The sequence below is a fragment of the Oncorhynchus clarkii genome, chromosome 8 (assembly GCF_045791955.1).
Source record: "Oncorhynchus clarkii lewisi isolate Uvic-CL-2024 chromosome 8, UVic_Ocla_1.0, whole genome shotgun sequence".
NCBI lineage: Eukaryota > Metazoa > Chordata > Actinopteri > Salmoniformes > Salmonidae > Oncorhynchus > Oncorhynchus clarkii.
This window is the reverse complement of record NC_092154.1, coordinates 9,354,883-9,499,061: the sequence shown is the minus strand read 5'-3', so window position 1 is coordinate 9,499,061 and position 144,179 is coordinate 9,354,883. Positions and strand designations below refer to the sequence as shown.

General features: G+C 44.4%; 4 protein-coding genes across 6 annotated transcripts in view; 2 read left to right on the top strand and 2 right to left on the bottom strand.

Moving 5' to 3' along the window:
• Window positions 1-68,995: 68,995 nt before the first annotated feature.
• LOC139414913 (poly(A) polymerase alpha) lies at window positions 68,996-91,874 on the bottom strand. The gene is made up of 20 exons (XM_071162530.1): window positions 91,626-91,874; window positions 90,155-90,325; window positions 87,526-87,592; window positions 86,511-86,592; window positions 86,022-86,131; window positions 84,159-84,212; window positions 83,914-84,025; window positions 83,458-83,547; window positions 81,762-81,900; window positions 80,115-80,187; window positions 78,250-78,370; window positions 77,793-77,877; window positions 74,955-75,008; window positions 74,644-74,763; window positions 74,465-74,574; window positions 74,188-74,309; window positions 73,753-74,007; window positions 71,767-71,973; window positions 71,493-71,564; window positions 68,996-71,284 (listed from the first exon to the last, which is right to left on the bottom strand). Exons 1-20 carry the CDS (start codon window positions 91,631-91,633, stop codon window positions 71,189-71,191), a joined length of 2,148 nt encoding a protein of 715 aa, XP_071018631.1. The 5' UTR covers window positions 91,634-91,874; the 3' UTR covers window positions 68,996-71,188.
• Window positions 91,875-101,133: 9,259 nt separating this feature from the next.
• On the bottom strand, window positions 101,134-108,442 carry LOC139415500 (adenylate kinase 7-like). Its single transcript, XM_071163606.1, has 18 exons — window positions 108,350-108,442; window positions 108,089-108,247; window positions 107,594-107,708; window positions 106,123-106,217; window positions 105,915-106,025; window positions 105,747-105,830; window positions 105,562-105,650; window positions 105,354-105,444; window positions 105,140-105,217; window positions 104,798-104,947; window positions 104,380-104,508; window positions 104,028-104,133; window positions 103,749-103,877; window positions 103,561-103,617; window positions 103,272-103,469; window positions 102,865-103,085; window positions 102,423-102,581; window positions 101,134-101,398 (listed from the first exon to the last, which is right to left on the bottom strand). Exons 1-18 carry the CDS (start codon window positions 108,434-108,436, stop codon window positions 101,363-101,365), a joined length of 2,094 nt encoding a protein of 697 aa, XP_071019707.1. The 5' UTR covers window positions 108,437-108,442; the 3' UTR covers window positions 101,134-101,362.
• Window positions 108,443-118,323: 9,881 nt separating this feature from the next.
• Window positions 118,324-127,390, top strand: LOC139414911 (actin, alpha cardiac muscle-like). Of its 2 annotated transcripts, XM_071162528.1 has the most exons (9): window positions 118,324-118,414; window positions 121,659-121,812; window positions 122,016-122,144; window positions 122,452-122,647; window positions 123,843-124,004; window positions 125,158-125,349; window positions 126,185-126,366; window positions 126,987-127,084; window positions 127,222-127,390. In XM_071162528.1, exons 2-9 carry the CDS (start codon window positions 121,684-121,686, stop codon window positions 127,328-127,330), a joined length of 1,197 nt encoding a protein of 398 aa, XP_071018629.1. In that variant the 5' UTR covers window positions 118,324-118,414; window positions 121,659-121,683; the 3' UTR covers window positions 127,331-127,390. The 2 variants fall into 2 exon arrangements, with proteins under 2 accessions (XP_071018629.1, XP_071018630.1); XM_071162529.1 differs by having other exon boundaries at window positions 118,338-118,414; window positions 126,987-127,316.
• Window positions 127,391-132,856: 5,466 nt separating this feature from the next.
• LOC139415498 (neuroendocrine protein 7B2-like) overlaps window positions 132,857-144,179 on the top strand; it is a 13,787-nt gene continuing 2,464 nt past the window's right edge. The window contains exons 1-3 of one of the 2 annotated variants that reach the window (XM_071163604.1): window positions 132,857-132,927; window positions 133,592-133,821; window positions 135,725-135,874. In XM_071163604.1, the coding sequence (XP_071019705.1) occupies window positions 132,857-132,927; window positions 133,592-133,821; window positions 135,725-135,874 (451 nt within the window). Of the gene's footprint in view, window positions 132,928-133,591; window positions 133,822-135,724; window positions 135,875-144,179 lie in introns of those variants that run through there. The other variant, XM_071163603.1, reaches the window with a different exon arrangement.

Genomic DNA, 144,179 nt, shown 5'->3' with positions numbered 1-144,179 from the left:
ATCCTTGCCGCCTCCCCTCCCTCCACCCCTTCATTCTCTCGTTCTCACTAACTCCTTCCGTTCCTCAGCTCCATCTCTCCCTGGGAGCGACAGCGGTATAATTGTGCCACAGGGTTTTAGGCGGTGTGACATAGCTGTCACCTTGGAGACGTGCCACCACCTCTACCGAGGAGCTGGCTTCCTTCCTGTTGTGGTGTCTCAAACATTTTTGTTGACTTTATGTTGACTTTTCGTCAGAACAGTAATGGTTCCTAAACTTTCTCCCTACAGTTTTAGCACTAGAGCTAAGCATTCTGTGACACCAAAGGCATGAAATACAATATTGGTCAAATTTTATTGTGTCTGAACGAACCAGATTGTCTTTAGATAAAGATTACCTAAATGAGCATGAAGTCAACATTGAGTACTCGTAGCAGTCTCGTTTGAATTCTGAACAAGTGGATTCTTCATTTGAATGTAACCACTATGACTAGTTGTGCAGTGAGGAAATCTTATACATTGATGAGAAATATCAAATAAAGCACTTACTGTAAAAACCAATATCTCCCTATTTCTGTCTCTCTGTGTCTCTCTGTGACTTCTCTCAGCCTTCTCTCTGTCTTCTCTCTCTATCCTGTCTCTCCGTCCATCTTCTCTCTCGCTCCCTCCATCTTCTCTCTCTCTTACTCCATCTTCTCTCTCTCTCTCTCCCTCTGTCTCATTCTTTGAAAGAATGGCACTGCAATAGATGGCAGCCATTTTACGGCCTCCTGACAAATTCTTCCAAATCATGTCCAATCAATTGAATTTAACACAGGTGGACTCCAATCAAGTTGAAGAAACATCTCAAGGATGAATCAGGAAACTGGATGCACATGAGCTCAATTTTGAGTCTCATAGCAAAAGGTCTGAATACTTAGGTAAATAAGGTATTTCTGTTTTCAATTTTTCATTAATTAAAAAAAAAATCTAGGCCCGTCAGGAAGTCCAAGACCCAGTTTCACAGGGTGGGATTCAGACCCAGGGCACCGAGCTTAATGATGAGCTTGTAGGGTACTCTGGTGTTGAATGCTGAGTTATAGTCAATGAACATCATTCTTACATAGGCATTCCTCTTGTCCAGATTTGATAGAGCAGTGTGCAGTGTGATGGCGATTGCATCGTCTGTGGATCTATTGGGGCGGTAAGCAAATTGAAGTGGGTCTAGAGTGTCAGGTAAGGTAGAGGTGATATGATCCTTAACTAGCCTCTCAAAGCACTTCATGATGACAGAAGTGAGTGTCATAGTAATTTAGTTCAGTTAGTAATTTAGTTCAGTTACCTTTCATTTCTTGGGTACAGGAACAATGGTGGACATCTTGAAGCAAGTGGGGACAGCAGACTGGGATAGGGAGAGAGTGAATACGTCCGTAAACACTCCAGCCAGCTGGTCTGCATGCTCTGAGGACATGGCTAGGGATGCCTTCTGGGCTGACAGCCTTGCGAGGGTTAACACGCTTATATGTCTTACTCACGTCGGCCACGGAGAATGATAGCCCACAGTCAAAGGGGGTGAAGAAGGTGTTTAGCATGTCCAGAAGCAAAACGTTGCTGTCTTCGACGTGGCTAGTTTACCTTTGTAATCTGTGATGGTCTGTAGACCCTGCCTCACATGTCTCATGTCTGAGACGTTGAATTGTGACTCCACTTTGTCTCTGTACTGACGTTTTGCCTGTTTGATTGTCTTACGGAGCAAATAACTACATATTCAAACATATGCCCAGTCACCTTGCCGTGGGTAAATGCGGTGGTTCGCGCTTTCAGTTTGCACGAATACTGCCATCTATCCACGGTTTCTGATTTGAGTAGGTTTAGTAGTCACAGTGGGAACAACATCCCCTATTCACTTCCTGATGAACTCAGTCAACATGTCCGTGTATACATCAATGTTATTCTCAGAAGCTACCTGGAATATATTCTTGAAGCATGGATTCCGATTGGTCAGACCACCGTTGAATAGACCTTAGCACAGGTACTTCCTGTTTGAGTTTCTGCCTATAACAATGGAGGAGCAGAATGGAGTCGTGATCTGATTTGCCAAAGGGCGGGTGAGGTAGGGCCTTGTAGGCATCCCGGAAGAGAGAATAGCAGTGGTCGAGTGTTTTTCCAGCGCGAGTACTACAGTCAATGTGTCGATAGAATTTCGGTAGCGTTTTCCTCAAATTTGCTTTGTTAAAATCCCCAGCTACAATAATCTGCCGTCTCGAATGTTTAGTCTCCACTCAGTGAGACACATCGATCTGCCGGTTGTACATGGTGAGATTGTAGACTCCAAATTTGATAGTGCAGTTTGTTTAGGTCATTTGGGATATTTGTAGTCGACTTGAGCTGCAACAGATTCCCTCAATGATTTTCCATGTTGCTAACAACCTAATTGTAATGCCAAAATGAAACATCTGTTGACAAACAATTTTGTTCTCATATATTAGTATTATTTAACACTGTACATTAAAGGAATTAGTGGTTTTGGATATGTTTTTCCTTCAAATCCACTTCAATCAGTTTACATCAAGGGTGGGTGACATGTTAAAGAAGTAATTTTAAGTCTTGAGAAAATTGAGACATGGATTGTGTATTTGTGCCATGGGCAAGAAAAAAGGTTTAAGTGTCTATGAACGGGGTATGGTAGTAGGTGCCAGGCACACTGGTTTGTGTCAAGAACTACAACGCTGCTGGGCTTTTCACACTCAACAGTTTCCCATGCGTATGAAGAATGGTCCACCACCCAAAGGACATCCAGCCAACTTGGCACAACTGCGGGAAGCATTGGACTCAACATGGATCAGCATCCCTGTTGAACGCTTTCGACACCTTGTAGGGTCCGTGCCCTGATGGATTCATCCAACAGGCAAATTGTCAATACAGGACTAAGATTGAATCTTACTACACCGGCTCTGACCCTCGTCGGATGTGGCAGGGCTTGGAAACCATTACAGACTAGAAAGGGAAGCACAGCCAAGAGCTGTGAAACGAGCCTACCAGACGAGCTAAACTACTTATATGCTCGCTTTGAGGCAAATAACACTGAAACATGTATGAGAGCACCAGCTGTTCCGGAAGACTGTGTGATCACGTTCTCCACAGCCGATGGGAGTAAGACCTTTAAACAGGTCAACATTCACAAGGCCACAGGGCCAGACAGATTACCAGGAAGTGTACTGCGAGCATGCGCCGAAAAACTGGCAAGTGTCTTCACTGACATTTTCAACCTCTCCCTGTCCAAGTCTGTAATACCAACATGTTATAAGCAGACCACCATAGTGCATGTGCCCAAGAACACTAAGGTAACCTGCCTAAATGACTACCGACCAGTAGCACTCACGTCTGTAGCCATGAAGTGCTTTGAAAGGCTGGTCATGGCTGACATCAACACCATTATCCCAGAAACACTAGACCCCCTCCAATTTGCATATCGCACCAACAGATCCACAGATGATGCAATCTCCATTGCACTCCACACTGCCCTTTTCCACCTGGACAAAAAGGAACACCTATGTGAGAATGCTATTCATTGACTACAGCATTCAACACCATAGTGCCCTCAAAGCTCATATATAAGCTAAGGACCCAACGGACTAAACACCTCCCTCTGGATCCTGGACTTCCTGACGGGCCGCCCTCAGGTGATAAGGGTAGGTAACAACACATCCGCCACACTGATGCTCAACACAGGGGCCTCTCAGGGGTGCGTGCTCAGTCCCATCCTGTATTCCCTGTTCCCTGTTCATGACTGCACGGCCAGGCACGACTCCAACACCATCATTAAGTTTGCCAATGACACATCAGTGGTAGGCCTGATTACTGACAACAACGAGACAGCTTATAGGGAGGAGGTCAGAGACCTGGCCGTGTGGTGCCAGGACAACAACCTCTCCCTCAACGTGATCAAGACAAAGGAGATGATTGTGGACTACAGGAAAAAGAGGACTGAGCACGCCCCCATTCTCATCAACGGGGCTGTAGTGGAGCAGGTTGAGAGCTTCAAGTTCCTTGGTGTCCACATCACCAACAAACTAACATGGTCCAAGCACACCAATACAGTGCTGAAGAGGGCACGACAAAACCTATTCCCCCTCAGGAGACTGAAAAGATTTGGCATGGGTCCTCAGATCATCAACAGGTTATACAGCTGCACCATCGAGAGCATCCTGACTGGTTGCATCACTGCCTGGTTTGGCAACTGCTCGGCCTCCGACCGCAAGGCACTACAGAGGGTAGTGCGAACGGCCCAGTACATCCCTGGGGCCAAGCTTCCTGCCATCCAGGACTTCTATACCAGGCGGCGTCAGAGGAAGGCCCTAAAAATTGTCAAAGACTCCAGCCACCCTAGTCATAGACTGTTCACTCTGTTACCGCATGGCAAGCGGTACCGGAGCACCAAGTCTAGGTCCAAGAGGCTTCTAAACAGCTTCTACTCCCAAGCCATAAGACTCCTGAACATCTAATCAAATGGCTACCCAGACTATTTGCATTGCCCCCATCGCCCTTCCCCTCTTTTACACCGCTGCTACTCTCTGTTATTACCATCTATGCCTAGTCACTTTAATAAGTCATCTAACCGGTGCCCCCGCCCATTGACTCTGTACCGGTACCCCCCTGTATATAGTCTCACTATTGTTATTTTACCTCTGCTCTTTAATTACTGTTGTATTCGAATTCCTGTTGTATTCGGCACGTGTGACTAATACCATTTGATTTGTTTTGTTAAACTTCAGTGCGGGCTTTTGACATTATCGATCATAGGAAAAATGAATGTGCTATGGCTTTACACCCCCTGCTATATTGTGGATAAAGAGTTACCTGTCTAACAGAACACAGGAGACTGAAAATGGAAGCCTCTCCAACATAATCCAGGTAGAATCAGGAATTCCCCAGGGCAGCTGTCTAGGCCCCTTACTTTTTTCAATCTTTACTAACGACATGCGGATGACTCAACAATATACACGTCAGATACTACAGCGACTGAAATGACTGCAACACTTAAAACAAAGAAATGTAGTTACTTTCAGAATGTGCGCCAATGAATAAGTTAGTCCTAAATATAAACATTTAAAATAGCATTGTATTTGGGACAAATCAGTAACTAAACCTTAAAACTCAACTAAATCTTGTAAGAAATAATGTGGAAATTGAGCAAGTTGAGTTGACTAAACTGGTTGGAGTAACGCTGGATTGTAAACTGTCATGGTCAAAACAATATTGATACAACAGTAGCTAAGATGGGGAGAAGTATGTCCATAATAAAGCGCTGCTCTACCTTCTTAACAGCACTATCAGCAAGGCATGTCCTACAGGCCCTAGTTTTGTCACACCTGGACTACTGTTCAGGCGTGTGGTCAGGTGCCAATTGCAATTGGCTCAAAACAGGGCAGCACGGCTGGCCCTTGGATGTACGCAGAGAGCAAACATTAATAATATGCATGTCAATCTCTCCTGGCTAAAAGTGGAGGAGAGATTGACTTCATCACTACTTGTACTTGTGAGAGGTATTGACATGTTGAATGTACCGAGCTGTCTGTTTGAGCTGCTGGCGCACAGCTCGGACACCCATGCATACCCCACAAAACATGCCACCAGAGGTCTCTTCACAGTACTACATAGAGCCATGACTACATGGAACTCTATTCCACATTAGGTAAATGATGCAAGCAGTAGAATCAGATTTTAAAAACAGATAAAAATACACCTTATGGAACAACAGGGACTGTGAAGCAACACAAACATAGACACAGACACACTCATACACACACATGATAACATACACACTATACACGCACACTATACACACACGCACACATGGATTTTGTGTAGTAGATATGTGGTAGTGGAATAGGGGCCTGAGGGCACACACTTAGTGAGTTGTAAAATCTGTTATGAATGTATTGTAATGTTTTTAAAATTGTATAATTGCCTTAATTCTGCCGGACCCCAGGAAGAGTAGCTGCTGCTTTGGCAGAAACTAATGGGGATCCATAATAAACCCAGGAAGAGTAGCTGCTGCCTTGACAGGAACTAACAGGCTGACTACACCACTCTAAATACATTTAGAAATCTGTTATTCAATTATTGCACCCACACATCTCGCTCTCGCCAACGAGCGTCTGTGTTGCCAAGGGCTAAAATAGAAGTCAGTTCTATTTCTGATGCAGATCCCGCTGCCAGTCCCGTCTCTCCCATCTCCTCATTGGTTTATAGAAGCAGGTACCCACGTGCCATCTCCTCATTGGTTATACCCACATGGGTGACTGAAAGACGAACGAGGTCAGTGGCGGTAAATGCACCTAATTTATGAAAGTTGCCAATTGCATTATAAAGTCAAGAGAAGAAAAAGCCTGAAAGGACGAGAGATGACTAGAAACGATTCGGTTGACCGTTTTATGTGTGGATTAATTGTCGGAGTAGAGGACCTTGTGCATTTCAGTTAAAATAACAACTCAATGTTTATATCCCAGGACAAATTAGCTAGCAACAGCAAGCTAGCTAAATAGGACAAATTAGCTAGAAAGTGCAAGCTAGTTAGCTACATTTCCATACATGTTTAATGCTTTTCGACTTGTCCACAAATTAATATAATTGGTTCAGAGTTTGTTTTGATATTTGAACCTGCGTGTCGTGATCGCGTTTGGTATGGGGGGACAAAATATGTTTATACACAATGATGCATGATGGTGCACGATGGCGCACGTGCGCAGCCGGTTTGGGTTCCGTGTAATGGGGATCCATAATAAACCCCAGGAAGAGTAGCTGCTGCCTTGGCAGGAACTAATGCGGATCCATAATAAACCCCAGGAAGAGTAGCTGCTGCCTTGACAGGATCTAATCAGGATCCATAATAAACCCCAGGAAGAGTAGCTGCTGCCTTGGCAGGATCTAATCAGGATCCATAATAAACCCCAGGAAGAGTAGCTGCTGCCTTGGCAGGAACAAATGGGGATCCTTTAATAAATACAAATACCCCTGCACATCAACTCGGTACTGGTACCCTGTGTATATAGCCAATTTATCGTTATTATTACTACTATTACTTATTACGTGTTTTATTCTTCTGTCATTTTCTATATTTATTTCTCTCTACGTTGTTGGGAAGGGCCTGTAAGTAAGCATTTCAATTTTAATCTATACCTGTTGTTTACGAAGCATAAAATTTGATTTATTCTCTCTCTCTGTGTCCTCTCTCCCTTGTTCTCTATCTCGGTCTCTCTCTCTCTCTCTCTCTCTCTCTCTCTCTCTCTCTCTCTCTCTCTCTCTGCCTTCTCTCTCTTTCTCTCCTTTCCTTCCCTCAAGTTTTAATTCAATATAAAGAGTTCAGATGAACTATATTGGATTTGACAACTCTAAGAAAGAGTTACAGGAGGATACTGGCGTTGCAGCATGTTATTTTTGGTGACCTAATTGTATCCTCCCAATGGCTGCCTGCTAGCTGCTTGTGGGGTATCTCAGTCAGTCCTCAAACGGCTTCATTTCCTCATTCAAATTATTCATCATCCCACAGATTTCTTTCTTTCCTTTTTTCAGTTTTGATACCTTTGGTCTGTTCTGTGGGGATTTTGGAAGAGGGAAAAAGTGCTTCTTTGTATTTTTTACAAGCTATTGTTGAAACACCTTAAGTCTCTGGTGAGCAGGAGGAAGCATCCTAGATAGACTGCTGTATTTAGAGAAACATTCAAAGAAACAACACAAGGAGACAGTGTTAAATGATGATTGTCTGTGACATTTTAACAATTGATTAAAGACAGATAAGTTCCAATAGTGGGGGTTTACGTTTACTTCAGCTAGCTTGCAGTCTGACACAAAGAAGTGGCATTCCTTTCTAAGAAATGATCTAAATAAGATGGAAAATGTGGTGATATCTCTTATTTTTCTAACAAATAAAGCATGAATATTGTTTAACTTACACGCACACCATCTCAAGTCAACTTTATAATAAAACATGCTGCAGGTTATACTACAGGTTCAACTATTCACAACACTACAGAATATAGAATTAGTCACGTCTCTGTAGACATTTTCAGAGGGAGAGAGAAAGAGAGAGTGGAGAGAGGGAAATAAAAAGAGGGGTGCTGCAGGTGTGCACAATTGTTTTCGTTGATAAAGTGGCAGAGACACCACACAGACCGAGAGAGTGAGTGCTGTTAGCTGCTTAGTGAGATGCTAATCTATCTGACTGTTGTTAGCTGCTTAGTGAGATGCTAATCTATCGGACTGTTGTTAGCTGCTTAGTGAGGTGCTAATCTATCTGACTGTTATTAGCTGCTTAGTGAGATGCTAATCTATCTGACTGTTGTTAGCTGCTTAGTGAGATGCTAATCTATCTGACTGTTGTTAGCTGCTTAGTGAGATGCTAATCTATCTGACTGTTGTTAGCTGCTTATTGAGATGCTAATCTATCTGACTGTTATTAGCTGCTTAGTGAGATGCTAATCTATCTGACTGTTGTTAGCTGCTTAGTGAGGTGCTAATCTATCTGACTGTTATTAGCTGCTTAGTGAGATGCTAATCTATCTGACTGTTGTTAGCTGCTTAGTGAGATGCTAATCTATCTGACTGTTATTAGCTGCTTAGTGAGATGCTAATCTCTCTGACTGTTGTTAGCTGCTTAGTAAGGTGCTAATCTATCTGCGATACTATGTGCAGTACCAAAGTAATATAACGTGATGCTATATATAGTCATTTCCATATGTCTGCTGAGTGTTACCCTGCTGATAATTCCTGGTGTGTGTGCCATGCATGGTGGCGCGTGGCGGTGTCCTGTAGAGAAGGCTAAGATCCCCACCCGGCCCAGCGACAACAGCTGGTGTGCGGCGGTTGTACCCCGCTGATCAGATCTTGTCCGTCACATTTCCCCTAATTAACGGATCTCCCGGTTCCCTACATGATATTGTAGTTCTACTCTGGTTCCCTACAAGGCTACACATTTCCTCGTTCCGGTTCTATTCATCTGATCTGGGTGACCCTTGACCTTCCTCAAGTCACACAAGGGGGAATCCAGATGGACCAGGGAGGTGGTATGAGACACAAGACCAAACACACCAGGCTACATGCTCTGCTGGGATATTTTAGTTTAATGTGTCAAGATGTTTTTCGTTTTTTTTAATTGCAGTTTCTGACATGGAACCTCAGACAGACCAGACTAGCTTGAATAAGGATTGGATAAGAATTTCACCTAACCAATAACCTTTTTTTTGTGTGGGACTTTGTTTTGGGTAATGTCATTGTTACATTTCTATCCTTAAAATGTATTTTCCACTGAATAAAAATGGCATAGTCAGACGGTTTGTGTCTAAGTCTGGAGAGTGCCTTCGGAAGGTTTTCAGACCCCTTGACATTTTCCACATTTTGTTAAGTTACAGCCTTATTCTAAAATGGATGAAATTGTTTTTCCCCCTTTATCAATCTGCACACAATACCCCATAATGACAAAGAAAAAACAGGTTTTTAGAGATTTTTGCTCATTTATTAAAAATAAAACACTGAAATATCACATTTACATACGAATTCAGACCCTTAACTCAGTACTTTTTTGAAGCACAGCGATCACAGCCTCGAATCTTCTTTGGTATGACACTACAAGCTTGGCACATCTGTATTTGGGAAATTTCTCCCATTCTTCTCCGCAGATCCTCTCAAGCTCTGTCAGGATGGATGGGAAACGTCGTTGCACAGCTATTTTCAGATCTCTCCAGAGATGTACGATTGGGTTCAAATCCGGGCTCTGGCTGGGCCAGGACATTCTGAGACTTGTCCTTAACCACTCCTGCGTTGTCTTGGCTGTGTGCTTAGGGTTGTTGTCCTGTTGGAAGGTGAACCTTCACCCAAGTCTGAGTTCCTGAGTGCTTTGGAGTAGGTTTTCATCAAGGATCTTTCTGTACTTTGCTCCATTCATCTTTCCATTCATCTTTCCCTCGATCCTGACTAGTCTCCCAGTCCCTGCCTCTGAAAAACATTTCCACAGCATGATGCCGCCACCACCATGCTTCACCGTAGGGATGGTGTCGGGTTTCCTCCAGACGTGACACTTGACATTCAGGCCAAAGAGTTCAATCTTGGTTTCATCAGACCAGAGAATCTTGTTTCTCATGGTCTGATAGTTCTTTAGGTGCCTTTTGGCAAACTCCAAGTGGGCTTTCATGTGCCTTTAACTGAAGAGCGGCTTCGGTCTGGAAACTCTACCGTAAAGGCCTGATTGGTGGAGTGCTGCAGAGCTGGTTGTCCTTCTGGAAGGTTCTCCCATCTTCACAGAGTTACTCTGGAGGTCTGTCACAGTAACCATCAGGGTTGTTGGTCACATCACTGACCAAGGCCCTTCTCCCCTGATTGCTCAGTTCTGCCAGGTGGCCAGCTCGAGGAAGAGTCTGGTGGTTCCAAACTTCTTCCATTTAAGAATGATGGAGGCCACCGTGATCTCGGGGACCTTCAATGCTGCAGACATTTGTTGGTACCCTTCCCCCAATCTGTGCCTCGATACAATCCTGTCTCAGAGCTCTACAGACAATTCCTTTGACTTCATGGGTTGGGTTTTGCAATGACATGCAATGTCAACTGTGGGACCTTATATTAACAGATGTGTGCCTTTCCAAATCATGTCCAATCAATTGAATTTACCACAGGTGGATTCCAATCAAGTTGTAGAAACATCTCAAGGATGATAAATGGAAACAGGATGCACCTGAGCTCAATTTCGAGTCTCATAGCAAAGGGTCTGAATACTTTTGTAAATAATGTATTTCTATTTTAATTTTTTTATACATTTGCATACATTTCTAAAAACCTGTTTTTTCTTTGTCGTTATGGGGTATTGTGTGCAAATTGATGCGGAATTGTTTTTATTTCATACATTTTAGAATAAGGCTGAAACGTAACAAAATGTGCAAAAACTCAAGGGGTCTGATACTTTCTGAAGGCACTGTATGGAGTGTGTGTGGAGGGGGGGGGTTGACATAACGCAGTGTTCCTTCATTCACAACACACGGACTGCACCTGAAGACGAACCAGCTGGTGATGTGAAAGGTGTGCTCTAATTTAAAATGCACTTCATTAAAATGCAATATATATATTGCTTTCAAATAAGAAAGACAGCTTTCAAGTCCTTGAAGATCAATAAAAGGCATTTTTTTTCCATTTTATTGTTTACCAAATGTCCAACATAAACTTAATTGCGGAATCTGTTCTGAATATTTTTCAATTCCTGCTAATAGATTTGTATAGATTCTGCATCTGACATTCAACCTTGAATCTTTTGTTTTGCGTTGAAGTTTTGACATTTATTGAAAATTGAAAGGACTATTTTAGTTGTTTTGTTTATTTGTTACCATTGTTTAAACCCCATTCCCATTGAGTGAGAGAGAACCACACTGAAGAACAGAACAGTGCATGCACCCCAAATAGCAACCTATTTCCTTCATAGTGCACTACTTTTAACTGGAGGGAATATAGGGAGTAGGGAGCCACTAAATAGGGTGCCATTTTGGACTCAAACAGTGTTTATTCAATTGGGTGAGAGAGATGGCTCCATACACTGCCAAAGAGAGATTCATTAAAACGTAATTAATATGCATCATTATGTAAATGAGGTTGTAGTTAATGAGTTTTTAAAATAAGCATTCCTTAATTAGTTCACTTTTAATGGCATCATCATTTATCTTTTTCCTCTTTGAAGCAGAATGATGCGGAAAACGTTAGGCAGAGGAAATGCTAATCTATGTTTTATCATCTTATTTTTCTGATTTCTCTGTGATTGCCACGACGTCTTGGATCTTGTCGCTAATAAGGAACGTTAGTGTTTTTTAATGTCAGTTATTTCAATTTAAAACAACGTCTGTGAAACCTCTATGTACAGGAGAGGGTCCGTGATGACACAAAATGCTCAACATATCTCTTTCACAAACAATTAAACATATATCTTCACTAAGGCTTATAAATTGCTACTTATGTATGCGATTTTTCACTCCAGTTTGTGAGATTCATCAACAGCTCTCGTTTTACACTTTGAAGGTGTTAGGAGACTTGTGAAGATTGGTGAAGTTGTTTCAGCGGCGCACACAGAGACAATCGCTCCCCTGCACTTCCTCTTAAGAAACTAGCACACTTCCTTCTGCTTTGGAGAGCTCAGAACAAGGCTTTTGGCTTGTTCGTTTTTCTAAATCAATGTGTGTTTTGTTGCCTTACAAACTGGAATAAAAATAGATTTTCATTTCTTCCGTAAAGCCCAGCTCTGTGTGTACTGCTTAAAGTGGTCCTATTGACAGATACTCCAATCTCCGTTGTGGAGCTTTGCAGCTCCTTCAGGGTTATCTTTGGTCTCTTTGTTGCCTCTCTGATTAGTGCCCTCCTTGCCTGGTCTGTGAGTTTTGGTTGGCAGCCCTCTCTTGGCAGATTTGTTGTGGTGCCATATTCTTTCCACTTTTTAATAATGGATTTAATGGTGCTCCATGGGATGTTCAAAGTTTCAGATCTTTTTTTATAACCTAACCCCGATCTGTACATCATCACAACGTTGTCCCTGACCTGTTTGGAGAGATCCTTGGTCTTCATGGTGCCGCTTGCTTAGTGGCGTTGTAGTATCTGGGGCCTTTCAGAACAGGTGTATATATACTGACATCATGTGACATATCATGTGACACTTAGATTCCACACAGGTGGACTTTATTTAACTAATTATGTGACTTCTGAAGGTAATTGGTTGCACCAGATCTTATTTAGGGGCTTCATAGCAAAGGGGTTGAAAACATATACTGTACATGCACCATTTTTCCGTTTCTATTTTGTATAATTTTTTTAAACAAGTCATTTTTTTCATTTATTTTATTTCACTTCACCAATTCGGACTATTTTGTGTCCATTACACAAAATAAAAATCCATTCAAATCACGGGTTATAATGCAACAAAATAGGAAAAACGCCAAGGGGGATGAATACTTTTTTAAGGCACTGTACATGTACAAATGACCAAAAACACAAACACACAGATAGCATCTCCTACCCTGAGGATCATCCTTAGTGTACCTTATCAGAAGGAATCAGTGGCATCATTCCACCTGATACGTTAGCACTGGGCGGTACAAGCTTTCTGCATTAACATTTTTTTTTAAATCACTATATCACGGATGAGAGTATGACTATGCCCCTCCCACGTGGATTGGTAAGTGGAAATTACTAAGACATTGTTTATTTAATCTTTATTTAACCAGGTAGGCAAGTTCAGAACAAGTTCTCATTTACAATTGCGACCTGGCCAAGATAAAGCAAAGCAGTTCGACACATGCAACGACACAGAGTTACACAAAACAAACATACAGTCAATAATACAGTAGAAAAATAAGTTTATATACGATGTGAGCAAATGAGGTGAGATAAGGGAGGTAAAGACAAAAAAAAAGGCCATGGTGGCGAAGTAAATAGAATATAGCAAGTAAAACACTGTCACGACCGTTGAATGAGGAGGACCAAAGTGATGCGGGGTGAACGTACATATTCCTTTATTTCGGATGATGCTGACAAAGACCATAGAAAAACGACCGTGAAGCTTAAGGGCTATAATACTACACACAAAGACTACTTCCCACACCCACAGGTGGGAAAATGGGTACCTAAGTATGGTTCCCAATCAGACACAACGATAGACAGCTGTCCCTGATTGAGAACCACACCCGGCAAAACACACAGAAATAGAAAACATAGAACACAAAACATAGAATGCCCACCCCAACTCACGCCCTGACCAAACCAAAATGGCGACATAAAAGGATCTCTAAGGTCAGGGCGTGACAAACACTGGAATGGTAGATTTGCAGTGGAAGAATGTGCAAAGTAGAGATAGAAATAATGGGGTGCAAAGGAGCAAAATACAGTGCCTTGCGAAAGTATTCGGCCCCCTTGAACTTTGCGACCTTTTGCCACATTTCAGGCTTCAAACATAAAGATATAAAACTGTATTTTTTTGTCAAGTCGAGGATCGGTAGGATGGTCAGTTTTACAAGGGTATGTTTGGCAGCATGAGTAGTGAGTGATCTGTGTAGTGATCATGCTGTTTAATAAGCTTATTGATATGCCACACCTGTCAGGTGGATGGATTATATTGGCTCACTAACAGGGATGCAATCAAATTTGAGCACAACATTTGAGAGAAATGAGCTTTTTGTGCGTATGGAACATTGGTCTTTTATTTCAGCTCATGAAACATGGGACCAACACTTTACATGTTGCATTTATATTTTTGTTCATTATACATTAAATCTAAACGTTGGCCATTCAAATAACCACTACATGAGCAAAAGTATGTGGACACCTGCTCGTTGACCATCTCATTCCAAAATCATGAGGAGTAATATGGAGTTCGTCCCAACTTTTCAGCCTACATTCTTCTGGGAAGGCTTTCCACTAGATGTTGGAACATTGCTGCTATAACAGCCTCCACTCTTCTGGGAAGGCTTTCTACTAGATGTTGGAACATTGCTGCTATAACAGCCTCCACTCTTCTGGGAAGGCTTTCCACTAGATGTTGGAACATTGTGGCAGGGACTTACTTCCATTCAGCAACAAGACCATTAGTGAAATCTTAAATATACTTATTATTATTTTTTATTTTTTTATGCATTATTATTATCTATTTATTTTCTATATAAAAGCTTCCATCTCCTCTCTCAGCTCAAGCTGTGGTTCTGGTCTGTCTCATTATTTACAGTTGCATTGCCGTGGAATTAATTCTCATAGACACATATAAATTATTGTTTAACGAGAAGCTGTATCCTATAAATTATTCAAAACACCTGGGATTACAATACGAGATCAAATGATAGGAGAGAGAGTATTCTCTGCTGGAGGCAGCAGCCTGCATACTCCCCCCCCCCCCCCCGGTTTGATGTTACACACTATCTGGTTATGTGAGAATAATTGAGGAGAAATAGTGTGGTGGTGTATGTGACTGTGTAACATATGATACTCTGGACAGAATGATCTGTGTAGACCGTATGTATCTACACTGAACATAAATATAAACGCAACATGTAAAGTGTTGGTCCCATGTTCCATATGCACAAAAAGATTAGTGCTGACGAGTATTTCTGTCTGTTTTAAAGCCCAATTTGTGGGGTAATTCTGATCGGCTGGGCCTGGCTCCCCAAGTGGATGGGCCTGGCACCCCAAGTGGATGGGCCTGGCTCCCCAAGTGGATGGGCCTGGCTCCCCAAGTGGATGGGCCTGGCTCCCCAAGTGGATTGGCCTGGCTCCCCAAGTGGATGGGCCTGGCTCCCCAAGTGGATGGGCCTGGCTCCCCAAGTGGATTGGCCTGGCTCCCCAAGTGGATGGGCCTGGCTCCCCAAGTGGATGGGCCTGGCTCCCCAAGTGGATGGGCTTACAGTGCATTCGGAAATGATTCACACCCCTTCCCTTTTTCCACATTTGGTTACGTTACAGCCTTATTCTAAAATGGATTAGATTTTTAAAAATGTCCTCATCAATCTACATACAATACCCCATAATGACATCACCATACCCAATAATGACATCACAATACCCCATAATGACAAAGCAAAAAGAGGTTTTTAGACATTTTTGCAAATGTATTACAAATACAAAACAGAAATACTGTATTTACATACGTATTCAGAGCCTTTGCTGTGAGACTAGAAATTGAGCTCAGGTGCATCTTGTTTCCATTGATCATGTTTCGACAACCTGACTGGAATCCACCTGTGGTAAATTCAATTGATTGGACACACACCTGTCTATAAGAGGTCCCACAATTAACAGTGCATGTCAGAGCAAAAACCAAGCCATGAGGTTGAGGAGACAGGATTGTGTTGAAGCACAGATCTGGGGATGGGTACCAAAACATTTCTGCAGCATTGAAGGTGACCAAGTACACAGTGGCCTCCATAATTCTAAAATTGAAGAAGTTTGGAACCACCAGACTCTTCCTCGAGCTGGCCACCTGGCAGAACTGAGCAATCGGGGGAGAAGGGCCTTGGTCAGCGATGACCAAGAACCCGATGCTCACTGTGACAGACCTCCAGAGTTCCTCTGTGAAGATGGGAGAACCTTCCAGAAGGACAACCATCTTTGCAGCACTCCACCAATCAGGCCTTTACGGTAGAGTTTCCAGACCGAAGCCACTCTTCAGTTAAAGGCACATGAAAGCCCACTTGGAGTTTGCCAAAAGGCACCTAAAGGACTCTCAGACCATGAGAAACAAGATTCTCTGGTCTGATGAAACCAAGATTGAACTCTTTGGCCTGAATGCCAAGATTCACGTCAGGAGGAAACCTGGCACCATCCCTACGGTGAACCATGGTGGTGGCAGCATCATGCTGTGGGGATGTTTTTCAGAGGCAGGGACTGGGAGACTAGTCAGGATCGAGGGAAATATGAATGGAGCAATGTACAGAGAGATCCTTAATGAAAACCTGCTCCAGATCACTCAGGACCTCAGACTGGGTATTGTGCGTAGATTGATGAGGGGGAAAAAAACTAATCCATTTTAGAATAAGGCTGTAATGTAACAAAATATGGGAAAAAGTGAAGGGGACTGAATATTTTCCGAAACACCCGGCGGCACTCCTACCCAGTCATGTGAAAAACATAGATTAGGGCCTAATGACTTATATGAACTCAGTAAAATCTTTGAAATTGTTGCATTTATATTTTTGTTCAGCATAGATGGATGTAATCGGTCTTCAGCTGGACATGGTCACTAATGTCAGTATTTTATTTGTCCTCTATACAGAGATGTTTGCAAAGCCTTTTTTCATTTTACAGAATGATTATTAATATGTAATGTTTGATAAACATTTAACGATAACCATCTAAAAGTTAGTTTGCGTTTGCTTGTCACCAACTTTACGTAGACAAAAGCAGCCTGTTTTTTGCTCAATAGAAATGACGTCTTTTGCTTATTTTGTTCTATAGAATGTTGCTTTACTGTTGCTTGTTTTTAATTAACACATTGTTCTATAGAATGTTGCTTTACTGTTGCTTGTTTTTAATTAACACATTGTTCTATAGAATGTTGCTTTACTGTTGCTTGTTTTTAATTAACACATTGTTCTATAGAATGTTGCTTTACTGTTGCTTGTTTTTAATTAACACATTGTTCTATAGAATGTTGCTTTACTGTTGCTTGTTTTTAATTAACACATAAAGAAACAAAAATATGACCACTTCTGTGGTCTCAGTGAATTGAAAGTATAAACTAAGTAGATAAGGAAGCAGAAGCTGCGGTGTTCATTGCGATGTTCATGTGCCCTGATTATAAAACACTCTGGTAGAAAAACCCTCTGTGTGACTGATGGAGCAATGGAATTCATATTGGGTCTTCAGTTAAATAATGTGTATACAGAGACAGAGATGGAAAGATAGAGAGAGAGAAAAGTGAAGAGACAGGGAGAGCGAGCGAGAGAGAGTGTGGGGGGGGGGGGGGGGGGGGGCAGAACAATAATCCACTCAGGGGCTGTATCCTGGCATGCAGAGGGCATTGTGGGATTGTTAGAACACGAGGGATGCAGGTGTGTAACTGTGTGAGATGTGTACATGTGGTGACGGCTGAGTGTGTGCATGTGGTTTAGTCGAGTTCGTGTGGTCAGGATATAGGGCATAAGGAGCGGTCCATAGCTCCAACTTCCATCTCCAACTGCATGCATGCGTAGGTAAAAGCAGTATGCCAGAAACGTTCCGAGTTGGAAACAGCCAGAAAGAGACACTCAAGTGCCACCTTCAGGTCACCTTCAGATCTTCACTAACCCCTAACCCACCCCACAAAGCTCCTCACACCCAACTAAGGGAGAGGGAGATAGAGCGAGAGGAAAGGGAAGGACGTAGGGATATAGTTCTGAGAGATGGAGGGAACGAGATTGAACGGGATCTATCTCACAAACCTCACATCCAGGCCTCTCCTCCAACAGAACAGAGGGATAGATGTCTTTATAAATGCACTCACTGGAACAGATAGGGAGAGAGAGACCATAGAGAGAGAGATAGAGACCTAGAGAAAGAGAGAGATAGAGACCATAGAGAGCTAGAGAGCGTAGAGAGAGATAGATGGAGACCGTAGAGAGACATAGATATAGACCGTAGAGAGACATAGATAGAGACCGTAGAGAGAGAGAGATAGAGACCGTAGAGAGACATAGATAGAGACCCTACAGAGAGGGATAGAAAGAGAGACCAGAGAGAGAGAGAGAGAGAGAGAGAGAGAGAGAAATAGAGCAAGAGAGAAATAGAGCGAGAGAGAGAGACCGTAGGCGACCGTCCCCAATCCTTTACCCCGCGCTGAGCACTCTCTTCCTCTCCCCGCCTGTGCCACCTCCGATCATGGATACAGACACAATTCAGCCCCCTTGACACAACCACAGCCTCGTGGTGCCTGATCAATTTTCCCTCCCTCCTGAATACTCCCACCGACACCTCTCTGTAAGGAGAAGAGAAGAGAGGGAAGAGAGAAGTTTGGAACTCTCACTAGGGATGTTCCTCTTATTTTTTATTCATTTCAATTACAAGGGCTGTTATACCTGCAGGGGCACAGTATCAACTCTAATGTAGTGAGGCTGCATGGAGGATGCATGTTATAGATAACAGCTTAAAGTTTTGTTTAACCTTTATGTGATCAGGGAGTCATACTGAGACCAAGGTCTATTTTACAGATGAGTCCCGAATAACAGAAATTACAGAAAATACACACATCAAAATAAGTACAAAATGCAAGAAAAACAGGGTCATAAAAAACAATCCCATTCATCAGTAATACGGTCCTCAATCAGCTGTCTGAATTGACCTCGACACATCAAGTTTTATCACATTTAACATATTGTTCAAACAAATAAGGTGCAAGAAAACTAAAAACTGATGAACCTAATGAACCTAAAAGCGGATGAACCTAGAGACCAAAGGAATATCTGGAGTTATCCTTCTCTGAGACCTGGGGATGATGCCTCCTATGTCTGAAGTGTAGTAACAATGTTGGGTACAGTGGGACTTTTTTTTAATAAAAGGGCTTTTATACATGAAAACATAGCAAGGTATTAACCTAGGTGACATCGAAGAGGGCCGACCAACTTCCTGGTAGAAGAGGCAGTGATGACTACTAACATCATCTCTCGTAATGAAGCTCAGTGTATCTAATGGCTTTAAGGAAGTGGCAGCTGTGTGTTCATATAGATGATGTCACCACAGTCTAGGACCGATAGGAACGTTAATAATCTGCTTAGCGAGAGGCAGGACCTGTGTCTATAGAAGAAACCCATTTTATTCTCAGCTTCTTAATTAACTCATCAATATATATATATATATTTTTTTAAAGACAGCTTTTCATCTATCCAGATGGCCAGATATTTGTATGCACGGACACGATCAATATGGACACCATCCAAAGTACATTACGTTTAAATCAGAGTTATTTTGATGTGCTCTAGAGAACAACCTATACTTAGTTTTACCTGCTTCCAGTACTCCTTTCAGGTGAATGACATTACCTCAGGGATACAGACAGTAGACGTGCTCAACATAGATAGATAGGCCTGATGACATTATGAGACGGTATGAGGAGAGTTTAACAGAAAGTGACTCTAAAATACAATACTGTATGTAGGGTAAAGGTGTGTGTGTGTGTGTGTGTGTGTGTGTGTGTGTGTGTGTGTGTGTGTGTGTGTGTGTGTGTGTGTGTGTGTGTGTGTGTGTGTGTGTGTGTGTGTGTGTGTGTGTGTGTGTGTGTGTGTGTGTGTGTGTGTGTGTGTGTGTGTGTGTGTGTGCGTGCGTGCGTGCGCGCGCGTGCGTGCGTGTGTGTGTGTGTGTGTGTGTGTGTGTGTTCAATTATTGATTTATTTTCCTGTGAGAGAGTAGAATTACACTAGATGAATGAATGAAACTTTGACTTACAAAGACAACTCTTACATTACAACACCCTCCTTTCTGTCAAATCAAACATGTACACACACACACTCAGTTGAAAAAAGACAACGAACACCAAGGAGCCTTAGTGTAATGAACACCATTGGTGAAATGCTACAGTGAAGGCTTTTTTGTTTTCCTCTAGGTGAAGTGTGCATTATTTAGTCGTGAGTTCTCCTTTGTTCAAATTCTGTTGTATTTGTATTTTTTTGTGCATTTTAATGACAATCAGCCAAGTGTTGATAATTAAATGCTTTAGGTTCCTCTTCTGAGTTTATATATTCTGTGTGTGAAGCTGTCTAATCGTTGGCTCTGGATCAGGACGGGCTGTGTGAAAGCCCAACAGTGCCACCTGGCCTCAGAATGCTGAGGGATACCACTGTCTCTCAACCATTTTTACAACGACTGGTTTTCATCTAGAAGTTTATTTTTATTTAACTAAAGCAAGTCAGTTAAGAACAAATTATTATTTACAATGACGGCCTACCCCGGCCAAACCCAGATGAGGCTGGGATAATTGTGCACCACCCTACGGGACTCCCAATCATGGCCGGTTGTGATACAGCCTGGAATCGAACCAGGCGCTGTAGTGACGCCTCTAGCACTAAGATGCAGTGCCTTAGACCGCTGCGCCACTCGGAAGTAAACTCATTATAATAAAAATGATAACAAGCCAATACAGTATTTTAAAGAGTTTCTTATAACCACACTGCAATCTCCTTTCAATACCTACCCAACTGGCATTTAGTTTGTACTGATGATACATACGTTGTATGCATACTATAGATAGTTCATCAATAACTACAGATATTCTGTATAGAATCTACAGATATTCAAGTAGTTAAAATGCCTTACAATTCCATCTGATATATCTACTTTGTCCAGTTTAGGTTATCTAGGTTAGGTTATCTAAGGTACACTACATGACCAAAAGTATGTGGACACCTGCTCGTCGAACAACTCATTCAAAAATGATGGGCATTAATATGGAGTTGGTCCCCCCTTTGTTGCTATAACAGCTTCCAATCTTCTGGGAAGGCTTTCCACTAGATGTTGGGACGTTGCTGCGTGGACTTGCTTCCATTCAGCCACAAGAGCATTAGTAAGGTCGGGCACTGATGTTGGGCGATTAGGTCTGGCTCGCAGTCGGTGTTCCAAGTCATCCCAAAGCTGTTTAGTGGGGTTGAGGTCAGGGCTCTGTGCAGGCCAGTCAAGTTCTTCCACACCGATCTCGACAAACCGTTTCTGTATGGACCTGGCTTTGTGCACTGGGGCATTGTCAGCTGAAACAGGAAAAGGCCACCCCCAAACTGTTGCCACAAAGTTGTAAGCACAGAATCGTCTAGAATGTCATTGTATGCTGTAGCGTTAAGATTTTCCTTCACTGGAACTAAGGAGTCTGAACCATGAAAAGCCCCAGACCATTATTCCTCAGCCACCAAACTTTACAGTTGGCACTATGCATTGGGGCACGTAGCATTCTCCTGGCATCCGCCAAACCTAGATTCGTTCATCGGTCTGCCAGATGGTGAAGTATGATTTTCCAATGCTTCAGAGTCCAATGGCAACGAGCTTTACCACACTCCAGCCGACGCTTGGCATTGCGCATGGTGATCTTAGGCTCGTGTGCGGCTGCTCGGCCATGGAAACCCATTTCATGAAGCTCTCGACGAACAGTTCTTGTGCTGACGTTGCTCCAGAGGCAGTTTGGAACTCGGCATTGAGTGTTGCAACCGAGGACATACTAATTTTACGCTCTATGCGCTTCAGCACTCGGTGGGTCTGTTCTGTGAGCTTGTGTGGCCTACCACTTCGCAGCTGAACCGTTGTTCCTGATAAACATTTCCACTTCACAATAACAGCACTTATAGTGGACCGGGGCAGCTCCAGCAGGGCAGAAACGGACTTGTTGGCATCCTATGACAGTGCCACATTGAAAGTCACTGAGCTCTTCAGTAAGGCCATTGCATGGCTGATTTTATACACCTGTCAGCAATGGGTGTGGCTGAAATAGCTGAATCCACTAATTTGAAGAGGTGTCCACATACTTTTGAATATATAGTGTATAACAACTCACTCACTCACTGACTCCCAGCGTGTAATTTCTAGCAGTAGGAGTCTGGGGCCGTGGCTGTGCAGGGGATTTATTCTGTATCTGTAACTGCCAAAATAACTGCAGATAATTAGTCCTCTCAGAACGCTGGATGTCTCTTAACAAAGACACCTGTGCTGCCCGTGGTGAACAAAGCACAGCGCTACGTACCGTAGAGTGATTGTCATTTTTTATCTAGCTCTCCTGCAGAGACTTCCGTTGCGTCAGCCTAGTCTGCAGGGGGCCAGAGGTGAGTGTGTGTGTGTGTGTGTGTGTGTGTGTGTGTGTGTGTGTGTGTGTGTGTGTGTGTGTGTGTGTGTGTGTGTGTGTGTGTGTGTGTGTGTGTGTGTGTGTGTGTGTGTGTGTGCGTGTGCGTGCGTGCTTGCATGCGTGTTTGCGTGCGTGCGTGCGTGTTTGCGTGTGTAAGTGCTTGCGTGTGTGTTTAAACAACCCCTTTTATAAATATGCTCATCATTGTCTGGAAATTTTGAGTCACAGCAGATGTTGGACAGTAAATTGACATTTAAATATCCACGGACTTTATAAATTAAGAAAAAATATCTGAAAAATATCAGAGGACTGAAATGATCTGCAGTCCAGAGGGACAGAGAACAAATTCTTCCAAATTATAATTTTTCGACACCTTCACTTCCATTTCCACTTTCATAACTTTGATGCCAACCAGACAGATAGACAGACAGACAGACAGACAGACAGACAAAGCCACTAAATCCACCCTCAAAACAACAAGAGAACAGAACCTCTGCAGTTCTTCTCCAGTTCAGTCATCCTCATCCTACACAGTGCCAGGTCAAATTATTGAAATGGTTTCCCTCCCCCCTCTCCTCTCCCTCTCTCACCTCCGTCCTCTCCTCTCCCTCTCTCACCTCCGTCCTCTCCTCTCCCTCTCTCACCTCCGTCCTCTCCTCTCCCTCTCTCACCTCCGTCCTCTCCTCTCCCTCTCTCACCTCCGCCCTCTCCTCTCCCTCTCTCACCTCCGTCCTCTCCTCTCCCTCTCTCACCTACCTCCGCCCTCTCCTCTCCCTCTCTCACCGTCCTCTCCTCTCCCTCTCTGACCTCCGTCCTCTCCATCTCTCCACTCCTCAACTGGCATCTCATTCAGATGCCCGTGTCTGATGGCCCGAGTCAATTTGAAGACTTGGGTGGCACCTCTTCCCCCCCCCCCCCCCACACACACACACACACACACACACACTACCTGGCAAAGACAAGAGAGAGGAAATATTTTTATCCTCCAAAGCACTGGTTATGCACCAATGATTTCAAATGCCTGGCTGGCGCGTGCCGCACATTGTCAGGGGTGACTTCGGCTCAGTGCCAAACCTATTATATTGATCTTTCCTTCTCTGGATTTCAATGGCAACGGACAACGGTGATTTAAAGCAGAGCATATTAGAGAAATACAATCTGCCTTGTGCATTGAACTAATGGAGATGGTGACGGATGTGTGCGTGTGTGTGTGTGTGTGTGTGTGTGTGTGTGTGTGTGTGTTTTCGTGCGCGCGCGTTTGTGTGTGTGTGTTCGCGCGCGCGCGTTTGTGTGTGTGTGTGTATGTTTAATCGCTTGTAGAGGATGACATTCTCACACTTACTATCGTGTTCATGTCCAATATATCCTCATTTGTACCTCATTCACGTCTCTAAAGATCTAGATGTACATTATAATTAGCTTCAGATAGACAGCCATTCTCTCATGTCAGGATTAGAATACTGTAGTTAAGCCAGTTTTTATGGCTCGTTGCCTGGTGACATCCAGGTCTCCATTCCTCAGAGTCTCTTCACTACCTGGCATGTCAGAACTGGCTCTAATGGAAGCGATCAGACCTTCGATGTCAACACGGGAATATTCAAATGCTGAACCTGGTAGGGAGCAGCCTGTCGGTTAATGAGTATGTCTATGAGAAAACGGTCTGCTTGTTTCCAGAGAGGAAAATCACAGATAATGGCTAAATGGGAATCCTCTGTAGAGAAGAGACTGGATCAGGAGCTCTAGTGTGGTGCTGGAGGTCTCAAGGTCTCAAGGGAATTTAATATACGGAGTGGCTGCTGATCCGACATTTCCAGAACTTCTTCCCGACAGCTAGCGGTCCCGAAGCTTCTGCTACTCTGATAGTAGAGTGCTCGTTTAATAAGTTAGATCAAAGCTGAATACATTTTAGGGTCCGGAAAAATCTGAGTCACAGCCTTGATATAAAGATAATGATAACAATGTGGTCATTTAGCAGGCACTTCTGTGAACACCCAACCCATCCCAATGAGGATTGTGATTGCATTATTTATCAACAGAGCACATAAAAGACATTGACATTGATCACAAACTTTGCAATAGTCAATGGATACATATTGATATCAATAATCAATAAATCCGTCAATAGGTCAGTTGATTATTGATTACGCATCTCATCAATATACTGCTGCAGTCTGTCAACACTTCCCCATCAGTCTCCTAGGTATGCATGTGCATAGCTTCGTACCTACACAGCACACACACACACACACAGCACACACAACACACAGTACACACAGCACACACACACACACACAGCACACACACACAGCACACACAACACACAGTACACACAGCACACGCACACACACAAAATGGAGGGCAGTGCAGTGCAGCTGTTAGGTTCAAATTCAGAACTCATTTGAGTCAGTGCGGGCCCCCTACTCGCTGTATCGCCATAGAGACCCAGGGGAGCCCTATCACAGCTCTATATGCAAATATCCTTCCACCTGGCCAACAGCCTGGGCAAACTGAGACCCACCACTTATTTATAGAGAGCACAACACTGAACAGAGCGCACACACACACACACACACACACACACACACACACACACACACACACACACACACACACACATACACACACACACACACACACACACACACACACACACACAAACATGCATGCATGCACACACACACTCACAGGTATACACACACACACATACACACGCTGACGGCTATATCTCACTGGGAGAATAGAGTCAATTTGCTTTCCTGAAGAAAACAGGTCAGACAGAAAAGAGACTTGAGGACCATCAGTAATATTAGAGGGTTGAATGGGAAGGTTATTTAGGTTAGTGTGTAATATTAGATGGTTGAATGGGAAGGTCATTTAGGTTGGTGTGTAATATTAGAGGGGTGAAGGTCATTTAGGTTAGTGTGTAATATTACAGGGTGAAAGTCATTTAGGTTAGTGTGTAATATTAGAGGGTTGAAGGGGAAGGTCATTTAGGTTAGTGTGTAATATTAGAGGGTTGAAGGGGAAGGTCATTTAGGTTAGTGTGTAATATTAGAGGGTTGAAGGGGAAGGTCATTTAGGTTAGTGTGTAATATTAGAGGGTTGAAGGGGAAGGTCATTTAGGTTAGTGTGTAATATTAGAGGGGTGAAGGGGAAGTTCATTTAGGTTAGTGTGTAATATTAGAGGGGTGAAGGTCATTTAGGTTAGTGTGTAATATTAGAGGGGTGAAGAGGAAGGTCATTTAGGTTAGTGTGTAATATTACAGGGGTGAAGGTCATTTAGATTAGTGTGTAATATTAGAGGGTTGAAGGGAAAGGTCATTTAGGTTAGTGTGTAATATTAGAGGGGTGAAGGTCATTTAGGTTAGTGTGTAATATTACAGAGGTGAAGGGGAAGGTCATTTAGGTTAGTGTGTAATATTATATATGGTTAAGGTAAGGGTTAAGATTTAGGATAGGTTTAATCGAAATGCAACCTTTAGCACCAGAGGCAGATGCTTACACCAATCCGCTATCCCCGTTCACAACGCCCTAGCAAAATCGAAAACCAACTTGAAGGTAAGAGCGCTCACTGTTGCCCCTAGTGGCCCGTTTCCACATCATCTACCGACGTCCCCAGTCATGGATGAACGTTGAATACTGACTTGTGTCACGTGTGACCTGGCTGTATCCACAGAATGGTTTGATGAGCATTAAAACGATGTCAACCATTTACATTGGCCAAGGTGCAATAAAAGACAACTGGTGTCAAAAGTTGTGTTTCATCATCACCCTGAGATCTGTGACATCACATCAGCCTCTCTAACGTAAGAGCAGCAGCTAGCTAGTGTATTTTCTAATTAGCCCAGTTGTAGTTGTAGCGTTTAGCCGCATGGTCCAGGGATTGTACGCCTGGCGCTGCACGTCTATCCCCCCAGTACGGTGCATCAGCCTGGGGGCACACTGTCAGCTTTGATGCTCTGGTTACCGGGTCCCTGCCTCTCTCACCTCCACAAGAAACCAAAAGGAGGAGGAAGAAGACGGGAGGAGGGGGAAGAGGACGGGAGGAGGAGGGAGTAGAACAGAAAAGAGGATGATGTCACGACTTGTTACGGTTTGATTGAGAGTGATAACGAATGTGGAATGTGACATACTTTTTAAAAGGGAGGATGAGTGAATCCTGGAAGAGGAGTCTTTGGTGGACAAAGACAGGAAAGGTGACAAGAAAGCCAGCAGGAGCGAAGGGAAGATGAAGCAGGGGAGTGTTGAGCTGTGTGTTGTTATTGTGTTTGATGCTTGACAGAGACACAGAGTTTAGAAGTCCTTGTGTCATACGTGGGCGTCGGTAGCTGTAGAGAAGCAGGTTCATTTAAATGCATGCTCACTCTAAGCCTGGGTGGAGTGGTGATGGAGTGGAGAAGGGGCGCGCTCTGTCTGCTGAGAATTCATCCGGGCCTCGTTGTAGCCTAGCAAAGACGGACTGGCAGATGGGATGATCAATCTTTAGCCCAGTGGGCCTGTCTAAATTGATTGTTTTGATTTTTATTTTTGTATTCCTTTCATTATTTGGTTAATAATTGGGGGCCCAGAGGGGAAAAAAATGGTCTGGTGTGTTAGAAATACTGTGGACATTTTCTGGTCCAAATCCGTCCCGGTCGCCTAGTGGTGCAGCCCTGGTCTCTCAAGCAGGACAGAGCAGGAGAGAGGAGAGAGACACTGTTGAGGTGCAATGAGATTGCTTATAACGGACACTCGTTATGTAGAGAGACATAGGCTGTGGACTCAACTATGACCATTTAGTTAAAATCCATTTGTTGTCCATTTACTCAGTTGAATAGACACATTCTGTATCTTTATCTGTATGGCAGTGTACTACAGCAAAACAACTTGGACTGATTGGTCCTTTGGTCCAATGTTCTCATTGTAACACAAGACCGGTGTCCTGTCCTCCAATGGCAATTACCATGCATGCAGAATCACTAGAGTTTTTGGACACAACATTCACGCTATGTCAATCACAGTAGTGAAAGATAGACTCATTGAAGATGGTAGTATCAACAGGCAAACAGAATATTCTATCTAGTCCAATAGATGAAGAAGTAGCCAAGGCCACAGTCATATAAAACACCCTTAGAAAACAAATCATTCAGCTCTGAGGGCTAATTAACACTCAGGCAAAGACAAACAGCTAGGATAACAATGGGATTCAATGCTAAGTGGTGTGTTTGCGTGTGTGTGTGTGTGTGTGTGTGTGTGTGTGTGTCCACGTGTAGTATTTGTGTGTGTGTGTGTGTGTGTGTGTGTGTGTGTGTGTGTCCACGTGTAGTATTTGTGTGTGTGTGTGTGTGTGTGTGTGTGTGTGTGTGTGTGTGTGTGTGTGTCCACGTGTAGTATTTGTGTGTGTGTGTGTGTGTGTGTGTGTGTGTGTGTGTGTGTGTGTGTGTCCACGTGTAGTATGTGTGTGTGTGTGTGTGTGTGTGTGTGTGTCCACGTGTAGTATTTGTGTGTGTGTGTGTGTGTGTGTGTGTGTGTGTGTGTGTGCGTGTGTGTCCAAATAAATGCTCTAATCGTAATTGACTTGCAGCACAGCAGTGTTGTCAATTCTGACTGTTGCTGTTTTAACAAAATATTTTTTAAACAAGGCTTCAAATCAGCAGATTATTTAACTTAAACTGTATCCTTTTTTACAGTGACCAAGATAACGAGGAGGCATATGCAGCGGATGCAGGCTTCATCAGCACAATGATGCAGAGTTTCTGCTAACACTGCTTAAACTGTTTTGACAACCTGGGATGCTCCGCAGAGTTCCGTTGCTCAAAACGTTATATTTCAAAGTTTTTTACCCCCTTTTCTCCCCAATTTCGTGGTACCTCCTATCAGAGATCGATGGATGACACACTAACCTTCCCCCACTCCCACCATCATCTAAAAAGTAATCAGTAACAAACCATGTATGGGCTGATAGGAAGTGGAAACTTTTTGGAGGGGGGTAGGTGTTGGTGGGTTTTGGTGGAGAAGCTAGTCTAGGTAGCAATTAGCGCAGCGCTAATGAATTCCCACTCATTATCAGTAAATCAACAGGCCCATGCTAATTACAGTTAGCATACAGGACAGACTCATCTCTCCCACAGCGGCGGTGCGGGCGGCACGGCGTCAGGCTCTCTAGGTCCCTCCGGAGCCAAACCCACCAGCTGTGCCACGCTGCCAGCAACCACAGGTGTTCATAACACATGAAGACCTCCCTACATACCCCCACCTACACAAGCACACATACAGTGGGGCAAAAAAGTATTTAGTCAGCCACCAATTGTGCAAGTTCTCCCACTTAAAAAGATGAGAGAGGCCTGTAATTTTCATCATAGGTACACTTCAACTATGACAGACAAAATGAGGAAAGAAAATCCAGAAAATCATTAAAATCACAAATTCAATCACTAACCCTAACCCTAACCCTAACCCTAACCCCTTATTGAATTTATTTGCAAATTATGGTGTACGCCATGCACACTGTCTGGCATCTGCACGGTACAGTTGAAACTGGGATTTATCCATGAAAGGCACACTTCGCCATCGAAGGTGAGTGTTTTGTCCACTGAAGTTGGTTACAAAGCCGAACTGCAGTCAGGTCAAGACCCAGGTGAGAAGGACGAGCACACAGATGAGCTTCCCTGAGACGTTTCTGCAGAAATGATTTGGTTGTGAAAAAAAAACAGTTTCTTCAGCTGTCCGTGGTCTCAGACAATCCCGCAGGTGAAGAAGCCAGGTGTAGGTCCTGGGTTGGCGTGGTAACACGTGGTCTGCGGTTGTGAGACCAGTTAGACGTACTGCCAAATTCTCTAAAACTACGTCGGAGGCAGCTTATGGTAGAGAAATTACCATTAAATTCTCTGGCAAGTGAAGAAGCCAGGTCCTGGGTTGGCGTGGTTGTCACGGTCTTCCTCCTCTTCATCTGAAGAGGAGAGGCGAGAAGGATCAGAGGACCAAAATGCGGCGTGGTATGTGTTCATGTTGAATGTTTAATTAAAGAAAGAACTGAACACTGGATACAAAACAATAAACAAATAAAGACCGTGAAGCTATCATAAGGACTGTGTTGACACACGCAACTAACATAGACAATCACCCACAAACAAACAGTGCAACCCAGGCTACCTAAGTATGATTCTCAATCAGAGACAACTAATGACACCTGCCTCTGATTGAGAATCATACTAGGCCGAAACATAGAAATACCCAAATCATAGAAAAACAAACATAGACTGCCCACCCAACTCACGCCCTGACCATACTAAATAAATACATAACAAAGGAAATAAAGGTCAGAACGTGACAGTGGTAACACGTGGTCTGCGGTTGTGAGACCAGTTAGACATACTGCCAAATTCTCTAAAACTACGTCGGAGGCAGCTTATAGTAGAGAAATTACCATTAAATTATCTGGCAATAGTTCTGTTGACATTCCTGCAGTGAGCATGCCAATTGCATGCTCCCTCAAAACTTGAGACATCTGTCGCATTGTGTTGTGTGGCAAAACTGCACATTTTAGAGTGGCCTTTTATTCAATCAGTCAATCAATCAATCAAATGCATTTATAAAGCCCTTCTTACATCAGCTGATGTCACAAAGTGCTGTACAGAAACCAGGCCTAAAACCCCAAACAGCAAGCAATGCAGGTGTAGTAGCACGGTGGCTTGGGAAAACTCTCTAGAAAGGCCGGAACCTAGGAAGAAACTTAGAGAGGAACCAGGCTATGAGGGGTAGCCAGTCCTCTTCTGGCTGTGCCGGTGGAGATTATAACAGAACCAAGATGTTCAAATGGCCAAGATGTTCAAATGTTCATAGATGACCAGTAGGGTCAAATAATAATAATCACAGTAGTTATAGAGGGTGCAACAGGTCAGCACCTCAGGAGTAAATGTCAGTTGGATTTTCATAGCCGGTCATTCAGAGTATCTCTACCGCTCCTGAGGTCTCTAGAGAGTTGAAAACAGCAGGTCTGGGACAGGTAGCAACAACTACTCTACTAACAACTAATGTACTGACAGCTACTCTACAAACATCTACTTCAAAGACAACTACACACACATACAACAACACAGAGTTACACATGGAATAAACAAACATACAATCAATAATACAGTAGAAAAATCTATATACAGCATGTGTAAACTAGGTAGGATAAGAGAGGTAAGGCAATAAATAGGCCATGGTGGCGAAGTAATTACAATATAGCAGTTAAACACTGGAATGGTAGGATGTGCAGAAGATGAATGTGCAAGTTGAGATACTGGGGTGCAAAGGAGCAAGATAAATAAATAAATAAATACAGTATGGGGATGAGGTAGATTGGATGGGTTATTTACTGACGAGCTATGTACAGGTGCAGTAATCTGTGAGCTGCTCTGACAGCTGGTGCTTAAAGCTATTGAGGGAGGTAAGAGTCTCCAGCTTCAGAGATGTTTGCTTTGAGGGTGACCAGTGAAATATACCTGCTGGAGCGTGTGCTACGGGTGGGAGCTGCTATGGTGACCAGTGAGCTGAGATAAGGCGGGGCTTTACATAGCAGAGACTTGTTGATGACCTGGAGCCATTGGGTCAGGTCAGGGTTCCATAGCCGCAGGCAGAACAGTTGAAACTGGAGCAGCAGCACGGCCAGGTAGACTGGTGACAGCAAGGAGTCATCAGGCCAGGTAGTCCTGAGGCATGGTCCTAGTGCTCAGGTCCTCCGAGAGAGAGAAAGAAAGAAAGAAAGAAAGAAAGAAAGAAAGAAAGAAAGAAAGAAAGAAAGAAAGAAAGAAAGAAAGAGAGAGAGAGAGAGAAAAAGGGAGAAAGAGAGAAAATTAGAGAGAGCATACTTAAATTCACACAGGACACCGGATAAGACAGGAGAAATACTCCAGATATAACAGACTGACCCTAGCCCCCCGACACATAAACTACTGCAGCATAAATACTGGAGGCTGAGACAGGAGGTGTTGGAAGACACTGTGGCCCCATCCGACCAAACAGGCAGGATATAACCCCACCCACTTTGCCAAAGCACAGCCCCCACACCACTAGAGGGGATATCTTCAACCACCAACTTACCATCCTGAGACAAGGCCGAGTATAGCCCACAAAGATCTCCGCCATGGCACAATCCAAGGACAGAAAGATCACATCAGTGACTCAACCCACTCAAGTGACGCATCCCTCCTAAGGACGGCATGGAAGAGCATCAGTAAGCCAGTGACTCAGTCCCTGTAATACGGTTAGAGGCAGAGAATCCCAGTGGAAAGAGGGTAACCGGCCAGGCAGAGACAGCAAGGGCGGTTCTTTGCTCGAGTGCCTTTCCGTTCACCTTCACACTCCTGGGCCAGACTACACTCAATCATATGACCCACTGAAGAGATGAGTCTTCAATATAGACTTAAAAGTTGAGAACGAGTATGCGTCTCTCACATGGGTAGGCAGGGTAGGCAGACCATTCCATAAAAATGGAACTCTATAAGAGAAAGCACTGCCTACAGCTGTTGCTTAGAAATTCTAGGGACAGTAAGGAGGCCTGCGTCTTGTGTAGGTATGTACAGCAGGACCAAATCGGAAAGATAGCAGTAAAACCTTTAAATCAGCCCTTGCCTTAACAGGAAGCCAGTGTAGGGAGGCTAGCACTGGAGTAATATGATCAAATGTTGGGATTCTAGTCAAGATTCTAGCAGCTGTGTTTAGCACTAACAGAAGTTTATTTAGTGCTTTATCCGGGTAGCCAGAGAGTAGAGCATTGCAGTAGTCTAACCTAGAAGTGACAAAAGCATGGATACATTTTTCTGCATCATTTTCGGACAGAAAGTGTCTGATTTTTGCAATGTTACGTAGATGAAAAAAGCTGTCCTTGAAACAGTCTTGATATGTTCGTCAAAAGAGTAATGACGAGGTCCTTCACAGTTTTATTTGAAACGACTGTACAACCTTCAAGATTATTTGTCAGATTCAACAGAAGATCTCTTTGTTTCTTGGGACCGAGTTTAAAAGTAGAACATTTTCCGGCCATCCACTTCCTTATGTCTGAAACACAGGCTTCCAGGGAGGGCAATTTTGGGGCTTCACCATGTTTCATCAAAATGTACAGCTGTGTGTGATTGTCCCCAGCACAAGGTGCACCTGTGTAATGATCATGCTGTTTAATCAGCTTCTTGATATGCCACACCTGTCAGGTGGATGGATTATCTTGGCAAAGGAGAAGTGGTAACTAACAGAGATAAACAAATGTGAGCACAACATTTGAGATAAATAAGCTTTTTGGCGTATGGAATATTTTGGGGATCTTTTATTTAAACTCATGAAACATAGGACACTTTACATGTTTTTATATTTTTGATCAATGTAGTATTTTGTAATTTGGGTGAACTCTCTTTCAAATAGGGCTGGAAGAAACCCTGCTTGCTCTCCAGGTATCTAGGCACAAGGCGAGACCCAAATGCAGACACAGGAGGCAGATGATCGAAGTCTTACAATGTTTATTAATCCAAAGGGGTAGGTAAGAGAATGGTCGTGGAAAGTCAAAAAGGTCAAAACCAGATCAGAGTCCAGGAGGTACAGAGTGGCAGACGGGCTTGTGGTCAAGGCTTACAATGTTTATTAATCCAAAGGGGTAGGCAAGAGAATGGTCGTGGAAAGGAAAAAAGGTCAAAACCAGATCAGAGTCCAGGAGGTACAGAGTGGCAGACGGGCTTGTAGTCAAGGCAGGCAGACTGGTCAGGCAGGCAGGTACAAAGTCCAGAAACAGGCAAGTGTCAAAACCAGGAGGACTAGAAAAAGGAGAATAGAAAAAGCAGGCAAACATACAAGACAAACTGGCACAGAGAAACACTAAAACACAGGGATAAATACACTGGGGAAAATCAGAGACACCTGGAGGGGGTGGAGACAATAACTAGGACAGGTGAAACAAATCAGGGTGTGACACCAGGAGGGTTGGACATCCCTGATATATGTTTCCCAAGTGCTGGGTGTTTGAAAATGTTCTTGTTATAACAATGAATTTCCCCAAATCATCCAACCTTCAAGAAAAATCGAATTAATATCACTATTCAGGTGGTTTATGCCTACTAGATGGAGATCCTTAACATCGTCTTACTCTACGTAGACAAAATATGTGTTTAAGAGTTGTGAGTCAAAAGAGAGTTGTGTTCACAAAACTAAAATATCAACTATTATATTTGATTCCTGTAGCATTTTAATATCCAATGATTATTCAACAAAACAAAGTCTGTGAATGGCTGCAAAAATACAAGCAGGCATATCAGATTTCAAATGTGATTACGCTGGCAAAACTGGGAAGAAGTGGAATGATAAAATACATGTGGGGAATAACAGTAGTGTCATTGCTGAGAAGCACACTAATTACACTATATTTTAGCACATTTTTAAGAATGAGAATTGTTTCACTGATCAGACTAAATAAAATAAATAGAGAATAAAATCTCATGAAGATAATCTACTCCTACACCCTAACAAAATAATTGTTCTATTTTTTGTGCCCCCCTCTAGAATCAAACTTACACTTACACAAAGTTGCATATCGCGGGGGCTATTCGATGGTAGTGCAGTACGCCACAGGATGTTTTTGTGCTGGTCAAGGGAAGTCAGGTCTGGAGTGAACCAAGGGCTATATCTGTTCTTGGTTCTAAATGTTTTGAATGGACATGCTTATTTAAGATGGTGAGGAAAGCACTTTTAATGAATAACCAGGCATCCTCTACTGATGGAATAATGTCAATATCCTTCCAGGATACCTGGGCCAGGTCGATTAGAAAGGCCTGCTCGCAGAAGTGTTTTAGGGAGCGTTTGACAGTGATGAGGGGTAGTCGTTTGACCACAGACCCATTACGGACGCAGGCAATGAGGCAGTGATCGCTGAGATCCTGGTTGAAGACAGCAGAGGTGTATTTGGAGGGCAGGTTGGTTAGGATGATATCTACGAGGGTGCCCGTGTTTACGGGATTTGGGGTTGTACCTGGTGGGTTCATTAATCATTTGTGTGAGATTGAGGGCATCAAGCTTAGATTGTAGGATGGCCGGGGTGTTAAGCATGTCCCAGTTTAGGTCACCTAACAGCACGAGCTCTGAAGATAGATGGGGGCAATCAATTCACATATGGTGTCCAGGGCACAGCTCGGGGCAGAAGGTGGTCAATAGCAAACGGCAACGGTGAGAGACTTGTTTCTGGAAAGGTGGATTTTTAGAAGTAGAAGCTCAAATTGTTTGGGTACAGACCTGGATAGTAAGACAGAACTCTGCAGGCTATCTCTGCAGTAGATTGCAACTCCGCCACCTTTGGCAGTTATATCTTGTTGGAAAATGTTATAGTTAGGGATGGAAAGTTCAGGGTTTTTGGTGGTCTTACTAAAACAGGATTCAGACACGGCTAGGATATCCGGGTTGGCAGAGTGTGCTAAGGCAGTGAATAAAACAAACTTAGGGAGGAGGCTTCTAATGTTAACATGCAAGAAACCAAGGCTTTTACGGTTACAGAAGTCAACGGGAATGTGCCAGTGGGAATGAGCCAAAATTCACCCAATTTATTGTGGGAAGCTTGTGGAAGGCTACCTGAAAAGTTTGACCCAAATTAAACAATTTAAAGGCAATGCTACCAAATACTAATTGAGTGTATGTAAACTTCTGGCCCACTGGGAATGTGATGAAAGAAATAAAATATGAAATAAATAATTCTCTCTGCTATTATTCTGACATTTCACATTCTTAAAATAAAGTGTTGATCCTAACTGACCTAAGACAGGGAACTTTTACTGGGATTAAATGTCAGGAATTGTGAAAAACTGAGTTTAAATGTAGTTGGCTAAGGTGTATGGAAACTTCCGACTTCAACTGTAGATTATTGCAGATCATTAGAAATTAAAACAAAATTGTATAAAAAATCCTTAAGGCTCCTCTGAAGGCCCTCACAGTTCTCCACTGGGAAAGGACAGTTGCATTCAACCGAAATGTGTCTCCGCATTAACCCAACCCCTCAATTAAAGAGGTGAGGGGGGCTGCCTTAATCAACGTCCATGTCATCGGCTCTCAGGGAGCCTTACTCTAATGCAGAACCACCTTGCCAGCTCGAGGATTCGAACCAGCGACATTTCGGTTACTGGCCCAACGCTCGTAACCGTACGTGTTGGTGTGCAGCGATCCACTAGGTCAAAATGCATAAAGAGTTTCCCTTCAGAACAATACAGGAAGTTATTGACCTCACATTATGCAACTTAAATGACTGAACAATTCAAATACAGTGGCTTGCGAAAGTACTCACCCCCCTTGGCATTTTTCCTATTTTGTTGCTTTACAACCTGGAATTAAAATAGATTTTTTGGGGGGGGGGGTTGCATCATGCCTACCACTTTGAAGATGCAAAATATTTTTTATTGTGAAACAAACAAGAAATAAAACAAAAAAATTAAAACTTGAGAGTGCATAACTATTCAACCCACCAAAGTCAATACTTTGTAGAGACACCTTGTGTAGCAATTACAGCTGCAAGTCTCTTGGGGTGTCTCAAAAACTTGGTATATCTAGCCACTGGGATTTTTGCCCATTCTTCAAGGCAAAACTGCTCCATCTCCTTCAAGTTGGATGTGTTCCACAGCAGCGATCTTTAAGTCATACCACAGATTCTCAATTGGATTGAGGTCTGGGCTTTGACTAGGCCATTCCAAGACATTTAAATGTTCCCCTTAAACAACTCAAGTGTTGCTTTAGCAGTATGCTTGGGGTCATTGTCCTGCTGGAAGGTGAATCTCCGTCCCAGTCTCAAATCTTGTAAGACTGAAACAGGTTTCCCTCAAGAATTTCCCTTTATTTAGTGCCATCCATCATTCCTTCAATTCTGACCAGTTTCCCAGTCCCTGCCAATGAAAAAATCAACACAGCATGATGCTGCCACCACCATGCTTCACTGTGGGGATGGTGTTCTCTTGGAAGGTTTGTTGTGGTGCCATATTCTTACAATTTTTTAATAATGGATTTAATGGTGCTCCATGGGATGTTTAAAGTTTCTGATATTTTTTTATAACCCATCCCTGATCTGTACTTCTCCACAACTTTGTCCCTGACCTGTTTGGAGAGCGCATTGCTTGGTGGTTACCCTTGCTTAGTGGTTTTGCAGACTCTGGGGCCTTTCATAACAGGTAACATATACTGGGCAGATGCAAAGTTTGGTAACAGAATTTCAGTAAAATCTCCCTCAGTTTTTTGCGTCCACGTTTTCCAAAAACTCTTGAATATCTGCTTTGAATTAAAATTCAACGATGTCTGACGAAAGAATGGGGTGTCAACTATGACATGACAACTTAAGTTGGAAAAAATCTATTTCAGTAGAGTACAGTACAGTAGAGTTCAGTAAGAGCTCAGTAGAGTTCAGTAGAGTAAAGCTCAGTAGAGTACAGTACAGTATAGTTAGACAAGTGAGTTTTTGGTAATAGAATTTTAAGGCAGAAGTCAATCTTTCTTAAACTTACAGGAGGCAGAAAAATGTATGCAAAACTACAGTGCCTTGCGAAAGTATTCGGCCCCCTTGAACTTTGCGACCTTTTGCCACATTTCAGGCTTCAAACATAAAGATATAAAACTGTATTTTTTTGTGAGGATCTCTGAATGATCCAATGTTGACCTAAATGACTAATGATGATAAATACAATCCACCTGTGTGTAATCAAGTCTCCGTATAAATGCACCTGCACTGTGATAGTCTCAGAGGTCCGTTAAAAGCGTAGAGAGCATCATGAAGAACAAGGAACACACCAGGCAGGTCCGAGATACTGTTGTGAAGAAGTTTAAAGCCGGATTTGGATACAAAAAGATTTCCCAAGCTTTAAACATCCCAAGGAGCACTGTGCAAGCGATAATATTGAAATGGAAGGAGTATCAGACCACTGCAAATCTAACAAGACCTGGCCATCCCTCTAAACTTTCAGCTCATACAAGGAGAAGACTGATCAGAGATGCAGCCAAGAGGCCCATGATCACTCTGGATGAACTGCAGAGATCTACAGCTGAGGTGGGAGACTCTGTCCATAGGACAACAATCAGTCGTATATTGCACAAATCTGGCCTTTATGGAAGAGTGGCAAGAAGAAAGCCATTTCTTAAAGATATCCATAAAAAAAATTGTTTAAAGTTTGCCACAAGCCACCTGGGAGACACACCAAACATGTGGAAGAAGGTGCTCTGGTCAGATGAAACCAAAATTGAACTTTTTGGCAACAATGCAAAACGTTATGTTTGGCGTTAAAGCAACACAGCTGAACACACCATCCCCACTGTCAAACATGGTGGTGGCAGCATCATGGTTTGGGCCTGCTTTTCTTCAGCAGGGACAGGGAAGATGGTTAAAATTGATGGGAAGATGGATGGAGCCAAATACAGGACCATTCTGGAAGAAAACCTGATGGAGTCTGCAAAAGACCTGAGACTGGGACGGAGATTTGTCTTCCAGCAAGACAATGATCCAAAACATAAAGCAAAATCTACAATGGAATGGTTCAAAAATAAACATATCCAGGTGTTAGAATGGCCAAGTCAAAGTCCAGACCTGAATCCAATCGAGAATCTGTGGAAAGAACTGAAAACTGCTGTTCACAAATGCTCTCCATCCAACCTCACTGAGCTCGAGCTGTTTTGCAAGGAGGAATGGGAAAAAATGTCAGTCTCTCGATGTGCAAAACTGATAGAGACATACCCCAAGCGACTTACAGCTGTAATCGCAGCAAAAGGTGGCGCTACAAAGTATTAACTTAAGGGGGCTGAATAATTTTGCACGCCCAATTTTTCAGTTTTTGATTTGTTAAAAAAGTTTGAAATATCCAATAAATGTCGTTCCACTTCATGATTGTGTCCCACTTGTTGTTGATTCTTCACAAAAAAATACAGTTTTATATCTTTTTTTTAGAAGCCTGAAATGTGGCAAAAGGTCGCAAAGTTCAAGGGGGCCGAATACTTTCGCAAGGCACTGTAAATATAAGTGTTGATATTATTAGGCAGAAGTCTTCAACATTGTGTTTTGATGTATTTCTGATACCTTTAAGACTTTTTCTGGTAGATGTTATCTAATTTTAGGAAGGAAAATTGTTGATAAAATGTATATATGCCTTAATTTAAAAAAAAACAGAATCTTAGATTTCATCTGACATGCTCCTATGAACTTCTCATGTTGGTGCTCATGGGTCCTTGTACATGGAAATGACCCTTTATAAATGAACAGCCAGGTCACACCAGATAGACTTTAGTATTCTACATTTGTGCAGATCCCCAGGACGTCAGCAGATGCCTTCAATACTGTCCACTAGGGGCAACGTGAACACCTATTACCATCTAGTAGGGAGATGTCTTCAATACTGTCCACTAGGGGCAACGTGAGCACCTAGTACCATCTAGTAGGGAGATGTCTTCAATACTGTCCACTAGGGGCAACGTGAGCACCTAGTACCATCTAGTAGGGAGATGTCTTCAATACTGTCCATTAGGGGCAACGTGAACACCTATTACCATCTAGTAGGGAGATGTCTTCAATACTGTCCACTAGGGGCAACGTGAGCACCTAGTACCATCTAGTAGGGAGATGTCTTCAATACTGTCCACTAGGGGCAACGTGAGCACCTAGTACCATCTAGTAGGGAGATGTCTTCAATACTGTCCACTAGGGGCAACGTGAGCACCTATTATACTCGCTAGAGCGCTGAGGAAGGTGGGTTACCCTGTCCCTAACCTTAACCAGTCAGAATTAATGCCTAAACTTAACTGTCAAAATTGTATGTTTACCCCACCACCAGACAAACCATGATACCTTGTTGAACTCACAAGCCCAGTTCATGCCAACAAGAGACAGATAGGTCCTGTTAATAGTTTTAATTTGATTAGCAACAGTGCTTCAGATGATGATGAAATAAAGAGAAATCCCTCCCCTGTACTATCCTGGCTGACCTCTGTAATGAATAACGAGATGACAGTACAGTGATCTCCGTACATCACACTGTGCATGTTCCCACATTAATAGAGTAACAGTGAGGAAGCGACGTCTGTCTGTCTGTCTGTCTGTCTGTCTGTCTGTCTTTTTGTGTGTGTGTGTGTGAACTCTCTCTCTCTGTATGAAATATCTGCAGAGAGACTAGAGCATGCCCCCGAGGTCTGTGTATCAGTGATAACCTTTAGAGTAAGGTGTAGTTCACGCCTCCTGCCCTCCGCTCTGTCCCTATCTATCTTAGGAAAGGATAAGGCGGTGGTGCAGATAGATTGTCATGCAGAGGAAGGGAAGACAGGCAGGCTGTCAGGCAGGCTGGAATGTGTGATTGATGTCATCTTTTTGTATTAGGTTTTATAAGGTGTAGCAGAGTATATATTCATTGTATCTTCGCTTCCTGTAAGGGTTCTATTTGACAGAAACTAGGGTGTTGTCATGTAGGGGTTGTCTTTGACAGAACGAAGGAGGTCGTGTAAGGGTTGTATTTGACTGAAACGAGGTTGTTGTCTTTAACTGAAAGGAGGGTGTTGTCATGTAGGGGTTGTCTTTACTGAAAGGAGGGTGTTGTCATGTAAGGATTGTATTTGACTGAAAGGAGGGTCTTGTCGTGTAGGGGTTGTCTTTGACTGAAGGAAAGATGTCGTGTAAGGGTTGTCTTTGACTGAAAGGAGGGTGATGTGAGGGTTGTATTTGACAGAACGAAGGATGTTGTGTAAGGGTTGTCTTTGACTGAAAGGAAGGTGTTGTCGTGTAAGGGTTGTCTTTGACAGAAAGAAGGATGTTGTCATGTGAGGGTTGTATTTGACAGAAAGGAGGGTGATGTAAGGGTTGTATTTGACAGAAAGGAGGGTGTTGTAAGGGTTGTATTTGATAGAAAGGAGGGTGATGTGAGGGTTGTATTTGACAGAAAGGAGGGTGATGTAAGGGTTGTATTTGACTGAAAGGAGGGTGATGTAAGGGTTGTATTTGACAGAAAGGAGGGTGTTGTAAGGGTTGTATTTGATAGAAAGGAGGGTGATGTGAGGGTTGTATTTGACAGAAAGGAGGGTGATGTAAGGGTTGTATTTGACTGAAAGGAGGGTGATGTAAGGGTTGTATTTGACAGAAAGGAGGGTGTTGTAAGGGTTGTATTTGACAGAAAGGAGGGTGTTGTAAGGGTTGTATTTGATAGAAAGGAGGGTGATGTGAGGGTTGTATTTGACAGAAAGGAGGGTGATGTAAGGGTTGTATTTGACTGAAAGGAGGGTGATGTAAGGGTTGTATTTGACAGAAAGGAGGGTGTTGTAAGGGTTGTATTTGATAGAAAGGAGGGTGATGTGAGGGTTGTATTTGACAGAAAGGAGGGTGATGTAAGGGTTGTATTTGACTGAAAGGAGGGTGATGTAAGGGTTGTATTTGACAGAAAGGAGGGTGTTGTAAGGGTTGTATTTGACAGAAAGGAGGGTGTTGTAATGTAAGAGTTGTCTTTGTAAGTCAAAGTTTCATTCATTCATCTAGTGTAATTCTACTCTCTCACAGGAAAATAAATCAATAATTGAACACACACACACACACACACACACACACACACTTTCCTTACCAGACACTCACATTTCAATTAACTTTGATTGAGTTATGAAATATGAGTCTTGAACTAAACCCTGACAAAATGACAAGACGTTTTCTTGTTTGTGACATTCGTCTTCTAAGATTTTCTTAGAGTATTCTACATGACATTATATTAATTCCGTTTGCAGTGGGGACAGGTGGATTGTCAGTAAAAGTCATTTAGTCAATCAATTTTTCCGGGCCTTGTCTTCTATTTTTCAAACGAAAAAATATGTTGCTAATTTTGCCTGTGCTCTTCCTAGACACTGCAGGTTTAATTGCTAATTGTTAACTGCGAACGAATATATTTGCATATTAATTAGTTAGTCCATTTGCATTTTTAATTTGCTGCCTTCAAAGGGGGTGAGATAAAAGGTCGAGCAATTCTGAATAATTTAAATAATTTATGCTCCATTGGTGAAAAGAAGCCGAACAGAAGTGCTTTGCGGATGTTAACCCCGGAGAGCTTTTAGCGAATAAAGCACTCCAAAAATTGTTTTTACAAATCTAATTAAAAGGAAAAAGGTCTGAACATACAGCCACCACCCAGAGCAGTAGAGGAGAGGGAGGGTAGTGTCCTCAGGAAGAGAGATGGAGGGATGGAGAGACGGAGAGAGAGAGGGGAGAGAGGGAGTAGAGAGAGAGGTCTGAAGCTGCCACCCAGAGCAGGAGGGAGAGAGAGTAGTGTCCTCAGGAAGAGAGATGGAGGGATGGAGAGACAGAGAGAGAGAGGGGAGAGAGGGAGTAGAGAGAGAGGTCTGAAGCTGCCACCCAGAGCAGGAGGGAGAGAGAGTAGTGTCCTCAGGAAGAGAGATGGAGGGATGGAGAGAGAGAGAGGGGGGGGGGGGGTGGAGAGAGAGATATGGAGAGAGAGGTGGGGGTGGAGAAGGTGGCCTAAAATGTCATCCTTCACATTGATCAGCCCTAAAGGGATTAAGCTGATGGAGTCATTACAGTGTTGCAGTACCTGTGTCACATTCCCACCGTTAACGTTTCTGTATCTACAACGTGGAATTGTGTTTTAAGATCCTCCCTGTGGCTTTGCAGTCATCAACACCAGTGGTTCTGATTGTACAGTAAATTAACCAGCTACCTTTCCTTTCCCTGGGACGTGATGACACACTCACACACACTCACAACACAAACACACACATACACACTCACACAAACACACACACACACACACACACACACACACACACACACACACACACACACACACACACACACACATACACACACACACACACACACACACACACACACACACACACACACACAGGGAACATCCATGGGTTCAGCGCTCCTTGTTCATGCCACAGCAGAGGTGATGCACACCAACACACCCTCGACCCCCGAGACAGAGGACAGCTAGCTCCAGGGTGTGTTTCCATTCCTCTCCATGGTCGTTGTGGATAACAAAGGTTAATTACAGTGGTTCACCATGTCCTATTTGACATGACCAGTCATCGCTCTAATTACAATCATTACAGAGGTTGTCTAGTTATCCCCTCTAAACACACGGCCGCACAAAGACAAACTATTATTCAATCAGAGCAGAGCCATTCAGATCAGACCTGCCCGAGTTCACTTCATCTAGAGACCTGCCATCGCGAATACGCCCTCTGAATTCTGGATAAGGAGAACCATAAAAGAGCAGTCATTTGAACCCATTCAGACGGTCAATCACGTTGTCAAAGGAATGCTTTAAGTTTATTCTGACAATCAGGATATGTGAATGCATTTCATCTGCTGTTTTAACATGAGACCCGAGAGGATGGGTTGTCAGGTTGGTGATGTGACATACCCACCTCTGGGCTTCCTCTCTGTTCCTCCCTCTCTTCATTCCCTCTCTCACCTCACCTCTCCCATATCCTCCATCTACTGTACCCAGTGCCCACAGAGATTGGCAGTATGTAATTTAAGAGCAATGAGTTACAAAGACCAAATGCCAAGCAGGCATCCCCATAATGGAGGCTGGTGTGATGTGTTCTGATTTAAATACGTTCGGCTTGCAGCACAGTAATTAAGATCACCAAGGACAAAGTAGAGGAGACAGTCTCACAATGCATAGACGGGACCTGGGAAGTGGAGGAGGAGCAAATATCGTCTCCATTCACCCAGAATGGAAAAGGGGAGTTTTTTTTATGGACACTTGAGTAGCTGAATAAAAGAAAGTAACACAGAGTTAAGGAAGTCTAGTCGTTCATACATCTAGTCTAATTCATCGCTACTGTGTCTTAGTACTTCAGATCGGCTGATTACTCAGGTGATTCATTTCTATATGATATTATGATAATTGTGGACTGGTTGAAACGTCACGGCTACTGTAAGCATATTATCTAGACTGTCCTCTCCTTAAGTTTGTTTATAGAATGTGAAATTCTGCAAAGAGGAAATTAACTTTAGAGCAACCCAAAAATGTCTGCTCAGCCACCACCGCAGACTCAGCCAGTGAGAGAGAGAGGCCTCGATCTCAGCCCCCACAGCAGACTCAGCCAGTGAGAGAGAGAGGCCTCGATCTCAGCCCCCACCGCAGACTCAGCCAGTGAGAGAGAGAGGCCTCCATCTCAGCCCCCACTGCAGACTCAGCCAGTGAGAGAGAGGCCTCCATCTCAGCCCCCACTGCAGACTCAGCCAGTGAGTGAGAGAGGCCTCCATCTCAGCCCCCACCGCAGACTCAGCCAGTGAGAGAGAGAGGCCTCCATCTCAGCCCCCACCGCAGACTCAGCCAGTGAGAGAGAGAGGCCTCCATCTCAGCCCCAGCCTCCTCCTCTCCTTGTCACCAACACTTCGAGCCCCATCGTCGCCCTCCTGACAAACCCCCAGAGGCGGAGCTGCCAGGCTGTGTGCCAGCAGCTGTGGAGACACTCATTTGCATATGAAGGCCTTAATTAGGCTCTGTGTAGTGCAAGCACCCGTGAGAGAGAGAGCACTTGTGTAGGGAGAGTGTGACCAGCGGGTGTGAGGTGGCACACGACTAGGGGGTGGGATGGCAACTGGGCGGTGGTATAGGGACTGGGGCTGGGGGTGGGGGTGGGGGTATTGGTGCTGAGGGATAGGGACTGGGGCTGGGGGTATTGGTGCTGAGGGATAGGGACAGTACCAGGGAGGAAGTAAGTACAGGGATAAGATGCAGGGCTATATGTATATTTATATATAAATTGTCTAGGTGCAGGACAGGGGTTGATATGGGCTTGCCAAATCAACAGCTCAAGGTGGGAGCTCAATATATTGTCCTGCTAACAAATAAACACACAACTTTGATAAAATATCATAATTTACCTTGACATAACCTTGACATGATGTTGGAATAATACTGTGAAATTGTGAAAATTATGATAATGCCCCTTTAGTGTAAGAGCTCTTTGAAAAGACTGTCTGAAATGACTGCCTGTTTTGGTGGGATGTATTTTTGATGACACCCCCAGGCGATAAATGAGTTAATAGACCAATAAGAAAGAGCGTTCCAAACCTCTCTGCCAATAACAGCTAGTTTTCCCCTCCCCACTCAGACCGCTCCCAGACAGTCATAGCAAAACTCTTGTTTGAGAAATTGTTCTTTGCTAAGAAGATATTTTTGTTTCTTTTTTAAAATTGAAAACAGTACAACAAAACAGCCCTCGGCATCCTCCTCTACATACATGTCCTCCTCACCATAACACCTCTGTCTGAGAAGTCGGCGAACGATGCTACTGCTACTGTCTCCTCTAAAGCTAAGCCTTTGCTAACTATACCTTCACTTACCTCCAACAGTACAATAAATTATCCACACACCCTCAACCAGTTATGACTAGATAGGATACAGCTTTTATGTCAAAATTGACTTTTCATAGCAAGTTAGGAGAACTTACGCAAGTTAGGAGAATTAACGTAGCAGGTTATGAGAATAGCTGGTATAACTCAAAAGTATTTTTTGATTCAAGCAGGTTGCAATTTTTTTGATGTTGTCACGTCTAGGATGTTTCCTGGGAAACTGAGTGTGATTCATTATTCTCGATGATTGATGCTTTAGGTTAAGGTTTGGGAAAAGAGCCAGGTTAGTTGAAATGAAAGAAGAAAAAAAAGAGTCTACTTTTGAAAGGTATTCTATCGAGACGTGACTTGGTCAACCTGTCTGCCATGAAACCACACTCTCCTCTATAGGACTGGTCCAGAAAATGGATGTAGCAACTGCAGATTGTAACCTTCTGTCTTTACAGTGCATTCAGAATGTTTTCAGATCCCATGACATTTTGTTACGTTACAGCCTTATTCTAAAATGAATGACATTTTTTTAATCTACACACAACATCCCATAATGATAAAGCAAAAACAGGTTTTTAGAAGTTTTTGCAAATATATTAAAAATATTTCAAAAATGGAAATATCACATTTACATAAGTATTCAGACCTTTTACTAAGTACTTTGTTGAAGCACCTTCGGCAGCGATTACAGCCCAGAGTCTTCCTGGGTATGACGCTACAAGCTTGGCACACCTGTATTTGGGGAGTTTCTCGCATTCTCCTCTGCAGATCCTCTCAAGCTCTGTCAGGTTGGATGGGGAGAGTCGCTGCACAGCTATTTTCAGGTCTCTTCAGAGATGGTCGATCAGGTTCAAGTCCAGGCTCTGGCTGAGCCACTCAAGGACATTCAGAGACTTGTGCCGAAGCCACTCCTGCAATGTCTTGGCTGTGTGCTTAGGGTCGTTGTCCTGTTGGAACGTCAACCTTCGCCACAGTCTGAGGTCCTGAGCGCTCTGGAGCAGGTTTTCATCAAGGATCTCTCTGTACTTTTCTCCAGTCATCTTTCCCTCGATCCTTACTAGTCTCCCAGTCCCTGCCGCTGAAAAACAACCCCACAGCATGATGGTGCCACCACCATGCTTCACCGTAGGGATGGTGCCAGGTTTAGTCCAGACGTGACGATTGTGTGTAAACATACAAAACGTAACATATGGAACCCTTGGAGAGTCCCGGAATTGCATTTAAAGAACTATGTTACGCCTACTCTAGAAGACCAGGCGGGGTCAGATATCTCAGTGCATCACAACACCATAACAAACTCAGTCTATCTTCTCTGATCTCCCTGAGGGGACAACTCTTTAATATTCCTAACTTCCTGTCTCCCAACAGTCTGACATGATGGTGTTTCCCAACAGTCTGACATTATGGTGTTTCCCTTCCTATCTCCTAACAGTCTGACATTATGGTGTTTCCCCTCCTGTCTCCGAACAGTCTGACATTATGGTGTCTCCCTTCCTGTCTCCTAACAGTCTGACATTATGGTGTTTCCCCTCCTGTCTCCTAACAGTCTGACATTATGGTGTTTCCCTTCCTGTCTCTCAACAGTCTGACATTATGGTGTTTCCCAACAGTCTCACATTATGGTGTTTCCCTTCCTGTCTCTCAACAGTCTGACATTATGGTGTTTCCCAACAGTCTCACATTATGGTGTTTCCCTTCCTGTCTCTCAACAGTCTGACATTATGGTGTTTCCCAACAGTCTGACATTATGGCGTTTCCCTTCCTGTCTCCCAACAGTCTGACATTATGGTGTTTCCTAACAGTCTGACATTATGGCGTTTCCCTTCCTGTCTCCCAACAGTCTGACATTATGGTGTTTCCTAACAGTCTGACATTATGGCGTTTCCCTTCCTGTCTCCCAACAGTCTCACATTATGGTGTTTCCCTTCCTGTCTCCCAACAGTCTGACATTATGGCGTTTCCCTTCCTGTCTCCCAACAGTCTGATATTATGGTGTTTCCTAACAGTCTGACATTATGGTGTCTCCCTTCCTGTCTCCTAACAGTCTGACATTATGGCGTTTCCCTTCCTGTCTCCCAACAGTCTGACATTATGGTGTTTCCCTTCCTGTCTCCCAACAGTCTGACATTATGGTGTTTCCCTTCCTGTCTCCCAACAGTCTGACATTATGGTGTTTCCCTTCCTGTCTCCTAACAGTCTGACATTATGGCGTTTCCCTCCTAACAGTCTGACATTATGGCGTTTCCCTTCCTGTTTCCCAACAGTCTGACATTATGGTGTTTCCCCTCCTGTCTACTAACAGTCTGACATTATGGTGTTTCCCTTCCTGTCTCCCAACAGTCTCACATTATGGTGTCTCCCTTCCTGTCTCCCAACAGTCTGACATTATGGTGTTTCCCTTCCTATCTCCTAACAGTCTGACATTATGGTGTTTCCCCTCCTGTCTCCGAACAGTCTGACATTATGGTGTCTCCCTTCCTGTCTCCTAACAGTCTGACATTATGGTGTTTCCCCTCCTGTCTCCTAACAGTCTGACATTATGGTGTTTCCCTTCCTGTCTCTCAACAGTCTGACATTATGGTGTTTCCCAACAGTCTCACATTATGGTGTTTCCCTTCCTGTCTCTCAACAGTCTGAGATTATGGTGTTTCCCAACAGTCTCACATTAAGGTGTTTCCCTTCCTGTCTCTCAACAGTCTGACATTATGGTGTTTCCCAACAGTCTGACATTATGGCGTTTCCCTTCCTGTCTCCCAACAGTCTGACATTATGGTGTTTCCTAACAGTCTGACATTATGGCGTTTCCCTTCCTGTCTCCCAACAGTCTGACATTATGGTGTTTCCTAACAGTCTGACATTATGGCGTTTCCCTTCCTGTCTCCCAACAGTCTCACATTATGGTGTTTCCCTTCCTGTCTCCCAACAGTCTGACATTATGGCGTTTCCCTTCCTGTCTCCCAACAGTCTGATATTATGGTGTTTCCTAACAGTCTGACATTATGGTGTCTCCCTTCCTGTCTCCTAACAGTCTGACATTATGGTGTTTCCCTTCCTGTCTCCCAACAGTCTGACATTATGGTGTTTCCCTTCCTGTCTCCCAACAGTCTGACATTATGGTGTTTCCCTTCCTGTCTCCCAACAGTCTGACATTATGGTGTTTCCCTTCCTGTCTCCCAACAGTCTGACATTATGGCGTTTCCCTTCCTGTCTCCCAACAGTCTGACATTATGGTGTTTCCCTTCCTGTCTCCCAACAGTCTGACATTATGGTGTTTCCCTTCCTGTCTCCCAACAGTCTGACATTATGGTGTTTCCCTTCCTGTCTCCCAACAGTCTGACATTATGGTGTTTCCCTTCCTGTCTCCCAACAGTCTGACATTATGGTGTTTCCCTTCCTGTCTCCCAACAGTCTGACATTATGGTGTTTCCCTTCCTGTCTCCCAACAGTCTGACATTATGGTGTTTCCCTTCCTGTCTCCCAACAGTCTGACATTATGGTGTTTCCCTTCCTGTCTCCCAACAGTCTGACATTATGGCGTTTCCCTTCCTGTCTCCCAACAGTCTGACATTATGGCGTTTCCCTTCCTGTCTCCCAACAGTCTGACATTATGGCGTTTCCCTTCCTGTCTCCCAACAGTCTCACATTATGGCGTTTCCCTTCCTGTCTCCCAACAGTCTGACATTATGGCGTTTCCCTTCCTGTCTCCCAACAGTCTGACATTATGGCGTTTCCCTTCCTGTCTCCCAACAGTCTCACATTATGGCGTTTCCCTTCCTGTCTCCCAACAGTCTGACATTATGGCGTTTCCCTTCCTGTCTCCCAACAGTCTGACATTATGGCGTTTCCCATCCTGTCTCCCAACAGTCTGACATTATGGCGTTTCCCTTCCTGTCTCCCAACAGTCTGACATTATGGCGTTTCCCTTCCTGTCTCCCAACAGTCTGACATTATGGTGTTTCCCTTCCTGTCTTCCCAACAGTCTCACATTATGGTGTCTCCCTTCCTGTCTCCTAACAGTCTGACATTATGGCGTTTCCCTTCCTGTTTCCCAACAGTCTGACATTATGGTGTTTCCCCTCCTGTCTCCTAACAGTCTGACATTATGGTGTTTCCCTTCCTGTCTCCCAACAGTCTCACATTATGGTGTCTCCCTTCCTGTCTCCTAACAGTCTGACATTATGGCGTTTCCCTTCCTGTTTCCCAACAGTCTGACATTATGGTGTTTCCCCTCCTGTCTCCCAACAGTCTGACATTATGGCGTTTCCCTTCCTGTCTCCCAACAGTCTGACATTATGGCGTTTCCCTTCCTGTTTCCCAACAGTCTGACATTATGGTGTTTCCCCTCCTGTCTCCTAACAGTCTGACATTATGGCGTTTCCCTTCCTGTCTCCCAACAGTCTGACATTATGGTGTTTCCCTTCCTGTCTCCCAACAGTCTGACATTATGGTGTTTCCCTTCCTGTCTCCCAACAGTCTGACATTATGGTGTTTCCCTTCCTGTCTCCCAACAGTCTGACATTATGGTGTTTCCCTTCCTGTCTCCCAACAGTCTGACATTATGGCGTTTCCCTTCCTGTCTCCCAACAGTCTGACATTATGGCGTTTCCCTTCCTGTCTCCCAACAGTCTCACATTATGGCGTTTCCCTTCCTGTCTCCCAACAGTCTGACATTATGGCGTTTCCCTTCCTGTCTCCCAACAGTCTGACATTATGCTGTTTCCCCTCCTGTCTCCTAACAGTCTGACATTATGGTGTTTCCCTTCCTGTCTCTCAACAGTCTGACATTATGGTGTTTCCCAACAGTCTCACATTATGGTGTTTCCCTTCCTGTCTCTCAACAGTCTGACATTATGGTGTTTCCCAACAGTCTCACATTATGGTGTTTCCCTTCCTGTCTCTCAACAGTCTGACATTATGGTGTTTCCCAACAGTCTGACATTATGGCGTTTCCCTTCCTGTCTCCCAACAGTCTGACATTATGGCGTTTCCCTTCCTGTCTCCCAACAGTCTGACATTATGGTGTTTCCTAACAGTCTGACATTATGGCGTTTCCCTTCCTGTCTCCCAACAGTCTGACATTATGGTGTTTCCTAACAGTCTGACATTATGGCGTTTCCCTTCCTGTCTCCCAACAGTCTCACATTATGGTGTTTCCCTTCCTGTCTCCCAACAGTCTGACATTATGGCGTTTCCCTTCCTGTCTCCCAACAGTCTGATATTATGGTGTTTCCTAACAGTCTGACATTATGGTGTCTCCCTTCCTGTCTCCTAACAGTCTGACAATATGGTGTTTCCCTTCCTGTCTCCCAACAGTCTGACATTATGGTGTTTCCCTTCCTGTCTCCCAACAGTCTGACATTATGGTGTTTCCCTTCCTGTCCCCCAACAGTCTGACATTATGGTGTTTCCCTTCCTGTCTCCCAACAGTCTGACATTATGGTGTTTCCCTTCCTGTCTCCCAACAGTCTGACATTATGGTGTTTCCCTTCCTGTCTCCCAACAGTCTGACATTATGGTGTTTCCCTTCCTGTCTCCCAACAGTCTGACATTATGGTGTTTCCCTTCCTGTCTCCCAACAGTCTGACATTATGGTGTTTCCCTTCCTGTCTCCCAACAGTCTGACATTATGGTGTTTCCCTTCCTGTCTCCCAACAGTCTGACATTATTGTGTTTCCCTTCCTGTCTCCCAACAGTCTGACATTATGGCGTTTCCCTTCCTGTCTCCCAACAGTCTGACATTATGGCGTTTCCCTTCCTGTCTCCCAACAGTCTGACATTATGGCGTTTCCCTTCCTGTCTCCCAACAGTCTCACATTATGGCGTTTCCCTTCCTGTCTCCCAACAGTCTGACATTATGGCGTTTCCCTTCCTGTCTCCCAACAGTCTGACATTATGGCGTTTCCCTTCCTGTCTCCCAACAGTCTCACATTATGGCGTTTCCCTTCCTGTCTCCCAACAGTCTGACATTATGGCGTTTCCCTTCCTGTCTCCCAACAGTCTGACATTATGGCGTTTCCCTTCCTGTCTACCAACAGTCTCACATTATGGCGTTTCCCTTCCTGTCTCCCAACAGTCTGACATTATGGCGTTTCCCATCCTGTCTCCCAACAGTCTGACATTATGGCGTTTCCCTTCCTGTCTCCCAACAGTCTGACATTATGGCGTTTCCCTTCCTGTCTCCCAACAGTCTGACATTATGGTGTTTCCCTTCCTGTCTTCCCAACAGTCTCACATTATGGTGTCTCCCTTCCTGTCTCCTAACAGTCTGACATTATGGCGTTTCCCTTCCTGTTTCCCAACAGTCTGACATTATGGTGTTTCCCCTCCTGTCTCCTAACAGTCTGACATTATGGTGTTTCCCTTCCTGTCTCCCAACAGTCTCACATTATGGTGTCTCCCTTCCTGTCTCCTAACAGTCTGACATTATGGCGTTTCCCTTCCTGTTTCCCAACAGTCTGACATTATGGTGTTTCCCATCCTGTCTCCCAACAGTCTGACATTATGGCGTTTCCCTTCCTGTCTCCCAACAGTCTGACATTATGGCGTTTCCCTTCCTGTTTCCCAACAGTCTGACATTATGGTGTTTCCCCTCCTGTCTCCTAACAGTCTGACATTATGGCGTTTCCCTTCCTGTCTCCCAACAGTCTGACATTATGGTGTTTCCCTTCCTGTCTCCCAACAGTCTGACATTATGGTGTTTCCCTTCCTGTCTCCCAACAGTCTGACATTATGGTGTTTCCCTTCCTGTCTCCCAACAGTCTGACATTATGGTGTTTCCCTTCCTGTCTCCCAACAGTCTGACATTATGGCGTTTCTCTTCCTGTCTCCCAACAGTCTGACATTATGGCGTTTCCCTTCCTGTCTCCCAACAGTCTGACATTATGGCGTTTCCCAACAGTCTCACATTATGGCGTTTCCCTTCCTGTCTCCCAACAGTCTGACATTATGGCGTTTCCCTTCCTGTCTCCCAACAGTCTGACATTATGGCGTTTCCCTTCCTGTCTCCCAACAGTCTCACATTATGGCGTTTCCCTTCCTGTCTCCCAACAGTCTGACATTATGGCGTTTCCCTTCCTGTCTCCTAACAGTCTGACATTATGGCGTTTCCCTTCCTGTCTCCCAACAGTCTCACATTATGGCGTTTCCCTTCCTGTCTCCCAACAGTCTGACATTATGGCGTTTCCCTTCCTGTCTCCCAACAGTCTGACATTATGGCGTTTCCCTTCCTGTCTCCCAACAGTCTGACATTATGGCGTTTCCCTTCCTGTCTCCCAACAGTCTGACATTATGGTGTTTCCCTTCCTGTCTTCCCAACAGTCTCACATTATGGTGTCTCCCTTCCTGTCTCCTAACAGTCTGACATTATGGCGTTTCCCTTCCTGTTTCCCAACAGTCTGACATTATGGTGTTTCCCCTCCTGTCTCCTAACAGTCTGACATTATGGTGTTTCCCTTCCTGTCTCCCAACAGTCTCACATTATGGTGTCTCCCTTCCTGTCTCCTAACAGTCTGACATTATGGCGTTTCCCTTCCTGTTTCCCAACAGTCTGACATTATGGTGTTTCCCCTCCTGTCTCCCAACAGTCTGACATTATGGCGTTTCCCTTCCTGTCTCCCAACAGTATGACATTATGGCGTTTTCCTTCCTGTTTCCCAACAGTCTGACATTATGGTGTTTCCCCTCCTGTCTCCTAACAGTCTGACATTATGGTGTTTCCCTTCCTGTCTCCCAATAGTATCACATTATGGTGTCTCCCTTCCTGTCTCCCAACAGTCTGACATTATGGTGTTTCCCTTCCTGTCTCCTAACAGTCTGACATTATGGTGTTTCCCTTCCTGTCTCCCAACAGTCTCACATTATGGTGTCTCCCTTCCTGTCTCCCAACAATCTGACATTATGGTGTTTCCCTTCCTGTCTCCCAACAGTCTGACATTATGGTGTTTCCCTTACTGTCTCCCAACAGTCTCACATTATGGTGTCTCCCTTCCTGTCTCCCAACAATCTGACATTATGATGTTTCCCTTCCTGTCTCCCAACAGTCTGACATTATGGTTTTTCCCTTCCTGTCTCCCAACAGTCTGACATTATGGTGTTTCCCAACAGTCTGACATTATGGCGTTTCCATTCCTGTCTCCCAACAGTCTGACATTATGGCGTTTCCCTTCCTGTCTCCCAACAGTCTCACATTATGGCGTTTCCCTTCCTGTCTCCCAACAGTCTGACATTATGGCGTTTCCCTTCCTGTCTCCCAACAGTCTGACATTATGGCGTTTCCCTTCCTGTCTCCCAACAGTCTCACATTATGGCGTTTCCCTTCCTGTCTCCCAACAATCTGACATTATAGCGTTTCCCTTCCTGTCTCCCAACAGTCTGACATTATGGCGTTTCCCTTCCTGTCTCCCAACAGTCTGACATTATGGTGTTTCCCTTCCTGTCTCCCAACAGTCTGACATTATGGCGCTTCCCTTCCTGTCTCCCAACAGTCTGACATTATGGTGTTTCCCTTCCTGTCTCCCAACAGTCTGACATTATGGTGTTTCCCTTCCTGTCTCCCAACAGTCTGACATTATGGTGTTTCCCTTCCTATCTCCCAACAGTCTGACATTATGGTGTTTCCCTTCCTGTCTCCCAACAGTCTGACATTATGGTGTTTCCCTTCCTGTCTCCCAACAGTCTGACATTATGGTGTTTCCCTTCCTGTCTCCCAACAGTCTGACATTATGGTGTTTCCCTTCCTGTCTCCCAACAGTCTGACATTATGGTGTTTCCCTTCCTGTCTCCCAACAGTCTGACATTATGGTGTTTCCCTTCCTGTCTCCCAACAGTCTGACATTATGGCGTTTCCCTTCCTGTCTCCCAACAGTCTGACATTATGGCGTTTCCCTTCCTGTCTCCCAACAGTCTGACATTATGGCGTTTCCCTTCCTGTCTCCCAACAGTCTCACATTATGGCGTTTCCCTTCCTGTCTCCCAACAGTCTGACATTATGGCGTTTCCCTTCCTGTCTCCCAACAGTCTGACATTATGGCGTTTCCCTTCCTGTCTCCCAACAGTCTGACATTATGGCGTTTCCCTTCCTGTCTCCCAACAGTCTGACATTATGGTGTTTCCCTTCCTGTCTCCCAACAGTCTGACATTATGGCGTTTCCCTTCCTGTCTCCCAACAGTCTGACATTATGGTGTTTCCCTTCCTGTCTCCCAACAGTCTGACATTATGGTGTTTCCCTTCCTGTCTCCCAACAGTCTGACATTATGGTGTTTCCCTTCCTGTCTCCCAACAGTCTGACATTATGGTGTTTCCCTTCCTGTCTCCCAACAGTCTGACATTATGGTGTTTCCCTTCCTGTCTCCCAACAGTCTGACATTATGGTGTTTCCCTTCCTGTCTCCCAACAGTCTGACATTATGGTGTTTCCCTTCCTGTCTCCCAACAGTCTGACATTATGGCGTTTCCCTTCCTGTCTCCCAACAGTCTGACATTATGGCGTTTCCCTTCCTGTCTCCCAACAGTCTGACATTATGGCGTTTCCCTTCCTGTCTCCCAACAGTCTCACATTATGGCGTTTCCCTTCCTGTCTCCCAACAGTCTGACATTATGGCGTTTCCCTTCCTGTCTCCCAACAGTCTGACATTATGGCGTTTCCCTTCCTGTCTCCCAACAGTCTCACATTATGGCGTTTCCCTTCCTGTCTCCCAACAGTCTGACATTATGGCGTTTCCCTTCCTGTCTCCCAACAGTCTGACATTATGGCGTTTCCCTTCCTGTCTCCCAACAGTCTGACATTATGGTGTTTCCCTTCCTGTCTCCCAACAGTCTGACATTATGGCGTTTCCCTTCCTGTCTCCCAACAGTCTCACATTATGGTGTCTCCCTTCCTGTCTCCCAACAATCTGACATTATGGTGTTTCCCTTCCTGTCTCCCAACAGTCTGACATTATGGCGTTTCCCTTCCTGTCTCCCAACAGTCTCACATTATGGTGTTTCCCTTCCTGTCTCCCAACAGTCTGACATTATGGTGTTTCCCTTCCTGTCTCCCAACAGTCTGACATTATGGTGTTTCCCTTCCTGTCTCCCAACAGTCTGACATTATGGCGTTTCCCTTCCTGTCTCCCAACAGTCTGACATTATGGTGTTTCCCTTCCTGTCTCCCAACAGTCTGACATTATGGCGTTTCCCTTCCTGTCTCCCAACAATCTGACATTATGGTGTTTCCCTTCCTGTCTCCCAACAGTCTGACATTATGGTGTTTCCCAACAGTCTGACATTATGGTGTTTCCCTTCCTGTCTCCCAACAGTCTGACATTATGGTGTTTCCCTTCCTGTCTCCCAACAATCTGACATTATGGTGTTTCCCTTCCTGTCTCCCAACAGTCTGACATTATGGCGTTTCCCTTCCTGTCTCCCAACAGTCTGACATTATGGTGTTTCCCTTCCTGTCTCCCAACAGTATGACATTATGGTGTCTCCCTTCCTGTCTCCCAACAGTCTGACATTATGGTGTTTCCCAACAGTCTGACATTATGGTGTTTCCCTTCCTGTCTCCCAACAGTCTGACATTATGGCGTTTCCCTTCCTGTCTCCCAACAATCTGACATTATGGTGTTTCCCTTCCTGTCTCCCAACAGTCTGACATTATGGCGTTTCCCTTCCTGTCTCCCAACAGTCTGACATTATGGTGTTTCCCTTCCTGTCTCCCAACAGTCTGACATTATGGTGTTTCCCTTCCTGTCTCCCAACAGTCTGACATTATGGTGTTTCCCTTCCTGTCTCCCAACAGTCTGACATTATGGTGTTTCCCTTCCTGTCTCCCAACAGTCTGACATTATGGTGTTTCCCTTCCTGTCTCCCAACAGTCTGACATTATGGCGTTTCCCTTCCTGTCTCCCAACAGTCTCACATTATGGTGTCTCCCTTCCTGTCTCCCAACAATCTGACATTATGGTGTTTCCCTTCCTGTCTCCCAACAGTCTGACATTATGGCGTTTCCCTTCCTGTCTCCCAACAGTCTCACATTATGGTGTTTCCCTTCCTGTCTCCCAACAGTCTGACATTATGGTGTTTCCCTTCCTGTCTCCCAACAGTCTGACATTATGGTGTTTCCCTTCCTGTCTCCCAACAGTCTGACATTATGGCGTTTCCCTTCCTGTCTCCCAACAGTCTGACATTATGGTGTTTCCCTTCCTGTCTCCCAACAGTCTGACATTATGGCGTTTCCCTTCCTGTCTCCCAACAATCTGACATTATGGTGTTTCCCTTCCTGTCTCCCAACAGTCTGACATTATGGTGTTTCCCAACAGTCTGACATTATGGTGTTTCCCTTCCTGTCTCCCAACAGTCTGACATTATGGTGTTTCCCTTCCTGTCTCCCAACAATCTGACATTATGGTGTTTCCCTTCCTGTCTCCCAACAGTCTGACATTATGGCGTTTCCCTTCCTGTCTCCCAACAGTCTGACATTATGGTGTTTCCCTTCCTGTCTCCCAACAGTATGACATTATGGTGTCTCCCTTCCTGTCTCCCAACAGTCTGACATTATGGTGTTTCCCAACAGTCTGACATTATGGTGTTTCCCTTCCTGTCTCCCAACAGTCTGACATTATGGCGTTTCCCTTCCTGTCTCCCAACAATCTGACATTATGGTGTTTCCCTTCCTGTCTCCCAACAGTCTGACATTATGGCGTTTCCCTTCCTGTCTCCCAACAGTCTGACATTATGGCGTTTCCCTTCCTGTCTCCCAACAGTCTGACATTATGGCGTTTCCCTTCCTGTCTCCCAACAGTCTGACATTATGGTGTTTCCCTTCCTGTCTCCCAACAGTCTGACATTATGGTGTTTCCCTTCCTGTCTCCCAACAGTCTGACATTATGGTGTTTCCCTTCCTGTCTCCTAACAGTCTGACATTATGGCGTTTCCCTTCCTGTCTCCCAACAATCTGACATTATGGTGTTTCCCTTCCTGTCTCCCAACAGTCTGACATTATGGTGTTTCCCAACAGTCTGACATTATGGTGTTTCCCTTCCTGTCTCCCAACAGTCTGACATTATGGTGTTTCCCTTCCTGTCTCCCAACAGTCTGACATTATGGTGTTTCCCTTCCTGTCTCCCAACAGTCTGACATTATGGCGTTTCCCTTCCTGTCTCCCAACAGTCTGACATTATGGCGTTTCCCTTCCTGTCTCCCAACAGTCTGACATTATGGCGTTTCCCTTCCTGTCTCCCAACAGTCTCACATTATGGCGTTTCCCTTCCTGTCTCCCAACAGTCTGACATTATGGCGTTTCCCTTCCTGTCTCCCAACAGTCTGACATTATGGCGTTTCCCTTCCTGTCTCCCAACAGTCTCACATTATGGCGTTTCCCTTCCTGTCTCCCAACAGTCTGACATTATGGCGTTTCCCTTCCTGTCTCCCAACAGTCTGACATTATGGCGTTTCCCTTCCTGTCTCCCAACAGTCTCACATTATGGCGTTTCCCTTCCTGTCTCCCAACAGTCTGACATTATGGCGTTTCCCATCCTGTCTCCCAACAGTCTGACATTATGGCGTTTCCCTTCCTGTCTCCCAACAGTCTGACATTATGGCGTTTCCCTTCCTGTCTCCCAACAGTCTGACATTATGGCGTTTCCCTTCCTGTCTTCCCAACAGTCTCACATTATGGTGTCTCCCTTCCTGTCTCCTAACAGTCTGACATTATGGCGTTTCCCTTCCTGTTTCCCAACAGTCTGACATTATGGTGTTTCCCCTCCTGTCTCCTAACAGTCTGACATTATGGTGTTTCCCTTCCTGTCTCCCAACAGTCTGACATTATGGTGTTTCCCCTCCTGTCTCCCAACAGTCTGACATTATGGCGTTTCCCTTCCTGTCTCCCAACAGTCTGACATTATGGCGTTTCCCTTCCTGTCTCCCAACAGTCTCACATTATGGCGTTTCCCTTCCTGTCTCCCAACAGTCTGACATTATGGCGTTTCCCTTCCTGTCTCCCAACAGTCTCACATTATGGCGTTTCCCTTCCTGTCTCCCAACAGTCTGACATTATGGCGTTTCCCATCCTGTCTCCCAACAGTCTGACATTATGGCGTTTCCTTTCCTGTCTCCCAACAGTCTGACATTATGGCGTTTCCCTTCCTGTCTCCCAACAGTCTGACATTATGGCGTTTCCCTTCCTGTCTTCCCAACAGTCTCACATTATGGTGTCTCCCTTCCTGTCTCCTAACAGTCTGACATTATGGCGTTTCCCTTCCTGTTTCCCAACAGTCTGACATTATGGTGTTTCCCCTCCTGTCTCCTAACAGTCTGACATTATGGTGTTTCCCTTCCTGTCTCCCAACAGTCTGACATTATGGTGTTTCCCCTCCTGTCTCCCAACAGTCTGACATTATGGCGTTTCCCTTCCTGTCTCCCAACAGTCTGACATTATGGCGTTTCCCTTCCTGTTTCCCAACAGTCTGACATTATGGTGTTTCCCCTCCTGTCTCCTAACAGTCTGACATTATGGTGTTTCCCTTCCTGTCTCCCAACAGTCTGACATTATGGTGTTTCCCTTCCTGTCTCCCAACAGTCTGACATTATGGTGTTTCCCTTCCTGTCTCCCAACAGTCTGACATTATGGTGTTTCCCTTCCTGTCTCCCAACAGTCTGACATTATGGTGTTTCCCTTCCTGTCTCCCAACAGTCTGACATTATGGCGTTTCCCTTCCTGTCTCCCAACAGTCTCACATTATGGTGTCTCCCTTCCTGTCTCCCAACAATCTGACATTATGGTGTTTCCCTTCCTGTCTCCCAACAGTCTGACATTATGGCGTTTCCCTTCCTGTCTCCCAACAGTCTCACATTATGGTGTTTCCCTTCCTGTCTCCCAACAGTCTGACATTATGGTGTTTCCCTTCCTGTCTCCCAACAGTCTGACATTATGGTGTTTCCCTTCCTGTCTCCCAACAGTCTGACATTATGGTGTTTCCCTTCCTGTCTCCCAACAGTCTGACATTATGGTGTTTCCCTTCCTGTCTCCTAACAGTCTGACATTATGGCGTTTCCCTTCCTGTCTCCCAACAATCTGACATTATGGTGTTTCCCTTCCTGTCTCCCAACAGTCTGACATTATGGTGTTTCCCAACAGTCTGACATTATGGTGTTTCCCTTCCTGTCTCCCAACAGTCTGACATTATGGTGTTTCCCTTCCTGTCTCCCAACAATCTGACATTATGGTGTCTCCCTTCCTGTCTCCCAACAGTCTGACATTATGGCGTTTCCCTTCCTGTCTCCCAACAGTCTGACATTATGGTGTTTCCCTTCCTGTCTCCCAACAGTATGACATTATGGTGTCTCCCTTCCTGTCTCCCAACAGTCTGACATTATGGTGTTTCCCAACAGTCTGACATTATGGTGTTTCCCTTCCTGTCTCCCAACAGTCTGACATTATGGCGTTTCCCTTCCTGTCTCCCAACAATCTGACATTATGGTGTTTCCCTTCCTGTCTCCCAACAGTCTGACATTATGGCGTTTCCCTGCCTGTCTCCCAACAGTCTGACATTATGGCGTTTCCCTTCCTGTCTCCCAACAGTCTGACATTATGGCGTTTCCCTTCCTGTCTCCCAACAGTCTGACATTATGGCGTTTCCCTTCCTGTCTCCCAACAGTCTGACATTATGGTGTTTCCCTTCCTGTCTCCCAACAGTCTGACATTATGGTGTTTCCCTTCCTGTCTCCCAACAGTCTGACATTATGGTGTCTCCCTTCCTGTCTCCCAACAGTCTGACATTATGGCGTTTCCCTTCCTGTCTCCCAACAGTCTGACATTATGGTGTTTCCCTTCCTGTCTCCGAACAGTCTGACATTATGGTGTTTCCCTTCCTGTCTCCCAACAGTCTGACATTATGGTGTCTCCCTTCCTGTCTCCTAACAGTCTGACATTATGGCGTTTCCCTTCCTGTCTCCCAACAGTCTGACATTATGGTGTCTCCCTTCCTGTCTCCTAACAGTCTGACATTATGGTGTTTCCCCTCCTGTCTCCTAACAGTCTGACATTATGGCGTTTCCCTGGAATTACTTTTCTTTTGAAGGTATGCAGTACAGTAGCATCCATCTTTTCATTGTTTTCACCTCACCTCTCAGTTTGTGAAAGCCGTTCCCGCTTTAAACACCTGTTTGCCAAGTGGAGACGCTTGAAAACAATCAGGAGAGATTTCTTTTCAATTTGGACAATGACAGTCATGCATAGGAAGCATCTAAGAGGTGAGGTGAAAACATCAATAGCAGATATAGCATGGTAAAGAGGATAGCATCAATAGCAGTTATAGCATGGTAAGGAGGATAGCATCAATAACAGGTATAGCAGGTATAACATGATAAAGAGGATAGCATCAATAACAGGTATAACAGGTATAGCATGGTAAAGAGGATAGCATCAATAGCAGGTATAACAGGTATAGCATGGTAAAGAGGATAGCATCAATAACAGATATAACATGGTAAAGAGGATAGCATCAATAGCTGGTATAACATGGTAAAGAGGATAGCATCAATAGCTGGTATAACATGGTAAAGAGGATAGCATCAATAGCTGGTATAACATGGTAAAGAGGATAGCATCAATAGCTGGTTTAACATGGTAAAGAGGATAGCATCAATAGCTGGTATAACATGGTAAAGAGGATAGCATTAATAGCAGGTATAACATGGTAAAGAGGATAGCATCAATATCAGGTATAACAGGTATAACATGGTAAAGAGGATAGCATCAATAGCTGGTATAACAGGTATAACATGGTAAAGAGGATAGCATCAATAGCTGGTATAACATGGTAAAGAGGATAGCATCAATAGCTGGTATAACATGGTAAAGAGGATAGCATCAATAGCAGGTATAACATGGTAAAGAGGATAGCATCAATAGCTGGTATAACATGGTAAAGAGGATAGCATCAATAGCAGGTATAACATTGGAAAGAGCAGGGCATCTAAAAGGAAAGGATTAACTGGGAGGGAAACTTTAAGTAGTCAGGATAACAGAGCATTTAACAGACTTCACAGACAGCAACTCAGAGAGGAAGAGGAGGAAGCAGGGGAGGAGAAGGCATGGTAGGAGGAGAAGGCAGGGTAGCAGGAGAAGGCATCCAAGGCAAAGGAAAGTCAGGTCTGTATGTCTGTGTGTCTGTGTTTTTGTCTGTGTAGATATACAGTGGGGCAAAAAAGTATTTAGTCAGCCACCAATTGTGCAAGTTCTCCCACTTAAAAAGATGAGAGAGGCCTGTAATTTTCATCATAGGTACACTTCAACTATGACAGACAAAATGAGAAAAAAAATACAGAAAATCACATTGTAGGATTTTTAATGAATTTATTTGCAAATTATGGTGGAAAATAAGTATTTGATCAATAACAAAAGTTTATCTCAATACTTTGTTATATACCCTTTGTTGGCAATGACAGAGGTCAAACGTTTTCTGTAGGTCTTCACAAGGTTTTCACACACTGTTGCTGGTATTTTGGCACATGCAGATCTCCTCTAGAGCAGTGATGTTTTGGGGTTGTTGCTGGGCAACACGGACTTTCAACTCCCTCCAAAGATTTTCTATGGGGTTGAGATCTGGAGACTGATAAGGCCGATCCAGGACCTTGAAATGCTTCTTACGAAGCCACTCCTTCGTTGCCCGGGGGGTGTGTTTGGGATCATTGTCATGCTGAAAGACCCAGCCACGTTTCATCTTCAATGCCCTTGCTGATGGAAGGAGGTTTTCACTCAAAATCTCACGATACAAGGCCCCATTCATTCTTTCCTTTACACGGATCAGTCGTCCTGGTCCCTTTGCAGAAAACAGCCCCAAAGCATGATGTTTCCACCCCCATGCTTTACAGTAGGTATGGTGTTCTTTGGATGCAACTCAGCATTCTTTGTTCTCCTAACACGACGAATTGAGTTTTTACCAAAAAGCTATATTTTGGTTTCATCTGACCATATGACATTCTCCCAATCTTCTTCTGGATCATCCAAATGCTCTCTAGCAAACTTCAGACGGGCCTGGACATGTACTGGCTTGTGGACAGGTGTCTTTTATACTCATAACAAGTTCAAACAGGTGCCATTAATACAGGTAACGAGTGGAGGACAGAGGAGCCTCTTAAAGAAGAAGTTACAGTTCTGTTAGAGACAGAAATCTTGCTTGTTTGTAGGTGACCAAATACTTATTTTCCACCATAATTTGCAAATAAATTCATTAAAAATCCTACAATGTGATTTTCTGGATTTTTTCCCCTCATTTTGTCTGTCATGGTTGAAGTGTACCTATGATGAAAATGACAGGCCTCTCTCATCTTTTTAAGTGGGAGAACTTGCACAATTGGTGGCTGACTAAATACTTTTTTGCCCCACTGTACATAGCACTCTCCTGGGTGCCACTTAGAGGAGAGGTTATTAAGGTAACTCTAAACCTAAAGTCAACTCATAATATCACTATGGCCCTATGTCAACCCATAATATCACTATGGCCCTATGTCAACTCATAATATCACTATGGCCCTATGTCAACTCATAATATCACTATGACCCTATGTCAACCCATAATATCCCTATGGCCCTATGTCAACTCATAATATCACTATGGCCCTATGTCAACTCATAATATCACTATAACCCTATGTCAACTCATAATATCACTATGGCCTTATGTCAACTCACAATATCACTATGGCCCTATGTCAACTCATAATATCACTATGACCCTATGTCAACTCATAATAGCACTACGGCCCTATATTAAGTCATAATATCACTATGGCCCTATGTCAACTCATGATTTCATCATTAAGTTTGCAGACGACACAAGAGTGGTAGGCCTGATCACCGACAAAGACGAGACAGCCTATAGGGAGGAGGTCAGAGACCTGGCCGAGTGGTGCCAGAGTAACAACCTCTCCCTCAACGTAATTAAGACAAAGGAGATGATTATGGACTACAGGAAAAGGAGGACCGAGCACGCCCCCATTCTCATCGACGGGGCTGTAGTGGAGCAGGTTGAGAGCTTCAAGTTCCTTGGTGTCCACATCAACAACAAACTAGAATGGTCCAAACACACCAAGACATTCGTGAAGAGGGCATGACAAAACCTATTCCCCCTCAGGAGACTGAATAGATTTGGCATGGGTCCTCAGATGCTCATAAGGTTCTACAGCTGCACCATCGAGAGCATCCTGACTGGTTGCATCACTGCCTGGTACAGCAACTGCTCAGCCTTCGACCGCAAGGCATTACAGAGGGTAGTGCGTACGGCCAAGTACATAACGGGGGCAAAGCTGCCTGCCATCCAGGACTTCTATTCCAGGTGGTGTCAGAGGAAGGCCCTAAACATTATTGAAGACTCCAGTCACATAGACTGTTCTCTCTGCTACCGCATGGCAAGCGGTAAAGGAGCGCCAAGTCTAGGCCCAAGAGGCTTCTCAACTGTTTTTACCCCCAAGCCATAAGACTCCTGAACAGGTAATCAAATAGCTACCCGGAGTATTTGCATTGTGTGTCCCACCACCACCACCCCCCACACGCCAACCCCTCTTTTACGCTGCTGCTACTCTCTGTTTATCATCTATGCATAGTGACTTTAACTCTACCTACATGTACATATTACCTCAACTAGCCCGACTAACCGGTGCCCTGCACATTGACCTTGTACCAGTACCACCTGTATATAGCCTCACTACTGTTATTTTCACTGTCATTTTACTGTTTTCTTTGTAGTTCTTTACTTATCTATTGTTTACCTAATAGCTATTTTTTTACTTAAAAATTGCACTGTTGGTTAGGACTTGTAAGTAAGCGTTTCACTTTCAGGTTGTATTTGACGCATGTGACAAATAAACTTTGATTTGATCACTATGGCCCCATGTCAACTCATAATATCCCTATGGCCCTATGTTTACTCATAATATCACCATGGCCCCATGTCAACTCATAATATCACTATGGCCCTATGTCAACTCATAATATCACTATGGCCCTATGTCAACTCATAATATCACTATGGCCCTATGCCAACTCATTATATCACTATGGCCCTATGTCAACTCATAATATCACTATGGCCCTATGTCAACTATGTTTTGAAAAGACAACGTAGAAAATAAGGAAAATGTTCTATTCATTCACTGATAGAATCCAGGCGTGCCAATAAACCAGACTACCTAAAGACAGTACTGAACTTTCAAAATGAGCTTTCCTGAACTAAAATCCCAGTATGCATTTGCAGACTATTCCCTCCTGGTAACCATAGTGTGTGGTCATGGCAACATAGACATGTGCCAGTAGGTGGTACAGAGCCACTCTGTCATTCTCATGGTACACGTGTCACTTCCTCCTTGTCCCGTTAATCTGGTGGTCTAACAACCTCCAGCAGATGGAGGCCCAGCAGGAGGACATGGGGCAATGCCCTGGGCCTCTACCCCACACAGAGAACACTCTGCTGGGCTAAGAGGGGCCACAACACCGGGGGTAACCCATGGCCCGGCACATTTCTCTCCCACAGAGCAGACACACCTCTGGATGAAGACCTAAGCTAGAGGATGATTTATGAGAATAGCATATAATTAAATACAACAGTAATTCAATGTGTTTCTATGGAGAACGGTATGGACGGATATCCACGCATAGAAGTAGAATCACTAGAATGGACATACCCACCCACGTTCTATGGTGCAGTGTCACCGCTGAGGTTGAAACGTACACAGTGGGTTATGATGAGGATCCATCTGAATCAGACCAGCTGGAGCACCACTGAGTCTACATGTGATCACGACGCCAGCAGAGACAGTCACACAAACTACCAAGTTTAGTATTTCTTATGTACCTCTGCCTCTTTATCTAAGGGATTGCTGACTGAAAGCTGTGTGCCACATATACAGTTAGCTGTAAATACATAGGACCTATAGAGTCTAAGTTAGGCCCTATGTAAAGCGGAGACATGAACACCGTACCATATTGAAGCAATAAATTAAAGGAGTGATAAAGATGATCTGGGAGTGAATAAGGTGGTGTGTGTGTGTGTGTGTGTGTGTGTGTGTGTGTGTGTGTGTGTTCCATAATGATATTCAAAAGGAAACAGACCACCTGCTGAGCCAGGAGGAAGACTGTTCCTAAGCAACAGGAAACTCTTGTAAGATCCGTATAACATCTTGGGAAATTCGGACCGAATCGGGATGCAGACAGGAATAACAACAGACTACAGACACCTTTAACTAGGCCGAGTTATGAGGCTGCTCTCTGGGTAGCCAGTTTCCAGTCTTTTACATTTCCTTTGTGATATTTCAGAAACTATTGTCTGACTTGTGATTCTACTCTCTGGGTAAAAGTCTCCTCGTCTACTAGGAGTTGAAACTTTTTCTACTTTATAATTTACTTTCCTCCCATCTCAGATTTTTAGGATTTCTTCTGTGAATTCACTGAAATGTTTTAACCACATTTTAAATAGTAATGAAAACTACCAGCAATTATTTAAAAAATGTGATGAAACATCTGATGTAAGCACTGCCAAAGTAATTTGAACCATCTCCTACAGCACCATGAGACTCCTACAGCACCATGAGACTCCTACAGCACCATGAATCTCCTACAGCACAGCCCAATGAGTCTCCTACAGCACCATGAGACTGCTACAGCACCATGAGACTCCTACAGCACCATGAGACTCCTAAAGCACAGCCCAATGAGTCTCCTACAGCCCAATGAGTCTCCTACAGCACCATGAGACTGCTACAGCACCATGAGACTGCTACAGCACCATGAGACTGCTACAGCACCATGAGACTGCTACAGCACAAATGAAAGAAAGAAAACCGATGAGTCGTGGTGAGGGGAAACCGCAGCGGTGGGTAAGAGTCTGATGTGGCGTTATGTCGCGGTGTTGGGTGGGTAAGAGTCTGATGTGGCGTTATGTCGCGGTGTTGGGTGGGTAAGAGTCTGATGTGGCGTTATGTCGCGGTGTTGGGTGGGTAAGAATCTGATGTGGCGTTATGTCGCGGTGTTGGGTGGGTAAGAGTCTGATGTGGCGTTATGTTGCGGTGTTGGGTGGGTAAGAGTCTGATGTGGCGTTATGTCGCGGTGTTGGGTGGGTAAGAGTCTGATGTGGAGTTATGTCGCGATGTTGGGTGGGTAAGAGTCTGATGTGGCGTTTTGTCGCGGTGTTGGGTGGGTAAGAGTCTGATGTGGCGTTATGTCGCGGTGTTGGGTGGGTAAGAGTCTGATGTGGCGTTATGTCGCGGTGTTGGGTGGGTAAGAGTCTGATGTGGCGTTATGTCGCGGTGTTGGGTGGGTAAGAGTCTGATGTGGCGTTATGTCGCGGTGTTGGGTGGGTAAGAGTCTGATGTGGCGTTATGTCGCGGTGGTGGGTGGGTAAGAGTCTGATGTGGAGTTATGTCGCGGTGTTGGGTGGGTAAGAGTCTGATGTGGCGTTATGTCGCGGTGTTGGGTGGGTAAGAGTCTGATGTGGAGTTATGTCGCGATGTTGGGTGGGTAAGAGTCTGATGTGGCGTTTTGTCGCGGTGTTGGGTGGGTAAGAGTCTGATGTGGCGTTATGTCGCGGTGTTGGGTGGGTAAGAGTCTGATGTGGCGTTATGTCGCGGTGTTGGGTGGGTAAGAGTCTGATGTGGCGTTATGTCGCGGTGTTGGGTGGGTAAGAGTCTGATGTGGCGTTATGTCGCGGTGTTGGGTGGGTAAGAGTCTGATGTGGCGTTATGTCGCGGTGGTGGGTGGGTAAGAGTCTGATGTGGAGTTATGTCGCGGTGTTGGGTGGGTAAGAGTCTGATGTGGCGTTATGTCGCGGTGTTGGGTGGGTAAGAGTCTGATGTGGCGTTATGTCGCGGTGGTGGGTAAGAGTCTGATGTGGCATTATGTCGCGGTGTTGGGTGGGTAAGAGTCTGATGTGGAGTTATGTCGCGGTGTTGGGTGGGTAAGAGTCTGATGTGGCGTTATGTCGCGGTGTTGGGTAAGAGTCTGATGTGGAGTTATGTCGCGGTGTTGGGTGGGTAAGAGTCTGATGTGGCGTTATGTAGCGGTGTTGGGTGGGTAAGAGTCTGATGTGGCGTTATGTCGCGGTGGTGGGTGGGTAAGAGTCTGATGTGGCGTTATGTCGCGGTGTTGGGTGGGTAAGAGTCTGATGTGGCGTTATGTCGCGGTGTTGGGTGGGTAAGAGTCTGATGTGGCGTTATGTCGCGGTGTTGGGTGGATAAGAGTCTGATGTGGCGTTATGTCGCGGTGTTGGGTGGGTAAGAGTCTGATGTGGCGTTATGTCGCGGTGGTGGGTGGGTAAGAGTCTGATGTGGAGTTATGTCGCGGTGTTGGGTGGGTAAGAGTCTGATGTGGCGTTATGTCGCGGTGTTGGGTGGGTAAGAGTCTGATGTGGCGTTATGTCGCGGTGGTGGGTAAGAGTCTGATGTGGCATTATGTCGCGGTGTTGGGTGGGTAAGAGTCTGATGTGGAGTTATGTCGCGGTGTTGGGTGGGTAAGAGTCTGATGTGGCGTTATGTCGCGGTGTTGGGTAAGAGTCTGATGTGGAGTTATGTCGCGGTGTTGGGTGGGTAAGAGTCTGATGTGGCGTTATGTCGCGGTGTTGGGTGGGTAAGAGTCTGATGTGGCGTTATGTCGCGGTGTTGGGTGGGTAAGAGTCTGATGTGGCGTTATGTCGCGGTGTTGGGTGGGTAAGAGTCTGATGTGGAGTTATGTCGCGGTGTTGGGTGGGTAAGAGTCTGATGTGGCGTTTTGTCGCGGTGTTGGGTGGGTAAGAGTCTGATGTGGCGTTATGTCGCGGTGTTGGGTGGGTAAGAGTCTGATGTGGCGTTATGTCGCGGTGTTGGGTGGGTAAGAGTCTGATGTGGCGTTATGTCGCGGTGTTGGGTGGGTAAGAGTCTGATGTGGCGTTATGTCGCGGTGTTGGGTGGGTAAGAGTCTGACGTGGCGTTATGTCGCGGTGGTGGGTGGGTAAGAGTCTGATGTGGAGTTATGTCGCGGTGTTGGGTGGGTAAGAGTCTGATGTGGCGTTATGTCGCGGTGTTGGGTAAGAGTCTGATGTGGAGTTATGTCGCGGTGTTGGGTGGGTAAGAGTCTGATGTGGCGTTATGTCGCGGTGTTGGGTGGGTAAGAGTCTGATGTGGCGTTATGTCGCGGTGGTGGGTGGGTAAGAGTCTGATGTGGCGTTATGTCGCGGTGTTGGGTGGGTAAGAGTCTGATGTGGCGTTTTGTCGCGGTGTTGGGTGGGTAAGAGTCTGATGTGGCGTTATGTCGCGGTGTTGGGTGGGTAAGAGTCTGATGTGGCGTTATGTCGCGGTGTTGGGTGGGTAAGAGTCTGATGTGGCGTTATGTCGCGGTGTTGGGTGGGTAAGAGTCTGATGTGGCGTTATGTCGCGGTGTTGGGTGGGTAAGAGTCTGATGTGGCGTTATGTCGCGGTGGTGGGTGGGTAAGAGTCTGATGTGGAGTTATGTCGCGGTGTTGGGTGGGTAAGAGTCTGATGTGGCGTTATGTCGCGGTGTTGGGTGGGTAAGAGTCTGATGTGGCGTTATGTCGCGGTGGTGGGTAAGAGTCTGATGTGGCATTATGTCGCGGTGTTGGGTGGGTAAGAGTCTGATGTGGAGTTATGTCGCGGTGTTGGGTGGGTAAGAGTCTGATGTGGCGTTATGTCGCGGTGTTGGGTAAGAGTCTGATGTGGAGTTATGTCGCGGTGTTGGGTGGGTAAGAGTCTGATGTGGCGTTATGTCGCGGTGTTGGGTGGGTAAGAGTCTGATGTGGCGTTATGTCGCGGTGGTGGGTGGGTAAGAGTCTGATGTGGCGTTATGTCGCGGTGTTGGGTGGGTAAGAGTCTGATGTGGCGTTATGTCGCGGTGTTGGGTGGGTAAGAGTCTGATGTGGAGTTATGTCGCGGTGTTGGGTGGGTAAGAGTCTGATGTGGCGTTATGTCGCGGTGTTGGGTGGGTAAGAGTCTGATGTGGAGTTATGTCGCGGTGTTGGGTAAGAGTCTGATGTGGCGTTATGTCGCGGTGTTGGGTAAGAGTCTGATGTGGCGTTATGTCGCGGTGTTGGGTGGGTAAGAGTCTGATGTGGCGTTATGTCGCGGTGTTGGGTGGGTAAGAGTCTGATGTGGCGTTATGTCGCGGTGTTGGATGGGTAAGAGTCTGATGTGGCGTTATGTCGCGGTGTTGGGTGGGTAAGAGTCTGATGTGGCGTTATGTCGCGGTGTTGGGTGGGTAAGAGTCTGATGTGGAGTTATGTCGCGGTGTTGGGTGGGTAAGAGTCTGATGTGGCGTTATGTCGCGGTGGTGGGTAAGAGTCTGATGTGGCGTTATGTCGCGGTGTTGGGTGGGTAAGAGTCTGATGTGGCGTTATGTCGCGGTGTTGGGAGCGATCACTATTTTTGTTCATGGTGGTGGGGTACTTCGAACAAGAACACAAGACCAACGCATCTTTGCAACGTAGAGCTTTATTTTTGAGGGGGAAAAAAGTACAATACCTCGTCCTTACAAATACACCTAAGAAACAATTTTGAACTGAAAAAGAGCATTGTAAGAACGGGAAATAATGTTTTGTCATTGAAGAAAATGATCTATTCATGTAGATTAACGCACCCTATGTTGACAGTGGTCTAAATTCAGATTCATCGTTAACATACGAGTCCCACACAATTAGCACAAAACAACCGAGACAAAAGCTACATTTTGTTAAGACATCAACAAAATATTAAGTGAAAATTCAGTACACATCGTTTTAAAACTTTTCAAAACAAACCTGTGAAACCAAAAATAACTGTCGTCCTCTAACAATACTATCGAGTACTCAACCCGTCGACTATTCTGGCACATCCCAATTATGTTATGACCTAGTAAATCAGAAATTAATAGCCAACAAAGAATATTTGTGCTCTTAACCTTCTGCGTGATAGTTGAGTAATTATATATCTATTCAAATAATCCATCAATACGAAAGCTCAAGTCTTACATGTTCCACGCAAAAGAAAAATAATTGTTTTTCATCGTTTTCATGTTTTTGGTACATGACACTAACAGTTACTGTACAATGCATGTATACATAGAATCAGAATGATTAGAATGGTCAGAGGTACTACACCCGTTCTATTCATTCTAAGTCTATGCATATATATAACTAAATGGTCTACTCAAGACACCAGACCACTTCTCCAATCAACATGCCAGCCATAGCCCTCTAAAACCATATTTTCCTCTGATATAATCTGAACATTCCTGTAGAACTCAATTCTTAACTCCTTGTCATCTCTAGACTATAGACCTGTATCACTATTGACTATTCTACCCTGTCCAAATATTGTACTAGAAATTGTGACTTCCTGTTATTATACTTAAAAAAAAAAAAAAAGGTTTATTCTATTCTACTGTGACATCTACTTCATGTTTCTATTGTTATCTTTTATTAGTTCTTATTATTGTCGCATTGTCCAGAAGGAACCAGTTAGCATTTCGTCAGACAATGTTTTCCATGTGTATCCTGTACATACGACTACCGTAATAAAAACACTAAACTATCCTGAAGAGACTAAGCTATTCTGTTCCCACAGAAGTTGTGAGCTTTCTTTTTTTTGGTCAAAGTTATTGTGTTTTGTATGTACTCGAACCTGAGCTAGTTCCTTTAGCAAGCGTTAGCTGCATGTGTCTGACTGTGTCCATGTCTTTTTGAGGCATCCCAAACACCCTCATACCCTTTCCTATACATCTCCATACAACCCCAAAGGCCACCTCACATCCCAACAGTTGACTGACTGACAGTGATTAGCTTTGGGCGTCCCAAATGGAACCCAATTCCCTTTATATAGTGTACTACCTTTGGCGCAGCCATAACCTGTCATCTGTTACACACTTCGGTATATCACAACGGTAACAGGAAGACATCTAACACCACTGACCCAATCTTCATTTTCCGTTCTGCTCTTCTTTATTACTCAAAGTACGTTTTGACATCATACCAAGGTGCTTCACTCACACACACACACACACACCACACACACACACACACACAGTAAACCACTGGGACAAAGAAATCCCAACATCATTAGTCAACAGAACTTGTTCCGTCATCATCTGTTCTCTGGACAACACAATGAGGAGAGAAGAAGAGAGAGAACCAATGAGCATCCACGTCCACGCACAGCACACACGTCTGCATGCACAGGAAAGATGACACCTTTATGTCACGTTGTTTATTCCTGGTAACCAGCAGCTCTGGAAGGAGTAGGATGAAGATGCCGACATGTTGATCTAGGGTCCGTTTTGTGTTTTACTAAGACTCAGGGGAAGGTGTGCTGATCCTAGATCTGTGTCTATGGGACAACTTCTACCCTTTAACCAGTAAGGTATAGGTTGGAAGTCACCTAGGAGAATTCAGCAGAAGAGCAGCATCGCCCTCTTGTGGAGACAGTTGCAGCTACGTCCTTCATGTCAACTGACAATGTCCCTGGTTGAAAAGAGATGACGTCTGTCTAGTCGCCTGTGTTGTCGGTTTGTGTCTTTATCTGCAGCACTGTGGGCATTCCGTGGCAGAGGACTGAGAATGTCTTAGGACACCCACAGTAGAGTTCAGGGTATAGGGGCCGGGGAGGCGAGTAGATGCGTCTGTCTGTCCTCTCTCCTACCTGCTGAGGCGAAGCTTTATAGAGTTCTTCACCACTGGAATTGGGTTGGCTGGCAGGAGGGGCACATCAGACAGATCCGCACTGACCATTCGCTGAGGGAAGAGTAAGATAATCAAGTTGTAGTTTGGCTGCAAAACTAACAACAGACAGACCAAAGTGGAAATATAGACCGTATAGAAAATGATCTGTACACTTTTCAGACATGAATTATGAAAGTGAGAGGCAGAGAGAGAGAGAAGACAGACAGACAGAGAGGCAGACAGACAGAGAGGCAGACAGAAAAATAGAGTGCATTGATACCTTAATATCTGCCTCCATCTTGCCTTCCCCTTCAGAAGCAGGCATCTCCTCGGACATACTGTCCTCATTGACCTGGGAACAGCAAGGCCCACAGAACAGTTTATCACAACTATCTAACCATGTTCACCTGACTCTTCTAAATCTAGCATTAATTAAAAATATATGCTTCTTATAATAGCATCAAGATGTAGCCAAACATTCTGAAAAGATAGACTACAACAATGAATATATTTATACATGATGATGTGACACTATGGATAAGCTTGTTACGTGCCTGTGCCTCCACAGTGGTGCACTCCTCTCCGGCAGCTGCCCCATTCTCTGTTGTCCTAGTCTCTGGGACTGGGGAGGGGTCCTCCTCCTCCAGCATCTCCTGGCGAGAGGTGCGGGGGGCCGCTGGGGGGCCCATGGTGGGCGGAGGAGAGGGGGTCAGGCTTGTGGGGACTGTCTCCCCTGAAGGATTTTTCTCAACAGCTGAATCCTACAAAGGAAGAGAAGTTTATCCGTTAAGCATATTTAGTAGATCAATAAATGGACTCAGGGTAACGCGTTAAGTATTCAGATGACTCTATATGAGTAACGGAGTTAAGTAATGGTTTACTTTTTAAATTGGGTAACTTTATTAGTTACTTGCGTGGTTACTTTCACAATCATATCTCATTTCCTCATTTAGCGTAGCGTAGAAAAACTGTTGGGGGAAAGCCATGACAGCTACTGTCCAATAGAAACGCAGAGAGGGTGCACCTCTGATCTTTGCCATTGATCGCTTCTCTGATCGCAAAGCCCACAGAGGGCTACCCCGTCTAGTGGGAAGTGTGTCCTCTATACATCTCTATGGGTCTGTGTAGGTGCAGTCTATAACCAGAAATTGAATTAATGTATTTTTTGGGGGGGGGGGGGGGGGGGTCTGTACATACGTTTGTCTTGCAGTGTACATGGCTAATTCAGCAGCACAGGAAAGCAGTGCCACAGAGGAGGAGGACGTAGTGCTCAAACCGGAGTTAGTATTTTTTTTATTTAACCTTTATTTAACTAGGCAAGTCAGTTTATAACAAATTCTTATTTACAATGCCGGCCTACCGGGGAACAGTGGGTCAACTGTCTTGTTCAGGGGAAGAATCACTTTTTTTTTTCTTTGTCAGCTCAGGGATTCGATCTAGCAACCTTTCGGTTACTGGCCCAACGCTCTTACCACCAGGCTACCTGCTCTAACCACCAGGCTACCTGCTCTAACCACCAGGCTACCTGCTCTAACCACCAGGCTACCTGCTCTAGGCTACCTGCTCTAACCACTAGGGTACCTGCTCTAGGCTACCTGCTCTAACCACTAGGCTACCTGCTCTAGGCTACCTGCTCTAACCACTAGGCTACCTGCTCTAACCACTAGGCTACCTGCTCTAACCCCTAGGCTACCTGCTCTAACCACCAGGCTACCTGCTCTAACCACCAGGCTACCTGCTCTAACCACCAGGCTACCTGCTCTAACCACTAGGCTACCTGCTCTAGGCTACCTGCTCTAACCACTAGGCTACCTGCTCTAACCACTAGGCTACCTGCTCTAACCACTAGGCTACCTGCTCTAGGCTACCTGCTCTAGGCTACCTGCTCTAGGCTACCTGCTCTAACCACTAGGCTACCTGCTCTAACCACTAGGCTACCTGCTCTAGGCTACCTGCTCTAACCACTAGGCTACCTGCTCTAACCACTAGGCTACCTGCTCTAACCACTAGGCTACCTGCTCTAACCACTAGGCTACCTGCTCTAACCACTAGGCTACCTGCTCTAACCACTAGGCTACCTGCTCTAACCACTAGGCTACCTGCTCTAACCACTAGGCTACCTGCTCTAACCACTAGGCTACCTGCTCTAACCACTAGGCTACCTGCTCTAACCACTAGGCTACCTGCTCTAACCACTAGGCTACCTGCTCTAACCACTAGGCTACCTGCCGCCTAGTAAGTAGACTATCTTCGGTAGGTCATCCTTGCTCCTCCCGACAGTCAAACAAACAGATTTCTTTAATGAAAGTAACACACGATAATATAGTGTTACTTTATTTTTTTTTTTTTATCCCAACACTGCCCACTACTATGCCAGAAATAAGAGACAAATCTGTAGACAGAAGAGAGGCGTCTCAAAATGACAGTAAAAAGCTGGAATAAAACATATAGGGAATATACATTTCACAGTATTATCGGTAAACTCCTGGCTACACAATGAAGATGGAATTTCTCTACTGGGACAATTAAAGATTGAATACCTCAGCATCTGATTTGAACCGCTTCCTCTCTTCCTGCATAGGCGAGCCAGGTCTCTTCACAGCTGGGGCCTCAGGCTGGCCGGCTGCAGCCGCAAGGGGACTTGGATGGGGACCTAGTGGGCCACACTTCACTGGGGTTGACGTGGGCACAGTGGCTGGCATGGCCGTGGGGGATGGCACAGACATACTGTTGTCACTGTCTAACGATAGGTCCAGACTACTGTCATTTATCTGACGAAGCCCCTCTGTCGAGTGCTGGAGGACAGAACAAAACGACACTGGTTACAACTCAATACCGCAAGCAAGCAATCAGTCAGCTAAGAGACTGTGTGAAAAGCAGAATATAAAACTCTATAAATGAGTGTTACACCTCTATTGTTAACAAGGAGCAGACTAAATAATTAACTGACATGTAGCTGCAGTAGGAAGTCGTACCTTCCTGCGTTTGGGCATGACCAGGTTGGGCAGTAGCTGGTGAAGTTGTCTCCTCTTCACATGCATGGCCTGGATCTTCATGTCCGCCTCAAACATCTTGCTGTTCATCGCCTGCCGGTACACTGCAGGAAGCATTTAGAAAATATAACTTTTTAATATAACATTAGCATGCTAGTTTGTGTCAAATACTAGAACTAGATACAAGTGCAGAAAACATGACAAATATCGTTTTCAAATTCTACATTCCTGAGTTGAATTGAGTAAGGTGATTTTATACCCGTGTCAGTAAAGGACTGGATGTCAATGGTCAGGTCAACGTTGAGGTTCTCTGATGCCTCCATCTTCTTAAAGATAACCCCTATCACCCACATGGTGCTGACCTCCTCTCTGGAAAAGACAAGACAGGTGAGAAATAGTCTATTAAGAGCTTACTACAACCTTGTATAATAAACTCACTTCTCCCTGCTTTCCTTGGGTCCAGGGAATGACTGGGGGTTGACATGGGCCAACGTTATGAACTCATTCTTCTCCAGGTTTCCTACTAAGATCCTGATCTTAGACTCAACCAGACCAACCCTGCCAGGACAGAGAAAAACAGCACTTTTCCTAATGTATTCCCTAACAGTAGGTGAATAAAGGCTTTAAAAGAGTAACATTGAAATTGATTCACATGTAATACACCATGTCTCCACCCTCATTCAGTCAGTCAGTCATATAATCTCACCCAAAGGTTTTTCCAGCCCCCCCCCCACACAGTCAGTACTCACCACTCCAGGTGCTGCTTCTCGGTGGGGGCGCTTGCTAGCAACACAATATAATGCCTTGGAACATAAGAGACAGAACATTACCATTACACCCTGAAGACAGCAGCCAGGCAACGAACCCAGGCTAGGAACCCCTAAAGACAGCAGCCAGGCAACGAACCCAGGCTAGGAACCCCTAAAGACAGCAGCCAGGAAACGAACCCAGGCTAGGAGAGCCCCAGGCTAGGAGAGCCCCAGGCTAGGAGAGCCCCAGGCTAGGAGAGCCCCAGGCTAGGAACCCCTAAAGACAGCAGCCAAGAAACGAACCCAGGCTAGGAACCCCTAAAGACATCAGCCAGGCAACGAACCCAGGCTAGGAACCCCTAAAGACATCAGCCAGGCAACGAACCCAGGCTAGGAGAGCCCCAGGCTAGGAGAGCCCCAGGCTAGGAGAGCCCCAGGCTAGGAACCCCTAAAGACAGCAGCCAGGCAACGAACCCAGGCTAGGAACCCCTAAAGACAGCAGCCAGGAAACGAACCCAGGCTAGGAGAGCCCCAGGCTAGGAGAGCCCCAGGCACAGAGGGGCCCGGACCAGTCCACCCAGTCCTCGCCACCACCCTGCAGCAGGTCATGGAAATATGTTCATTTCTAAAAACACACTTTATCAAACTAAAACAGCTAAAAAAAACTACAAATAAATGACCAACGTCTGTGTTTTAAAAAGGCAAGAAACTACATCGTCCTAAACTGAACATGTCTTTTACACAAACATGTCACAGTAACAGCTACAAACACTCCATAACAAATCCAAACTAGCCAGAGAAAAACCCAAATCGCACTACCAAGATAATTCATTCACCAAACCCTCTTCCCGTCAACTTGAGAACAAACCTAATTTAGTGTAAAATATATCTTCCACGATATTTAAGTATACTGAAAGTCACTATTATTACACTAACTGTACAAACGTATTCACTTACATGTCTTGTCTGCCTACATGTACAATCTCCATGCAGTTATCACAGCAGCACCAAGCAGTCATTTCCTACTGTATACTCTGCCTTGCACCGGTTGTTAACCACACTACTTCACTGTTAGTCCAATCACAGGAGCTCGTTCCGATCAGTTCCCACACGGTTAGAATATTATAAATAGGATTACATTACCAAGCAGATGAATGGAAAAGGATAAGATATTTCATTTTCAGGCCACGTTGAAAATAAAAAGGTCTGAGCCCAGGACAAATGATTGATTTATTCAAACAGCAACAGTACAGAGAAACGGGTGTAGTAATCAGCAGGGTGCCAGCCAGACCAGCAGGACGGTCTGATTATGAAATATGTTCATCAAGCCTGATTTAGAAACAGTCTAACCTGGATAACAATCAAAGCATAACATCTGTCTCCTCGAATGCGCCAGTCCAATCCACAGGCTGGATATATACTGTCTCCTCTTACTCTGCAGTCCAGTCCACAGGCTGGATATATACTGTCTCCTCTAACTCTGCAGTCCAGTCCACAGGCTGGATATATACTGACTCCTCCAACTCTGCAGTCCAGTCTACAGGCTGGATATATACTGACTCCTCTAACTCTGCAGTCCAATCCACAGGCTGGATTTATTTTAAATCACTTTTAATTGTATCCATGTTTTCAGGCTCTCCAGTGCTGTCAAATGACTGTCCAGAATGTGCTGGTGCATTTTGTCCTTTCCTCTGTCAGCAACTCAAAGGATAAGAAGAGGTGCTTAAGCCAGGGTGTGCTTAAGGCAATTACACATCAACATGTTCTGATACTTCTCTGTCAAAGAAAGGATCTGGATCAAACTGATTTCCCAAAAGACTTGAGGGGATTTGATTTCAAATAGAGAGCCTCGGGAATAGAAGATTTTGGTAAAAGAAAAGGGGATTGGAACAAGTCAATCTAGAACCCTTAAAGGAGGGGACTGGGCAACAAAAAGATCAGCCTTCTGTAAATAGGTCTACATGTTGATTGGGGCTGCAAGAGGAGGAATGTCTCCTCCGCCAAGGACAAGGCCTCTTCAGTAACATAATTGTTGCCACTGTACAAGACTAGCATCATGCTCTTTGCATATTACTGATAAACCAATTAACAAAATTATATTTTCATCTTTACTCCCCCCCCACTTCAGATTTCAACATTCAAGTACATTTCTCAAGATTGAGCAGAACTGATAAGTGAAAGAGGATGTGGTACCCACATGTATAGAATGAAACAAAGATCCAATGACTTAAATCTTGTATTCTTCACATGGATTCCTGCTAATGTTATGCTACAACTTAAAAGGATTTGTCACGATCAAAACTTGATAACAAAAAAATCATATCTACAAAATGAAGACTAACAAGAAATACATAGTGCAAATGTTTAACTAAATCATTTTATTTGGGGAAGTAGATGTACAGTATAATAAGAACCTTACAGCTGAAGTACCTACCTTTAGTAAGATATTAAAATATACAAACATCAAATATTGAGTTGTGCTTACATTAGAGAGCACAGTCTATAGGTAATAGCAGTGATTATACTGGACTTCAGGCTCTGTATGACATTAACATTGTATTTGTCTTTACGATCATTGTTTTGAGAATCAGAGAGGGTGCTTAGGGCAGAAGAAAGCATCTTTTGAATCTTGTCTAAGCCTGAAGTGTTTATTTAATAACACAAATAAATCAAACTGAATGAGTGGATTACATATACAGAGAGGAACAAGAGAACTTCACATTTACTGAAAAAGGTGCGAGTGAGGTGGTTGGTGTATTTTGAAAATCGAAATCTTTATTGAAATAGTTGGTTTGTCTCACCATGCGTGTCCCACAGGATAAGCTGTTTAATACATACTTGTATTTTTGAAAGAAGTTTGGTGCTTCAAATAGTTTGGACCACTCTGCTTTACTCTGCAAAATTTCATCTGTGATGGCCAGACCTGTAGAGGGGAAGGAAAACGTGTTGACCAAAACGGAAGGAGAACCAAAAAGGAAAAAACTACAGATGAGGCAACGTAGCTAAGGCTACAATGAAGACAGCCGTTAGGGAACCCCTTGAGAAAAGACACCCGAAGGAGGCTGAATTTACTTGACATAGGCATAAACAATTTACATTTGATGCTCCTTCCCTTTTTCACATCAATGGATCATTTATGTGAATGTTGGGAGTATGTTTCTTGCTCAAGTCTCTGAAATTAGGACTCTGGCCTGAAGGGTTTTGTATAAAGAGCATCCAGTTTCAGAGAGACTGGACCTAAGAGTGGATGCAACAGTTTGTGTATAAAGTTAGAATTTGAGACGGCTTTACGGACCCTGTTTGAACTCGTCCACCATGACGGCACGCGTAGAGGCAGAGACGTTGTAGGTAGAGTTCTGCTGGGGGTAGGCTGGTGTGATGATGGGCATCAGGTGGTACCGGTCACTGGGGGTCACCTGGAACAGCAGTTAGGACACTCAGAGCCAATCAAAACCCTCCACTACATGCAGAAGGGGTCACTTGGTACAATAGTTAAACACATTCTCAAGAGTTCTATCTTGATAATAGTGTTATGAAGCATCTAATGCAGGTGAATCAAATGTCTTTGTACTGGAACAGATGAAAGAAGTGGGACTGACAGATGTTACAGGGAAAAACCCCTGGCTCTAGACTTTACACGGTTAACACCCTGGGATACGTCCTGGTGGAACAGGGTTAATTAACCACCTGTTTTTATTGTATTTCCCTTAACTTGGCAGCTCTGAAGGTAAAATGCTTGAGGTAGTTAAGTTCATGACCGTCCTTGACGTAGTCAGTGTTGCTCAGGACCGGACTAGTAACAGTATGAACACCTGTCGTAGTTATGATCAACACTACCCCGGGGTCCCAGACTGGCAGGTTCAACATTACCCCAGGGTCCCAGACTGGCAGGTTCAACATTATGATCAACACTACCCCGGGGTCCCAGACTGGCAGGTTCAACATTACCCCAGGGTCCCAGACTGGCAGGTTCAACATTATGATCAACACTACCCCGGGGTCCCAGACTGGCAGGTTCAACATTACCCCAGGGTCCCAGACTGGCAGGTCCAACATTACCCCGGGGTCCCAGACTGGCAAGTTCAACATTACCCCGGGGTCCCAGACTGCCAGGTTCAACATTACCCCGGGGTCCCAGACTGGCAGGTTCAACATTACCCCGGGGTCCCAGACTGGCAGGTTCAACATTACCCCGGGGTCCCAGACTGGCAGGTTCAACATTACCCCGGGGTCCCAGACTGGTAGGTTCAACATTATGATCAACACTACCCCGTGGTCCCAGACTGGCAGGTTCAACATTATGATCAACACTACCGCGTGGTCCCAGACTGGCAGGTTCAACACTACCCCGTGGTCCCAGACTGGCAGGTTCAACATTACCCCGTGGTCCCAGACTTGCAGGTTCAACATTATGAACATTACCCAGGGGTCCCAGACTGGCAGGTTCAACATTACCCCGGGGTCCCAGACTGGAAGGTTCAACATTATGATCAACATTACCCTGGGGTCCCAGACTGGCAGGTTCAACATTATGAACATTACCCATCGGTCCCAGACTGGCAGGTTCAACATTACCCCGGGGTCCCAGACTGGCAGGTTCAACATTATGATCAACACTACCCCGTGGTCCCAGACTGGCAGGTTCAACATTATGATCAACACTACCCCGTGGTCCCAGACTGGCAGGTTCAACATTACCCCGTGGTCCCAGACTTGCAGGTTCAACATTATGAACATTACCCAGGGGTCCCAGACTGGCAGGTTCAACATTACCCCGGGGTCCCAGACTGGAAGGTTCAACATTATGATCAACACTACCCCGTGGTCCCAGACTGGAAGGTTCAACATTACCCCGTGGTCCCAGACTTGCAGGTTCAACATTATGAACATTACCCAGGGGTCCCAGACTGGCAGGTTCAACATTACCCTGGGGTCCCAGAATGGCAGGTTCAACATTACCCCATGGTCCCAGACTGGCAGGTTCAACATTACCCCGGGGTCCCAGACTGGCAGGTTCAACATTACCCCGGGGTCCCAGACAAGCAGGTTCAACATTATGATCAACATTACCCTGGGGTCCCAGACTGGCAGGTTCAACATTATGATCAGCATTACCCTGGGGTCCCAGACTGGCAGGTTCAACATTATGATCAACATTACCCTGGGGTCCCAGACTGGCAGGTTCAGGTTGCAGTCCTCTGGCTGCTTCAGGAGAACAGGGTTGGGCCATTCCCTGCATTAACACAACTCAAGTTTAGTGTGATGATACAGACCAGGTAATACCAGTAGGTCAGGCAACCCCAATACACCAGTCAGTCACCCCTTTAGACACACATCTTGTTTCACTATGTTCCTAAGGAAAACAGCAGTAATAGAGCTGCAACAAGCACCAAGGACTGAGAAAAATGTGTTCACGGTTCATACACACTTCAGACTAGAGGTCGATCGATTATGATTCTTTAACGCCGATACCGATTGGAGGACCAAAAAAGCCGATACCGATTAAATCGGCCGATTAAAAAAATATATATATATTTGTAATAATGACAATTACAACAATACTGAATTAACACTTATTTTAACTTAATATAATACATGAATAAAATCAATTTAGCCTCAAATAAATAATGAAACATGTTCAATTTGGTTTAAAGTGTTGGAGAAGACAGTGAAAGTGCAATATGTGCCATGTAAGAAAGCTAAGGTTTAAGTTCCTTGCTCAGAACATGAGAACATATGAAAGCTGGTGGTTCCTTTTAACATGATTCTTCAATATTCCCAGGTAAGAAGTTTTAGGTTGTAGTTATTATAGGAATTATAGGACTATTTCCCTCTATACCATTTGTATTTCATTAACCTTTGACTATTGGATGTTCTTATAGGTACTTTAGTATAGGAAGTGTAACAGTATAGCTTCCGTCCCTCTCCTCGCTCCTCCCTAGGCTCGAACCAGCAACACAACGACAATTAATGCGCGCTAACTAGCTAGCCATTTCACTTCGGTTACACGAGCCACATCTCGGGAGTTGATAAGCTTGAAGTCATAAACAGCACAATACTTGACGCACAACGAAGAGCTGCTGTCAAAATACACGAAAGTGCTGTTTAAATGAATGTTTACGCGCCTGCTTCTGCCTACCACCGCTCAGTCAGATACTTGTATGCTCAGTCAGATTATATGCAATGTAGGACACGCTAGATAATATCTAGTAATATAATCAACCATGTGTAGTTAACTAGTGATTATGATTGATTTTTATAAGATTATTTTAATGCTAGCTAGCAACTTACCTTGGTTTACTGCATTCGCGTAACAGGCAGTCTCCTTGTGGAGTGCAATGAGAGGCAGGTCGTTATTGCGTTAGACTAGTTAACTGTAAGGTTGCAAGAAAGGATCCCCCGAGCTGACAAGGTGAAAATCTGTCGTTCTGCCTCTGAAAAAGGCAGGTAACCCACCGTTCCTAGGCCGTCATTGAAAATAAGAATGTGTTCTTAACTGACTTGCCTAGTTAAAAAGATTAAATAAAGGTGTAAAAAAAAATCTAAATAAAATTAAAAACATATATATTAAAAAATAAAATTAAAAAAATAAATTAAAATCGGCATATCGGCGCCCAAAAATACTGATTTCCGATTGTCATGGAAACTTGAAATCAGCCCTAATTAAAATCGGCCATTCCGATCAATCGGTCGACCTCTACTTCAGACTAAAGAGAAACAAAGAAATCTCCTTCAAAAAGACAGAACAACTCAACGGCCATGAGAAACAGGTCACAGAGCACATCCGAATGGAGAGCGACTGCTTACCATTTGGAGAAGACGAGGAAGAACTTGTGTACAAGGGTGGAGGCCACGGCGTTGGGGTAGAGCTGGCAGGTCCTGGCTACCAGCATGGCCCAGGAGACACCACCCAGGAAGCCCAGGATATTACTGTAGATGTTATGACCTGGAGGAGGAGGTGTATAGCACTGTAGATGTTATGACCTGGGGGAGGAGGTGTATAGCACTGTAGATGTTATGACCTGGGGGAGGACGTGTATAGCACTGTAGATGTTGTAACCTGGGGGGAGGACGTGTATAGCACTGTAGATGTTATGACCTGGGGGGGGGGGGTCCAGCACTGTAGATGTTATGACCTGGGGGAGGACGTGTCCATCACTGTAGATGTTGTGACCTGGGGGGAGGACGTGTATAGCACTGTAGATGTTATGACCTGGGGGGGGGGGGGTCCAGCACTGTAGATGTTATGACCTGGGGGAGGACGTGTCCATCACTGTAGATGTTGTGACCTGGGGGAGGACGTGTATAGCACTGTAGATGTTATGACCTGGGGGGAGGACGTGTATAGCACTGTAGATGTTGTGACCTGGGGGGAGGACGTGTCCATCACTGTAGATGTTGTGACCTGGGGGAGGACGTGTCCATCACTGTAGATGTTGTGACCTGGGGGAGGACGTGTCTATCACTGTAGATGTTATGAACTGGGGGAGGACGTGTCCATCACTGTAGATGTTGTGACCTGGGGGAGGACGTGTCTATCACTGTAGATGTTATGAACTGGGGGAGGACGTGTCCATCACTGTAGATGTTGTGACCTGGGGGAGGACGTGTCTATCACTGTAGATGTTATGAACTGGGGGAGGACGTGTCTATCACTGTAGATGGCGTAGATTTAGTTATGTTGTTGTTGCCCTACATGCCAGTCAGCAGGATAGAGGCAAGCGAGTCGTAGATACATTTTCTGGTAAAGTATACCAGTAGATTCACATGTGATGGTAATTGAGCCATTTGGTACAGGTGAGAGAAACACAAAGACCTAATAAGGGCATTACATCAATGACCACAAGGCACCAGTGTTATTTTTCTGATTTTGTAATTCAAAAGGCAATTCCTTGATTGTTCTGCCTTGCCTCCCAATAAACTTGGAAATGCTTATGCCATATAGCTTACATCTATCTAGTTTCTAAAGATCACCAAAGGGTTGGTGGGGCTGGGGATGTTTTGGATTGGGCTTAGTTATGCACCTGGCCTATTATACAAGCAGGTGAGTGACTCCACGGCAGTTGTTCCCACAAGACAAAACATGATTGGACAGTTGGTTGCCAGGCAGCATATGCAAGCCAAACAAATTCACCATGGCCACGAGGGGCGTGGTCTGTCCTGTGTAAAAAAATGCCATGACTCAGTTTATTTTAGAGGCTAATCCTGTTTAGGGAATAGGACCTGAAGGCTGTCAGTGTGGGCCCAGCGTGTTGACATGCCATTAGTTGATAGTTTGTGTGAAAAGAGGACAAGGTGAGAAAGAGATAATCCCACCTGCCTAGCCACAACAGTGTTACACAGCAAGACGTACAAACTGATATAGTACAGGGACCGACTCAAAACACACAAGTACAGACACATACACACGCTTACAGGAGATGCCGACTCAGTTGTTTCCACCAAGGCAAATGATTGTACTCCTATGCTTGACGCTACGCAACACTACACAGATCCAACTCACGTTTAGCCCACAGCTTGATGGTCCTCAGTGTCAGTCTGAAGTTCTCAATGTTGGGCACAAGATGGAGGATTTCATCTGTAACTCTACAACCTGACAACAACAAAAAACATCCAAGTCATTATCACTCACAATAGACAGAGGGGGATAACATAGACAATGCAGATTACTTGAAATTCTACAACACAGTGGATGCTTTCAACTAAGTGTAGGTAGGGTCAGAGGTTGAGCCAACAACCAATTGTTAGACCTTGTGTTTTTAACATGGATCCAATATCAACATCAGTGAAGTGGAGAAACCACGCGGCAGATGATTTTATCCAAAGCGACATACATTTTACCATGTGACCCCAGCGATAATATTGAACCCACAACACCGTTGTCGACAGCGGCACCCTTTTTACCAACTGAACCACATCAGGACCGGAGCTCAGGAGATATAAAAGAGCTCAGTGTTACCATTGAGACTCCTAATGCAGCGGATGTCAAGGTTCTTCAGCAGCCCGTCATCTCGGAGGTCCAGATTCTCTGGGATGGTTTGCAACGCTAACCGAGCAAACAGGATATCGATCTAGAAATACACAAAAATCATTGGACATTTAAAAAAAAGCCGCAAATCTCAATTCATATTGAATGACCTGAACCAACTTCACATTTAGGCCTATAATGAAACCATAAACAATAAATACTTTCAAATGTCATACCTCAATGCTGTCGAAAGACAGCTTTATCACGGGGACAAATGCCTCCTCAACAGCCTGGGGGGGAAAAAAAAGAAGAGTTGATGAACAGTCTGCACCTCAACTTTAGTCTACCAACACCAGAATCGCAAATACATTGCCTTAATTCCTCACGTCCTCTTCTCACCGCCTTCTCAAAACCCATTGGATACGAAGGTCAGAGGGGCGAGGCCTCTTACCTTCTCATCAAATGGTATTTGTCACATGCTCCGAATAGAACCGGTGTTCAAACTAGACCTTACAGTGAAATGTTTACTTACAAGCCCTTAACCAACAATGCAGTTCAAGAAAAATATATATTTTTTTTAATTTAACCTTTATTTAACCAGGCAAGTCAGTTAAGAACAAATTCTTATTTTCAATGACGGCCTGGGAACAGTGGGTTAACTGCCTGTTCAGGGGCAGAACGACAGATTTGTACCATGTCAGCTCGGGGGTTTGAACTCGCAACCTTCCGGTTACTAGTCTAACGCTCTAACCACTAGGCTACGCTGCAGCCCCGTTAGTTAAGAAAATACTTACTAAAATACAAAAATAAAGAGTAACAATAAAATAACGAGGCTATATACAGGGGGTACAGAGTCAATGTGGAGGCTATATACAGGGGGTACCGAGTCAATGTGGAGGCTATATACAGGGGGTACAGAGTCAATGTGGAGGCTATATACAGGGGGTACAGAGTCAATGTGGAGGCTATATACAGGGGGTACCGAGTCAATGTGGAGGCTATATACAGGGGGGTACTGGTACAGAGTCAATGTGGAGGCTATATACAGGGGGGTACTGGTACAGAGTCAATGTGGAGGCTATATACAGTGGGGTACTGGTACAGAGTTAATGTGGAGGCTATATACAGGGGGTACCGGTACAGAGTCAATGTGGAGGCTATATACAGGGGGTACCGGTACAGAGTCAATGTGGAGGCTATATACAGGGGGTACTGGTACAGAGTCAATGTGGAGGCTATATACAGGGGGTACCGGTACAGAGTCAATGTGGAGGCTATATACAGGGGGTACTGGTACAGAGTCAATGTGGAGGCTATTTACAGGGGGTACTGGTACAGAGTCAATGTGGAGGCTATATACAGGGGGTACTGGTACAGAGTCAATGTGGAGGCTATATACAAGGGGTACCGGTACAGAGTCAATGTGGAGGCTATATACAGGGGGTACCGGTACAGAGTCAATGTGGAGGCTATATACAGGGGGTACCGGTACAGAGTCAATGTGGAGGCTATATACAGGGGGTAAAGAGTCAATGTGGAGGCTTTATACAGGGGGTACCGGTACAGAGTCAATGTGGAGGCTATATACAGGGGGTACTGGTACAGAGTCAATGTGGAGGCTATATACAGGGGGTACCGGTACAGAGTCAATGTGGAGGCTATATACAGGGGGTACCGGTACAGAGTCAATGTGGAGGCTATATACAGGGGGTACTGGTACAGAGTCAATGTGGAGGCTATATACAGGGGGTAAAGAGTCAATGTGGAGGCTTTATACAGGGGGTACCGGTACAGAGTCAATGTGGAGGCTATATACAGGGGGTACTGGTACAGAGTCAATGTGGAGGCTATATACAGGGGGTACTGGTACAGAGTCAATGTGGAGGCTATATACAGGGGGTACTGGTACAGAGTCAATGTGGAGGCTATATACAGGGGGGTACCGGTACAGAGTCAATGTGGAGGCTATATACAGGGGGTACTGGTACAGAGTCAACGTACGGGGGTACAGGTTAGTCGATGTACAAAATGGTGTTTGAGAAGAGGAAAGAAGACGCAAGGAATGAAGGCAATGTAATTGAGATAGTCCAGATACCCACCCTCAAATCTTTGACCTCCTCCTGCTCCTTCAGCTTGTCCAGGAACGAGGAGAAGAAGTCTGTTCTCTCCACATGCCGAGGAGCCACACACAGGGCATCAATGTCAGCACCTACACAGGGACAAGGACAAGGACAGGGACAAGGACAAGACACAACAATTCAAAAGTTCACTGTGATAAAGAGTTGTGTGAAAATGTTTTACCTATGCAGTGCACCCAGGCTGTGTTTAATAAGTATATTATATAGCGTATTATATACTATATTATACAGTGCTTTTCAAAGAGAATGTCAAAGGAACTTTAAAAACCAAACCGGAGAAAATGTTGCTATTGGACAAGTCCTCCTAAGATTAGAGGACAACATCAAAATGAAAAGGTTGACCGTACTATAGTGCCGCCTACCTTCAGTGTGAACTCCTGACCTGTAGGTTCCCAAATGTGTTAACCACAACTCAACAACCTGTAACCCTCCTAAAGATGACACAATTACCTTTAGTGTGGACTCCTAACCTGTAGGACCCAAATGTGAAGATCTTCCCTCCAACCGTTTCAATCACTGAGGCAGGCAGATTCTAGGAGGACAAAAAATATATATCATTCATAACCTGCTGCATTATGGGAGGCAACACTGCATTATGGGAGGCAACACTGCATTATGGGAGGCAACACTGCATTATGGGAGGCAACACTGCATTATGGGAGGCAACACTGCATTATGGGAGGCAACACCGCATTATGGGAGGCAACACCGCATTATGGGAGGCAACACCGCATTATGGGAGGCAACACCGCATTATGGGAGGCAACACCGCATTATGGGAGGCAACACCGCATTATGGGAGGCAACACTGCATTATGGGAGGCAACACTGCATTATGGGAGGCAACACCGCATTATGGGAGGCAACACCGCATTATGGGAGGCAACACCGCATTATGGGAGGCAACACCGCATTATGGGAGGCAACACCGCATTATGGGAGGCAACACCGCATTATGGGAGGCAACACCGCATTATGGGAGGCAACACCGCATTATGGGAGGCAACACCGCATTATGGGAGGCAACACCGCATTATGGGAGGCAACACCGCATTATGGGAGGCAACACCGCATTATGGGAGGCAACACTGCATTATGGGAGGCAACACTGCATTATGGGAGGCAACACTGCATTATGGGAGGCAACACTGCATTATGGGAGGCAACACTGCATTATGGGAGGCAACACTGCATTATGGGAGGCAACACTGCATTATGGGAGGCAACACTGCATTATGGGAGGCAACACTGCATTATGGGAGGCAACACTGCATTATGGGAGGCAACACTGCCTTGTTGTTGTAATATCATCCATGTACCAAATGGCACCCTATTTCATTCATAGTGCAAAATCCTGGTCAAAAGTAGTACACTAAAAAGGGAACATTTGGGACACATCCATTGACCACCAGACCCCTGCTGTAGTAGCAGAGAGAACCGCCAGGAGGAGGAAGTAAAATCATACCTTTGTCTCACTGACGTCACGGATCCATTCCTTCACCAGTGTGTTCAGTTTTCCCAACACATGTATTCTATGGAAACCAAAGCATGATTTAGAGGAAGTCTTTAAAAAAATCATAACTAAACTAGTATGGCACTTTATAACCACAAATACAGTCTACCTAGTACTGACCAAAACACCAACCTAAGAAGTTCCTTTTTTTATTTAACTAGGCAAGTCAGTTAAGAACAAATTCTTATTATCAATGACGCCATAGGAACAGTGGGTTAACTGCCTTGTTCAGGGGCTGAACGACAGATTTTTACCTTGTTAACTCGAGGATTTGATCTTGCAACCTTTCGGTTACTAGTCCAACACTACCCACTAGGCTACCTGCCGCCCCACCAGCCAATAATAATTGGCTGATGTACTGGCAAGATATCGGATCCAGTTATTATCCTCATCCTACCACCACCACCCCCCTTCCTAATAGGCCTCATCCTACCACCCCCCCCCTAATAGGCCTCATCCTACCACCCCCCCCTAATAGGCCTCATCCTACCACCCCCCCCTAATAGGCCTCATCCTAACCCCCCCCTAATAGGCCTCATCCTACCACCACCACTACTTCTCCAAATAGGCCTCATCCTACCACCACCACTACTTCTCCAAATAGGCAGCATCCTACCACCACCACCACTACTTCTCCAAATAGGCAGCATCCTACCACTACTTCTCCAAATAGGCCTCATCCTACCACCACTTCTCCAAATAGGCCTCATCCTACCACCACCACTACTCCAAATAGGCCTCATCCTACCACCACCACCACTAATAGGCCTCAACCTACCACCACCCCTAATAGGCCTCATCCTACCACCACCACTACTTCTCCTAATAGGCCTCAACCTACCACCACCCCCCCCCCCCCCCCCTAATAGGCCTCAACCTACTACCACCACCACCACCCCTAATGGGCCTCAACCTACCACCACCACCCCTAATAGGCCTCATCCTACCACCACCACTACTTCTCCTAATAGGCCTCATCCTACCACCACCACTTCTCCTAATAGGCCTCAACCTTCCACCACCACCCCTCCTAATAGGCCTCAACCTACCACCCCCCCTAATAGGCCTCAACCTACCACCACCCCTAATAGGCCTCATCCTACCACCCCCCCCTAATAGGCCTCATCCTACCATCACTACTTCTCCAAATAGGCCTCATCCTACCACCACCACTACTTCTCCAAATAGGCAGCATCCTACCACCACCACTACTACTTCTCCAAATAGGCAGCATCCTACCACTACTTCTCCAAATAGGCCTCATCCTACCACCACTTCTCCAAATAGGCCTCATCCTACCACCACCACTACTCCAAATAGGCCTCATCCTACCACCACCACCCCTAATAGGCCTCAACCTACCACCACCCCTAATAGGCCTCATCCTACCACCACCACTACTTCTCCTAATAGGCCTCAACCTACCACCACCACCCCTAATAGGCCTCAACCTATCACCACCCCTAATAGGCCTCATCCTACCACCACCACTACTTCTCCTAATAGGCCTCATCCTACCACCACCACTTCTCCTAATAGGCCTCAACCTACCACCACCACCCCTCCTAATAGGCCTCAACCTACCACCCCCCCTAATAGGCCTCAACCTACCACCACCCCTAATAGGCCTCATCCTACCACCCCCCCCCCCCCCCTAATAGGCCTCATCCTACCACCACTACTTCTCCAAATAGGCCTCATCCTACCACCACCACTACTTCTCCAAATAGGCAGCATCCTACCACCACCACTACTACTTCTCCAAATAGGCAGCATTCTACCACTACTTCTCCAAATAGGCCTCATCCTACCACCACTTCTCCAAATAGGCCTCATCCTACCACCACCACTACTCCAAATAGGCCTCATCCTACCACCACCACCCCTAATAGGCCTCAACCTACCACCACCCCTAATAGGCCTCATCCTACCACCACCACTACTTCTCCTAATAGGCCTCAACCTACCACCACCCCCCCCCCCTAATAGGCCTCAACCTACTACCACCACCACCACCACCCCTAATAGGCCTCAACCTACCACCACCACCCCTAATAGGCCTCAACCTATCACCACCCCTAATAGGCCTCATCCTACCACCACCACTACTTCTCCTAATAGGCCTCATCCTACCACCACCACTTCTCCTAATAGGCCTCAACCTACCACCACCACCCCTCCTAATAGGCCTCAACCTACCACCCCCCCTAATAGGCCTCAACCTACCACCACCCCTAATAGGCCTCAACCTACCACCACCACTACTTCTCCTAATAGGCCTCATCCTACCACCACCCCTAATAGGCCTCATCCTACCACCACTTCTCCTAATAGGCCTCATCCTACCACCACCCCTAATAGGCCTCAACCCAACACCACCCCTAATAGGCCTCATCCTACCACCACCCCTAATAGGCCTTAACCTACCACCACAACCACTACTTCTCCTAATAGGCCTCATCCTACCACCACAACTTCTCCTAATAGGCCTCATCCTACCACCACCACCCTTAATAGGCTTTGATGAAACTTGTGCCCATTCTAACATGACAATTTAGCCTAGTAGTGACAACCATCTTACCTGCGCTGTAGTTCCAGCTCCTCTTCAAACACCCCGTATGGTTTCAGGGCCTCAGTCAGCCTGTGTGTGAGGACCAGGTCAGCCTCCTTGGCTTGGGCCAGGCTGATAGGAGAAGTGATCCCATAGTGCTTGGGTGTTTCCCGACCCAACAACACCTGGTTTGTAGACGGACTGAAAACAGGACAGATGTGGTTGTGATCAGAATAAGAATACTTTATAGCCATGCAACAAAATGTTACTAGGAATTTCTCTTGGTGTTGTGCAAATAAACACATTTTAAAAAAATAAAGGATTTGAATATCAATAAAAAAAATATACACCTGATACCATGGAACCCTTTCTGTACAGGTTATCAAAAAGCACATAGTGAGCTACAACTGCTGCTCATACTGTGTGCTTTTAGCTGATTTCTATGCTGATTTACATAGCTACGTTGCTTGCTGTGGTTTATTTGGATGTGGTAGAAGGTATACGTCTAAAATGTTGGCCTCTGGGTAAAAACATGTACGTGTATTCTTCTCATTCCGCAAACGTTTATAGTCAAACGTCTTTTGACAGTGTTTGGGTGTAAAGCACCAATAAGGAAATCATCATCAACTTGGTAACCTATCGTACAGTTTCATGTTGACATAACATTGTAAAGGAGAAAGATGATGTTTTGCATGTCTTATTGTGTCCCATTACAATGAACAACAACAAAAAAGTAGGTACTCAAGACTCCCAAAACGTGATTTGTCCTCTGCAATCATGATGGCATCTGCTATAGCTTCGTGTCAGAGACGGCAACAACAAAAAAAACGATGCGTCTTAAGTAGTCTACCAGAAGAATATGATCATGTTTAGTTTGAGAAAATGATTATTAAACTAGTAACGTTACATCTTACAGACAACATGCAATATTGCAAATGTTCTGTCACGTATGACTATTTAACTAACTACTTCTGCGGATATTCATTTACACTTCAACAACATGGACACTAGTAAAAACAGGTAGTTAGCAGTAAATTGTGATTTGGTAACTAGTTAGGTGGTACATGTGACCACAAAATAGCAAATTTACTGCTGTGCCGAATTGCGGCGTGTTAGTTAAAAATAACTAACGGTAGCTAGCGTTGCTATGCTAACTAGCTAGCTAAACGTTAACATGACTAAACTACAACATGTAGCTAACTGACTAAACGTTAACATTAATAAACTGAATGTAGCTAACTAGCTTGATACCGTTTGCAACTTTTCAAGACCTCTTAAAATGTCTAGCCTATAATGTCAGACCTAAGTAACATTAGCTTAGCCAATAGTCTAAAAACAAATGTGCTCCATCTTGTTTCAAAGCCATTTCCCACTACACTAAGCTCTTCCTTCTTTCTTGCTTTCTTTTTGTTGCAAACATGGACTGGCAACCTCGCATCGGTAGGCCCAATCAATCCCCTTTCCAAACACACTCAGTACAGTGTCCAAGGGAGATACTTACAAGGGCATTGTAACAACTTCCAGCAATTTTCCAATCAGCCCCCCGCCCCCAAAAAATAATCCCTTCTCATACTCGTTTTATCATTTTTCATCAAATTTTGCTAACTAGCCAGCGATGTTATTTCTTTACCCGGCAACCAAGCAGTGGAAACTTGCCCCTTTTGTTTCCACTGAACATGGCGTGTGCCGCTTTGCTGTCACCGCAAAAAACCGCAACCTTGACAGCGTGGGCGTGTTGCGTGACCGTCATGACGTAAAGCACAATTGTACTTTTAGCACATGGGAACTGTAGTCCTTTAAATGTCCGAACCCTTCTTTATTTATTTTAATTACATTTTATTTTATTTTTTAAATATTCGAATATTATTATTTACTTCTACCGCCTGTAATTCAATCGAAATCTGTACGATGCTTATAGCCTCATGTCATGACTATGCATTTCCATCTCCAGACTCTAATATAAACTTATTTTTTCTCTCAAAGTTGCCGGGATGTCACGAGTCCTACTTCTATCAGTACACTCGTAACAACTTAAGCATTACACAATTTATATTTGATTAAATAAACGGTCACGTAGCAAATAAGCCATTCATGTTTTTGTTGAACAAATTCTACACGCACTATTTGACCTCCATTCAAAAATTCTTTGCTTGATGGGCAAAACAACGAAAAACCGCAACCTGCTGGAGGGAGACAGATTTTCCGCAGAGTTAGGCCTCTCTTCCTCTTCGGCCACAGTGGCCAAAAGTGAATTTTAGCATGGGCACGCTCGAATGGCACAGATATGAAGATGAATCGTCTATCTATCGCTACAGTTCCACCTCTGCTGAAGGACAAGGGGAATTTCTCGTTTCAACAAAAGTCTGGCCGAATCCCAAATCAACAACTAGACCAGGGTTCTATTTGGTTTGATTTGGCCCCGCAAATATTCTGAGCAGTCCAAAAAGCAAAATATATGTTTCATTTATTTATTGTTGGACATAAAAGGAAATCAGATTTTTTAATGTTGGCCTGCTGGCTGCAGGAATGTCCACCTGAGCTCTTGAAAGAGAACTTAATGTTAATTTTTCTACCATAAACTGCCTCAAACTTCATTTTAGAGAATTTGACAACCGCAGACCACATGTATGGCATTGTGTGAGCGAGGGATTTGCTGATGTTAACGTTGTGAACAGAGTGCCCCATAGTGGCGGAGGGTTATGGTATGGGCAGGCATAAACTACAGACAACAAACCTGCCAGCAATAATACCTGCCAGCCTCGGACTGTTTTTCTCCACTACAACGCAGGATTCCTGCCGTAAACCCTGGACCATTACTCCTGATCATCACAGCTAGCTAGCTGCCACTGAGTGACAGAGCCCCGAAGCTAGCCCTGAGCCAGGCGCATCTCCCGGCTAGCAAACAAAATTACCACAACTACAATACCTCTTCCGCCATCTGGCCTGGTCCCTTCGTCGACACGGCGCCCCGCCGTACCACCACGACTGGTCCGCAGACGTAATTCCATCCTCTGTGCATTCAACCGGCGTCGCCGGACATCGGAGCAGAAGCTTCTACTTACCCCGGCCTGCTAACTCTAAACACTGTGTCTCCCGCATGCTAGCGTAGCAACGACTACCCCGCGGCTTCCCTGTTTCATCTATTGCTGGTCACTGGACCCTATGAACACCTGGCTACATACTGTAGCTGATGCCCGCTGGGCTGTTTATTAATCACGGTACTCCATTTTGTTTATTTTGTTTATCTGTCGGCCCCAGCCTCGAACTCAGGCCCTGCGTGTTACCTGATCCTCTCTTCTCTGCCCATTCATCGCCATTTTACCCGTTGTTGTCTTAACTAGCTCTCCCAATCAACACCTGTGATTGCTTTATGCCTCGCTTTAGGTCTCTCTCAAATGTCAATATGCCTTGTATACTGTTGTTTAGGATAGTTATCATTGTTTAAGTTTACTGCAGAGCCCCTAGCCCCAGTCAACATGCCTCAGATTCCTCCTTTGTCCCACCTCCCACACATGCGGTGACGTCACCTAGCCTAACTAGTGCCTCCAGAGATGCAACCTCTCTCATCGTCACTCAATGCCTGGGTTTACCTCCACTGTACCTGCACCCCACCATACCCCTGTCTATACATTATGCCCTGAATCTATTCTACCACGCCCAGAAATCTGCTCCTTTTATTTTCTGTCCCCAACGCACTAGACGACCAGTTTTGCAAGCCTTTAGCCGTACCCTCATCCTACACCTCTGTTCTTCGGGTGATGTGGAGGCTAACCCAGGCCTTGCGTGTTCCCAGGCACTCTAATTTGTTGACTTCTGTAATCGAAAAAGCCTTAGTTTCATGCATATTAACATCAGAAGCCTCCTCCCTAAGTTTGTTTTAATGACTGCTTTATCAAACTCCGCCAACCCTGATGTCCTTGCCGTGTCTGAATCCTGGCTTAGGAAGGCCACCAAAAATTCTGCGATTTCCATCCCCAACTACAACATTTTCCGTCAAGATAGAACTGCCAAATTGGGGAGGAGTTGCAATTTACTGCAGAGATAGCTTGCAAAGTTCTGTCATACTTTCCAGGTCTATGCCCAAACAGTTCAAGCTTTTAATTTTAAAATGTATCTCTCCAGAAATAAGTCTCTCACTGTTGCCGACCCCCCTCAGCTCCCAGCTGTGCCCTGGACACCATATGTGAATTGATTGCCCCCATCAATCTTCAGAGTTCGTTCTGTTAGGTGACCTAAATTGGGATATGCTTAACACCCCAGCAGTCCTACAATCTAAGCTAGATGCCCTCAATCTCACACAAATTATCAAGGAAACCACCAGGTACAACCCTAAATCCGTAAACATGGGCACCCTCATAGATATTATCCTGACCAACTTGCCCTCCAAATACACCTCTGCTGTTTTCAATCAGGATCTCAGCGATCACTGCCTCATTGCCTGCATCCGCTATGGGTCCTCGGTCAAACGATCGGTCATCACTGTCTAACACTTCCTAAAACACTTCCGCGAGCAGGACTTTCTAATCAACCTGGCCCCGGTATCCTGGAAGGATATTGACCTCATATCCTGGAAGGATATTGACCTCATCCCGTCAGTCGAGGACCATTCAGAAATGGTTTGTTGAGATCGGCGTGGAAGAACTTGACTGGCCTGCACAGAGCCCTGACCTCAACCCCATCAAACACCTTTTCAGATGAATTGGAACGTCAGGCCTCATCGCCCAAAATCAGTGTCCAACCTCACTAATGCTCCTGTGGCTGAATGGAAGCAAGTCCCCACAGGAATGTTCCACCATCTAGTGGAAATCCTTCCTGGAAGAGTGGAGGCTGTTATAGCAGCAAAGGGGGGACCAACTCCACATTAATACCCATGATTTTGGAATGACATTTTCGAAGAGCATGTGTCCTCATACTTTTGATCATGTAGTGTATCTGTGACCTACAAATGCATATCTGAATTCCCAGCCATGTGAAATCCATAGATTAGGGCCTAATGAATTTATTTGAATTCACTGATTTCCTTATAAGAACTTTAACTCAGTAAAATCTTTGACATTGTTTAATGTTCCATTTATATTTTTGTTCAGTGTAGTTGATAGTCCGTGCCCTAGACCCTACACACTTGTGGATGTGACAGGTGCAATCAATATGGTAATAGTTTACCTACATATTACCTACTTGCCCTCTGATAGGCTGGGTGGAAGTTTCGCCCTATTACATAGACCTGTCCAATCACCTCAGATTTCTACAAGTGAATAGGGCCTAGGGTCGATTTGGGATTGGGTGTCACGTCTTGACCTTAGTTCCTTTGTTATGTTTCTTGTTTAGGTTGGTCAGAGCGTGAGTTGGGTGGGCATTCTATGTGTAGTTCTAGTTTTGGTTTTCTATGTGTTTGGCCTGGTATGGTTCTCAATCAGAGGCAGCTGTCAATCGTTGTCTCTGATTGAGAATCACACTTAGGTAGCCTGTTTTTCCCACTTGATTTGTGGGTAGTTATTTTCCTGTTTAGTGTTTTTTGCCACCTTACGGGACTGTTCGTTGGCCGTTTATTGTTTTGTTCAGTGTTCTATTACTTAATTAAAAGATATGAATACTCGCTGCGCTTTGGTCCTCACCTTCTTCCACCGACAACCGTTACATTGGGCCACCGTCCTCTCTCCTCCATTCTCCATTCTGTCTTCTTCATGACCCGGAAACTGGTTGAGGAGTGTGTGGGCACTTTCTAGCGCATCACTTTAGTCAAGATGTTGACCAATGTTGGCCACTGCCTTTCAAAGTGTGTGGCTCGGTCGGGAACGGCATCCCAGCGATGTGGTTAGAAGGGAACACTGAAATTTGAGTGGCCGACACCGAGATACGCACGGCCGAAAGTGGACGCATAAATTCTTGCCTAATGACAATCAGCAACTGTCATTACACTTTTTGGTGTTTTCAAATGTCTTTATGCTTTTTGGTGTTTTCAAATGTCACGTGTAACAGATCTCTCTTTCCATTCACCACTGTTAGGAGGCTGTGAGCTCCAAAAGTTTTGGTACAATTACAGTTTGGTTTTGGCTCTGTACTCCAGCATTTTGGATTGGAAATCATATAATGACTATGAGATTAAAGTGCAGACTGTCAGATTTAATTTGAGGGTATTGTCACCCATATCAGGTGAACCGTTTAGAAATTACAGCACTTTTTGAACATAGTCTCCCCATTTTAGGGGATCAAAAGGAGTAAAAAGTTTAGTATTTGGTCCCATATTCATTGCACTCAATGACAACATCAAGCTTGTGACTCTACAAATTTGTTGGACGCATCTGCTGTTTGTTTTGGTTGTGTTTCAGATTATTTAATGTATTAAATAATGTATTGTGTCATTTCAGAGTCACTTTTATTGTAAATAAGAATATAATATGTTTCTAAACACTTCTACATTAATGTGGATGCGACCAAGATTACGGAAAATCCTGAACGAATCGTGAATAATTACGAGTGAAAGTTAGAGGCATAAATATCATATGCCCCCAAAAAGGCTAACCTCCCGTTATTGTAATGAAGAAATGTTAGCATGTTTTAGGGGTATGATATTTGTGCATCTGTAACTTTCTCACAGTGGTGTAAAGTACTTAAGTAAAAATACTTTAAAGTACTACTTAAGTAGTTTTGGGGGGTATCTGTCACGTCCTGATCTGTTTCACCTCTCCTTGTGCTTGTCTCCAACCCCCTCCAGGGGTCGCCCATCTTCCCCATTATCCCCTGGGTATTAATACCTGTCTTCTCTGTTTGTCTGTTGCCAGTTCGTCTTGTTTGTCAAGCCATCCAGCGTTTTGCTCCTGCTTTTCCCCAGTCTCTCTTTTTCTCGCTCTCCTGGTTTTGACCTTTGCCTGAGCCTGCCTGCCTGACCATTGTCTGCCCCTGAGCCTGCCCGCCGTCCTGTGCCTTTGCCCCTACTCTGGATTACCGACCTCTGCCTGACCTGACCCTGCATGCCGTCCTGTGCCCTTGCCACTACTCTGGATTATCGATCCCTGCCTGTCGTTTGCCTGCCCCTGTTGCTGTAATAAACATTGTTACTTCAACACAGTCTGCATTTGGGTCTTACCTAAAACGTGATAGGTATCTGTAAATTACTTTACTATTTATAATTTTGACAGCTTTTACTTCACTACATTCCTCAAGGAAATAACATACTTTTAGCTCCATACATTTTCCCTGACACCCAAAAGTATTAGTTACATTTTGAATGCTTAGCAGGACAGGAACATGGTCCAATTCACGCACTTATCAAGAGGACATCCCCGGTCATCCCTACTGCCTCTGATCTGGTGGACTTCCTAAACACACATACTTCATTTGTAAATTAATGTCTAAGTGTTGGAGTGTGCCCCTGGCTAGCAAGTGCTCAGCATATGTGGGAACTCCTTCAAGACTGATGGAAAAGTATTCCAGGTGAAGTTTGTTGGAAGAGTGTGCAAAGATGTCATCAAGGCAAAGGGTGGCTACTTTGAAGAATCTCAAATATATTTAGATTTGTTTAACACTTTTTTGGTTACTACATGATTCCATGTGTGTTATTTCATAGTTTTGATGTCTTCACTATTATTCTACAATGTAGAACATAGTAAAAATAAAGAAAAACCGTTGAATGAGTAGGTGTGTCCAAACCTTGGACTGGTACTGTATATAGGAAGTCCCGTACCAGGAAGAGATTCATTCTACTTTCACCGCTGAATATTGGTACAATAATTGTCTGACTTGCAACTACATGACCTTTACAACAACCATGTGATCAAAGGTCATGAACTTTCAACTGCAGTCGACTGGAAATTTCTGCAATTGCTCCTCAACAACTGCATCTTGAGGTCGGAACAAAAGCATTGTGTGTTCAGATCCCTAGACTTTTTCCACATTTTGTTACGTTATAGCCTAATTCTAAAATGGATTAAATGAAACAATTTTCCCGACAATCTACACACAATACCAGTGTAGCCTAGTGGTTAGAGCGTTGGACTAGTAACCGGAAGGTTGCGAGTTCAAACCCCCAAGCTGACAAGGTACAAATCTGCTGTTCTGCCCCTGAACAGGCAGTTAACCCACTGTTCCTAGGCCGTAATTGAAAATAAGAATTTGTTCTTAACTGACTTGCCTGGTTAAAAAAATGAAACATAATGACTAACAGATTTTTCAACATTTTTGCAAATGTATTAAAGACAAAAAACAGAAACACATTATTTGTATAAGTATTCAGACCCTTTGCTATGAGAATCTAAACTTAACTCAGGTGCGTACTGTCTACATTGATCATCCTTCAGATGTTTCTACAACTTGATTGCAGTCCACCTGTGGTAAATTCAATTGATTGGACATGATTTGGAAAGGCACACACCTGTCTGTCTATATAAGGTCCCACAGTTGACAGTGCATGCCAGAGAAAAAAACAAGCCATGAGGTTGAAGGAATTGTCCGTAGAGCTCCGAGACAGGATTGTGTCGAGGAACAGATCTGGGGAAGTGTACGAAAACACTTCTGCAGCATTGAAGGTCCCCAACAACACAGTGGCCTCCGTGATTCTTAAATGGAAGAAGTTTGGAACCACCAAGGCTAGAGCTGACCTCCCGGCCAAACTGACCAATCAGGGAAGAAGGGCCTTGGTCAAGGAGGTGACCAAGAACCCGATGGTCACTCTGACTGAGCTCCACAGTTCCTCTGTGGAGATGGGAGAAACTTCCAGAAGGACAACCATTTCTGCAGCACTCCACCAATCAGGCCTTTTGAGTTTGCCAAAAGGCACCTAAAGGACTCTCAGACCAAGAGAAACAAGATTCTCTGGTCTGATGAAAACAAGATTGAACTCTTTGGCCTGAATGTCAAACGTCACGTCTGTAAGAAACCTGGCACCATCCCTACGGTGAAGAATGGTGGTGGCAGCATCATGCTGTGGGGATGGTTTTCAGTTGCAGGGACTGGGAGACTAGTCAGGATCGAGGGAAAGGTGAACGGAGAAAAGTACAGAGAGCTCCTTGATGAAAACCTGTATATTCTCTAGACTTGCCCTGAGGGAATTGTTGATATGTTGTAAATGTTTTGTTCTAGATAATTCTAGATAACATTTTCTTTGGAAAATAAATAAAAATGAAAAAAAACAAAACAAATGTCATTAGTATTTTAATCTGCTCTACTAATGTCTGGTGCTGGAGTGAAACCATCCAGCATCCAGAAAAAGGGATTTGTGCGATATGCAAATATGCACATATAATGAGACATCACCTAATTTGCATGTTTGTATAAAATATTGATTGAAGAATATCAAAAAAAATGTGTGTCTACGTTCAACTGGTAAAAGTTGATTGTGACATAATTAAGATAAAACAAATCCCTATTGGGGTGTGGTGACATGAACGGGACAGTGTCACGATCGCAGATTAAATTCTTGTTAATATAACTGCACTGTCCAATTTACAGTAGCTATTACTCCGAAAAATGCCATGTTATTGTTTGAGGAGAGCTCCTAACAACAAAACACTTTTCAACTCGATAAGTTTGATAAATTCACCTCTGAAGGTGAAATGTGTACTTACATTCTGAAATCATGCTCTGATTTATCATCCAAAGGGTCCCAGAGATAACATGAAGTGTTGTTTTGTTGGATAAAATCCTTTTTCATATCCTAAAAAGGTCCATATAGCATGTACGATCGATTTTGTATTTCCACTCGTTCAATTTGCAAAGAAAGGAATCTGTGAAAATGTAACCCTCAACCAGTCAAATCACATTTGTATTTATTCCTCAGAGATCCTAGAATGTAACCAGACTTCCCTATATCATTAGGGGTGTAGTATACGCCTTCATGGCACGCTAATGACGCGGGCGGTCTTCACTTGATCGAATGTAACTTTCTCAAATAAGCACCAATCGGGGTCAAACAAAGCTAGCTAGATAGCCAATGAGCTGGGCTTTACGGAAGTGTCGGGAAACCCTGTATCTGTCGCAAGTGTTGCTGCTAACCTTGTGCGACATCAAGCCTTTTCCTTTTGGACAAAAATTATAAGAATATGGAGTGTTATGAAAACTGGGTGTTTTGCAAATGTTTAACTTATAATATGGCTACTAATACTGGAAAAGATAAATCAAAGTCCAAGTATACAGATTTGACAAAATTCTTACAGAAAAATGTAATGTGAATGTCTCCTTCACGATTATAACCACACACACACATTGGTGAATACAGATGCTTCTGATGCTGAGAAAAATCTGGTGGTAAATGTCTGACAAGTACACTGAAATTAGACTACTAAATGCCTACTTAGACCCAATCACCATCTCTTCAAAGTAAGTTACTAAATATAGTCCAGTTTGTAACATTCTCTATGAAAATGGGATTTTAAATGATGGGGAAATCAATGTAGTGAGCTTTGAAATTATTGATATAATTCCATTTTAAAGTGGTTAAAATGCATTCAATTGAAGGTAGAATATGATCAGCTAAAGAAAATATATATTTTCATCACGTTTTTGAAATGTTTATATATTTTTTTGTGTGAAAATACTAATATTAATAGACCAAAATACTAATATTAATAGACCAAAATACTAATATTAATAGACCAAAATACTAATATTAATAGACCAAAATACTAATATTAATAGACCAAAATACTAATATTAATAGACCAAAATACTAATATTAATAGACCAAAATACTAATATTAATAGACCAAAATACTAATATTAATAGACCAAAATACTAATATTAATAGACCAAAATACTAATATTAATAGACCAAAATGCAAACAAATCTCAAAATGAATAAGACGCAAAAATGTCAGCCTGTGATGCCTGGCCTTAAAATGTAAGCTTTTTTTCTTGTTGTGAGTTTTAATCAGTTGAACTTCTTGTTCAGAAAATCACTAGCTCTGTTTTCACGCTTGTTTTTAATATTCAGCCGCTGTGCCAATCAGCTGTGGGTTTGTCATTGGATTACAATTCATGCTAGGGTGGGTGTAGAAGAGGCATTAACACACAATTTAATCAGAATATACATGTAACTTTATTTTTTAGTTAAAGATCATTATATTCATAAAATGATCTTTACAATAATTCCTCCAAACAGAACATTATATGTTTTTGTATTTCTTGTGGGGAAAAATAAACAAGGTAGACTTGATCAACACAGAACACAGTCATGACAAAACATTTATAATACCAGTCGACAAGGTCTCATAGACGTTTGGAATGTCTTAATCCACAGCACACTAATCTTGTGAATTATTCCGGAGGAGATATTCAGCCTGAAATAGATAAACACAAAAATGTAGTATTTAGAAGAAAAAAAAAAAGGAAAAAAAAGGACAATTCGGTTGGAAACGTGACATTTCTTTACTGCAGGCCTAGCTACTTCGGTACCTGACAACAATTCACATCCGTTTATTGGTGAAGTGCAACCTATATAATTGAAGAGTAGAAGTAGGCTACTACTCTATTGAATCTGTTTGCTTCTATGGAAGACATCTGTTTTGCTTATTTCACCAGCCATCAGTCCTCCGTCTACTGGTCTCTGATGTATGCGTGTGTACAGTATATTTGGTCTCTGGTGTATGCGTGTGTACAGTATATTTGGTCTCTGATGTATGCGTGTGTACAGTATATTTGGTCTCTGATGTATGCGTGTGTACAGTATATTTGGTCTCTGATGTATGCGTGTGTACAGTATATTTGGTCTCTGATGTATGCGTGTGTACAGTATATTTGGTCTCTGATGTATGCGTGTGTACAGTATATTTGGCCTCTGATGTATGCGTGTGTACAGTATATTTGGTCTCTGATGTATGCGTGTGTACAGTATATTTGGTCTCTGATGTATGCGTGTGTACAGTATATTTGGTCTCTGATGTATGCGTGTGTACAGTATATTTGGTCTCTGATGTATGCGTGTGTACAGTATATTTGGCCTCTGATGTATGCGTGTGTACAGTATATTTGGTCTCTGATGTATGCGTGTGTACAGTATATTTGGTCTCTGATGTATGCGTGTGTACAGTATATTTGGTCTCTGATGTATGCGTGTGTACAGTATATTTGGTCTCTGATGTATGCGTGTGTACAGTATATTTGGCCTCTGATGTATGCGTGTGTACAGTATATTTGGCCTCTGATGTATGCGTGTGTACAGTATATTTGGTCTCTGGTGTATGCGTGTGTACAGTAAATTTTTTCTGTATGTCTATATGTCTATATTTGCCGGTGACAAATCTGATTTCTCTTTGTGGGATTAATAAAGTTTATTTTATTTTTTAAATCAAATAAAAACTTTACCAGGAAGTCTACCGGGTCGTCTGGCTTGGCCTTGCAGCACTCCATCATGCCCTCAGTGAGAGAAGGCATTACGTAATTCATCAGGTAGTTCCTCAGGGGGGCGGAGCGAGCCTCCAGCAGCTCGTGCTCCTGCCTCTTCACCTCAGTCACGTGACGGTTCTAGAGATACACACACACAACGTATGTACAGCTCAGCTAAACAGAAACTACAGCTCCAGGGTTTACGTCGTTGCTGGTGGCCCACTCTTCCATGGTATACAAAGAAGCGTTTAAAGAGTTTATAGATCTGAGAGGACTGGATAGGGGTAAGCAATGTGGAGATGAGTTTATAAGGATTCCAAAATGGAATCAAATCTCAATGAGTAATGTGAGAGACATGTTTCCTGAAATGCCACCCTATTCCCATTCTAGTATACTACTTCTGATGCAGCCCATCTCTTACCCACTCCTCGAGCTGTGTGGCCATCTTGGCAGTGGTCTCAGCCTCCCTCCTATTCCACTCTGCTGTCTCCAGTACCAGGCGCTGTGCTGTCTCCTCTACGGACTTCCTCTCCATCTCCTCTCTCTCCTCAGGGGTGGGTCCGTAGTTCCTGGGACGCCCCACCAGCCTGGTGATTTTGTCCATCACAGCACCGTATTCAGGATCGACGGCATTGTTCACCTCTGACAGACAGACAGACTATGAAAGACTGACAGACTTCCTCTCAATGTGTTGAGTTCTAATCAAATCACTATTTACTACAATTACTGGTTCTGATAACTACAGTTGAATATTAGGGTTTCAAAATGATTCTATCTATCGCATTATTCTCTTTTGGTAAATCAATATCTACATTATTTCGTCCTTACCAATATGCTCTGGGTGAATCTCCAGCTCGTCAAAGTAGTTCAGAACCGTTTCATCTTCCACGTTGGCCTTTCTAAACTTCTTCAGCCGGGTAAGGTACTCGTCTTTAGAGTAGCGCATTTTCTCTGCCACACTCTCAGGCAGGTTCTGCACCCGCTCCTTTAAAAAGTCATCCGATGCCTCCAGGGAGAAAATGAACTCTGCAGAAGAGACAGACGAGGGGGGGGAGGGGCGGGGATCAGTGATAGACATGCAATACTGTGCAATTCAGTTATATTAACAATCACTTACCAGGAATGATCTTCTTGTTGAAGGCAGGCATTTTGGACCTGGGATTATCCTGTTCATCTGGAAAACATCAGTGTTTAAGAGAACAAGCAGGATGACAAGGTTATCTTTTTCATCATTTATTTGAAAAGTATTTTACGATATCATCAACGCTTTAATTCTAAATAACGTTAATTTGATTTATGTTTTACCATAGAAGATCTCCTTGGCCTGATCGTAGGACTTGGGGAAGCCGTCGAGGACGAAGCCATGGTTCCTGCAAGGCGTTGAGTTCAGCTTATCACGCATGATACGGTACACAAGCCCGTCGCTCAGGCGACCTGCAAGAATTATGATGACATTCATGAAACCACTGCATCTTCATAATATGAAATCAAACAAATTATAGAGATGAGGGGCGGAGTCTAAATTAAATCTACAAACATGCTTTCAGGAACAACTCATGGCTGTGTTGTGGAATATTATTGTACCTCCATTTTGCTCCATGCTGTCCTTCAGAGAGTCCAGTTGGTCCTGAGCGTTACTGAGCGCCTCCTCACTCTCTCCCTCCTGCTCAGTGCCATTCACAGCCTCCTCCTGACATATAATGGACAACTCAAATGAATACCTGGATTAATATATTGTAAGATGTTGTTTTACAAAATGGTTCACACACCTATTGATACTGTAGAGTGTACATGTATAGTACAGAGACCTGTAATATCAGAAAATAACAAGGGGTGCATTTATTTTGATCTACCACAAGGGGGAGGCATTTCCTATTTTACAAGAGTGAATAAATATGAAGCGCTTTACAAGTGTCATCGCTTTGCTTTTACTGACCAGATGTTGCATCTTCTCATCAATGACCTCTTTGAGGTTGATGTGGTGCAGTTTGTAATGTTGACACAGTTTCTCTGCCACGCTGCTCTTTCCTACTGCTGGAGGACCCAGGAGACAGATTCTGATGGGCTGATGGGGAAACCAAAGAGCATGATACATATTTTAACAATTTCTGGCTTGAAAATGAGTATATAATATGATATAAAATAATATAATGACACTATCTATAATCTATAATATATATCTATCTATAAGCCTAAACACGGAGCTCATTCTATGTATTGCTGTGTAACGAAGCTTTCCTTCCAATAAGAGACAATACACATGTTCACATTCTAAATTGGTGCTGGGAAAATCTATTCAGTCCCTAGCTAAGAACTGAAGAGGTAAACATACAGTAGTTGGTTTGGTCCCTCACCAGTAGTAGTCTCAACAGTTTGTATTCCTCCACCACCCGGTTGATGTTATCAATGATGCCAGCCTCCGACACCCAGTGAAGGTTGAAGGTTTCCTTCAGAAAGATTGGCTCTATCCGCAGGTTGACACTCAGGTAATCCACATCAGCGTTCTGGAAAACAAGGTGAAATTGATGCTCCATTGACCAGACCCAGATCTACTGCTGTTCTGTCAATTTCCCATGGTCAAACAAGACCACACAAACAGATCTGGGACCAGGCTAGTTAAGATATGCTCCAACTGACAACGGTCATTTCTGAATTAGCTTTCCTAAACCTGAGATGAGGGATGAAAACAGACAGACCGTCAGAACTTTGGTGAGGTAGGCCTCCTCCTTAGGGACTTTCTTGATCTTCCCTGGACCGAGCACAAAGCTTATTATCTAGCAGGGGGGATACAGAAAAAAATACACCAACCATTTTGTAGATCTACAAATCTATTTAAAGAAAGAAAGAAATGCAACAATTTTACCAACTTGAAATGATCAACAAGATGTCTGTCTGGCTTAGCCTATTTACCTTCACAATATCCTCAAAAGTATTATTGGAATCATCCATAGCGAGGAAATAATGTATCTTTGGCTTGTGGTCGATTACATTCTGAATAACCCTTGTAGACAAAAGTAGACAATATCATATAATTAGTCTTTTTTTTCCCACCCAAACTCTAGCAGATGCCCTTAAATAAGCAATAATTGAACATCAAGACAATGGAATGGATACAAACCCTGCAAGGTCGTTGACATGAATGGTAGGGATAATATTTGTGCCCGGCCCAAAAACAGGAACTTTTGCAAACTCCCCCAGCCAAGACGTCTTGGGGAGTCAAGCCAGAGGAAAGAGTGAGACAGAGAACATCCATCGATGTCTTGATAGAACAATAATGTCTCACGTTATATAGTTCAGATGTACCTTGAAGAAGTAGTGGAGGAGGTTTTCTCCCATTCCATACTGAACACCTGCTGCCACAACATAACTGGACAGCTTGGACTTTTTCTGTATGGTAAACAAAGGACTTGTTGTTTTTGTTGTTGTTGACATTGTTGTTGACAATTGCCGAACCCTACCCATTATACTTACGGTTTTGCCCAGTTTGAGCACCATTTTCTCTGCATTGGCGTGCTCCTTGAAGTTAGAATGATGTCTTTTCCTCCTGTAGTCGTCCTCTGTCAGAGGAATCTCTGGGTCATTCTAAGGACAGAAAATATACGAGTAATATTCAGAAAAGTGTATTGACACATATATAGATATAGTAGTTAGGAAACACGAGATTTGAATAGAAACTTACAGGATCGGCTGGCTTGCTCATTGCCCAGGTCATGACTGATGATATCAAAATGAATATCTTCTGAGACGCAAAACTCTCAATATCTGAGTGAAGAGCTGCAGCATAAAAGGAAGAAGAGACAGCGTCTTACCGTAGGTACAGTAGGCTATAGGCCATGCAGTATTTGCAATGTAACTCAAAAGGTCCAGTGAGGTAATATGTCAGTCTGAGAGTAGGGCTGTCAGTCTGAGAGTAGGGCTGTCAGTCTGAGAGTAGGGCTGTCAGTCTGAGAGTAGGGCTGTCAATCTGAGAGTAGGGCTGTCAGTCTGAGAGTAGGGCTGTCAGTCTGAGAGTAGGGCTGTCAGTCTGAGAGTAGGGCTGTCAGTCTGAGAGTAGGGCTGTCAGTCTGAGAGTAGGGCTGTACAGTCTGAGAGTAGGGCTGACAGACTGAGAGTAGGGCTGACAGTCTGAGAGTAGGGCAGTCAGTCTGAGAGTAGGGCTGTCAGTCTGAGAGTAGGGCTGACAGTCTGAGAGTAGGGCTGTCAGTCTAAGAGTAGGGCTGTCAGTCTGAGAGTAGGGCTGTCAGTCTGAGAGTAGGGCTGTCAGTCTGAGAGTAGGGCTGACAGTCTGAGAGTAGGGCTGACAGTCTGAGAGTAGGGCTGACAGTCTGAGAGTAGGGCTGTCAGTCTGAGAGTAGGGCTGTCAGTCTGAGAGTAGGGCTGTCAGTCTGAGAGTAGGGCTGTCAGTCTGAGAGTAGTGCTGTCAGTCTGAAAGTAGGGCTGACAGACTGAGAGTAGGGCTGTCAGTCTGAGAGTAGGGCTGTCAGTCTGAGAGTAGGGCTGTCAGTCTGAGAGTAGGGCTGACAGTCTGAGAGTAGGGCTGACAGTCTGAGAGTAGGGCTGTCAGTCTGAGAGTAGGGCTGTCAGTCTGAGAGTAGGGCTGTCAGTCTGAGAGTAGGGCTGACAGTCTGAGAGTAGGGTTGTCAGTCTGAGAGTAGGGCAGTCAGTCTGAGAGTAGGGCTGTTAGTCTGAGAGTAGGGCAGTCAGTCTGAGAGTAGGGCTGACAGACGTTAAGAAAGGAACACATCTAGGTCATCGCAGAAATTGCTGTGATTAATCACAATGGCAAATTCTGAATTTGCTCAAATTGAGCTGTAATTAAATGTTTATTTTTATTTAAAAAGCATTACAAGAATATTGACATCTTGATTTTGTCCAAAGTAATGGTTTGCAAAATCAAGCAAATTGATAAAGGTCACTTTTAACTTCAATGTCAACTTGTTTTGACATTACATTGTTGTTTTTATCTGTATAGATGATGTGTATTTTGAATGTTTGCAGACTGCGATTAACACAAAAAAACATTTTTTAAATGAGCGCACTAAAATTACAAAAAGTTAACTCGAGTAAAACTGATTAACTCTGACAACCCTATCCGAGAGTGAATTTATCATGATGGTTTCATCCAACAGATAGACTGGTCCATAACCTACCTGAAATTGCCCAAGTTGCCTCATCTATCAGCTCTGCTGTTGCATGTTCTGAGATGTTGTAAACCACCACATCACATTCCAATAGGCTTGGCAGCAGCTGATCTCGCTTCTGTGACTGGAATGGACATGGACAGACGTCAATGACAGGCCTAGATGAAAATTGCATGCCATTGCATAGCGCTGAATGATGAAGTGTGTGGTTATATCAATATTGTATATTTAAGAAATAAGGCAAGAGGGGGTTCGGTATATGGCCAATACACCACTGCTAAGGGCTGTTCGCACAACACAACGCGGATACAGCCCTTAGCCGTGGTATATTGGTCATATACCACAACCCCCTAAGGTGTATTATTGCTATTGTAAACTGGTTACCAACGTAATACGAGCAGTAAAAATAAATGACTTGTCACTCGTGGTATACCACGGCTGTCAGACAATCAGCATTCAGGGCTTGAACCACCCAGTTTATAGTTGGTTATTAACTATACTCACTGCATAACATTGTAATGCAAAACTGGGTTTTTCCCCTTCGTTGTTTGAGATAGTTCCAACAATTTGAAAAGTCCCATCTTGAAGTGTTGTCTCATCCTCAGCGGGACCATCTTCATCTGCCTCCTCCAAGGAGCCGCCAACCATGCAGGTTGACAGAAACTATACACAGTCGCAAAAAAAGTGTAAACAATGTCAGCTACATTATGTAATATTTCGCCACATCAAACTCTGATACGAAAACGTATATCGTTGCTACTTTACCTTTGCGATACATTTAGAGGAATACGTATCAATATTGTTGACGAAAACTCGTTTAGTTCGGTAACTTCCTGTCTTTTCATTTGCCATGTTTGCCGTTGTTGGGGAAAGAGGGACGCTTTGGGGTTGCTAACGTCACCTCAGCCAATGAAATAAGTGCATTTGCAAAAGTGAGCAATGAGCAATGACAGCACCAAAAGCGTCTTGCTTAGATACCAGTAAATTATATTTAAAAAAAATACATTTAAAAAAATACATCATTCAATGTTAATTTCATATTGTAACAAATGCAATGCATAAATGTAAACTTTTTTACACAGGTTATTTTGGTGGAGTTTTGTGCAGAAGATAGCACTTGTTCTCCAGTTGTGTGAAATATTTGCTATTTTTGTCAGTAACGTAATAAAACTCTCCTCATGACTTCTACCTAGTAACTCTCTGTTGTGTCCTGTCATGTGAATGATAAATGTCTTCATCCTTTACCTTCCTCTGTGGGAAGGGTGTTGATTGTTTGGTGATTTAAAGTATGTCTTCCTCCAAAACTCACCGCAACTAGTCTTTTAAAACTACTCTGTTACGAATAGTGTTGATATTAATGCAATTCACAATAGGACAGGTGATTGTAGGCTATTATACAGTGAGTTCCAAAAGTATTGGGAGAGTGACATATTTCTTGTTGTTTTGGCTCTGTACTCCAGCACTTTGGATATTAAATAATACTATGAGGTTGAAGTGCAGACTCTCAGCTTTAATTTGAGGGTATTTTCATCCATATCGGGTGGACAGTTTAGAAATTACAGCACTTTTTGTACATAGTCCCCCGACTTTAGGGGACCAAATGTATTGGGACAAATTCACTTACAGTGCATTCGGAAAGTATTCAGACCCCTTAACTTTTTCCACATTGTTACGTTACAGCCCTTTTTTAAAATGTATTAAATGCATTTTTCCCTCATCAATCTACACACAATACCCTATAATGACAAGTGAAAACTGTTTTTTTAGAAATGTTTGCAAATGTATTCAAAATAAAAAACAGTATTCAAACCCTTTGCTATGAGACTCAAAACTGAGCTAAACTAATAATCTGAAACACAACCAAAACAAACAGCAAATGCATCCAACAAATTTGTGGAAAAACGTGCCACTGTCCCAATACTTTTGGAGCACACTGTATGTGCAATGCAACCCATAAACACACACACACACCCTCCCCAACCCCCACACACCTATAGCAGCACAGGACAACAACAGGGTTAGTTAGCGTTGACATGGAAACTTCCAAAGCACTTCACATATTTATAGAGCTGACACTATCTGACAAACTGCTGGCACGGCCTTATCGGCCTTCAAACGGCTCAACTACCTACTACAGGCCTCTCTTTCAGCACACTGTAAAACACAACTACACAATGGAATGACTGTCAATGACAGCATGCTATAAAACAGAATTACAGACATGGCACCTGGCAGGAAGATGTAACACATATGCATAGAATAGCAAGGTAGAGTGACAGAATTAGGCAGCAGATGCCACTGGCAAACTGTATAGATATTTCGATTGAGACTTCAGTTCTTATTCAAATAGGCAATACACTTAAATAACTCAAATAGAATACTGTAAGTCAAAGTTATTTTCACCCTTTCCAAATTGCATGATTTCATGCTCTTGTCATTCACCTAGTCATTCTTTACACACTACTCAACAAGTGATCTAACTGCATCTAAATCCGGTCTTTACACACTACTCAACAAGTGATCTAACTGCATCTAAATCCGGTCTTTACACACTACTCAACAAGTGATCTAACTGCATCTAAATCCTGTCTTTACACACTACTCAACAAGTGATCTAACTGCATCTAAATCCTGCCTTTACACACTACTCAACAAGTGATCTAACTGCATCTAAATCCTGTCTTTACACACTACTCAACAAGTGATCTAACTGCATCTAAATCCTGTCTTTACACACTACTCAACAAGTGATCTAACTGCATCTAAATTCTGTCTTTACACACTACTCAACAAGTGATCTAACTGCATCTGAATCCTGCCTTTACACACTACTCAACAAGTGATCTAACTGCATCTAAATCCTGTCTTTACACACTACTCAACAAGTGATCTAACTGCATCTAAATCCTGCCTTTACACACTACTCAACAAGGGATCTAACTGCATCTAAATCCTGCCTTTACACACTACTCAACAAGTGATCTAACTGCATCTAAGTTCTGTCTATACACACTACTCAACGAGTGGTCTAACTGCATCTGAATCCTGTCTTTGAGAGAGTATAGAGCAGGGGTCTGCAAACCTTTTGGCTCGAGGGCCACATCAGGATTTTGAAATTCAATGGAGGGCCGCATTTTTGGGGGGACCAATTGTTTGATCAAATCAATTTGCAGGGGCCTCTGGAGTGGTGAAGCGGTCTAAGGCACTGCATTGCAGGACTTGAGGGATCACTACAAACCTGGGTTCGAGCCCATGATGAGTCACAGCCGGCCATGACCGGGAGACCAATGAGGCAGTGCACAATTGGGCCCAGTGTCGTCCGCTTTAGGGGAGGGTTTGGCTGGCTGGGATTTTTTTGTCCCATTGCGCTCTAGCGACTCTTTGTGGCGGGCCTAGCACCTGCATGCTGACTGGTGTTTCCCCAAAAACATTGGTGCGGCTGGCTTCCGGGTTAAGCGAGCAGTGTCTCAAGAAGCAGTGCTTCTTGGCAGGGTCCTGTTTCGGAGGACGCATGGCTCCCAACCTTCGCCTCTCCTAACTACCAATTGGATACCACAATATTGGGGAGAAAAAGGAGGACTCCTGATACTCCAAACTTTTTGAATTTTATAATTTTTAAAATCCATCAGATATTGACTGAATTATAGCACATAAAACATCTTACTGGTACGGAGTTCAGGGATTTTGGTGGGAATACTGAACAGAGTTCAGGGATTTTGGTGGGAATATTGAACAGAGTTCAGGGATTTTGGTGGGAATTCAGGAATTCAATCTATTGCCACATTCCCCCTTTTTTTCTTAGAATGCACTCAAATATAAATATTCTAATGAAATAAGGTATTTTTTAATATTTTTAATATTTTGAGTTAAAATAAAGATAATGATATGCGCCTCAATTGCATTAACACACGGGGCTCATTTGCATATATGAGTACATTAACATAAAGGGGTGGAACAGAGCTGCCACCACCAACCACTTGCTCTGTTTAGTCTTTCCTGCACTCGCCTGTGCTGTCTAGACTGCCTCATTAATTACAGCTGTTGTCACATACTGTTGCATCATTCAGCAAGTCTGTCGATAGCAGGATAGCTCTGATTTAAATAATAATAATAATCAACACGCTAGGCTCTAGATTACACCTCTATATTAAGGGCGAAATTGTGGTGTAGATATTGAGAGGGATGAATATGTAGACAGGGAGTTCTCCCCCTGTATCACTATAATCTGAGTGTTCATTTTCAGGAAGTTGCTTTCATTTCAACGTGTCTAATTTGTAAAAATTTGAACTGTATTGATTATAACTTTTTTCAATTCCCCCCAAAAAATGAACATCCATCAAAACAAAGTTCTCTCTCGCCTCTTTCTTGTGATGTACGTGTTGAGGCAATGCATTAAAGCCCTGATGAAGCTTTAGCGTTCTTATTGGATTGACCTGACTAGATCATACAGGAACAATTGTCCAGACAGATGGTTGAGTTTATGAATTTACGGTTTATTAACCCAACTTTACACAGGCTACTGTTTGGACGTAGCCCTCGCCAAACAGATGAAGGATACCCTATAAAACAACCGTGGCCTTCTCTTGTGAAGGCCAGACATAAGAGAGTGAACAAAGGCTAAACCCAGTCTTAACTTCCAATGCTCCATCCCCCTGCTCAACCCCCCTCCACGCCACTCCGCCAACCGCCAGGAAGCCCGGCGTCAGAACATTCCAGGCATTCCCGTGATTGGCAGATAGCAGGTTGATTGGTATGTCAGACCCCGCGAACACTGGGTACTGGTAAGTACAACACAACCAACTAATAGCCTAACACGTAACACACAGCTGACTGTGCGGGTCGCCACATTATAGATTCAACATAAAGACAATGTATTCCCATGAGCCCATTTCATCCATTACCAGGGTCTGTTTAAAAAACATTTCCGTGGTCGTAACGTTAACAGGCACAAGCAATAGTATGAAAGAGTTGCAGGAGTCAAATTAAAGCAATCAACCTAGCAGAATTTAAGTGACAAGTGGAATTTGCACAACTCAAACACAGGAAGTTGTTGAGAAACACAGATCCTCAGGTGGGTGGGGCATGCGAGTGCTAATGCTAAAAAGCATTTGAGGTCGACAGAACAGCTGCCTATGGTGATGACCACTGCTGCCATGCGCACGCATGCAGCCCCCCCCCCCCCCCCGCCACACACACACACACACACACACACACAATCCTTGTGGGGACCAAACAATCGATTCCCTTTCAAAATTCTATTTTCCCTAAACCTAAACCTAACCCTAACTTTAACCCCAAACCCCTAAACCTAATGCCTAACCCTAACCATAGTTGTAGCCCTAACTCTAAACCTAACCCCTAAGCCTAAAATAGCCTTTTTCCTTGTGGTGAGCGGCGAAATGTCCCAACTTGTCCGAATGTTCCTCGTTTTACTATCCTTGTGAGGACTTCTTGTCCCCACAAGGAAATTAAAAACCAAAACACACACACACACACACACACACACACACACACACACACACACACACACACACACACACACACACACACACACACACACACACACACACACACACACACAGGGCAGGCCAGGCCAGGCAGCTGTCAGAGACAGACATATCCTGGGTCTCCTGTGTTTACCTTATAAGGAAGAAGGTCCCTTAAAATGATGCCCTGTTTCAGACCTGTTCTGATTATTGATTATTGGAGTGGTCCTCATTAATGGAGTGGTCCTCATTATTGGAGTGGTCCTCATTATTGGAGTGGTCCTCATTATTGGAGTGGTCCTCATTCTTGGAGTGGTCCTCATTATTGGAGTGGTCCTCATTATTGGAGTGGTCCTCATTATTGGAGTGGTCCTCATTATTGGAGTGGTCCTCATTATTGGAGTGGTCCTCATTAATGGAGTGGTCCTCATTCTTGGAGTGGTCCTCATTCTTGGAGTGGTCCTCATTATTGGAGTGGTCCTCATTATTGGAGTGGTCCTCATTCTTGGAGTGGTCCTCATTATTGGAGTGGTCCTCATTATTGGAGTGGTCCTCATTCTTGGAGTGGTCCTCATTATTGGAGTGGTCCTCATTATTGGAGTGGTCCTCATTCTTGGAGTGGTCCTCATTATTGGAGTGGTCCTCATTATTGGAGTGGTCCTCATTCTTGGAGTGGTCCTCATTCTTGGAGTGGTCCTCATTATTGGAGTGGTCCTCATTATTGGAGTGGTCCTCATTATTGGAGTGGTCCTCATTCTTGGAGTGGTCCTCATTATTGGAGTGGTCCTCATTATTGGAGTGGTCCTCATTCTTGGAGTGGTCCTCATTATTGGAGTGGTCCTCATTATTGGAGTGGTCCTCATTCTTTCTTGGAGTGGTCCTCATTCTTGGAGTGGTCCTCATTCTTGGAGTGGTCCTCATTCTTGGAGTGGTCCTCATTATTGGAGTGGTCCTCATTCTTGGAGTGGTCCTCATTCTTGGAGTGGTCCTCATTATTGGAGTGGTCCTCATTCTTGGAGTGGTCCTCATTCTTGGAGTGGTCCTCATTCTTGGAGTGGTCCTCATTCTTGGAGTGGTCCTCATTATTGGAGTGGTCCTCATTATTGGAGTGGTCCTCATTCTTGGAGTGGTCCTCATTCTTGGAGTGGTCCTCATTCTTGGAGTGGTCCTCATTCTTGGAGTGGTCCTCATTATTGGAGTGGTCCTCATTATTGGAGTGGTCCTCATTATTGGAGTGGTCCTCATTATTGGAGTGGTCCTCATTAATGGAGTGGTCCTCATTCTTGGAGTGGTCCTCATTATTGGAGTGGTCCTCATTCTTGGAGTGGTCCTCATTCTTGGAGTGGTCCTCATTCTTGGAGTGGTCCTCATTATTGGAGTGGTCCTCATTCTTGGAGTGGTCCTCATTCTTGGAGTGGTCCTCATTATTGGAGTGGTCCTCATTCTTGGAGTGGTCCTCATTATTGGAGTGGTCCTCATTCTTGGAGTGGTCCTCATTCTTGGAGTGGTATTCATTGTGTATCATTCCTTTGTTGTTTATCTGTTATCTGCTAGCTCAGAATGCAATGTTTTATGCATTTATGATAAATGTAAAAAATAAAGTAGTTTGGCTATGTATAGGGTCTAATTCATGTTGTTGAATGTCTGATATGTCTCCTCTGTGTCTGTCATGGAAGGATTCAACATGGATGTCAGCGCTGGAACTTTTGAGGAACATAAAGGCTGAATGAATCAGAGACATATTTTCACTATTGCCATCCTTTGGTGAATACCCTTCACATTTCACAGGAAACAAACTTATGGTGATTCATGTAGTTTTTATTCTCAAAAGTAAATTATAATTGTGTTTTTTTGTATTTGTTCTTAGACTTTAAACAGAAACCGTTGACCCTATCTGTTGTTCAGATCCTCCCTCTACCCTCCCTACAGACAGTGATCTGTTGTTCAGATCCTCCCTCTACCCTGCCTACAATCTGTTGTTCTTCATCTACATGGTTCCTCCTCCCTCATTAAGATCCAGACTACAGTACAACTACAGGGAATCCTGAAGGGTTGTGTTCACAGGCTCTCTACTTACTGCTGTGATAACCCATAATAAATATAGCCCCTTAGCCTCTCCACAGCACGGTATCTAGTACATTTATCCCCCTAGCCTCTCCTCAGCACGGGATCCAGTAAATATAGCCCCCTATCCTCTCCTCAGCACGGGATCCAGTAAATATAGCCCCTAGCCTCTCCTCAGCACAGTATCTAGTAAATATAGCCCCTAGCCTCTCCTCAGCACAGTATCTAGTAAATATAGCCCCCTAACCTCTCCTCAGCACAGTATCTAGTAAATATAGCCCCCTAGCCTCTCCTCAGCACAGTATCTAGTAAATATGCCCCTATCCTCTCCTCAGCACAGTATCTAGTAAATATAGCCCCCTAGCCTCTCCTCAGCACAGTATCTAGTAAATATAGCCCCCTAGCCTCTCCTCAGCACGGTATCTAGTAAATATAGCCCCCTAGCCTTTCCTCAGCACGGTATTTAGTAAATATGCCCCCTATCCTCTCCTCAGCACAGTATCTAGTAAATATAGCCCCCTAGCCTCTCCTCAGCACAGTATCTAGTAAATATGCCCCTATCCTCTCCTCAGCACGTTATCTATTAAATATAGCCCCCTAGCCTCTCCTCAGCACAGTATCTAGTAAATATAGCCCCCTAGCCTCTCCTCAGCAAGGTATCCAGTGAGACTACACTGTGGTTGCATCCCAATGCCACTCTATTCACTAGAGTGCATTACTTTGGACCAGGGCCATACGGTCTTAGGGAAATAGGGTCTAAGGCTCTGGTCCAATGTAATACACTACATAGGGAGCATGGTCCCATTTAAGACGCAACAAGAGAAATGCTCTCGCATAATCAAGATTGAACTCGGTCAAGCTAATACCTCATAGTGTTGATTCACTGTCTGAAACGGGACACAGTGTAACACACAACACCTCGCCATTCTTCTATCCATCTCACATCTCTCCCATTCAGATGACTAGACAGGTGTAGGTATGTATACTGTCATGATACATTTCTAAAACAATGTGACCCTATTGTACTTAAGAGAGACTCCAACAATGAGAGTTGTGAAGTAGTGTTGTTGTGTGAAGAGATTCACCAGGAGATTTCTCAATATGTATTCAACCTAGCTATTAGTCTCCAACATAGGTAGGTACAAGAAGAGTTGTAGGAAGCCTTGGTTTTAAACAGTTATCTTCTTGTGTGAATTCTGAGAATAGACATATTAAAGTAGGTTGGCTACAGATACTCCCTTTGGGTACATCAACATCCCAACACACACACTACAGCAGCTACAAATGGAATACCGCAGTCCAAAATGGTGACGGTGGGGGGGGTCCTCGCATTCCTATTGGACCTTACCGGCCCAAGATTCTATTCTGAAAAAACCCTCTCTGTCTCCTGATAAGATACAAAACCAGAGTGTATGGGGGGATGGAGGGAGGTGACTAATAAGGAGCTGGGGCAGAGTACGTTACTTCCGGAAGCCACCACAACGTGCAGCTGCCGACACCTGTTACCCAGCATGCCCCTAAAAGGAGAGAGAGGAGCCAATCGGAAAGAGGCTACCACCCGGCTGCTGCCACAGGCTGGCCCCAAGACACGTTGAGCCAAGCGGACGGAGAGAGAGGAGGGTCTGGACTCTGGACACTGATTGTTATCCCCCCTCCTCTCTCCTCTCGCTTGGCTTCCAACCCCCTCACTCCTCTCTCTCTCTGGGTGTCTCGCTCTCTCTTTCACTTCCTCCCCCCCTTTAACTTCTAACCCCCCTTTTCCCCCTCCCTCTCAGCTGTCTGGCATATTTTTGGGTCCTCACTCTCAAACATTCCACAACAGCTCTTAGCTGGCAAATATACACAGGCAGTATCCCACCACATACACAATCCCACCACAGACGCTATCCCACCACAGACACTATCCCACCACAGACGCTATCCCACCACAGGCCCTATCTGCAGACCCCCAAGGAGGTCTAAAGTTACACCCCCACGCCATCTACCCTCTTTGATAGACACCCCCACGCCATCTACCCTCTTTGATAGACACCCCCACGCCATCTACCCTCTCTGACAGACACCCCATATCTGAGCTTAGTCATTATAACGCGACTGTATCTCTGTCATGGATAGGAGGACAGTTTCAGTGAATGGAGCTGAGATTTCAAGCTTCAAGTTTCAGTTTTGGTATGTAAATAAAATACAGTGTCTGTGTTAAGTTGTGACTTCAATATTTCACTCTGTGTTGGGATGAGATGACAGCCAGTAAGGAGTCAGTCATGATTGACGTGAATAAATAATGGCTTGGTTGTCTGTTATCAGCCAAAAGGTGTGGGAGAGGGGGAAAAATCATCCATTCATCAACATGATAACAGACCTGACAGATAAACAAGCTTCTGTTACATTCAGTGACAACACTTGTAGGCTATTTGAGACATACATTCATATACAAAATATAAATAACACTCTCAATGTATGCTTTAGTCATTTATAATCATTGTCGATAAGCAAATGAATATGCAAATTATGTAAAACATGGAGATTAATTGTGTGTCCTCCATTCTTTTCACTTCATTTTCTCTCCTTTATAACACAATAACAAACAGGGTCAAATCTGATACAGCAGTAAATTATTTTCGCTCCTCCAATAGGAAGGGCCAGAAATTCCTTGACAGTTTTAATGTATCTGAATACGGTCACGAATGGTCTGAGCCAATCACAGGTCTTCAAAAGTCAGTCTGTTAACACCTACTTCATCATGACACAACTATAATCAACCGTAACACTGTAATGGAAACAAATCTAGAAATAATCCCTTTCAGTTCACTCTGCCAATCAATTCTTATTTTTGTACCAGCCAGCCAGTCAGGGGCGGGACTAGATCCCTCCGTCTCCTAGGTAACAACACTCCGTTTTAGATGGCGTCCCATCACAAAGAAGGCCCTGAGTGACACAGGATATACTTTCTAGTGAACCGTTATCTAGCAGCTCTTATTTGGGCTTCTATGAACTCCTGGTCCTGCCCACAGGCCCCCGGCCACCGGCCCCAGGCCCCCGGCCACCGGCCCCAGGCCCCCGCCCACAGGCCCCAGGCCCCCGCCCACAGGTCCCAGACCCCCGCACACAGGCCCCAGGCCCCCGCCCACAGGCCCCAGGCCCCCGCCCACAGGCCCCAGACCCCCGCCCACCGGCCCCAGGCCCCCGGCCACCGGCCCCGGGACAAAGGGAGGTATTTAAGGGACACCTTTCACCCTCATCCTTTGTCCCAGTGGAAACTCCAGTCTTGGCGTACAACTTGGTGAGTGGCTTCTTTTGCTTTGTTCATGTTCCACTACTGCCCTGTATCACTGTTTCTCTAGTGGACTCAGTACTGTCTATAACACTGTTTCTCTACTGGACTCAGTACTGTCTATAACACTGTTTCTCTACTGGACTCAGTACTGTCTATAACACTGTTTCTCTACTGGACTCAGTACTGTCTATAACACTGTTTCTCTACTGGACTCAGTACTGTCTATAACACTGTTTCTCTACTGGACTCAGTACTGTCTATAACACTGTTTCTCTAGTGGACTCAGTACTGTCTATAACACTGTTTCTCCACTGGACTCAGTACTGTCTATAACACTGTTTCTCTACTGGACTCAGTACTGTCTATAACACTGTTTCTCCACTGGACTCAGTATTGTCTATAACACTGTTTCTCTACTGGACTCAGTACTGTCTATAACACTGTTTCTCTAGTGGACTACGACTACTTCAGACAGACGACAGAGAGAGGGGAGAGGAGGAGGACTACATGACTTGGTGGTGTTATGAAGGATTCACACTTTTGTGAGCTACTCTTGGGAAGCATGGTGCCGCTGTGTTGTTGTGGCTTTGGAAAGGGAAGAAGGATGTTTGGTTTAACTGCCGGGAGCTGCTGCTGCGGTTGAACGAGACAGCGCATCACCACATGTAGAGTTAATGCCTACAACGGATGTCTGTCTACTTCTAATTGGCTGCTGAGAGAACGATGTTTTGAGGTTGTTGAGAGAAGGAATAAAGGGTGGAGAAAGAAAGAGAGCTGAAAGGAGCTGAATGGGGAGACAGGAAGACAGTACATGTAGTTCAGCAGTCTGCAGCAGCCAGGCTTGTTGTCATTGATTGACAGGCCGTGCTGGTGGCAACACGTGTGAAGAGTGATCTGGTGATCAGTGATCAATGATCTGGTGGATTGACCAGGGGGTCAGACAGAGGAACAGATCGCCCGCTGTGGAGCGCCAGGCCTCTGACCACTGGACAGGTCTACTAATGAAGGGAGGTGTCATGCCAGTGTTGGCAGACCTTTGGCTGGCTGGTTGGCTGGCTGGTTGGCATGGAGGGATGAAGCGATGAAAAGATACAGAAAGAGGATAATGGATTGAGGAATGGAGGGAGAGAGGGAGAGAGGGAGAGGGGGATGTAATGGAAAGGTGGACTGGAGGGACAGAAATACATGCTCTGAAGAGAGCTGCCAGGCCAAGCCTGGCTGAAGAGAGGGATGGAGAGGGACAGTAAAAGGGGTAGGGAGGGATAGATAGAGGGAAGCAGGGAGGGATAGCTGGACAGTAACAGGAGTATGGAGGGATAGATAGAGGGAAGCAGGGAGGGATAGCTGGACAGTAACAGGAGTATGGAGGGATAGATTAAGAGGAGGTTGGGTGGAGGATTAGAGGGACAGTAACACATGCTCTCCAGCTCCCCTACAAAGCATACAGGAGGTACTATTGTGCCAACAGTTACTTGGCCACCACTGTTAATTGTCAACAGACAAGTTACTTCAGCTGTGACAAGGCTCTGTTAGAGATAGGGGAGGATTGAGGAGGATGAGGAGACGGGGGAGGAGGTAGTGTTCCGTGTGGCCGTTGTTTGGAATGACAAGGGCCATGGTTAAGAATAGAGACAGTAGTGTGTGTGTGTGTGTGGGGGGGGGGGCTCTACTATGTCCCTGTTTGGCTTTAAAGGGCAGCTCTGACAAAGAGGGAGAAGATAGGTTATCAGTGGTCAGTAAGAGTACTAGGTTATTTCAATAACGCTTTTGAAAAGTTATTTCTAGGAACATTTGAATTTATTTGCACTATTAAAATACTGACAACATAAAAAATAAAAAAATATCATGGCATTAAGCATTATATCAGACAATAATGATAACATATTAATTCACCAGTCACCTCCTTGGAGGATGTCTTTAACGTAACTGATTCCTAAATGTACTGTACGGTGCCTTCGGAAAGTGTTCAGACCCCTTGACTTTCTCCACATTTTGTTTTACGTTACAATCTTATTTTAAAACTGATTCAATATCTTTTTTTTCTCAGCAATCTACACACACAATACACCAGAATGAAAAAGCGAAAACACAGTTTTGCAAATGTATAAAAAAATGTAATACCTTATTTACATAAGTATTCAGACCCTTTGCTATGAGACTCGAATTTGAGCTCAGGTGCATCCAGTTTCCATTGATCATCCTTGGGATGTTTCTACATCTTGATTGCAGTCCACCTGTGGTAAATTCAATTGATTGGACATGATTTGGAAAGGCACACACCTGTCTATATAAGGTCCCACACTTGACAGTGCATGTCGGAGCAAAAACCAAGCCATGAGGTCAAAGGAATTGTCCGTAGAGCTCCGAGAGGATTGTGTGGAGGCACAGATCTGGGGAAGGGTACGAAAACACTTCTGCAGCATTGAAGGTCCCCAACAACACAGTGGCCTCCGTGATTCTTAAATGGAAGAAGTTTGGAACCACCAAGACTCTTGCTAGAGCTGGTCGCCAGGCCAAACTGAGCAATCGGGGGAAGAAGGGCCTTGGTCAGGGAAGTGACCAAGAACCCGATGGTCACTCTGACAGAGCTCTAGAGTTCCTCTGTGGAGATGGGAGAACCTTCCAGAAGGACAACCATCTCTGTAGCACTCCACCAATCAGACCTTTATGTTTGAGTCGCCAGACAAAAGCCACTCCTCAGTAAAAGGAATATCTGCATAGGTGTACAGAGGCCCATTATCAGCAACCATCACTCCTGTCTTCCAATGGCACGTTGTGTTAGCTAATACAAGTTTATCATTTTAAAAGGCGAATTGATCATTAGAAAACCCTTTTGCAATTATGTTAGCACAGCTGAAAACTGTCGTTCTGATCAAAGAAGCAATAAAACTGGCCTTCAGCACAATACCTAAGGAGAGGATGGATCATCAGCTGAGGATGGAGGTAGACACAGACCTGCTTCTTTTCACGTATAGCTTGTGGTTGGATGTCTTGTGAGACTGCAGTGGATCACTACCCTTAAAGTGGATCACTACCCTTAAAGTGGATCACTACCCTTAAAGTGGATCACTACCCAATAGTTGTAAATGTAGCTGTTAATGCAGTGGCAGCCTCACGTCCAGTGATAAGCTAATGTACATGGTGTTTTGTGTGTATATATAGAAAATCTAGGGGTAAATACTGTATCTATGTACATCAGTGTTAATGTGCTCAGACAGAGCTCTTACCACTGTGTCTCTCCTTCTAACAGAAGGCCATCTGAAACAAGACCAATCATGTGTGACGACGAGGAGACTACCGCCCTCGTGTGCGACAACGGCTCTGGCCTGGTCAAGGCTGGGTTCGCCGGTGATGATGCTCCCCGCGCTGTGTTCCCATCAATCGTTGGACGTCCCCGTCACCAGGTAAAAAACGGATAGCCGTTGGCCGTTACTAACTGATTTGTTTGTTTACTTATGTCATGACGTCAAAGATCATAGGCTATATACAGATTATGTAGTGTAGTTTACGTTTGTAGCGTTGAGTTGGCAATGAGACTCGCGTAAAATTAAATTCATGTGTTGTGCGTACGGCGAACTCTCCTGACCCGTGTTTGATCTCTACACAGGGCGTGATGGTGGGTATGGGACAGAAGGACAGCTATGTGGGAGACGAGGCTCAGAGCAAGAGAGGTATCCTGACTCTGAAGTACCCCATCGAGCACGGCATCATCACCAACTGGGACGACATGGAGAAGGTGGGACCCAGAGACGCCACTAGTGATATTAGACACTTGTGAATGATTTTGTAAGATGATTAAAAGCAGAACTTCATGTCTCAAGATACACATATACTTAGAGACAAGAAGCTAATGACACTTGGGAAACTATCCAATATGATGCAAATAGACTTATGAAACGTAACACATCCGTCATTAATATGTCATGGTTACATTATGCAAAACAACGTGACTTCAACGGGACAGCTACATCTTTCTCTATCTCACACTGCGTTCTGTTCTCGTAGAACTTCTCTGACCATCTCACTCCTCCTTCTTCCATCAGATCTGGCACCACACCTTCTACAACGAGCTGCGCGTGGCCCCTGAGGAGCACCCCACCCTGCTCACTGAGGCCCCCCTCAACCCCAAGGCCAACAGGGAGAAGATGACCCAGATCATGTTTGAGACCTTCAACGTCCCCGCCATGTACGTGGCCATCCAGGCCGTGCTGTCCCTCTACGCCTCCGGTCGTACCACCGGTGAGTTTCCACAGGACTTCCGACAATCATATTGCATACTACAATACCACAGTAGATACCATACTACAATACCATATACACAATAGATACCACAATACCATATACATAATAAATACCATACCACAATACATTATACACAATAGATACCATACCACAATACATTATACACAATAGATACCATACCACAATACCATATACACAATAGATACCAAACCACAATACCATATACACAATAGATACCATACCACACTACATTATACACAATAGATACCATACCACAATACATTATACACAATAGATACCATACCACAATACCATATACACAAATACCATACCACAATACCATATACACAATAGATACCATACCACACTACATTATACACAATAGATACAATACCACAATACCATATACACAATAGATACCATACCACAATACCATATACACAATAAATACCATACCACAATACCATATACACAATAAATACCATACCACAATACCATATACACAATCAATACCATACCACAATACCATATACACAATAGATACCATACCACAATACCATATATACAATACCATATGCACAATAGATACCATACCACAATACCATATACACAATAGATACAATACCATATACACAATAGATACCATACCACAATACCATATACACAATAAATACCATACCACAATACCATATACACAATAGATACAATACCATATACACAAACACTTGGTATAATGCTACAGACACAATATTTTCTACTCCTATGACGACATGGTTTGACATTAATAAGTGCTGTTTACATTACTCACATAATATCCTTTAGTCCAGGTCTGGGCAACTCCAGTCCTCAGGTGCCTAATTGGTGTCACACTTTTCCACCATCCCTCACAAACACAGCTGATTTAAACTAATTGCATTCTAAACTGAAGATCATGATTAGTTAATTATTGGTGTCAGGTGTGTTAGCTGGGATTGGGGCAAAACTGTGACACCAATCAGGCCCCCAATAGACTGGAGTTGCCCAGGCCTGATATAGATACTTTAAGGGTAGTGATCCACTTTAAGGGTAGTGATCCACTTTAAGGGTAGTGATCCACTGCAGTCTCACAAGACATCCAACCACAAGCTATACGTGAAAAGAAGCAGGTCTGTGTCTACCTCCATCCTCAGCTGATGATCCATCCTCTCCTCAGGTATTGTGCTGGACTCTGGTGATGGTGTGACTCACAATGTCCCCATCTATGAGGGTTATGCTCTGCCCCATGCCATCATGCGTCTGGATCTGGCCGGTCGAGACCTCACTGACTACCTGATGAAGATCCTGACTGAGCGTGGCTACTCCTTCGTGACCACCGGTAAGATGGCCACCAAGAACCAAGATTTCTATAGACAGGATTAGTTTCACATTATACAGAGACAAGTTGAGAGAACATGATCTTGGTAAGATAGTATAAACCTATCTATGATATGTTTAGTATACTAGGATTCAACCAACATAAAGATAAGCCTATCTATGATATGTTATTTATTATAAACTGGGTGGTTCGAGCACTGAATGCTGATTGGCTGCCATGGTATATCAGACCGTATACCACAGGTATGACAAAACATTTATTTTTACTGCCCTAATTACGTTGGTAACTAGTTTATAATAACAATAAGGCACCTCATGGACTTGTGGTATATGGCCTATATACCACGGCTAAGGGCTGTATCCAGGCACTCTGCATAGCGTCGTGTCTAAGAACAGCCCTTAGCCGTGGTAAGAGTATTCATCCCGCTTGGCGTTTTTCCTATTTTGTTGCATTACAACCTGTAATTTAAATTGATTTTATTTGGATTTAATGTAATGGACATACACAAAATAGTCCAAATTGGTGAAATTAAAAAAGTACTTATTTTAAAAATGGAAAAGTGGTGCATATGCATTCACCTCCTTTGCTATGAAGCCACTAAATAAGATCTGGTGCAATCAATTACCTTCAGAAGTCTTTGAGGCTCTATGTAGCGTCTTTGAGGCTCTATGTAGCGTCTTTGAGGCTCTATGTAGCGTCTTTGAGGCTCTATGTAGCGTCTTTGAGGCTCTATGTAGCGTCTGAGGCTCTATGTAGCGTCTTTGAGGCTCTATGTAGCGTCTTTGAGGCTCTATGTAGCGTCTGAGGCTCTATGTAGCGTCTTTGAGGCTCTATGTAGGGTCTGAGGCTCTATGTAGCGTCTTTGAGGCTCTATGTAGCGTCTGAGGCTCCATGTAGCGTCTTTGAGGCTCTATGTAGCGTCTTTGAGGCTCTATGTAGCGTCTTTGAGGCTCTATGTAGCGTCTTTGAGGCTCTATGTAGCGTCTTTGAGGCTCTATGTAGCGTCTGAGGCTCTATGTAGCGTCTTTGAGGCTCTATGTAGCGTCTGAGGCTCTATGTAGCGTCTCTGAGGCTCTATGTAGCGTCTTTGAGGCTCTATGTAGCGTCTAATGTTGGGCTTGATTCAACAACACTCTGAATCTCCCCACTACAGCCGAGCGTGAGATCGTGCGTGACATCAAGGAGAAGCTGTGCTACGTGGCCCTGGACTTTGAGAATGAGATGGCCACCGCTGCCTCCTCCTCCTCTCTGGAGAAGAGCTATGAGCTGCCTGACGGTCAGGTCATCACCATCGGCAACGAGCGTTTCCGTTGCCCAGAGACCCTCTTCCAGCCTTCCTTCATTGGTACGTATATCTATCTCTCACTCTCTCTCAATTCAATTCAATTTCGATGTACTTTAAGGGGCTTTATTGGCATGGGAAACATATGTTTACATTGCCAAAGTAAGTGAAATAGATAATAAACAAAAGTGAAATAAACAATAAGAAATTAACAGTAAACAGTAAAATACACATACAAAAGTTCCAAAATAAAAGACATTTCAAATGTCATATTATGTCTATATACAGTGTTGTAATGATGTGCAAATAGTTAAGTACAAAAGGGGAAATAAATAAACATAAATATGGTTTGTATTTACAATGCTGTTTGTTCGTCACTGGGTGCCCTTTTCTTGTGGCAACAGGCAACAAATCTTGCTGCTGTGATTGCACACTGTGGGAGTTTTTCCAAATTTGGATTTGTTTTCAAATTCTCTCTGTCTCTCTGGTTCCTCTACAGTAGACCATGTTCACCTTACCATGTATCTCTCCACACACTTACTTCACATTTGACTCTGTTGCCATACATCATGTGTCAAACTCATTCCACGGAGGGAAGTGTCTGCAGGTTTTCAATCCTCCCTTTGTATTTGATTGATAAATTAAGGTCTAATTAGTAAGGAAAAGGAAAGACCAAAAACTTGCAGACACTAGGCCCTCCCTTCCATACATGTCACAACACTGTCCTCTAGTGTCCAATGGACATTGCCATTCTGTTACTGTTAGATTCCACACACAGCCATTTAATGTAAGCATAATTTATCTATTCCTTACATGTCTAACTCATGTAGGTCACCTACATCCTGTCTGTGGAGGTGTCGTTGCTCACCAAGTGTCTCTTCTCATCTCACCTGCTCAGGTATGGAGTCTGCTGGTATCCATGAGACCGCCTACAACAGCATCATGAAGTGTGACATTGACATTCGTAAGGACCTGTATGCCAACAACGTCCTGTCCGGAGGTACCACCATGTACCCTGGTATTGCTGACCGTATGCAGAAGGAGATCACCGCTCTGGCCCCCAGCACTATGAAGATCAAGGTGGGGCAACACAGGAGGAACTAAGTTCCAATAAGTCAATTCCATTTCAATTCTCTCCTATGCTTTTCACTTCGGAAAATTTGGATTTGATATTGGAATTTGGTGTACTTTCTGAATTGAAATGGAATTGACCCCAACCCTGATGTTCACACTAGTGTACTACTGAATGAAGCCATGTCTTGGGAGTGTATTCTATGTGGTATGGTAGTATGGACATTGGAACATTGACTATTTCCAACAGTGTCGGAGCCGTGGATAGGCTGTAGGTTTACAGGAGTTGCCCCACTATCCTCCATGTTCAGCCAACTATCCTTTACTTTAAATAACAAACCATGTTTGCCTAATACTGTACACACACAACACTGGTTCAAATCAGCAACACTGTCTGTCCACTGTGCTAGAGTACATAAGAGTTCTTAACCAACCCTCTCCATACACTTCACTACAATAACATGCTAAATTGCCATTTTGACTAGAATGGCTAACTCTGTATATCCACAGCTTTGATTTAAATCAGCAACACTTGTGCACTGAGCAGCAAAGGATCTTAGCCTCTGAGATCTTAACCAACCCTCCACATCTCTCCTCTCCCTCTCCCTCTTCCTCTCCACCTCCTCTAGATCATCGCTCCCCCCGAGCGTAAGTACTCTGTGTGGATCGGCGGCTCCATCCTGGCCTCTCTCTCCACCTTCCAGCAGATGTGGATCAGTAAACAGGAGTACGACGAGGCCGGCCCTTCCATCGTCCACAGGAAGTGCTTCTAAAACATCCCATCTACCCACACCTCCTCTCCCTCTCCTCTCCTCTCCACCTCCTCTCCTCTCCACCTTCCAGCAGATGTGGATCAGTAAACAGGAGTATGACGAGGCCGGTCCTTCCATCGTCCACAGGAAGTGCTTCTAAAACATCCCATCTACCCACACCTCCTCCATACACATTCACCCTCCTTCTGTTGTACCGTTGACTGTATATACATGTTCTGTTGTAATAAAATAGTTGCTTGTAACAATAAGCATTAAGTTACTTTGTTGTTGGATGTCTGTTCGGTTTGAGGAAACACATTCAGAATACATAAAATAGTGTCTGATCTTCATTATAATTAGACTATCTGGGCCCTGACACGGAACCCAAACTGGCTGCGCTCGTGCGCTATCGTGCATACATTTATTTATTTTGCCCCCCCCCCACACCCCAAATGCGATCACAACAGGCAGGTTAAAATATCAAAACAAACTCTGAACCAATGACATTCATTTCGGGACAGGTCGAAAAGCATTAAACATGTATGGCAATTTAGCTAGTTGGCTTGCACTTATCATTTTTTTTTTTTTACCTTTATTTAACTAGGCAAGTCAGTTAAGAACAAATTCTTATTTTCAATGACGGCCTAGGAACAGTGGGTCTAACTGCCTGTTCAGGGGCAGAACGACAGATTTGTACCTTGTCAGCTCGGGGATTTGAACTTGTAACCTTCCGGTTAGCTAACGTTAACTTGTCCTATTTAGCTAGCTTGCTGTTGCTAGCTAATTTGTCCTGGGATATAAACATTGAGTTATTTTACCTGAAATGCACAAGGTCCTCTACTCTCTACAATTAATCCACACATAAAACGGCCAACTGAATCGTTTCTAGTCATCTCTCCTCCCAGGCTTTTTCATCTTTGAACTTATGGTGATAGCATCTAAACTTTAATTGTATTACCACGACAACCGGCAACAAAGTTCGTCTTTCAATCACCCACGTGGGTATAACCAATGAGGAGATGGCACGTCAGCGCGTTCTGCGTCATAAATAGGAATGAGTTCTATTTTAGCCCTTGGCGTCGAGGACGCTCGTTGGCGCGCGAGCAGTGTGGGTGCAATAATTGAATAACATGGATTTCTACATTTATTTTGCGACGCTCGCACACGCGACGTGTCCAGTCTGGTCAGCATGTGAGGCTGCGTTTACACAGGCCCCCCTACTCAGACTACGCCCCCCCCCCTCCCCCCCATTGGTCTTTTGACCAATCAGATCAGCTCTTTTGCCAACAATTGGGCTGCCTTTGTAAACAAAGCCTAAGTAAAACGAACTGTTGTAAATAATCAACCACACGAGGAATCATAAGCATTGCTACCGAAACAAGATGACAGTAACAGTGTGCCCATGGGTTTCAACGATTCCAACCCTAGAAAAGAAACCCACCATGACCCATTGCTGAAAGTTAGGCCACAACCTTCTGCATCCCAGAACATCCTTGCCCTTTTCATCAATCCTCTGACAAGCAGTACCCTTCATTTAGCCAGTTTACCTCATCTGAAATTATAGTCGGGGGCCGGTTTCCCAAAAAAACATCTTAAGGATAAATTGGTTCTAAGATTAACTTCGCCTTAAGATGCTTCTGGGAAAATAGGCCCAGGTTGACTTGTATTTGACGGAACTACATGTTTGAATATGATACTACAACGCCACCCTCAGTCTGATGAATGTATTACATCTGCCAGAGAGGCACTTAATTGAATGGTGTGTTTTCAAAGTGCCACAAGTGATTCTGATAGCAATAATTAATTAGCAAGAACAACTAGCGACTTTTCAGAATCGTCCGCAATCGTGTTAAAATAGTATGCCTGGCAGTTACTGGTCAATGACATTTAGGAAGATTGCTTCGTTTCCACCTGCAAAAAAAGTTACAGAAATGTTAAGATTTCAGATAGGCATAGTGAAGTGGTTTGGCTCTATGTTTTGCAACGTCTTCGTGTGGTTCATGGGATAAAAGCTGAAAAACTGTCGGAAGAAAGCGAGAGGAGTTACTGGTGAAACACGGGTGTTTAGAGTGACGCTGGAGAGTTTACCACAGTGCTAACGTAAACTCATACATCGCCTTGGTTCGTACAATTGCCCTTATTTTAGCGCCCCAAAAACGTAATACTTCCAGATCAACTGTAATGTCAATACCATTGTAAAGCACAATTTCTCCCCTTTCCAACAGAATCAATTACATGACCTAAACGCTGCCCGTTTATGCATAATTCAAGCAGGCAATGAGCCCCGTCGGTTCTTTTTAAAAATGGCGGGTGGGGAAGCGAAACTAATGCGTGATAGTGAGAAGGAGAGATGTTGTGTGGGAAAATTGCTTTTTTTCACTCGATCTGTCCAACTTATCACCTTATCGCCTCTAAAATGTAAATCAAACACTATAAAGAGTTTATATAATGTGTCATTATTTACCTACTTGAAGGTTTGTGTCGAGTTTGAATCGGGTTTTTAGGGCGGTGCTAAAGTGATCTTAGAAGTAAACAGCGGCTTTGAGAATGATGCTTTGAGAATGATGATCGCATGCAGTGATGACGCAAAAAATGACTAGGTATTCCCCCTTACCCCAGTCACTGTCAATTTCTTGTTTTTAAAGGATGATAGAAGTGCTACACCTGGTGGAGAGAGATTGTAAGACAGAAATAGTTTATTTATGCGTGCTGTACGTTACGACATGGCACGTCAAGATGTAACGGAGGGTCAGTTTTTTTTACTTTTCTCCAATACTATAGAGCCATTACCATGTCAATCAATGCTTGAATAGAACTCTAGTTCACACCCCCGATTTTGACGTCAACACAGTCGCTACAGTCCCATTAGTTTTCTTTGTAGCATCGTTTGAATGTCGCGGTTACGCACATTTCTACGGAATGGGGTGAGTTTACGTTACATAGCTGAGTATGGGCTGCTACCCTGATAAGAACACACACGTTTCAATTTAAGTAACTTTTTCAATAGACCTCCAATATATGTTTTTTTTTTTTTAAGTAAGTGACAAATGATTCATATCCCTTTCAATGTGGATTCTTGTGAACAACTGCAACATGCTGGTACTGATGGCCTGTTCAGAAAAATCAGGCTCTGTTGTTCGTCTGAGGATCGCAAGTGGTGTGAGTTAACCATAGGTTCTCTGGTGTTAAATGCATGGGTCATGGTAGCCCAAGATGTGCTCTTACAGAGTCCGTTACTCCTTAAGGTCCAAGGACCTCGTGTTATTTTCAGAGGTAGACTGGCTCTGGCAGCCTTAAACAGCCAAATATTCCATCTAAATGGGACTCGTTTCTCAATTGCGATACAATTCTAGAAATAAAGCCCTTTACTTTCATATCACATGAAAAAAATAAAAGTGTATAATGTCTATTTTACATTATTTTTATTTTTTTCAGTGACACCATGTTTCCGGCAGCCTTCTTCCATTATACCCAGGTGTGGGGAGCATGCTGGATAGCAAATTAACACAGGCGGTCCCTCTGTCTTCCGTAAACGTGCTGTGTAACATGACGATATGGCCGTGTGGAAACAGTAACCCTACGAAGTGGTATTTTTTTGTGTTTTGACCATTATTTCACACTTAAATGAAAGAGAAGGTCCTTATGATTCCACAACCGTACCGAAAGCAATGCTTGGTGATGTTCAAACCGAGCGTAGGAGGTTCAAGTCAAATTTCAAATGACATTTTATTCGTCACATACACATTTAGCAGATGTTATTGCGGGTGTAGAGAAATGCTCATAACAAAACGCGCCCATACAGAAGACTCATTCATTCAATGACTCTTGTGTAATGGAACTGAGTCATGGTGGTTGATCCACGGACCAACTCAAGCCTGTGTTGTCTGCTACATCTATTTCACAGGCTAAGCTGGACCACTGGGAAGCCTGCCTATCCACAGCTCTCCCTTGTGATGTGGCCAGCCTACTGAAGCTGTTCTGTCTGGAGCTTCCATAACCCCCCACCCCCTCCTAGACATCCACTCTGCCCTGCTAAAGGCCCAGCTACTGCTCACTGTGGAGGAGAGGACCTCGGGCCACCCAGCTGCTGTCCTGCCTACTGCCTGACAAGAACTGTGCCTTCCTCACACGTTTTCCATTTCCTCTCAAAGGTCTCCCGCAGGTAATGTGTTCAGAGCAGAGCCAGGTAATGTGTTCAGAGCAGAGCCAGGTAATGTGTTCAGAGCAGAGCCAGGTAATGTGTTCAGAGCAGAGCCAGGTAATGTGTTCAGAGCAGAGCCAGGTAATGTGTTCAGAGCAGAGCCAGGTAATGTGTTCAGAGCAGAGCCAGGTAATGTGTTCAGAGCAGAGCCAGGTAATGTGTTCAGAGCAGAGCCAGGTAATGTGTTCAGAGCAGAGCCAGGTAATGTGTTCAGAGCAGAGCCTGTGCCATTAAGGTCCTGACCTCTTTGAAGAGGCTGTAGTATACTTACATACTGGGAGCTAAGTTACCATTCTATTTTGGAACTCATGTTCTGTGCTGTGAAATATATTTAAATGCGTTTCCCAGATTGAGATGCGTATAAATTTAGCAGATGCTTTGATCCAAAATGTCTTGCTGTACTATACAGTTCCTGCAAAGGTCATGTAATTGTTTCCTCTCTGCCTTCCTTTCCTTTTCTCAGGTGTGCTGCAGAGTACAGGGCAAAAATGTATTATTTTATGCTATTCTCTTTCCTACAAAGCAAAGGAAAACAGAGCATGATTGGGTCCTGCCCCACTTATGATAGTTGTAACCGTGAACTCTTAACCGTTTTGACTTTCTTTACTTCTCTCAGAATGGATTCGGGGAAACGTTGGGTGGTTTTCAGCCAAAAGGCTGAGTGACGTGTCCGCCTGTCTCCTGATCTGGGGAAAGCTGTACCGAACCACCCTGGAAGAGCAGGAAGCTGTACCGAACCCCCCTGGAAGAGCAGGAAGCTGTACCGAACCCCCCTGGCAGAGCAGGAAGCTGTACCGAACCCCCCTGGAAGAGCAGGAAGCTGTACCGAACCCTCCTGGAAGAGCAGGAAGCTGTACCGACCCCCCCTGGAAGAGCAGGAAGCTGTACCGAACCCTCCTGGAAGAGCAGGAAGCTGTACCGAAGCCCCCTGGAAGAGCAGGAAGCTGTATCGAACCCTCCTGGAAGAGCAGGAAGCTGTACCGAACCCCTCTGGCAGATCAGGAAGCTGTACCGAACCCCCCTGGAAGAGCAGGAAGCTGTACCGAACCCCCATGGAAGAGCAGGAAGCTGTACCGAACCCTCCTGGAAGAGCAGGAGACATACCGCTCTGGATAGAGTTCTATTCATCACATGTAATGGTCCATATGGCAGTTGTCGTGGTTTTTATGATTTTTGCATTAAATATAAAAATGGGGGTTTATCAATGTCATATTTTATTGTAAAGACATTCTGTTATATCTTTGGAGCCTTTTTGACTGCATATTTAATTGATTTCCCTTTACATATTCCCTGTAGCCCACCTGTCCAATATGTCTGTAAAACTTACTTTTTTAATAAATAGGCCTTTTAAAATGATTTTTCTTTGGAATCAAATTTATGAAAATTGACGACTATTTTAGCCACAGTTTAGGCTATTGCATGTTTGTCTACTAATTTATAAAGAACACGAAAACGCCACCCTGATGCGCTAAATTATCGACATCGTTTAAAGAAATTCACGGAGAAGCCAGGGATTGTTTTTGTGCCTGTAAGAGCCAGCAAGGTAATGATCCGTGGAGCGAGGACTGCATCCTCCGTCAGCATCACAAGCTCTTTCTCACCGCATCCAGGATACACCGTAAGGAAAACGATACATCGTGAAGTCAGATAAATATCGTGTAGGCCTTTTCGATATGTGTAACAGTAGCCAATGAGATTGAAAATATTGCATCTGTTGAATGTCGTTTATTGGTATATCCTGAATGTGTATGACTGTTGCGGCCTCTGTAGCATATTTGCCCGATGGCGCACATTTTTGTTTTCACTGAAAAGATGCAAACGCACGTATGCCTTAATTCCAGATATAGGTTGATTTAGATTTATATGGCTAATTAGGATTACGCGTGCAACATTTTGCAATGTATATAGTACATGTATTTATGTTCTAGACATGATTTACAAATAAAACACTTAGCGTACCTGCGTAATAATGGATTTATTAGGATGGTTCTAGGTTAAGCCAATGTCTACATTAATTTGATTATCCGCAGTATTTGGACATAAAGCGATTCCTATGGCCGAATGGTGTGTGATATTATTATCTTACAGGGGGAAGGAACAACAAAAGTGTCTATTTGCACCTGCTTCTGTTAGTCAACTGTTTACATATGGGTTAATGATGGTTTCTGTCAGGTGGACATCCTTCTGAAATATAATTAGAATGACGTTTTCAGTTGCATTTTCTACCAAATACATGATTGATAAGCAACGTTATATATATATTTTTTATCTCCCTATTGCATACAGAGATGGGTTCGACGGTCAGGTTGAGTAGAACCGTGTTGCTGGGCGTTCTGGTGTGCATGGCGGGGCTGGCATCCGCCCGTAGCCCCCGCACGGCAGACCAAGTATCTGAGGCCGATATTCAACGCCTCCTACACGGCGCCATGGAGCAGCTTGGCATCGCTCGGCACAGGATCGAGTACCCCGCTCACCAGGCCACCAACATCGTGGGTCCCCAGAGTATCCAAGGTGGGGTCCATAATCTGAGTTAAAGGAGTTGTCTGTTTTAGTCATAGTGCTGTAGTAGTTGGCTTGACCTAAAGTATATTTCAGGCTTGTTAATCTTCTTTTTTTTGTTGTCAATGAAGCAAAAAGTACAGTAACTGTATTGTATTTGACAACTTGTTTAGTAATCAAACACTATACCTATAAAACAGTATGACGTGTAAGACCACAAGCCTAGTCTGTGTGTATCTGGGGTATGTCATGATTTGGCACATGGGTTATGTCTAAGAAATATACTCTCCACTCTATTGCAGGCAATTTTCCATTGTGAAATTAAATGACATCTGTTTTGAAATGTTCCCTACCAGTAATTACACCACAGAGCTGTCTTGTGTCCAGTTCATAGCCTTGGATAAATCACTCAGCGACATCCCATATGTTCAAAAGTAGTGCACTTCATAGGGAATAGGGTTATGGGCCCTGGTCAAAAGTAGTGCACTTTATAGTGTTATGGGCCCTGGTCAAAAGTAGTGCACTTTATAGGGTATAGAGTTATGTGCCCTGGTCAAAAATAGTGCACTTCATAGGGAATAGGGTTTTGGGCCCTAGTCAAAAGTTGTGCACTTCATAGGGAATAGGGTTATGGGCCCTGGTCAAAAGTAGTGCACTTTATAGTGTTATGGGCCCTGGTCAAAAGTAGTGCACTTCATAGGGAATAGGGTTATGGGTCCTGGTCAAAAGTAGTGCACTTCATAGGGTATAGGGTTCCATTTTGTACATGGCCATAATGGAGTTTAATAACAGGTCTACATCGATGTGGACCGGCAAGTAAGCTATTTTATATTATACCAAAGCTCCTGCCAAATGTTCGAGAGTATTGAGGGGATATATTCTGTGGGAGAGAGGGCATGCATCTCGGAGCGAGGAAAATGTTTTGCCAATGGTTATAGTTCCCAGTGTGGAGATCACATTTACATTTCAGGCCTTGGATTTCTGTACTTGGGATTGTGTTTGGAGATGGGACATGTGCAGTGATTTTGCAAAGTATTCAGACTCCTTGACTTTCTCCACATTTTGCAACTTTACAGCCTTATTCTAAAATGGATTAAATATTGTTTTTCCCTCATCAGTCTACACACTACCCCATAATGACAAAGTGAAAACAGGCTTTTCGATTTGTTTTTACAAAGGTATTCAGACCCTTTGCTATGAGACTTGACATTGAGCTCAGCTGCATCCTGTTTCCATTGATCAGCCTTGATGTTTATACAACTTGATTGGAGTCCACCTGTTGTAAATTCGATTGGACAAGAAATGGGCTCCCGAGTGGCGCAGCGGTCTAAGGCGCTACAGTCACCACAGACACCCTGGTTAGATTCCAGGCTGTATCACAACCGGCCGTGATTGGGAGTCCTATAGGGCAGCGCACAATTAGCCAAACGTCATCCATGTTTGGCCGGTGTAGGCCGTCATTGAAAATTAGAATTTGTTCTTAACTAGTTCATCTAGTTTAATAAAAGTTACATAAAATTAAGAAAGTGAAGGCACACACCGTAGAGCTCCGAGACAGGGTACTTAAAGAATGCACTGTACACAAATAACATATCTAGGCTTAGTATTGTATTCTGATATAGATTTCAATTTTACTTGCGCCAATCAAATTGTTAAAGCAGCAGTCTTGGATCTTAATAAGCACAACACATTTATAACATATCATATGAATTGGTTGACGTCGTACAACAATTGGATGACAGGCTACACAAAAAAAACTGGGGATCTGATTTGGCTCGTGAGCAGCACTTTCAAAACTACTGGCTGAAATTCAACAAGTTCTGGAGCATCACTATAAAATGTAAGAATGGTAGTAAACATGCCCTGTCATGACTAAAAAAAATATATTATTGTCGTGTTCTGTTTCTTCCACTAGGTGGAGCCCATGAGGGGCTGCAGCACCTGGGTCCCTATGGAAACATCCCCAACATCGTAGCTGAGCTGACAGGGGACAACATCCCCAAATACTTCAGTGAGGACCATGGCTACCCCAACCCTTCCAACCCATGTCCACTAGGAAAGACGGGTAAACAAATAGCTATATTTCTGTTTGACAAGGAATTCTCCTTTAGGCTTGGTGCCTAACTTTCAGTACCGTTACAGTCTTGCAAGACCACAAGACAGACATCAAGTTAGCTAAAGCAGGAACAGGCTTGCACTCAGCGAGGCTCTATCCGTTGTTTCTGGGTGGTTGGTTCTCTGTCCCTGTATCAAATGTTTTGTCACATGCGCCGAATACAACAGTAGTAGACCTTACAGGGAAATGCTTACTTACAAGCCCTTAACCAACAATGCAGTTTTAAGAAAATACCGGCCCCCCAAAAAAATTCAACGACATCGTCTGGTATTGAGGTCCTGGATGCCAGGAAACTTGGCCCTGGTGATGTACTGGGCTGTACGCACTAACTTTGCTGTCGGAGGCTGAGCAGTTGCCATACCAGGCAGGGATGCAACCAATCAGGATGCTCTTGATGTTGGTTCTACAGCTGCTTCTGAGGACCAATGCCAAATCGTTTCAGTCTCCTGAGGGAATAGGTTTTGTCGTGCACTCTTCACGACTGTCTTGGTGTGTTTGGACCATGTTAGTGTGTTGCTGTTGGGGAGGCAGGTAGCCTAGTGGCTAGAGCGTTGGCCTAGTAACCGAAAGGTTGCAAGATCGAATCCCCGAGTTGACAAGGTAAAAATCTGTCGTTCTGCCCCTGAACAAGGCAGCTAACCCACTGTTCCTATGCCATCATTGAAAATAAGAACCTTTAAATAAAGGTTTTAAAAAATGTGTGGACCCCAAGGAACTTCAAGTTCTCAACTACAGCCCCGTTAATGAGAATGGGGGTGTGCTCGGTCCTTTTCCTGTAGTCAACGATCATCTCCAATGTCTTGATCACATTGAGGGAGAGGTGCAAGGACAACAACCACACGGTAAGGTCTCTGGCCTCCTCCCTATAGGCTGTCTCATCGTTGTCGGGGCTCAGGCCTACCACTGATGTCATCAGCAAACTTAATGATGGTGTTGGAGTCGTGCCTGACCGGGCAGTCATGAGTGAACAGGGAGTACAGGAGGTGGACTGAGCACACACCCCTGAGGGGCCCCTGTTTTGAGGATCAGCGTGGTTGATGTGTTACCTACCCTTACCTCCTGGGGCGTTCTGTCAGGAAGTCTAGGATCCAGTTGCAAAGGGAGGTGTATAGTCCCTGGGTCCTTAGCTTAGTGATGAGCTTTGAGGGCACTTTGGTGTTGAACACTGAGCTGTAGTCAATGAACAGCATTCTCACATAGGTGTTCCTTTTGCCCAGGTGGGAAAGGGCAGTGTGGGGTGCAATGGACGTTGCATCATCTGTGGATGTTTGGTATGCAAATTGGGGTGGGTCTAGGGTTTCTGGGATAATGGTGTTGCTGCATTGCATGGCTACAGATGTGACTGCTATGTGTTGGTAGGCAGGTTACCTTTGCTTCCTTGGGTACAGGGACTATGGTGGTCTATTTGAAATATGCAGATATTACAGACTCAGGGACAGGTTGAAAATGTCAGTGGAGACGCTTGCCAGTTGGTCATGCTCGGAGTACACGTCCTAGTAATCCGTCTGGCCCTGCAGCCTTGTTAATGTTGACCTGTTTAAAGGTCTTACTCACATCGGCTGCAGAGAGCGTGATCAGTCATCTCGACGCGAGCATGTACAGTTGAAGTTGGAAGTTTACATACACTTTAGCCAAATGGATTTAAACTCAGTTTTTCACAATTCCTGACATTTAATCCTAGTAAAAATTCCCTGGTTTAGGTCAGTTAGGATCACCACTTTATTTTAAGAATGTGAAATGTCAGAATGATAGTAGAGAATTATTTATTTCAGCTTTTATTTCTTTCATCACATTCTCAGTGGGTCAGAAGTTTACATACACTCAATAAGTATTTGGTAGCATTGCCTTTAAATTGTTTAACTTGGGTCAAACGTTTCAGGTAGCCTTCCACAAGCTTCCCACAATAAGTTGGGTGAATTTTGACCCATTCCTCCTGACAGAGCTGGTGTAACTGAGTCAGGTTTGTAGGCCTCCATGCTCACACACGCTTTTTCAGTTCTGCCCACAGATTTTCTATGGGACTGAGGTCAGGGCTTTGTGATGCCCACTCCAATACCTTGACTTTGTTGACCTTAAGCCATTTTGCCACAACTTGGAAGTATGCTTGGGGTCATTGTCCATTTGGAAGACCCACACTTAAACTTCCTGACTGTCTTGAGATGTTGCTTCAATATAGCCACATAATTGACCTTCCTCATGAAGCTATCTATTATGTGAAGTGCACCAGTCCCTCCTGCAGCAAAGCACCCCCACAACATGATGCTGCCACCCCTGTGCTTCACAGTTGGGATGGTTTTCCTAGGCTTGCAAGCCTCCCCTTTTTCCTCCAAACATAGCGATAGTCATTATGGCCAAACGGCTCTATTTTTGTTTCATCAGACCAGAGGACATTTCTCCAAAAAGTACATTCTTTGTCCCCATGTGCAGTTGCAAACCGTAGTCTGGCTTTTTTATGGTGGTTTTGGAGCAGTGGCTTCTTCCTTGCTGAGCGGCCTTTCAGGTTATGTCGATATAGGACTTGTTTTACTGTGGATATAGATACTTTTGTACCTGTTTCCTCCAGCATCTTCACAAGGTCCTTTGCTGTTGTTCTGTGATTGATTTCCACTTTTCGCACCAAAATACGCTCATCTCTAGGAGACAGAACACGTCTCCTTCCTGAACGGTATGAAGGCTGCATGGTCCCATGGTGTTTATAATTGCGTACTATTGTTTGTACAGATGAACGTGGTACTTTCATGTGTTTGGAAATTGCTCCTAAGGATGAACCAGACTTGTGGAGGTCTACAATTTTGTTTTTGAGGTCTTGGCTGATTTATTTTGATCCCCCCCCTCCCCCCATGATGTCAAGCAGAGAGGCACTGAGTTTGAAGGTAGGCCTTGAAATACAGCCACAGGTACACCTCCAATTGACTCAAATGATGTCAATTAGCCTATCAGAAGGTTCTAGAGCCATGACTTCCTGATGATTCGGTCTTAGTCCTGTATTAACACTTTGCCTGTTTGATGGTTCGTTGGAGGGCATAGTAGGATTTCTTATAAGCTTCTGGGTTAGAGTCCCGCTCCTTGAAAGCGGCAGCTCTACTCTTTTGCTCAGTGCGAATGTTGCCTGTAATCCATGGCTTCTGGTTGGGTTATGTACGTGCAGTCACTGAGGGGATGACGTCCTCGATGCACTTATTGATAAAGCAAGTGACTGATGTGGTGTATTTTTTTTTATTTTTTATTTTTTTATTTAACCAGGTAGGCAAGTTAGTTCTCAACAAGTATTCCTCAATGCCATCGGAAGAATCCCGGAACATATTCCAGTATGTGCTAGCAAAGCAGTCCTGTAGTTTAGCATCTGCTTCATCTGACAACTGGTGCTTCCTGCTTTACTTTTTGTTTGTAAGCAGGAATCAGATTTACCAAATGGAGAGCCAAATTGTACACGTCTCTGTGTGGAGTAAAGGTGATCTATAATTTTTTTTGCCCTCTGGTTGGACATTTAACATGCTAATAGAAATGAAGTAAATCTGATTTAAGTTTCCCTGCATTAAAGTCCCCGGCCACTAAGAGCTCCGCCTCTGGGTGAGCTTTTTCTTGTTTGCGTACAGCGGTATACAGCTCATTGAGTGAGGTTTTAGTGCTAGCTGTATGTTCTTAATGTCGTCGTTCAGTCACGACTCTGTGAAACATAAGATATTACAGTTAATGTCCCGCTGGTATGTGCTTTTCAGCTTGTCCCATTTATTTTCAAGCGATTGAACATTAGCTAGCGGGACGGAAGGCGAGGGAAGATTAGCCACTCATTGCCTGATCCTCGCAAGGCACGTTGATCTTTTTCCACAATCTCAGTTTCCTTCTCCAGTGAATCACGGGGGATCTGTGCCTGGTTGAGTGTCTGTAGTAGTATATCCCTCCTGTCCAACTCATTGGGGATCTGGGCCTGCTTGAGTGTCTGTAGTAGTATATCCCTCCTGTCCAACTCATTGGGGATCTGTGCCTGGTTGAGTGTCTGTAGTAGTATATCCCTCCTGTCCAACTCATTGGGGATCTGGGCCTGGTTGAGTGTCTGTAGTAGTATATCCCTCCTGTCCAACTCATTGGGGATCTGGGCCTGCTTGAGTGTCTGTAGTAGTATATCCCTCCTGTCCAACTCATTGGGGATCTGGGCCTGGTTGAGTGTCTGTAGTAGTATATCCCTCCTGTCCAACTCATTGGAGATCTGGGCCTGGTTGAGTGTCTGTAGTAGTATATCCCTCCTGTCCAACTCATTGAAGAACTCTTCGTCCATTTTGAGGTGAGCAATCGCAGTTTTGATGTCCAGAAGCTCTTTTCGGTCGTAAGATGGTAGCAGTCACATTATGTACAAAACAAGTTATGAACAACGCAAAAACAAACAAAAAATAACATGGTTGGTTAAGAGCCGGTAAGATGGCAGCCACCCCCTCCAGCTCCATTGACATGTATTTTATGATCTGAGGAATCCTCCTAGTACTTGTCCCTGACTCGTTGTAGCTGCAGATCAGTGGCGGTCAGTGCCGTTTGTGATGGAGGACATTTTATTATTTTTTTCGTATCAGCATGGCCTTATTTCTATTACAACATGTTGGATGACTGTCATTCATATTCCATTCACCCAGTTCAATGTAACATCGATAGGTTTAGGTTACTGTCATTCATATTCCATTCACCCAGTTCAATGTAACATCGATAGGTTTAGGTTACTGTCATTCATATTCCATTAACCCAGTTCAATGTATCATCGATAGGTTTAGGTTACTGTCATTCATATTCCATTCACCCAGTTCAATGTAACATCGATAGGTTTAGGTTACTGTCATTCATATTCCATTCACCCAGTTCAATGTAACATCGATAGGTTTAGGTTACTGTCATTCATATTCCATTCACCCAGTTCAATGTAACATCGATAGGTTTAGGTTACTGTCATTCATATTCACCCAGTTCAATGTAACATCGATAGGTTTAGGTTACTGTCATTCATATTCCATTCACCCAGTTCAATGTAACATCGATAGGTTTAGGTTACTGTCATTCATATTCCATTCACCCAGTTCAATGTAACATCGATAGGTTTAGGTTACTGTCATTCATATTCACCCAGTTCAATGTAACATCGATAGGTTTAGGTTACTGTTATTCATATTCACCCAGTTCAATGTAACATCAATAGGTTTAGGATACTGTCATTCATATTCCATTCACCCAGTTCAATGTAACATCGATAAGTTTAGGTTACTACATGATACTCACATTTCCCCTATACCCATCATGAGGTTGCTACAACCTGGCCTTCAAATTAAAGTCTAGAACATAGGTGTGTGCAGGTCGAGAGAAAGCTGAGATGACAATGACACATGGACATACAGTGAAACATTCAATACCGCCTTCCACACTCTTGTCTGCGTCTAGCTTAACTAGGGTGTAATCATTATTCCAACAGTATTTTTTATCCGTGTTTCATTTGCTTCTGTTTTAGAAACGTTTTTCAACATTTGGTGGAATGAATACACCCCTGATCACGCATAAACAGTCACTTTCATAGCAGCCACATTGTATTCATTCTAGCCTCTACGCACTCTCCTCCTCTCACTTTTCCCTTTTGTTTGTGGACTTCAATGAACACATCAGCTGTATGTGACCAGGTGGAAAAAACCTTTCCAAGCCAAACCTTGTCATAAGCACTTGTCACACTCTGACCATGATTTGCGTTGTTTGTTTCTATGTTTTGTTTGGTCAGGGTGTGATATGAGTGGGCATTCTATGTTGTATGTCTAGTTTGTCTATTTCTATGTGTTTTGGCCTGATATGGTTCTCAATCAGTGGCAGGTGTTTGTCGTTGTCTCTGATTGGGAACCATATTTAGTTAGCCGGTTTTGGATTGTGGTTGGTGGGTTATTGTCTATGTTATGTTGCATGTTAGCACAGTGTTTCTATAGCAGTCACGTTCGTCTTGTTAGTTTGTTTGTTTTGTTAAGTGTACTTCGTGTTTTTTTGTCAATCATTAAAGTATGCATTCACACCACGCTGCGCTTTGGTCTCCTCACTACGACGATCGTGACAGAAAAACCCACCTACAATGGACCAAGCAGCGTGGTAACGGCCAGCAGCAGCAGCGGCAAAGAACGCAGGACTCGTGGACTTGGGAGGAGATTCTAGACGGCGAAGGACCCTGGGCACAGCCAGGGGAATATCGCCGCCCCAAAGCAGAGCTGGAGGCAGCGAAAGCAGAGAGGCGCCGGTATGAGGAGGCAGCGCGGCTGGAAGCCCGATAGGCAGCCCCCAAAAATTATTGGGGGGGGCACAGGGAGAGTGTGGCAGAGTCAGGAGTCAGACCTGAGCCAACTCCCCCTACCGTAAGGAGCCAAAGATGGAACCAGAGCCGGTCAGGGCGGTATTGGAGGTGAGCGAAGCAGAGACAGTGAATGAGTTAATGGGGAGATGGGAGGAGAGAGTTATGAGGGAGGTGCTGTGTTGGTGCTTGAGGCACGACATCCACCCGACGGAGCGTCTCGGAGATTTGATGTCACCTGGGTCAGCCCTCCATACTCGTCCTGAGGTGCGTGCTAGCCATCTGGTGAAGACTGTGCCAGCCCCACGCGACAGGCCTCCTGTGCGCCTCCCTAGCCCTGCACGTCCTGTGCCAGCTCGGCGTTACAGTTCTCTGAGCCGTGCTTACCGTGGCAGGCGTTGTACTGGTCAGGCACCGTGTTATGCGGTGGAGCGCACGGTGTCCCCAGTACGCGTGCTTAGCCCGGTGCGCACCATCCCAGCTCCCCGCATCTGCCGGGCTAGGGTGAGGATCCAGCCAGGGCGGATGGTGCCAGCCCTGCTCTCAAGATCTCCAGTGTGCCTTCTCGGTCCGGTCTATCCGGTGCCATCTCCCGCACTCGCCCTGAGGTGCATGTCCATCGGCCCAGTACCACCAGTGCCGGCACCACGCACCAGGCCTACAGTGCGCCTCGTCTGTCCAGAGTCTCCCGTCTGTCCTGAGCCGCCAGAGTCTCCCGTCTGTCCTGAGCCGCCAGAGTCTCCCGTCTGTCCTGAGCCGCCAGAGTCTCCCGTCTGTCCTGAGCCGCCAGTCTGTCCTGAGCCGGCGGTCAACCAGGAGCTGCCAGAGCCGTCGGTCAGCCAGGACCTGCCAGAGCCGCCAGTCAGCCAGGAGCCGCCAGTCAGCCAGGAGCCGCCAGAGCCGTCAGCCAGCCAGGAGCCACCAGAGCCGTCAATCGGTCCGGAGCTGCCCTTTAGTCCGGAGCTGACCCTCAGTCCAGAGGCGCTCCTCAGTCCAGTGGGGCCTTTAATTAGGGTCTTAGACCCAAGGTCGGAGGCGAGGGTTGTCACTCTAAAGAGGCCCTTGAAGAAGGCAATGACTATGGTGGAGTGGGGTCCACGTCCCGCGCCAGAGCCACCACCGCGGCCAGATGCCCACCCAGACCCTCCCCTATAGGTTTAGGTTTTGCGGCCGGAGTCTGCACCTTAGGGGGGGGGAGTACTGTCACACTCTGACCATGATTTGCATTGTTTGTTTCTATGTTTTGTTTGGTCAAGGTGTGAAATGAGTGGGCATTCTATGTTGTATGTCTAGTTTGTCTATTTCTATGTGTTTTGACCTGATATGGTTCTCAATCAGTGGCAGGTGTTTGTCGTTGTCTCTGATTGGGAACCATATTTAGGTAACCTGTTTTGGATTGTGGTTGGTGGTTTATTGTCTATGTATTATGTTGCATGTTAGCACAGTGTTTCTATAGCAATCACGTTCGTCTTGTTAGTTTGTTTGTTTTGTTAAGTGTACTTTGTGTTTTTTTTGTCAATCATTAAAGTATGCATTCACACCACGCTGCGCTTTGGTCTCCTCACTACGACGATCGTGACACCACTATACACAGCCTACGTTGTCTCCATATTAGCTAAAGTAACGTCTTTATCAACATAGCTAATATAATTAACGTGTTAGTAAATCCGCTACTATCATGCAGTAACTTTAGTGTATAGTCAGTAAGCAGTACACCGGCGGGCCCCTGGACGATGAATGAATAAAACCAAAAACTTACCTTGACTTGGATTTCCAGTGTTGTTGGATAGTCATAGCCAGCTAACTAACATAGCATCCCTCGGTTTGAGCCGGGTGTTTGAGTAACTAAACTAGCCAGATGCATTTGTTAGCTAATTAAGTGAGAGAGAGAAATTTTGACTTGCTTCGCCTTCATTTTTGAAAAATAATTTGTACAAAACTGTTCAACTATTGTCT

Excerpts from the sequence above, each read along its gene's own strand:
- LOC139414913 (XM_071162530.1), bottom strand. Across the intron at positions 86,132-86,510 it reads GTTAGGAGTCCACACTAAAG|GTGCTGACATTGATGCCCTG; the intron begins GTAATTGTGTCA and ends GTCCCTGTGTAG. Across the intron at positions 71,565-71,766 it reads GCACCACTGTGGAGGCACAG|GTCAATGAGGACAGTATGTC; the intron begins GCACGTAACAAG and ends TGCTGTTCCCAG.
- LOC139415500 (XM_071163606.1), bottom strand. The coding sequence starts at position 108,436 with ATGGCAAATGAAAAGACAGGAAGTTACCGAACTAAACGAGTTTTCGTC. Across the intron at positions 106,026-106,122 it reads TGAGCAAGCCAGCCGATCCT|AATGACCCAGAGATTCCTCT; the intron begins GTAAGTTTCTAT and ends TTCTGTCCTTAG. Across the intron at positions 103,878-104,027 it reads CAGCATGGAGCAAAATGGAG|GTCGCCTGAGCGACGGGCTT; the intron begins GTACAATAATAT and ends TAATTCTTGCAG.
- LOC139414911 (XM_071162528.1), top strand. The coding sequence starts at position 121,684 with ATGTGTGACGACGAGGAGACTACCGCCCTCGTGTGCGACAACGGCTCT. Across the intron at positions 126,367-126,986 it reads CCAGCACTATGAAGATCAAG|ATCATCGCTCCCCCCGAGCG; the intron begins GTGGGGCAACAC and ends CACCTCCTCTAG. Across the intron at positions 127,085-127,221 it reads ATGTGGATCAGTAAACAGGA|GAGTATGACGAGGCCGGTCC; the intron begins GTACGACGAGGC and ends ATCAGTAAACAG.